At 39.8% G+C, this 121,896-nt stretch overlaps 2 protein-coding genes across 2 annotated transcripts; one reads left to right on the top strand and one right to left on the bottom strand.

Moving 5' to 3' along the window:
* Window positions 1-317: 317 nt before the first annotated feature.
* On the bottom strand, window positions 318-64,749 carry LOC126236300 (dihydrodiol dehydrogenase 3-like). Its single transcript, XM_049945496.1, has 7 exons — window positions 64,595-64,749; window positions 46,763-46,954; window positions 38,357-38,554; window positions 38,043-38,278; window positions 17,969-18,128; window positions 17,777-17,874; window positions 318-514 (listed from the first exon to the last, which is right to left on the bottom strand). Exons 1-7 carry the CDS (start codon window positions 64,667-64,669, stop codon window positions 472-474), a joined length of 1,002 nt encoding a protein of 333 aa, XP_049801453.1. The 5' UTR covers window positions 64,670-64,749; the 3' UTR covers window positions 318-471.
* Window positions 64,750-78,243: 13,494 nt separating this feature from the next.
* On the top strand, window positions 78,244-79,659 carry LOC126234436 (piggyBac transposable element-derived protein 2-like). Its single transcript, XM_049943132.1, has 3 exons — window positions 78,244-78,289; window positions 78,726-78,863; window positions 78,949-79,659. The coding sequence occupies exons 1-3, from the start codon at window positions 78,262-78,264 to the stop codon at window positions 79,455-79,457; spliced, it is 675 nt and encodes a 224-aa protein (XP_049799089.1). The 5' UTR covers window positions 78,244-78,261; the 3' UTR covers window positions 79,458-79,659.
* Window positions 79,660-121,896: the final 42,237 nt, after the last annotated feature.

Genomic DNA, 121,896 nt, shown 5'->3' with positions numbered 1-121,896 from the left:
ACATAGTAGGCGATCTGAAAATCAGAGTTCACAGGGGGCTTTGAAATTCCTTAAAACAGCCCTGGCTGTTTTCGGTAAAGTTGAATATAATGAATAATTTGTTTTTTGCTGTTGAGCTGCTACTGGGATACAGCTCCAATTGTAAAATTTGATACTTTATCTGGTAGTTGTTCTTTTGAGTAAACTGATCTCTGTTGCAAAGTCATGTAAAAAAACTGAGTACTTTGAGATATGAGCACTGCATATCCTCATGGATATGCTGCATGTAGCAGAGCAACATATCTCATTATTGCCACAATAGGATATTAAGAAAGATGTCCAATCATGACCACATTTAATGTTTCACACTTCATGGTATGCATTATTTTACATTTCACAGCTTATTGTTAAGAAATTGAACAAAATACAACAGTTGATTTTTATACCCAACAGAGTTGGAAGCAATGAAGAATTCTCCACTGAAATGAGCCGCTAGTATCTGTCAACAAATGGATTTTCCGGATGCCCGACATACCTGTCAAAATAAAAAAAGAACAATGTAATTCATCTAATGATTCATTAGATAAACTAATTAAACACTAGCCTGTAAACATCAACTTGTAGGTGAGTTTGTGTAAATATTATAAGACATAAATACATGGTAGCAACACAAGATGAACATAAAAACTGTTCAGAAGTACAGTTGTGAAATAAATAAATAAATGTAACTGAATGACTTAGTGAAACAGATTACCAAGTGAAAATCTTAGGCATAAGTATAACTGTGTCCCTGATCACAATGAATACTATTAAGTTTTCATAGGCTATAATGTTGCATCTAGTTCATCTGACCCTGCTGCAATCAGTTCACATTCAGTCTATAGCTACTTATACCTTGTTTCTTCAAATAACATAAAATGCTCTCTTGTAACGATCTGGTAAACTAGTTTTATATTGAGATATACTAGGAATGGTCAGATTTACTTCTGATCATATATCCCATGGATGGGGTGAAAAACTATCTCTTTTTAATAAACTGAAGCTTTCAGTGATTCCATTATCAAGCTGAGGTGGCGCATCTGGTAGAAAATTGTACACAGAAACAGAGATTTTGGTTTGAATCACAGTCTGTCATACAGTTCACATGTTTAATGGGATAAATTATGGCAGATTTTGAAGGAATCTCAAATAGAATAGTAAGAAGTGCATAAATAAAGACAATATATACCATGGAATTTATACAAGTCCATGTAAAAAAATGATCACATTTTCGTGAGAGGTGGAAGACCTTAATTACTAGTTCTTTAAATAGTTCTGCTGTTATAATTGAACCTAGGTAACATACACATTTATTTTTTTCAGTAACTGTTAATATTTTACCATGAGTGAGAAGTGCAAGCTTTGTCGTAGGCTTGTGAGTAGTGGGTTACGGTGTGGGGACTTGTTCAACGTATTTTCTTTGGGCCAATGCAGTGGGGAATCCAGTGGGTATTCTAGTGAGATCCTCTCCTCGGAATGCAGAATTTATAGTAGCGATAAGTTGGTAGAGGACCAGGAGTATAAGATCTGTGCACTTCAGGTGCAGTTGCATGACGCAAAGAAGGAACTAGAAAGGTTGAGGAGGGTGAAGGGTGCTGGGGAATTGGAACTGGCAGTTGGTAAGAAGGCAGCTAGGAGGAGGAGATATTCAGACAGTTGTACTTTGGGTATATGCAATAGATTTGACCAACTGTCGGAGGTGAGATGATGTTTGGTTTGTGATGATGTTTGGTTTGTGATGATGTTTGGTTCGTGGGGCGCTCAACTGCGCGGTTATCAGTGCCTGTACAAATTCCCAAACTTTGCTCAGTCGAATCTTGCCACTTTCAGGAATGATGATGAAATTATGAGGAGATCACAAACACTCAGTCATCTCGAGGCAGGTGAAAATCCCTGACCCCACTGGGAATCGAACCCAGGTCCCCATGCTCAGGAAGCAAGAACGAGACCACAAGCTGCGGACTGTCGGAGGTGAGTGGAGAGGAGCCTCTTGTAAATATAGGTGTAGGAAACCTGCAGCAGTCTTCAGCAGTTAGGAAGCCTAAGGCAGTTGCAAATTCTAACAGAAAGAGGAGGGCTCTGCTGCTTGGTAGTCCGCATGGTAGACGTGTGGGCCTTCAGTTGCAGAAAGTGATGGGGAATAAGTACCAGCTCACAAGCATTGTGAAGCATAGTCCAGGGTTGTTTCAGGGGACTGTTAATGTAGGGGAGTTATGCAGGAATTTTACGAAAGAGGATCAGGTAGTGATTATGGGTGGAGCTAGGAATAGTCTTGATAGGAACAGAGAATATGATGTAGTTGGTGACCTGATAAAGACAGCTACTCAAAATGATGGCATTAATGTTACAGTTCCATGATCGGCCTCATCTTAATGCTGCTGTTAGGCAAGTTAACATGGGGCTGGAGATGGCATTGATGGTGGAGGGCATGGCTTACATTGCATTAGTGTCAGTTGAGTATATCAGCAGGTCGGGATTCACTAGGCATGGGCCTGCACCTCAATAGGTGACAAAGCTTGTAGATGATAGTGTAGTGAGTGGGAGTGGGATCACTCATGGGAGAATTCCTGTAGTATTTGGTGTTAGAGCTGCACCTTTTTTAGATTGAAGTCAGCTGATATGTATACCTGTTTAAAGGAAGTCCCTCTAACAAAGGAATCACTTTCAGAGGAGATCAGGTAACCAAGTAGAGAAGGAATTAGCATATTTCATCAAAATATAAGAGGTATTAGAGATAAAGTTAGGGAATTGCTTATAGATGTTGATTCTGACATTTTTTATATATCGGAGCATCACTTAAATAATTTGACAATTCAGAGGCTTCTTGTACCAGGATACAGATTAGCTGGCTGTTTTCCAAGAAGTTCTTTGTGGAGTGGGGGAGTGGCCATGTACATAAAATACAGTATTCCATTTGAGTCCATAGATGTATCACGGCACGGCACTGCACTGAACAGGTATTTTAATGTTGCGCAGGGGCAGTTGAATTTAGTGAAAGTAAATGTCCAATTGTTGTTGTTTATAGGTCCCCTAACTCTGACTTCAGGGAATTTGTGCTCAAACTAGAGAGGTTCTTGGTTCACTTTAGAGGAAGTACCAAAAATTGGTGGTGACATCGGTAGTAATTTTATATGTGACTGTGCAAGAAAAAGGATGTTGGTATATCTCCTAAACTCATATGATCTGATGCAGATTGTGATTTTTTCCAACCAGTGTGCAGGGGAACAGTAGCACAGCCATAGACAATATTTTTATTCATTCTTCATTACTATATGGTATTCTGTTAGTAAAAGAATGAATGGCCTTTCAGACCATGATTCAAAAATTTTAACACTAAAAGGCCTTTATACTCAAACAAATGTTTTATATAATTACAAACTATGTAGGAAATCTGATCCAATGGCAGTAGATAGTTTTTGAAACCTCTTTAAGGAACAAGAGTGGCAGGATGTTTATAGTGCCAATAACATAGATGACAAATATAATGCTTTCCTGAACACGTTTCTCATGCTCATTGAGAGTTGCTTTCCATTAGAATGTTCTAAATGAGGTACTAGCAGTAAAAGGCAGCCTGAGTGGCTGACAAGTGGGATAAGGATTTCATGTAGAACAAAGTGGGAACTATATCAAAATGTTAGAAGAAGTCACAATCAAGCTACAGTAGCCCATTACAAGCAGTATTGCAAGGTGTTTAAAAATGTTATTAGGAAGACATAGAGTATTTGGTATGCAAATAGAATAGCTAATTCACAGGATAAAATTAAAACCATATGGTAAATTGTGCAGAAAGTGTCTGGTGAACAGCACAAGGTTGATGATATAAAGTCAGTTCGTAGTGAAAATATTTCTGTTACTGATTAATCAGTTATATGTACAGTATTTAACAATAATTTTTTGAGCATTACTGGTGAATTAAATAAAAACTTAGTTTCTACAGGGGATCATATAACTCTCTTGGAAAATGTCTTTCTGAGATTGATATCTGAAATACTCCGCCGGCCGAAGTGGCCGTGCGGTTAAAGGCGCTGCAGTCTGGAACCGCAAGACCGCTACGGTCGCAGGTTCGAATCCTGCCTCGGGCATGGATGTTCGTGATGTCCTTAGGTTAGTTAGGTTTAACTAGTTCTAAGTTCTAGGGGACTAATGACCTCAGCAGTTGAGTCCCATAGTGCTCAGAGCCATTTTGAAATACTCCTTTGTAATACTGGCAAGGGGGAGATTGAGTTAGTAATTAAATCATTGACTTTCATGGATATTATGCAGTGCCTAGCAGAATATTAAAGTACTGCACTGCACATGTTAGCCGTGTATTTAACCAATTTTGTAATTTTCCTTTAAGAATGGTCAGTTTGCTGAACGATTAAAGTACTCAGTAGTGAAGCCACTTTATAAAAAGGGAGAGGGGATAATGTAGATAATTGTAGACCTATTTCTATGCCATCATTGTTTGCTAAAGTTATAGAAAAGGCTTTGCATGTAAGGAAATGATCATTTTATATCACATAATTTGCTATCAAATGTACAGTTTGGCTTTAGAAGTGGTTTAACAACTGAAATTGCTATATTCTCTTTTCTCTGGATGGATTAAACAAAAGGTTTCGAATCCTAGGCACATTTTTTGATTTAACTAAGGTGTTTGATTGTGTTGATCACAAAATATTGCTGCAGTAGTTTGACCATTATGGAATATGAGGAGTAGCCCTCACTTGGTTCACCTCTTACTTTAACAACAGACAGCAAAAGGTCATTATTCACAGTTTTGAGAACGGCTGTGATGTGGGGTCTGAGTGGGGCACGGTCAAATGGGAGGTGCCCAAGGGATCAGTGCTGGGGCCGTCCTGTTCCTTATTTATATGAATGATATGCCCTGTGGTATTACAGGTGATTCTAAAATATATCTGTTTGCTGATGACACTAACCTGATAGTAACGGATGTTGTGTACAACATTGGCTCTGTTTCAAATAGTGCAGGTCATGACATCAGTTCATGGCTTGTAGAAAATAAACTAATACTAAATCACACTAAGACTCAGTTTTTGCAGTATGTAACACACGGTTCAACAAAACCTAACATTTTAATTTCACAGAATGGACATATGATTAGAGAAACTGAACAGTTCAAATATCTAAGTGTTCAGATAGATAGTAAACTGTCATTGAAAGCCCACGTTCAGGAGCTAGCTCAAAGATTTAACGCTGCCATTTTTACTATTCATATGGTATTGGAAGTAAGTGATCATTTGACACGAAAATTAGTCTGCTTTGTGTATTTTCATTCGCTTCTGTCATATGGTACTATACTTTTCGGGGTAACTCTTCCCATTCTCAAAGGTTATTTTTGGATCCAAAACGTGCAGTTCAGGCAATAAGTGGTGTAAGTTTGCAAATCTCTTGTCGACCCCTGATCACTGGTCTGGATATTCTGCCAATGGCCTCTTTACTGTCGTTTCTTATTAATAATATCAGCATATTCCCAAGAATTAGCAGCTTTCACTCAGTTAATACTAGGCAGAGATCCAATCTGCATTTGGATCACAATTCCTTGACTCTAGTGCAGAAAGGAGTGCAGTATACTGCTGCATCCGTTTCCAATAAGCTACTACAAGAATTCAAAAATGTTTGCAGTAACCTGTGCGCTTTCAAACTCAACTTGGGTCACTTTTATTCTGTTGAGGAGTTTCTTGAAAAATTAAGCTGCTCCTATGTTATATTATTGATTGCGTTTACTTAAACTTATACCTTTTTTTTAGTGTTCATAAACAATTGATTTTATATGTTATTACTTTTATATTGTAATTTCATGTAATGACACATTCCATGACCTTGGAGATTTGCTCCTCAATTTGGTCCTATGGAACTAGACAAGTGAAATAAAATAAAAAAATAAAAATTACAGAAAGCATCACGACAACAAACACCAGACTATATTATGTTGGGGGATTTTAATGCAAAGATAGAACAAAAATAAAGAACAACTCTTCTGTTGGAAACATTGGCTATGATACCAGAAATAACAGATGTTACACATTAGTAGTATTTACTAAAATGTAAGAACCTATTTTATCTTCAGCACACTCCTCCAGTGGAGAAACAAATACAAAATTGAGTTTCTAAGAGCAAATAATTGACCATGTTTTATCAAGGAATAGAAAAAAATGTATGGGGTGTAATGATCCCAAACTGTGTTAGAACTTAAAGTGATCATGAAACATAGTGAAATGGAGTTCCTCCATTCATTATCATACCACCCCTAGCATAAATAGATATTTTCTGTCTTTTCTGATACATTTTCTGCACATAATGCTACAAGCCATAGGTTTCCTATGCAGAAATAGATCAGGGAAAACAAAGGCTAAGTTGAATGACATAAAGCTGATGAGCGATGTGGTTGTATAAGGTGAGTGAGATGTATGCTAGAAGGGATGTTGGAACAGCCGAGCCATGGTATTTACCAACCAATTAATACCAATATCAGTCATGTTACTAATGTTTATATATTGTTTATAATAAGAAATACTCATGACTTCTCACAAATGACATGTCATGTAAATGAGAATGAAGACAGTCATAGAAATAGCCTATGTGACACACTGTTACACCAAAAGAGAAATTTTTTATCGGAAAGATGGTGTCGCGTATAGAAGTGTGTGTAAATAGTTCCACGGTAAACGGCTACATATTGAGTATAAATTGTATTAAGTGCAATAACTACATCGCGAAAGGTATCAGGTTATGTGCAGTGTCGCAAAAATGGATTCATGCAGAGTGTGTTGCGGGAACGGAAGAATGGGACGCGAAATGTGACTGTGGCATGGAATGCTGCGATCTACTGACGGTAGCTTTGTCAAGACACGATAACTGCATAGAAGAAAGTGTTACTGCATCTTCAGCAGGACCTTGTGCTTGGAAATCATTACGTAAATAAGTTAGAGGAACTGATAAAGCAACGGAAACATGAGGATTTAAAAAACGAGTGTAATGAAAACATACCGGCAATTTTCATTTCAAACAAAACTTCTGCTCGTAGTGGACAAAATCTTTCTGACGGTATGAAATCATCAGTAAATAGAGTGCAAAGAAAAACTGGTAATAAAGATACAACAGGACAAAATGTGAACTCAAAAAATAAGACAAGTGAAACTGAATCTAGATCATCTGTGTGTTCTAATGAGAGAAATGTTTCTTCAACATGTACTATAAAACCGAAGGAACGAGGGAACCTGGAGAACAACAAATATCAAGTCTGTGTATTAGGTGATAGTCATGCAAAGGGTGTGGCACAAATAATAAATGATCGGCAGTCCCAATTTAGAGTAACAGGCACTGTCAAACCTGGTGCTCCCCTTAATGAAATAGTAAATAATTGTGAAAACTTAGTTAAGACTGGAACATGCTGTGTGCTAATAGGTGGAGCAAATGACATATACAAAAATGAAAGCCAACTAGCGACAAGGGCACTTCAAACAACTCTAAAAAAGCTATCAGATCTAAATTTAAAGGTTCTCGTTGTAAGTGTGCCACATAGACATGATCTAATCAAGGAATCATGTGTAAACATAGAAATAAAGTCAACAAATAATAAATTTAGGAAGATCTGCTGTGCTTTTAAATTTGCAGCATTTGTGGATGCAAACAGCTCAGTGAGAAATCATTTCACGAGGCATGGACAGCACAGGAACTATTATGGAAAAAAGGTGATGAGTGAAAAGATACTAGAAGAAATAAGCTGTATATCAATAGAAAAGTTCCCTAAAATCCCACTCCAAATGAGGGCAGAAGCAGAAGAAGTGAAAACCTTAACAAGAGCAACATTTGCTGAAACACTAAAAACATCAACATCTGCTATAGTGAATATTAAAATGTCATCAGCTGCCACATCTAGTATAAACAATCAATCAGCATCATCCGCTTCAAGTAGTAAAAGCAACAGAAACAAGAAACCTGTGGTACAACAGGATTTTTGGTATCCGGCCTTAATGAAAACTCCAAGTTAACAGTGTTAAACAAAAGGAGAAATGCCATCGGTGCTCACTCCCCTGTTCTAAAGATTATGACTCTAAATGTGCAGTGCCTCAAGAACAAATATTGTGAACTTGAAATAGCAGTAAGTAACACCCAACCTGATGTCTTGTGTATTACTGAACATTGGTGTAAGGACCATGAAATTAGTAGTATTTAAACTGGCAAATCATTATAGTAGGAAAATTGTAAAAGGTGGTGGAGTCAGTATTTACCTTAGACAAGAGTTAGAATTCAAAAAGAGATGTGAAGCAGAGAACTTAAGTATTGAAAAGTTTTTTGAAGCAGGTGCTGTCCAGCTATTTGGCCTGATGAAAAAAGTCATAGTCTAAACAGTGTATAGGTCACCATGTTGAAACATAGAAGTCTATTTTGATAAATTAGAATTGTTGCTAAATACTTTTTACAAAAAAAAGAAACTGTGATTATTCTTTATGGTGATTTCAATATTAATCTTCTAGTTGAAAGTTGACAAAAGAGGCAATTTTTGGACATATTAAAGAGTTTCATGTCACCACACATAAACAATTCAACTAGAATAACAAACGCCTCCAATAGCCTCATAGATAACATTTTCTCAAATATGTCAGCAACTGACATAGAGGTAACAGACATAGATTTAGGATTGTCTGACCATAATGCTCTCACCATTGAAATCCCTTTAAGGTCAAAGGAAGATAAAGGTGTAAATAATATTTACAAAAGAAACTTCTCAGTGGACAGCTGTCGTCAGTTCATAAGTATCTTAGAAAATGAAAATTGGTTAGATGTTATGAAACAGACAAGTAAAGATGAGGTATATACTGTATTTGCATCGATTTATATGATGAACTTTGCAATGAGTTTTCCAAAGAAACTGACCAGAATCAAGTCTACTGGACACATAAAGTCAAGTTCTTGGATGACTCTTGGCATTAAGAAAGCATGAAAAAACTGAATTCAGAGTTGAGGGAGTGTACAGATACTGATTTTATAGAATATGTAAAAAGGTATAGGAAAATATATCGCAGAGTAATTGCAAATGCAAAGTTATTAAGTAATGATATGGAAATAAAACAGTCCAGAAATAAAACTAAAATAGCATGGGAAATTGTGAGAAAAGAAACCAGGGTACCTATCAAAGACAAGGAAATTATTCTAAAAGATGAGGAGAATAAAATGGTAGATAAATATGCCATGCCTAATTATATAAATAATAATTTTTAAATGTACTCCAGACATTAAGCAGGAATTTTGGAGAGCAGATTAAGATGGAAGCACCCAAGGCAACCAGCAGTATGATGGCAGTTCCAACAAATGAAAAGGAAGTTTTAAAAGTGATTAAAAGTCTCAAGTCCAAGATGTCAGCTGGAGTAGATGAGGTGCCAATAATACTAGTAAAGAAAACAGCTAATCAAATAGCAAAACCATTAGCGCACATAGCAAACTTGTCAATGGCTGAGGGTGTGTTTCCACAGAAACTGAAAATTTCTAAAGTCGTTCCCCTTTTGAAAAAGGGTGATAAGCTTAAAATAGAAAACTACAGACCTGTCTCACTTCTCCCAACTTTCTCTAAGGTTTTAGAGATACTAATGAAATATAGAGTCACACATTATCTTAATATCCACAATCTGATAAACACTAATCAGCATGGATTTCAAGCTGGGAGAAGTGCCAAAACAGCTGTACTGGAATACACAAAAGAAATAATCACTAAATTGGAAGAGGGAAAAAGTGTAGTTGGGATAAATCTAGATTTGTCAAAAGCCTTTGACACTGTTGACCACAGCATACTTTTGGAAAAGCTTGAAGCTATAGGTATAGGACCAGTAAAAAAGTGGTTTGAGTCTTATCTGGAAAAGAGGATGCAGGTGGTTGAAATTACAGCACCAAATATTAATCAAAAAATTAATCTAAGATCAGTCCAAGGGAGGTCACAGTAGGAGTACCCCAAGGAAGTGTATTAGGCCCCTTGCTGTTCCTCATTTACATTAATGATATTCAGGTGTCAGAGAGAAAAGCTAGAATCATGTTATTTGCTGATGATACTAGTTTAATAGTTAGTGATATGAAGCAGTCATTGCACAGTATTGTGGACCATGTCCTACAAGATATACAAAAATGGTTTAGTGCTAACAAGCTAACACTGAATGCAAAAAAACTAATTATGGGCAATATGGAAAAATAAGTGAACATGACAACCTAAATCCCACCACGGAGGGAAAACAACTTGAAAGAGTACAGTGAGCAAAATTCTTGGGTATGCACATTGATGAGAAGATTAACTGGAAGGACCATGTGGTGAACTTAGCACTAAAACTAAATTCAGCATGTTTTGAACTTAAAATAATTTCAAGAGTTTGTAGTAATGACTGTACCAGATTAGTATATTTTGGCTATTTTCAGTCCATTGCATCCTATGGGATAGTATTCTGGGGAAAAACAAATTGTTGTCTAAATGAGATTTTCAAATTACAAAAACGCACTATTCGGATAATGACCCAGAGCCCACCTCAAACACATTGTAGGCCCCTTTTTAAAGCATTGAAAATTTTAACAATTCCATCATTATACATTCTGAAATGTCTGTTGGTGATCAAAAGAAATCAGGACAAAATGAAAACCAATACAGACTACCATAATTACGATACATGGCAATGTAAAGATCTCCACGTACAAGCTGTAACAAGGACCCGAAGTCAGAAACATGTATGTAATCAAGGCATCAAACTTTTTAATGCACTACCAAATCATATCAAAGAGCTGGAAAATGAGGATAAATTTAAAACTGTTGTAAAAAACCACATGCTTGACAAATGTTATTACAGCATAAGTGAATATCTATGCGCAACTGTATAAGAATATATATTTAAGTTAATGTGACAAATGAAATTACATCAGTGAATATGTCTGTCAAGCACATAAGAAATTATGTTATAAAAACACTTATTACTTGTATATTGTATTAGACATAAGATAGATTCACATGAATTCAGCACAGATAAAAATTTTGTAAAGATATTATATAGTTGTTAAAATGTACCCTGACAAATCCTATATCACAAATGTGATCATTGGGATGATAACAAATAAGTAGTAGCTCATAATGTTGCACGTTGTCAGTAACAACATAATTAGTTTGTATGAAAACGTTTTATTTCAAGAAATATTCATGAATTAAGAGCTTTGTACACCATGAGTAGTACAAAATGGAACCCCCCTAATAGCTGTTTGTTTTACGATTGGCCTACATTGTTTGAAAGTGTTCGTTCCTGTCTTTCTAAAGAATGTCTTATCTTTTATGAAAAACGTGTGACTCAAATGTTACTCCTATTCAAAATTATTGTATTTCAGAATTTTCAAATTTTAAAATGTAATGATGTCAAAATTACTCTGATAGTTTTGTAACTTCAGTTTTTCTGATTCCAAAAATGTGTAACTTTCCTAGAATAATTTAATTTAGTTTGTGAAATATATCAATTAGAAAATTTGACTTTCCAGAGAATTTTTGGTGAGCTTTTGTAGAGTCCTGTGTGCACCAAAACTTCCACCCCATTAAACAGAACCATTATTTATACCAGTTTAATAGGATACAATTTATGGTTAAACATAAGTAATTCACTGCCGAATGTGTTTATATACTTTTTTTACTTCTTCTAAACCTTATGTTAACACTTGGAATGTAATAGCTTTGTATTTCAACATTTTTGTAATATCTGACCTACTCACTTCTTAACATAAGAATGAGTCAGTCATCGCCTATTGTCAGTCAATGAAGTACCTTTGTTAGTCTTTACCACTTGTGAAGTTTTGCTGGACCATTCAAAGCTTATGGAGTTATCAATCTTTGTTATTAAAGCTATATAATCCATTAAAAGCAAACTGTTTATAGTGTGTACAATAATAATAAACATGAATAAAAAGTAAATCTAAAAAGAAAGATGATGAGACTTACCAAACAAAAGCGCTGGCAGGTCGATAGACACACAAACAAACACAAATATACACACAAAATTCAAGCTTTCGCAACAAACTGTTTCTCAAATATGTCAGCAACTGACATAGAGGTAACAGACATAGATTTAGGATTGTCTGACCATAATGCTCTCACCATTGAAATCCCTTTAAGGTCAAAGGAAGATAAAGGTGTAAATAATATTTACAAAAGAAACTTCTCAGTGGACAGCTGTCGTCAGTTCATAAGTATCTTAGAAAAGCTTGAATTTTGTGTGTATATTTGTGTTTGTTTGTGTGTCTATCGACCTGCCAGCGCTTTTGTTTGGTAAGTCTCATCATCTTTCTTTTTAGATATATTTTTTCCACGTGGAATGTTTCCCTCTGTTATATTCATATCATGAATAAAAAGTAAACTTGACAGTGTTGTGTTAAATCATTACTATTTGTTAAAAGCATCTAATAATAACCACAGGAACATCGGTGAAGATGAAAATCTATGGGACTTAAGAGGCATTAAAAAAGGTTGGTAAAGTTCCAACTGCAGGCTCATAAGATGAAGAGTAAAGCTAGATATTAGTCTTGAAAGAAACGAACTCATCAGACAGGAAGGCTGAAAAACAAATTATGAGAATTTATTTAAGACTAGGCAGGTGCACCACTTTAAATAAGTAACAAGTATAGTGTCTCAGAAAATTGTACATACAAAGTCAGTTTATAATACAGGTGCTTATGCAAACAGCATAAGATGTTTCAGATGTGAAGAAAAGCTAAATAAAAGATAATCTCAAATAAAACAAGGCAGTTATTAAACAGAAGACAACTGTTTCAGTAAAATGATAATAGTAACTTAACAGAATATGCTACATTCAATGAAACTATAAAATGTCTTTCAGAGGGTGTGAGAAGCTATCATTTAAATCTGGTAAGTGTTTCAACTGAAAATAATGAGACTATGAAGAAGACCCAACAGAATCTTATGTTGGGTGGCAGATAGCACTATAGGTAACAACACAGAAAAAGTTTTGCAAAAATTCAAATATTTTTTAAATGTTTGTGAAGTTCAAGAGATGTATTGGAAACATAGTTAGTTAACAATGAAAATAACAGAATTCCATTACTGGTGTCCAGTAAAGTGTATGAAGACCTTTGAGGTATGCAGGTCTGGAGGTGCAACATGAATGAAAGTCTAAGAAAGTATTTATGGAATGCCTGCAGAGGAATACAATGCAAAGAACAGTCATAATTATGACTGAGACAAAGAATGGTTATGGAAAGTAATTGGTCGAATGTAAATTGGATACAAGACTGCACAGATAACTGAGAAATACAGGTAATCCAAAACATACCTTTTTACTGAAAACTGCAATTTACTGTATTTACAAAATGTGCTACACCCTACTTGTGAAAGCCCACTGCATTACTTACATATTATGTGTTGGAAACTGAAAATTCAATTGCAAAATTACACCACACTCTATTTCAGACCACTTGCTTTGAATTTATGTTGGGGTAACAATCACCAAATTTTTCAGTCTCAGTTTTTGATTTAATTTTATGTGAAGATGGTTGTTGTTTACCATGGAGTCATAACATCAGTACAGTCAAACAAATCTTGTTTTGCATACTCTAGTAACAGGTCACTGAATTTCCGTACCTCAGTGTGTGTCATAACGTGTTCCTCGATTGCCTTGTCTTCACACTCTTTTTCACCATATCCATGGCTCATAACTCAGCTGCACAAATACTGGTCCCTAGACATCACTATTTAACTATTGTCATCTATAGCTTCACAACCAGAAATTTGTTTACAAGATTGGTCAGACAGGTAGCAGTATCACATTCCTCACTACTATAGCCTTAAAGTAATTTTTAACAGAGGAAAGGCTGTTGCAATTTTCTTTGAGTAGTGTGCTAAGGTTGTCATCATCATATTGTCCCAAGCCTTACAAATATTATGGATTCCATCAAGCACAATCGGGGATTTCCACAAACTAAGTATGTCTGAATCTTCTTGCACAATATGTTTCATGAGATTTGATTGATTATGTTGTTTGATGGCTTTTTTCACACCATGGCCCTTTGGCTGTATGACTGATGTAAGGAAAGGTGGAAGGCACTTCACTCCATTGTTGTAAACCAGTAGCCTACATCTTCTGCAGGATGACAAGGTGCATTATCCAGTAAAAGAATAGCTCTTTCAGGTAAACCTTTCCTCTCCAAATACATATGCACAGCAGGAACAAACAAACAATGGAACCAGACTCTGAAAATAGTACTGTCCATTGAGACTCCTTTCTGATACAAGTGAAGTAAAGCTGAATGTAGGTATTTTTTATGTACAAATAACAAATCAATTCAGTTTGAATTTGCACAGTAAAGAGCAATAAGCCTTTGTTCACTCTTATTTTTTTGAGTAGCATGCATTTCAGGCTGAGAGGCTAAACTTCATGTTGGAATGCCCTTACAGTACAATCCAGTTCCATCAGTATTGTAAATGTGTTCCATGGAAAAATTATTTTGTTTGATGTAACTGAAGAATCCCTCACAAATAGCAACAACTACTCCTTTGTTAATTTTATGTTAACTGTAAGTTGCTCTCCCTGAACAGCAATTTCTTGAATCCTGTAACATTGTTTAAATGAGTCAGCCATCTTTATGAAGCATTAAATTTTCTTCCAGCCTACACAGTTTCATTAAACTCTCTTTCTGTTAACATCAGACCTTAAACCAGAACCCCTTCTACTCTCTTCTTCTGGAACCATCACTGCATTGCTTCATCTAATTTCATCTCAATTACAGTTTTCAGGTATTAATGCTGTAGTGGTCTGGCATTTCTTTTTTTCTTTTAGCTTTTCACTGTCTGTATGCATTTTGTTACACCCCAGGGTAGTACCCTGGCAGATACTAAAAATTTGTCAAAGTTTTACCTTGGCACCCCCAGAAGCTGAACCGTCTATGTCAATGACCAATAGATTGCCGGCTATGGGGAAATGTTGAGTGAGTTGCGGCAGACACGGAAGCTTTTGCAGCATGGGGGAATGATCGAGTGGCCAAGTCTGCAAGCAAATCATAATGTCATGGAAGCCATGAGATAGCATCATACTAGTGACAAAGCAAGTGTTCAGGGTACAGCTCAACAATACGTATCAAGGTGCTGAACCAGCAGCAAAGAGCCTCTGAAGGGTGAAGTCATGGAAGTCTGAAGTCGCTAGGAGAACTGACAGTGAGAGAAAACCAGGACACATAATATCACTGCCATTCCCACTGCCACAGAGCAGATAGTGGGGTGCCAAAATTATATACCCCACTCTTCTTAACAAATGCCAGATTAAAACTTTGGACATAGCTGCTAAGGTTCAGTGACCGTGTCAGAATTATGTTAGAACAAATAAGCCCTCGGTCACAAATATTAAGTCAAAATTGACCAGGTTTCGACGCTACTATGAGTGTCGTCTTCAGAATTAAACTACTATTCTAAAACATAATATGTATATAAGACATTAATAAACTAAAGTGTGTACTGACTGGAAAGAGATGCAGTACTTACAAGTCACATTCTAAAAAAAAATCTAAGCCAGAAAGGCGACGTCATGAAAAGTTGTAAATAAGATAAGACGGCGAGCCGCTAAGGGCTGCTCATACCTGTGTGAACACAGATCAGGGCCATCAGCTCTTTGACTGCTTGTGCACTCTGTGTGGTGCCAAGTAATTTTGTACAACAGCTTCATCATCCACAAAGTAATAGAGTGGCCAAACGCTGGCACTGAATGCTGAAATAAGCTTTAATATGTCACTTGGGCTCATGATCCGACACACTTCTGTGGGTTCTATTGGGCATATGCACAGTCTATAAAAACAATTTGAAAGCCTCACTTGTAGAAATCCCCTCGTACTACATGCTGAATTTGTTGAGACTCTTAATACTACTGTTGAAGAGGTACTGCCCTCTTCAGTCAAGGAAGTTTGGTCTCACATTGTGTGCACTTGAACACCACAACCCCACGCACACAAATGCCTGCAAATTTTTCTCCACAGAGACCTTAGAAGCTGTGACTTTATTATGTTACAAGATGACACCATTTGTCCATCCCTAACTCTGCCATATTCTGGGCCTCTTCGGGATTTCAGTTCATCGGAAAATACTGTGATGATCATGCTAAATGGCAAACCACAAACAGTCTCCCTACAACAGTTATAACCAGTGTGGGTTCTTTCTAGCCACACCTCCGATGATGAGGACTCAGAGCTCAATACAAGTGTAGCTGCATTGGTGAGTGTTCAGTGGGCACCCCCACCTCCCATACCCTCCCTCATCGTAAGGGCAGTGTTAGTGATAGTGTTGCATGTAATGAATTGGTCATACCTTTCCTCTCATTTCCCATACCTTCTGCTGCCACAGCTACATTCACTGTAAATGTCTCTGCGTACCCCATCGAGGATATTTCCTTGCAACGTCATAAAGACTATTTGTTTGTTATTCATGCACCACCTCACTCCCTCAGAGACTCTGATTGTAACCTAATACTCATCTGAGTTTTCCAGTTACCTATTAACTTTGTAGCTGGCTGTCTTCGAGCTTCCACTGCCGAGGACAGTCTACTCACACTTCATGTACAATGTGTTCAGCCACAGTCCTCAAAACCTATGCCTATCCATGTCCCACTCTCCCATGTGGGTCGACCTCTGTGCCAGCCAGCATGGTTAGAAGATTATGTCGTGTCTTCACTTTCCTCCACCTAAGTCCTGTTCCCTTTCTCTAACTGCTCCTACTCTGTGCTCCACCCTCTGAGGGAGAGTTCTGTGTTGGATTGATGTATTGAGTAATGTGAAATATCTGTGCTAAGATATACTTGGTACCGAGGACTCAGGCAGTCTCTTGTTTACTATTGAACTGTGTGGTCAACTCGTGTAAATATGTTAATTATAATAAAGCATTATTCATTGAAAGTGGTGTTTGGGATGTTATTTCAGTATGAAATTCACTTGTACCCACAAATGTAAGAAACTTCCAACTTTGTAAAAACTTTATAGCTTTTATAGCAAAGAACATTGATAAACATTAATTTATCTATGAAATTTTGTTTTCAAATATGCCAAAGTAGATATGTGATCATGTGCATAGAGTCAGATGAAGCCTCAAAAGGAGACATTAGACTTTTATGAAAAAATGGAGCATTAAAACTCAAATGGCCAGTGGGTTATGTAGGTGAGAGATGGGGTCACACATTACACTGTGACTGAAGGTTGATAAAGTGATGTCACGGTTATACATATTACACTGTGACTGAAGGCTGATAAAGTGCTGTTATGGAATTACCATTGTTTGTATCAATCATCATTCATTTTTGTATTGTAACAATACATGATGATCCATTATTGGCGTCTCTGTCTTTTCTCTCATGTAAATGTGATGACATATGCTGTCTTGGCCAGCACCTGAATTGTCTTTGTTGTGTAATAATTTCAAATGCTCATTCAGTAATTATTTGAACATAGCTAATGTAATGAGTTAAGCTAAGAATGTTGCTATGGTAGTACTTGGGGAATAATCAATAATAATTTTGGAGGAAAAAGGAGAGAAGTGCCTGAATTTCGTAATTTCAACATTAATTGTGGTTACTAAAACACCATCTAAAAAAAGAACAAACTATTACTGAATTATTGTGGCATTAAGTAGCATTCTCAATGATAAGTGCACTTACTGTTTTCTTCTGTTGCTTATTAAATACACATTAATTTCAAATCTTTAGTCATATAGTTATGTAAATCAACTTCTTATTAATATGGTTTATTAATTACTAACCCCTTCATCACATTTTCAGTGAAAATGCGACCTTTCCCTCCTTTATCTAATGCATCAAGCCTATCTATATCATCTTCTTTCAATTCAAAATCAAGCACCTGAAACAAACAACAATTTTATATCACATCACAATAACTATATGAGAAATTGTTTGAAATAATAATTTATGCATAATTATAATATTTTTCATACCTGGAAATTTTCTTTTAGGCGTTTAGGATTTGAACTCTTTGGAATTACAGCAATTCCATGTTGAATTAAGTGCCGAAGAAGGATCTGTGCTGGTGTTCTATTGTACTTCTTTGCAATTTCATTCACAACAGGATCTGCCAGTGGTGACAAATTGGGTACACTGAAAAATAAGTGTTATTTTATATCCTGGATGCTTTTTGTAAAACAACTGTCACCAAAACATATCACTATGAATATTGATTTTTTAGTTGAATTCGTTAAATTCCGTAACATATAGTCAATATCAGAACACTCCAAATAAGACAATATTATATTGTAACCTTGCATTAGGTATTAACTAAACAGCATATAAGCTGGTTATAATATCACAATATAAAAATACTAAATGTCAATGTGAAAAGGTAACACCTTGGACTAAGTAGTTTCTGAGGAAATTAGCAAGGACATTTCACATCTGATGTCTAGTATGATCATGAGTAACCCATGCATTGATCTGATTTTTAATAGTCATGTGGTTTTTGTAATTTTTCAAATATTTACATCCTAAAATGTATCATTAGTTTCTCTTTCTTTGTGGTGTCCTCAGAGTGTTCATTTGCGTTTATTCACAGTTCTGTTTTGTCTTTTCCTAATGAGTAGTGATACTCTATCATGTGTGGATAGGAATAGAAAAGTCATGATACCATGTCTTTTAAAACAATTTCTGCATAAATCAATATGCTTTTATCACAAAATAATCACAAGTTAAATTATTTTAAAGCTGGTAAAATTTTCTTTTTTGTCGTGAATGTTAGAAATTTCCTATACTGTTACAGCAAGTCACATGCATGGTCCGAAGAGCCCACAGTGCATACAACTCGCATGTCTGTACATTGTAACAGTCACTTCATTAGGATATGTCATACACACAGTACTTTGTTTTCATTTATGTTCATTATTCACATTCATTCATAGAAATCTCATTGGTCCTAATTTGTGGGGAGTTGGTTCATCTACTCTGTCAGTCCTGAAATTTTCAAGACTGATTAAAAAACAAAATAGAGAAACATTAAATGTTTTAATGTTTCAAAAATCAAACAATGGAAAATCCAGGATGGAATGTAGCAATAATGTAAAAAGAAAGCTACTCACCGTATAGTGGAGATTTTGAGTTGCAGATAGCCACAACAAAAGGCTGTCACAAATATAGCTTTTGGCTAGTAAGGTCTTCATCAAAACTAGACACACATGTACTTGCATGCAAATGCAACTCACACACACATGACTGAAGTTTCAGGCAATTGAGGTCATACTGTGAGCAGCAGCACCAGTGCATGATGGTAGTGGCTACTGTGTGGGTGTAAGGAGGAGGCTGGGGCAGGGAGGGGGAGGGATAGTAGTGTATGGGTGGCGGACAGTGATGTGCTGTTGGGGAGTACGCAGGAATGAGGTGGAAAGAGGGTAGGGCAGCTATGTGCAGTTGGGAGATTAGATGGAGGGCAGCAGAAAGGTGGGGGGATAGCAGAAAAAGAAAGAAGTAAAAAGGCTGGTGTGATGGAGGAATGAGGGCTGTGTAGTGCTGGAATGGGAGCAGAGAAGGGGGTGGGTGGGAGAGGACAATGACTAACAAAGGATGAGGCCAGGAAGGTTATGGGAAAGTAGAATATATTGCAGGGAAAGTTCCTACCTGGCAATTCAGAAAAGCTGTGAAGTAGTCATTGAAACGAAGGATGTCATGTCTGGCAAGTTGCTCAGCAACAGGGTGGTCCACTTGTTCCTTGGCCAGTTTGTCAATGGCCATTCATGCACCCACTATGCTGCATTCTATGTGGGTATGACAAGTAAGAAGCTGTCTGTCTGCATGAATGGCCACTGAAAAACTATGGCCAAGAAACAAAGGGATTTGTGATGACATGCTGTAGTACTTCATGCACTACGGGTTGGACAGCCATCATGTTGGTACCACAGGTTCCTCCTAGTCTGCAGAGGAACGTCTTCTAGCATCTGTGGAAGATGGTCTGTTAGGAGGCTGCAATACTTGTTTGTGTTCAGTGTTCCGACTGTGAAAAATGAGCCTTTGAGCTAATTTATACTTCATGGACACTGAAATTCCACCTAACGAAGCCAATGTGGATTGTCAATAGACCAATAGTGCATGTTTTGTCTGTTTATCTGGCCATGACTGATAAATGTGGCTTCATAACTAATAAAGATACATGATACATCTGGAGTATCCTGTCTTAATGTCCATGAACAGAAGTTAACATGATTCTCATAATCATTTCCGTGCAACTCTTGATGGAGAGAGATGTGGTGGAGATGGAGCCTCTGTTGATGGAGAATGCATAGGACACTTGCGTGACTCATGCCACTCATTGCGATTCCATGGGAACTAACATGTGGATCAACTGAAACAGCACCAGATTATTAATTTCCCCCTCTTCTGTCATCACTTGTTTTGTTCTGTTGTGCTGTCTGGGTGTTACATTACCACTTTCACATAACGGGTTGAAGAGGTTGATAAATAGTTACTGAGGTGGCTGCTGTCTGTTGGAATATCTTGCCACATACAGTGTACAAGAATGAACTGCATCCCACCTTCACTCTCCATACACCATAAGCGTGTCAGATTTTTCTGCATTGGTAAAGCCCATTTATGATTGTCACAAACTAATGACTCACAAGTCAGAATGCACTCAAGGAACACACAAGCACACTGTAAGCAAATGTAACAACACTGTACATAGAAACTAAGCAGGTTGAATAGCACAAACAAGTGTCAGTATGGAAACTTTCCAAAATACAATATCTTGTAAATGATTTTCGCTAGAAGCCTGCAATAAACACCACTCACATTATAATTTAACCTACTTTTAGTTTGTTAATGTCAATAGGCATTGTTCCATTTTAAAAAGTATATGTTTACACAAGTAATACACTTTCTAAGTATTATTATAATCTAGAATGAAATATTCACTCTGCAGTGGAGTGTGTGCTGATATGAAACTTCCTGGCAGATTAACACTGTGTGCCAGATCGAGCTCGAACTCAGGACTTTTGCCTTTTGCAGGCAAGTGCTCTACCAAGCATGACTCACGACCCATCATCACAGCTTCAGTTCTGCCAGTACCTTGTCTCCTACCTTTCAAACTTGAAGAAGCTCTTCTGCAAACCTTGCAGAACTAGTACACATGGAAGAAAGGATATTGCTAAGACATGGCTTAGCCACAGCCTGGGGGATGTTTCCAGAATCAAATTTTCACTCTGCAGTGGAGTGTATGCTGATATGAAACTTCCTGGCAGATTAAAACTGTGTACCAGACTGAGAATCGAACTTGGGACCTTTGTCTTTTATGGGAAAGTGCCCATGAAAGGCAAAGGTCCTGAGTTCAAGTCTCGGTCTGGCGCACTCTGTCTGCTAGGAAGACCTAAACCATTTATTTACCATCCCCCTTATTCCTATTGCTTCATGTTTATCTAGAAGTATTTTGTGATCAACTGTGTGAAACCTTTACTGAGGTCTAGAAAAATGCCAGTTACTTGTTCTCCTAAAGCAACTTTTGTTAACTTTTATTTATATAAAAGTTAACAAAAGTTCTGTTCCCTTTCCAGATCTGAAGCCAAGTTGTTCTTTGCACAGAAGTTGATATTTATCTACACAATCCATAAGTCTCTTTTCCATAATAGTTCCTATTGTTTTTGGAAAGGAAGACAGTCATGACTCAAGAAACTGGTGTGTAATTCTCTGCATATTCTGTATCACATATTTTATGTACTGGAAGAAATTCTGCATGCTTTAGGTAATCAGGGAAGCAACCTGGTGAGAGTGACTCACTTATAATGACTGCTAGGGGTGCTGTTAAGCTGCTAATGCTGTCTTTTAGTGGACACATTGGAACTTCATCTAGACCTGTGGTCATTTTACTCTCCATTGTATGTACAAACCTACTGACTTCCCCCCCACCCCCCTCCTCCATTCCTCCCCCCCCCCCCCCGCCACACACACATTAATGGGTACCACCAGCATTGTGTAAGGTACTTACTTATTTGTAGCTGTGTGTTGTGTTTATGGAAACTTTTCTTGCAGTTTGGTTGCTATACTACTAAAGTAGTTGTTTACAAAGTTGGCAAGATCCGTAGGGTTTATCGATTAATTTATCTTTACCAAATAGCTTTGATTTTGTTGTTTTACTGCTGTATGGTCTTGTCATTTTGGATTCTTTTTGCTTCCTGAAGCAGTTTTCCATATGTCCATTTGTTTCTGAGAAAGAACTATAAGAAGGCTGGATCACACTTATTTACGTAATGGATCTGAGATATTTGAGAGTTTCAGAGGATTTTCTGATACCTTTCAGTACCCAGTTCTTTCTACCATATTCCCCAACAGAATGTACCATCTTAGGCAATGCCTCCTCAAATTTTCATTTGAATAGGTTCATGAACTTGTTGAATTTTTTGTTTACAGGTGTTCCTGAATATACTTCTGACCATGTGTGGCTGGTCATCTGCATTGCAAATTCATGCCTTTTTGATTTAAAAAACACCCTCTTGCTTGAATCGGATCTCAGGCCCTTGTCATATGTTTTTTTATTAATTGAATGTCAGTGTCTTGTAATTACTTCACATTGTAAATTTGCATTTGAGTTTGTTGACTGTGATTAATGAACCTGAAAAACATAGTGTTATCCTTGTGAAATTACATATTATGCTACCCACAATAGTGACTAAACTTGAGACTTAGGTTTTCTTTCCTTTAACCACACTAAACAATTGCTACTTATTTCACTGAGGGTACTACTGCACTAAACTGCATAAAAAGAACTGTAACCAAATGCAGTGCAAAACATTCCTTTACCTGCATCCAAATGAGAACCATGAAGCCTGAACTTAACATCAACTGTTATTATTTCAACAATGGTATTAACCCTCGGCTGACTTTTCTGAACATATACCTTGAGATGGGGTCTCTGAGACCCTTCTGTTTAAACTGAGATTTAAGGTGTAAATCAAATGAAAATTTTAATTTAAGTTTGATAACATTTTATTTTACAATTACATAAATGATGTTTAAATACTTGCTGATTTGATGCACTAAATAAAACCTGCAGTATTTTACTTTTTATCACTCAAAATCATATACTTTTGTGCAGTTTTTTCAAAATAATATACATAAACAAATTTTTAGAGAACCAAATTAATTACTGAAAAATTATAAAGCTCTAGAGCTAGTAAATTTTCATATATAACTAAATTACAAGGTTTAAATTTCACATAACAGTTGCACCTGATACATACAAAAAGAAAATCTGCAAAATTGACATTCAGTGTTAGGATTTACATTTTTCTTTATCAGCACTCTGAACAGGTTTAATTTTAACTATAACTTTATGCATTTTATTGAAAAAAAAAAAAAACCAGAAAGGTCCCCATCACAACTGTCCTGAAGTTCTTCTTCTGAATGAGCCTCCACTAGCAGAACTATGACCACTGGCTATTGTAAAATAATTGTCTTTCTCATCTCTTTCTTGATCTATATCACTGAAATCTTCCCCCATACACCACCTAACAATTTCATGACTTTGCATTGTTAATACTGACAGGTTCCATGGAGCATATTTCACATTATAGTGAAGAAACCTCCAAAGTAGTGTGTGCAATTAATAAGTCAACAATTACAAATTTTAGGGAAAGCTTGCAACACTTAGACTAGGATGGGCTGCATAGGGAACCTGATGCTAATTTAAAATTTCACCTCTTTCATGATATCTCTGTGAGTACATTTGAAAACAGTTTCCTTAAGAAAACTGAAATAAAAGTGTAAGTAAGCATCTAAAAATTGTGGCTTACTAAAGGGATAAAGATATCTTGTAAACAGAAAAGGGAAATGTATCTTATAGCTAGAAGGAATAATGATCCAGAAACAGTCAAACATTATAAAAACTACTGCACTGTATTAATAAACGTTATTAAAAAGTACAAAACTACATAATTAAGTCTGAGATTAGCACCTCTGGGGGGGGATAATAAACTTAAAAAGTTTTGAATATTGTTAAGAGGGAAACAGGGCAACTGAGAGCACAGTAAGCCTGTATTTCTATCAGTTAACAAAATGTCAGAAGTAGGAAATGTTTTTAATAATCACTTTTTAAGTTCTGTAGAGAAAATATGATCAAGCTGTTCATTATAAAAAGCAAGGCTGTATATGGAAGAGGAAGTACCTATGCAATTTGATAAAACTGAAATTCAATGTACCTCTCCAAATGAAAATAATAAATACACACAAAAGTAAAAGCTCGCCTGGAATTGATGGCATTTTCAACAGAGTACTTAAAGCTTGTTCCCAAAAAATAAATAAGAGTCACACCCACATATGTAGTAGATCACTAAAACAGGACTTTTTCAAGATAGGCTGATTAAACAATTGCTTAAGAAGGGGGATACATCTGATGTTAACAACTACTACCCAATCTCACTTCTGGCAGCCTTATCCAAAATTCTGGAAAAAGTAATGTACTCAAGCATAGCTTCACATATTTGTAGAAATGAAATACTAACAAAATGTCAATTTGGATTTCAGAAAGGATTCTAAACATAAAATACTACATATGCTTTCACTGACCAAATATTAAATGCTCTGAATAACTGAACATTACGCACTGGAATTTTTTGTGATCTCTCAAAGGCTTTTGACTGTGTGAATCATGAGATTTTCTAGATAAGCTTAAGTATTGTGGTATGTGTGGGACAGTGCACAAACTCCATCCAATGTTTTTCTACTGTTCAATCATCCAATGTTTATGCTCCTTACATCAAGCAAGGACTTGTTTGGCATTTACTGGTGTGATGTGTGGCTTATGAGCAGCCGCTCGACGATGAAATCCAAGTTTTCTCAGCTCCCGCCTGTCATTGTACTTGCAGTGGATCTTGATGTCGTTTAGAATTGCTGTGTGGTGGTATGGGTAGATGTCTGCCTATTATACATTACGACCCTCTTCAACTGTCGGCGGTCTCTGTCAGCCAACAGATGAGGCCGGCCTGTATGCTTTTGTGTTGTACCTGTCCCTTTATGTTTCCACTTCACTATCACTTTGGAAACAGTGGACCTAGGGATGTTTAGGAGTGTGGAAATCTCACATACGGATGTATGACACAAGTGACACCCAGTCACCTGATCACATTTCAAGTCCATGAGTCCTGCAGAGCACCCCATTCTGCTCTCTCACAATGTCTAATGATTACTGAGGTTGCTGATATGGAGTACCTGGCAGTAAATGGCAGCACAATGCACCTAATATGAAAAACATAATGTTTTTGGGGGTGTCTGGATACTTTTGATCACATAGTGTATCATTATTGCTGAGACTTCAAAAACTGCTTCTTTACATAGAGAACTTACATCTATCACTTCATATTCTAAATTGTTTGTTTCTTTGATGAAGATTGAAACACCACCATGCTTAAAATTTTTTCTACAGTAACATGTTGCTAATTGGTATCGATAAGATACACTTAATTGAAGTTCACTATGATTTAACTAGTGCTCATTGATTAGCAGAACATAGCAATTTAATTCTTCCAACCAACATTCCATTTCTGTGAGTTTATTTTTTAATGACTGTATATTAATATGCAAGAAAAACACACTTTTTGCATTATTGTCTGACTGGTTGGACACACAAAATTCTTGACTATTGTCATCTGGCTGCCCCAGGTGAGATGCATCAGATGACTTAAGCTGTACCTCTGTTGTGTGAGTCAAAGAATTCCTGAATGACAACTTGTTGTACTCAGTAGATGAAATCTTATGTTAAACCGACATGCTCCATATCATTATGAGATGTCATATTCTTGATCTATGGAACAAGTATTAATGTAATGTAATGAAACCAGGTGCGCAGTTCAGAAGGTGCAGTCTAAAACACATCAACACATTATTCAAACTATCCTTCCATCATTGTTTGTTTTCAGCACGTTGCAATGATCGAAAGAATAAACAGCAGCTACCAAGGGCAACAAAGCTGATAAAGTGAACCAGTTACAACTCCCTTCGCAACTATGGCTTCTCTTTTATGTCATTTGATTCTTATAATGGCAATGTGGATTCTATAAAAGTTGTAAATAACCTTTTGCTCACTATATGTTATCTCCACTAACTAGAATTCCAGAGAATGTATTCCAGTCAATACAGTCACAACAATGTTTCTACAAACTTGCAAATGCTTAAATGTTTCTTCAGTCAACTTTCACCAGTTTTTCCATTCTTCTGTAAATAATTCCTGTCAGTTTTTTGGAACCATGACTCATTAAATTGGTGGTCCATAGGAGTCAGGACTGTCCTTCTTTGTAATTGGAGTTATTACATTCTTCTTAAAGTGTGAGGGTATTCCATCTGTTTAAATGAATATTGTAGGTGGAATAGTCTTGTCATTTCTGGCTCCTCCAAGGATCTCTATAATTTGGTGGGAATCTTACCTACTCCAGTGGCCTTGTTTCAACTTTGGTTTTTCAGTGCTCTGTCAAATTATTCTCTTTGTATTGTATCTCCCATCTTACTTTCATTTATTTTCTTTGCTATTTCTTTAATGTTGTTTACAAATGCATTTTGCATTTATAACTCCTCTTCGTATTCCTTGCATCTTTCAGCCTTCCCAATGCTTAGTACTGGCTTGCCATCTGAGTCCTTGATATTCAGGAACTTCTCTATTCTCCAAAGGTCTTTTTAATTTTCCTATAGTCAGTATCTATCTTTCCCCTGGTTATGCATGCTCCTACAGTCTTGTATGTGTCCCATAGACATTCCTGCTTAGCCATTTTGCACTTTCTGTCAATCTCATTCTTAGACATATAATTCCTTTTTGCCTGCAACATTTACTAAATTTTATATTTTCTCCTTTTGTCAACCAAATTCCTTATCTCCAGTGATAGCCAAGGATTTTTACAAAGCCTTATTTTCTTACTTATTTGACTCTCTGCTGCATTTACTATTTCATCTCTCAGAGGTAACCATTTGTCTTATACTCTATTCATTTCCCCTCTTTCAGTCAGTAATTGTCCAATACTTCATCTGAAATTCTCTGCAGTTTCTGGTTCTTTTATTTTATCCACATTCCATCCTCTTAATTTCTCACCTCTGGCAGTCTCTTCAGTTTTCATGTGCGGTTCATAATAAATAAATTATGACTGGTGTACCCATCTGCCCATGGGTTTGTTTTGGAGTTTAAAATATGCTTTCAAAATCTCTGTATTGCCATTACGTAATTAGTCTGGAACCTTACATTAGATTAGATTAGATTTACTTTCATTCCAATTGATCCGTAGTGAGGAGGTCCTCCAGGATGTGGAACATGTCAGAAAAACAACAATACATGACAAATATTTACAATTAAAACAAATAAGCTAATGTACCATTCCACAGGTCCCAAGTAGAATGATCGTCATTTTTTAATGAACACTAAGAGTAATTTTACAAATACTAATGTACTGAATTTAAAATAAAAAAGTTTTTTATTTATTTATAAGGTAATACAACTACTGTAATACTTATTTACAATGAACACATTACTGCACTGAAATGGTGCAGAAGTTAGATTATACTAACACACACACACACACACACACACACACACACACACACACACACACACACACACACACATACACACAAATTTTCAATGAACACATTACTGCACTGAAATTGTGCAGAAGTTATGTTGTACTTATATACAAATCAGTTGGTTTTACTAAGAAATTCATCAATGGAGTAGAAGGAGTTGGCCACCAATAAATCCTTTAGGCTTCTCTTAAACTGAATTTCATTGGTTGTTAAGATTTTTATGGCTGCTGGCAAGTTATTGAAAATGTGTGTTCCTGAATAATGCACACCTTTTTGTACAAGACTAAGTGACTTTAAATCCTTGTGAAGATTATTCTTATTTCTAGTATTGATTCCATGAATTGAGCTGTTGGTTTGAAAAAGTGATATATTTTTAATGACAAATTTCATTAAGGAATAAATATATTGGGAAGCAGTAGTTAGTATCCCTAGTTCCCTAAACAGGCTTCTGCAGGATGTTCTTGAGTTCACACCACATATAACTCTCACTGCACGTTTTTGTGCCCGGAAAACTTTAGCTTGGCTTGATGAATTACCCCAAAAAATAATCCCATATGACATTATGGAATGAAAGTAAGCATAGTATGCCAGCTTTTTCATTTTTATATCCCCTATGTCTGACAAAATTCGCATTGCAAACAGAGATTTGTTAAGACGCTTCAGCAGTTCTGTGGTGTGCTCCTCCCAGTTGAATTTATTATCAAGCTGTAATCCCAAGAATTTAACACTGTCCACTTCTTCTATCTTCTTGTCATCGTATGTTAGACATATATTCTTGGGACACCCCTTACAAGTTCTGAACTGCATGTAGTGTGTTTTTTCAAAGTTTAGTGACAAAGAATTGGCTAGGAACCAGTGATTAATGTCCACAAATATTTTATTGGCTGATCTTTCTAAGACTACATTTGACTTGCTATTTATTGCAATGTTTGTGTCATCGGCAAACAAAACAAACTTGGCATCTGGTAATGTTACTGATGAAAGGTCATTGATATACACAAGAAATAGTAAGGGCCCCAAAATGGAACCTTGTGGGACCCCACATGTAATTAGTTCCCAGTTGGATGAGGCCTGATAGCTTGATACATGTCTCTTTCCTAATAACACCCTTTGTTTCCTGCCAGAGATATAAGATTTGAACCATTTTGCAGCATTTCCTGTTATACTATAATATTCTAGTTTACTTAAAAGGATATTGTGATTTACACAGTCAAATGCCTTTGACAGATCACAAAATATACCAGTTGCCTGCAATTTTTTGTCTAATGAATTAAGCACATTTTCACTGTAAGTGTAGATAGCCTTCTCAATATCAGAACCTTTTAGAAATCCAAACTGTGACTTTGACAGTATGTTATTTGAGATAAGATGGTTATAAAGACGACTGTACATTACTTTTTCGAAAATTTTTGAGAATGCTGGCAACAGTGAAATTGGATGGAAATTTGATGCTATTTCTTTATCTCCCTTCTTAAACAGTGGCTTAACTTCAGCATATTTCAGCCATTCAGGAAATATTCCACTAATAAACGACTGGTTACACAGATAGCTTAATATGTTACTTAGCTCAGAATCACATTCTTTAATTAACTTTGTTGATATTTCACCATACCCACTAGATGTTTTTGATTTTAAAGATTTTATGATGGACATTATTTCTGTTGGGGTAGTGAGGGTCAAATTCATATTAAGGAAGTTACTTGAAATGTCTGGTCTAAGGTAATCCATAGCAGCATCTACCGAACCTGACAACCCCATCTTGTCAGTAACAGTTATAAAATGTTTGTTAAAAAGTTCTGCAACACTATACACATCTGTCACCAATGTATCATTTACTCTTAATGCTATTTGTTCCTCTTCATGCCTGGTTCTACCGGTCTCCTCCTTCACTATATCCCATATTGTCTTTATTTTGTTATCTGATATGACTATCTTTTCCTTGTAATATATTTGCTTTGACATCCGTATTACAGTCTTTAATATTTTGCAGTATTTCTTATAATGTGCTATAGCATCAACATTGGAAATGTTTCGGAGTGACAGATACAGTTTTCTTTTTGTTTTACAAGATACCCCTATTCCTCGAGTAATCCATGGCTTCTTTGTAGACTTTGCTCTAACCTTGGTAAGTTTTGGGGGAAAGCAGTGTTCGAATAAGGTAAGCACTTTATTAGCAAAAGTGTTATATTTTTCATTCATGCCATGAACGCTGTAAACATCAGTCCAGTGAATGTCTCTGAGGAGTGTCCAAAATAATCAATTTTTGGCTTACTGACTACCCTTTTGAGCTCAGATTTAACAGATTTTATATCCTGTTCAGTATCAACATTTAACAGAAGGAACTGCATGTCATGGTCTGAGAGGCCATTGACTATTGGTTTTGTAATATAATTTTGTTCATTGGACTTTTCTATAAAGATATTATCAATGGCTGTTTGTGAGCAAGTGGCTATCCTAGTGGGGAACTTTACTGTGGGAATTAAGTTGAATGATAGTGTTACTAACTCAAACAAGTTCTTATTGGGAGAGTCTTTAAGGAAATCTACATTGAAATCACCAGCAACCACTATTTCTTTGTTTTTGGTTGTTAAATGGGCCAGTACAGCTTCAAGGTGGTTGACAAACAGATTAAAGTTACCTGCAGGTGCTCGATATACACTTAATATTATGAAGGATTTTTTGCGAAATTCTAATTCTGTTGCACATGCTTCCATATGCTGTTCTAGGCAAAATTTATGAATGTCTATGTTCTTAAATTTATGACAGTTCCTGATGAATGTGGCAACTCCTCCTTTCTCCATTTCTGATCTACAAAAGTGAGATGCTAACCTAAACCCTGTAACACTTAAAAGTTCTATACCAGTGGTCACATGATGTTCAGAGAGGCAGATTATGTCAGCTGGGTTTGAAGACTCTAATTCATCTATGCAGATAGTTAATTCATTAATTTTATTTCTCAGTCCTCGAATATTTTGATGCAATAAAGATAGCTGACATTTCTCATTGACTGAGTTAAGATTGGGTGGAGTTAAAATATCTGCTGACAGTTGAAAATTCTTAACCAATGGCTGTTTATGCTGATGTAATAAGCTGGAATTATGTTTTTTGATTTCTTTCTCAAACTGAAGATTTGTCTCAGTTCTAACCTCTCTTAAAATTTGCTTTCTTTCTGTCCTCCCTACCCTAAAAAAGGGTCTTTTCTGAATCCTATAACCACTGGTATTTTACCACTCATGATAGTGCCTCCCCCCTTTAACTTTCCTGCTATTTCCCCAGCCAATTTACCCTTCCCCTTCCTGTTGAGGTGAAGGCCATGCCTAGTATAATCCCACCTACTGAGAGAATCAACAGGAACCACACCACACAGTTTCTCCAGATCTCTCACAGTTTTATTTAAGAAGTACTTTAATGGGTATGGGAGGAAAAATTATAGAGGAATAAGTAGTGCTACTGGCAGAAACCTCTAAACCACACGAGAATACGATATAAAGTTTCAAAAGATATAAACATTCTGTCTATTTATTTCATTAATCAGTACATAAATCTCAGGTACGCTGCTGGAGCCAAATCAAAATTGTCAGCTAGAAAGAATCTCCAGTATGTTGCAGTGTAACTGTCATTTGAATTTCTTATTTTTCTCAGTATTTAACGGTGGCAAGTACGTGGTTCCATTTGACTCTCTAGTAAGTAGCCAAAGTGGTAAAGTTAGCAAATAAATGAAAAATTTATATAGTGTAGGCTCTGTTCTTTGTTTACATAAACAATACAAAAGTTTTCAGTTAATATCCATAGACTGTGCATGTCAGCAGGAGACTGTTCAAGGTGGTGGAGGCTCTCTAATGGTGTGAAGCTTGTGCAATTGGAGTGGGGACCTCTGATACATCTAGATATGACTCTGTCAGGTGACATGAATGGAAGCATCCTGTCTGATCACCTGCATCTATTCATGTCCATTGTGCATTATGATGGACTTGGGAAATTACAGCAGGACATTGTGACACCCCACATGTCCAGAATTGCTACAGAGTCACTCCAGGAACATCGGTCTGATTTTAAACACTTCTGCTGGCCACCAAACTCCCCAGACATGAACATTATTGAGCTTATCTGGGATGCCTTGCAACATGCTCTTCAGAGGAGATCTCTTCCCCCTCGTACTCTTATGGATTTATGGACAGTCCTGCAGGGTTCATAGTGTCATTTCGCTCCAGCACTACTTCAGACATTAGTTGAGTCCATGCCATGCTGTGCTGCAGGACTTATGCATGCTCGAGGGAGCCCTACATGATATTAGGCAGGTGCACCAGTTTATTTGGCTCTTTACTCTAGAATGCAGCACTCAGTTGTAGCTAAGATGGTCGATTCCATGGATGATTTCACAGGCGGCATTATCTTTGATGGGGTAGGAGACGCCTGTGACAGGACCGGAGTAGGTGGCAATGGAAGAACGTAAAGAACAGGTCTTGCAGCGGTGTGAGCTATGAAGAAAGTGTTTTGGAGCAAGGATGAAATAGGGATGGACAAAGATATTGCATAGACTGGGTGGACAGCAGAATAGCACTGTGGGAGGGATGGGGAGGATAGTGGGAAGGACATTTATTATTTCAGAGTACAATAACAGATAATTGAAGCCCTGTCAGAAAATGTATTTCAATTGCTCCAGTCCTTGGTAATACTGAGTCATGGCAGTAGTTATATGGGGGATGACAGTTAACTGGGGAGACAAGACATGAGAGATCTGTTTCTGGTCTTGTCTGAGAGTGTAATTTCAGTCTGTGAAAGCTCAGTGAGACCTTTGGTACATTTGGACAAGGACTGCTCACCACTAAAGATGCAACGGCCGTGGGTGGCTGTGCTTCTTGGTGTGCAATGAGTGACAGTCACTTGTTGGCTGGCAGATTTGATGTGTAGAGAAGCACTGGTGGGGCATCCTTGAGGTGGAGGTCAGCACTGAGGAAGGTGGCTTGTTGGGCTGAGGGGGACTAGGTGAAAAGAATGGGGGAGAAAATGCTGAAGTTCTGGAACTATGTGGATAGGGTATCATCACTGCCTGTCTATATCATACAGGTGTCGTCAGTGTATATGAAACACATGAGAGGTTTGAGATTCTGGGTCATTGTCAAGGATTTCTGTAGATAGCCCATTTCAGTTAGCATACAATCATGCTATGGGGTGCCGATTGGTGTACGATGGATTTGGTTGTAGATGATACCTCCCAAGGAGTAGTAATTGTGGGTGAGGATGTAGTTGGTCATGGTGATGTGGAAGGAGGTTGTAGGTCTGGAGTCAGTTGGATGTTGGGAAAGGTAGTGTTCATTAGTGTCAAGGCATTGGGTATACTAGTGTAGATGGAGGTGGCATTGACAGTGATGATTGGATTACCAGATGATCAAGGAACAGGAACTGTGGAGAGTCTATGGAGGAAATGTTTGGTGGCTTATACACTCCTGGAAATGGAAAAAAGAACACATTGACACCGGTGTGTCAGACCCACCATACTTGCTCCGGACACTGCGAGAGGGCTGTACAAGCGATGATCACACGCACGGCACAGCGGACACACCAGGAACCGCGGTGTTGGCCGTCGAATGGCGCTAGCTGCGCAGCATTTGTGCACCGCCGCCGTCAGTGTCAGCCAGTTTGCCGTGGCATACGGAGCTCCATCGCAGTCTTTAACACTGGTAGCATGCCGCGACAGCGTGGACGTGAACCGTATGTGCAGTTGACGGACTTTGAGCGAGGGCGTATAGTGGGCATGCGGGAGGCCGGGTGGACGTACCGCCGAATTGCTCAACACGTGGGGCGTGAGGTCTCCACAGTACATCGATGTTGTCGCCAGTGGTCGCCGGAAGGTGCACGTGCCCGTCGACCTGGGACCGGACCGCAGCGACGCACGGATGCACGCCAAGACCGTAGGATCCTACGCAGTGCCGTAGGGGACCGCACCGCCAAATTAGGGACACTGTTGCTCCTGGGGTATCGGCGAGGACCATTCGCAACCGTATCCATGAAGCTGGGCTACGGTCCCGCACACCGTTAGGCCGTCTTCCGCTCACGCCCCAACATCGTGCAGCCCGCCTCCAGTGGTGTCGCGACAGGCGTGAATGGAGGGACGAATGGAGATGTGTCGTCTTCAGCGATGAGAGTCGCTTCTGCCTTGGTGCCAATGATGGTGTCGTATGCGTGTTTGGCACCGTGCAGGTGAGCGCCACAATCAGGACTGCATACGACCGAAGCACACAGGGCCAACACCCGGCATCATGGTGTGGGGAGCGATCTCCTACACTGGCCGTACACCACTGGTGATCGTCGAGGGGACACTGAATAGTGCACGGTACATCCAAACCGTCATCGAACCCATCGTTCTACCATTCCTAGACCGGCAAGGGAACTTGCTGTTCCAACAGGACAATGCACGTCCGCGTGTATCCTGTGCCACCCAACGTGCTCTAGAAGGTGTAAGTCAACTACCCTGGCCAGCAAGATCTCCGGATATGTCCCCCATTGAGCATGTTTGGGACTGGATGAAGCGTCGTCTCACGCGGTCTGCACGTCCAGCACGAACGCTGGTCCAACTGAGGCGCCAGGTGGAAATGGCATGGCAAGCCGTTCCACAGGACTACATCCAGCATCTCTACGATCGTCTCCATGGGAGAATAGCAGCCTGCATTGCTGCGAAAGGTGGATATACACTGTACTAGTGCCGACATTGTGCATGCTCTGTTGCCTGTGTCCATGTGCCTGTGGTTCTGTCAGTGTGATCATGTGATGTATCTGACCCCAGGAATGTGTCAATAAAGTTTCCCCTTCCTGGGACAATGAATTCACGGTGTTCTTATTTCAATTTCCAGGAGTGTATATAGGAGGAGACTGCTAAGGAGGTGTGATCATGAGAAACGATTGAATAACCAACAAAAGGATAACATTCTACAAGCTGGGGCATGGAATGTCAGAAGTTTGAACATGGCAAGGAAGCTAAAAAAATTTGAAAAGGGAAATCCTAAGGCTCAATCTAGATATAGTGGGCATCAGTGAAGTGAAAGAGATAGAAGACAATGATTTCTGATCAGATGAGTGTAGGGTAATATCAACAGCAGCAGAAAACGGTGTAGTGGGAGTAGGATCATTATGAATAGGAAGGTAGGACAGAGAGTAAACTACTGTAAACAGTTCAGTTACAGGGTTGTTCTCATCAGAATCAACAAACCAACACTGACAATAATAGTTCAGGTACACATGCTGACATCGCAAGCAGAAAGTGAAGAGATAGAGAAAATACAAGAGGATATTGAACGAGTAATTAGTACATAAGGGCAGAGGAAAATCTAATAGTCATGGGGGATTGGAGTGTGTTTGTAGGGGAAGGAGTAGAAGAAAAAATTACAGGAGAACATGGGCTCGGTAGTAGGAATGAGAGAGGAAAAAGACTAACTAAGTTCTGCAACAAATTTCAGATGGTAATATTGAATTCCCTGTTCAAGAATCACAAGAGGAGGAGGTATACTAGGAAAATGCCAGGAGATACAGGAAGATTTCAGTTAGATTACATCATGGTCAGGCAGAGATTCTGAAGTCGACATTGGATTGTAAGGTGTACCTAGGGACAAATGCAGACTCAGAATACAATTTGGTAATGATGAAGAGTAGGCTAAAGTTTAAGAGGTTAGTCAGAAATAATCAATGCACAAAGAAGTGGAACATGGAAGTCCTAATGAAAGAAGGGATACACTTGAAGTTCTCTGAGGCTGCAGAGACTGTGATAATGAATGGCTCAGTAGGCAGTTCAGTTGAAGAGGAATGCATATCTCTAAAAAGGCCAGTAATAGACGTTGGAGAGACAAAATAGGTACAAGGAAGATAACTGTAAAGCAGCCATGGGTAATGGAAGAAATACTTCAGTTGATCAAAGAAAGAAGGAAGTACTAAAATGTTCAGGGAAATTTAGGAATATAGAAATACAAGTCATTAAGATATGAAATAAACAGAAAGTGCAGGCAAGATAAGGTGAAATGGCTACATGAAAAAAATGAACAAATCAAAGAAGACGTGATTGTCAGATGGACCAAATCAGCATATAGAAAAGTGAAAACAACCTTTGGTAAAACTAGAAGTAAGGGTGGTAACATTAAGAGTGCAATGGGAATTCCATTGTTAAATACAGAGGAGAAAGTGGATAGGTGGAAAGAGTACACTGAGGGCCTCTATGAAGGGGAGGACTTATCTCGTGACGTGATAGATGAAGAAACAAAAGTCAATAGGGAAGAGATAAGGGATCTAGTACTAGACACAGAATTTAGAAGAGCTTTCAAAGATTTAAAATGAAATAAACCAGAAGGGATAGTTAAAATTCCATAAAAAGTGGCAACAAAACAATTATTCATGCCGATGAGCAGAATGTATAAGACTGGTGATATACCATCAGACTTTTGGAGAAACATCATCCACGCAATTCCCAAGATTGAAAAATCTGACAAGTGTGAGAATTATTGCACAATCAAACATCATCCACGCAATTCCCAAGATTGAAAAATCTGACAAGTGTGAGAATTATTGCACAATCAGCTTAACAGCATATACATCCAAGCTACTGATAAGAATAACATGAAGAAGAATGGGAAAGAAAATTGAGGATCGGCTAGATGACAATCAGTTTGGCTTTAGGAAAGGTAAAAGAACCAGAGAGGCAGTTCTGACATTGTGGTTGATAATAGAAGCAAGACTGAAGAAAAATCAAGAGACCAGTAATGTAAAATGATGCAAGACCTTCAAAATCCTGAGAAAAATGGGGAAAAGCTATAGGGAAAGCTAGGTAATATACAATACGTACAAGAACCAAGAGGTAACAACAAGAGTGGAAGACCAAGAATGGGGTGCACAGGTCAGAAAGGGTGAAAGTGTGTGAAACAGGAAAGTCTTTTGCCCCTTCTGTTCAGTCTAAGTGTTGAAAGAAGCAATGATGGAAATAAAAGAATGGTTCAAGAGTGGGATTAAAACTCAAGTTGAGAGGATATCAGTGTTAAGATTTACTGATGACATTCTTATCTTCAGTGAAAATAAAGAAGAATTGCAGTATCTGTTGAATGGAATGGACAGTCTAATGAGTACAAATATGAAATGAGAGTAAGTTGAATAAAGATGAAAGTAATGAGAAGTAGCATAAACGAGAACAGTGAGAAACTTAATATCATAATTGGTGATCACTAAATAAATGAAGTTAAGAAATTCTGCTACATAGTCAGCAAAATAACCCATGATAGATGGAGCAAGGCAGACATGAAAAGCAGACTAACACTGCCAAAAAGAGCATTCATCGCCAAAAGAAGTCTACTAGTATCAAACATGGGTCTTAATTTGAGGTAGAAATTTCTGAGAATGTATGTTTGAAGCACAGCATTGTTTGGCAGTGAGATATGGACTGTGGGAAAACCAGAACAGAAGACAGTATGAGCATTTGAGATGTGGTGCTGCAGAAGAATGTTGAAAATCAGTGTATGTTAAGATAAGGAATGAGGAGGTTCTCTGCTGAATCAGCAAGGAAAGGAATATAATATAGAAAACACTGACAAAAAGAAGGGATAGGATAATAAAACATCTGTTAAGACATCAGGGAATAACTTCCATGGTACTAGATGGAGCTGTACAAGATAAAAACTGTAGAGGAAGATAGAGATTGGGACACATCCAGCAAATAACTGAGGACATAGTTTGCAGTTGCTACTCTGAGTTGAAAAGGTGTCACAGACCAGAAAGAAATTTGTGACAGGTTGCATCAAACCAGTCAGAAAACTGTGGGGGCACAGTAACCAGCCACATTCGGGCATCCTGTGTGTTTAGGTTTGTGTACTTTAACAAGCATGTAGAAGGTAGGAGTATGATGAGTGCTGGGGTGTGAGGAGAGAGACTTAGGGTAGTGCTTGTGGGATGGATATGAGGATATGGGGAAGGGCCAAAGTTCCTGCGGAATTTGTGGAATGTGACAGAGGTTGTAGATGAATGTACCTGACAGCTGACTAAGTCTTTCTGCCTGGTAATCTCTGTGGTTCATAACCATGCTGGTGGAACCTTTATCAGAAGATAGGATTATAAGATTGGGATTGGTGTTCATGTGTGTTTGGGTTGTTCTTATGTGAATGTGTTTGAGTTTTATACATGTGATGGAGGATATCCAAAGCTGAATAAAAGTTATCCAAAGCTGAATAAAGGTTGTCCAAAAGCCAAATATTCCTACCATCCTTTTTCATTGTGCCTGTGTGCAACTCAATCCTCTGTGTAGTGAGTAGCAAACTATCCTTACCATATTGTTGTTATTACACTGTGGACTTTCCACTGTTTGATTTAATGCTAAGAGTAATACAACTTGCATGAAAAACTTACTTGGAGATAAATGGATGAATTCAGACAACAGAAAAGAACAAGAACAGGAATCATGCACCATAACTGCAAATATTTCGCATTGTGGTAGATAAAAATGTGTAAACTTACTTTGCACCAGTAGTACTTAGAGCTGGTGATCCAATAGGGCCAAAAGCACACACAGTGATATCTAAGGCTTTGCAAAAGGCAGCAAGTTCTTTCTGTTGGCAATACAGTTGTGCCTCAACTTGCAGGTTTGCTGGCTTAATGCGAGCTGAATTTACTATACGCTTGACCTGGCGAGCATTAAAGTTGGAAAGCCCAATTGACAATGCCCTTCCAGCATCTACTTGTGCTTCCATAGCCTAGGAATGAAAAGAATATTTAAATAGATATCTCACAAAAGATGCATGATGGAGTAAAACAATGACTGCGACCCATACCTTCCATACACTAACGTGGTCTGTTGTAACATCAGGTGTTGGATACTTGTGATATGCTTCTACATTGTCACCATCGATTTCAACTAAGCCAACAGCATGGTGAAGCAGATATAAGTCAACGTATGATAACTGCAATGCTGCCAGTGATTCTTTAAGGTATTTCTCAACCTTTTCAGGCTTCATTGCCCAGCTTGGTAGCTAGAACAAAATACAGAACATTTCGAATTACAAGAAGAAAATTATATATATACGAGGGCGGTTCAGAAAGTAACCTCCGATTGGTCACAGTGCGGGTTGTGGGGGGAGTAGCGACGCCATCTGTGCGTTCACGCACTCAACAGGTCAGTCGGCATCAAGCCGTGGTCGAGTGAACGTCGTACCTGCGCTAGTTTAGTTTTTGTGGCAGTTTGAAATGTGTGCTGCAATAGAAAACCCTGCCAAATGTGAAGTGCATGGTGTCATAAGGTTTTTTACAGCCAAAGGATATTCTGCAGCAGCTATTCATCGTGAGCTTTGTGCCGTGTACGGACCAAGAGTTATGAGTGAAGGAGTTGTTCGTGAATGGGTACATTTATTTAAAAGTGGACGAGAAAACGTTCATGATGAAGAGAGGAGTGGTAGACCATCATTGGTGACTGACGAACTCGTTCAGACAGTTGATGCAAAAGTTCGTGAAAATCGACGTTTCTCAATGTCGGAGTTGTCTACTGGTTTTCCACAGATTTCTAAGACTCTCTTGTATGAGATAGTGACAGCAAGATTGGGTTACCGTAAGTTCTGTGCACGATGGGTGCCCAAAATTCTTACCGACCACCACAAAACTCAAAGAATGGCCTCTGCATTAGGCTTTCTGTCACGTTATGAGGACGAAGGAGAACCATTGTTAAACAGAATCGTGACCGGTGACGAAACCTGGATTAAGTACGTGAACCCTGAGACAAAAGAACAATCAAAGATGTGGGCACATTCAAATTCGCCTACCAAACCAAGAAAAGCCTCGCAAGATTTTTCTGCCAGAAAACTGATGGCAACGGTGTTTTGGGATGCCAAAGGGGTGTTGTTGGTTGAATTCATGGAACGTGGTACAACCATTAATCAAAACGTGTACTGTGAAACAATAAAAAAGTTACGACGGGCTATACAGAACAAACGCCGTGGTATGCTGACTTCCGGTATCGTTTTTTTGCACGATAACGCCCGTCCTCACTCTGCTCGCAGAACAACGGCCCTTCTTGAGTCCTTCAAGTGGGACGTTATCAACCATCCACCTTACAGCCAAGACCTGGCGCCAAGTGATAATCACCTCTTCATGCATTTGAAGAAATGGCTCGGGTCACAGCGGTTTGATGACGACGAAGAGCTCAAAGATGCGGTCACAGGCTGGCTCCAGGCACAAGCGGGTGATTTTTATGCAGAAGGAATTTCAAAGCTTGTGAAGAGATACGATAAGTGCCTCAATCGCTATGGAGACTATGTAGAAAAATAGTGCAAAGATGTAGTTGTAAGATGTATATATTAAAATATTTTTATTTAACTTGGTGTATTTTTTTAAATCAACCGGAGGTTACTTTCTGAACAGCCCTCATATATATATATATATATATATATATATATATATATATATATATATATATATACAAAGATGACGTGACTTACCAAACGAAGGCGCTGGCAGGTCGATAGACACACAAACAAACACAAACATACACACAAAATTCCAGCTTTCGCAACAAACTGTTGCCTCATCAGGAAAGAGGGAAGGAGAGGGAAAGACAAAAGGATGTGGGTTTTAAGGGAGAGGGTAAGGAGTCATTCCAGTCCCGGGAGCGGAAAGACTTAACCTTAGGGGGAAAAAAGGACGGGGTATATATATATATATATATATATATATATATATATATATATATATGGAAACATTCCACGTGGGAATAATATATCTAAAAACAAAGATGATGTGACTTATCAAACGAAAGCGCTGGCACGTTGATAGACACACAAACAAACACAAACATACACACAAAATTCTAGCTTTCGCAACCAACGGTTGCCTCGTCAGGAAAGAGGGAAGGAGAGGGAAAGACGAAAGGATTTGGGTTTTAAGGGAGAGGGTAAGGAGTCATTCCAATCCCGGGAGCGGAAAGACTTACCTTAGGGGGAAAAAGGACGGATATACACTCGCACACACACACATATATCCATCCACACATATACAGACACAAGCAGACATATACAGAGGCAAAGAGTTTGGGCAGAGATGTCAGTCGAGGTGGAAGTGCAGAGGCAAAGATGTTGTTGAATGACAGGTGAGGTATGAGTGGCGGCAACTTGAAATTAGCAGAGATTGAGGCCTGGTGGATAACGGGAAGAGAGGATATATTGAAGAGCAAGTTCCCATCTCCGGAGTTCGGATAGGTTGGTGTTAGTGGGAAGCATCCAGATAGCCCGGACGGTGTAACACTGCGCCAAGATGTGCTGGCCATGCACCAAGGCATGTTTAGCCACAGGGTGATCCTCATTACCAACAAACACTGTCTGCCTGTGTCCATTCATGCAAATGGACAGTTTGTTGCTGGTTATTCCCACATAGAATTCGTCGCAGTGTAGGCAGGTCAGTTAGTAGATCACGTGGGTGCTTTCACACGTGGCTCTGCCTTTGATCGTGTACACCTTCCGGCTTACAGGACTGGAGTAGGTGGTGGTGGGAGGGTGCATGGGACAGGTTTTACACCGGGGGCAGTTACAAGGGTAGGAGCCAGAAGGTAGGGAAGGTGGTTTGGGGATTTCATAGGGATGAACTAAGAGGTTACGAAGGTTAGGTGGATGGTGGAAAGACACTGTTGGTGGAGTGGGGAGGATTTCATGAAGGACGGATCTCATTTCAGGGCAGGATTTGAGGAAGTCGTATCCCTGCTGGAGAGCCACATTCAGGGTCTGATCCAGTCCCGGAAAGTATCCTGTCACAAGTGGGGCACTTTTGTGGTTCTTCTGTGGGAGGTTCTGGGTTTGAGGGGACGAGGAAGTGGCTCTGGTTATTTGCTTCTGTACCAGGTCGGGAGGGTAGTTGCGGGATGTGAAAGCTGTTTTCAGGTTGTTGCTGTAATGGTTCAGGGATTCCAGACCGGAGCAGATTCGTTTGCCACGAAGACCTAGGCTGTAGGGAAGGGACCATTTGATGTGGAATGGGTGGCAGCTGTCATAATGGAGATACTGTTGCTTGTTGGTGGGTTTGATGTCGACGGACGTGTGAAGCTGGCCATTGGACAGATGGAGGTCAACGTCAAGGAAAGTGGCATGGGATTTGGAGTAGGACCAGGTGAATCTGAGGGAACCAAAGGAGTTGAGGTTGGAGAGGAAATTCTGGAGTTCTTCTCCACTGTGAGTCCAGATCATGAAGATGTCATCAATAAATCTGTACCAAACTTTGGGTTGGCAGGCCTGGGTAACCAAGAAGGCTTCCTCTAAGTGACCCATGAATAGGTTGGCGTACGAGGGGGCCATCCTGGTACCCATGGCTGTTCCCTTTAATTGTTGGTATATCTGGCCTTCAAAAGTGAAGAAGTTGTGGGTCAGGATGAAGCTAGCTAAGGTAATGAGGAAAGAGGTTTTAGGTAGGGTGGCAGGTGATCGCCGTGAAAGGAAGTGCTCCATCGCAGCGAGGCCCTGGACGTGCAGAATATTTGTGTATAAGGAAGTGGCATCAATGGTTACAAGGATGGTTTCCGGGGGTAACAAACTGGGTAACGATTCCAGGCGTTCGAGAAAGTGGTTGGTGTCTTTGATGAATGATGGGAGACTGCATGTAATGGGTTGAAGGTGTTTGGTAACCAGCTACAATGGGGTGGCTGGGATGATTGGGTTTGTGAATTTTAGGAAGAAGGTAGAAGGTAGGGGTGCGGGGTGTCAGTGGGGTCTCCATACATTCTGTGGGGCTTGGTAACCAGCTACAGAATGTATCTCTGCCTACATAGATCAACACCTTCAACCCATTACATGCAGTCTCCCATCCTTCATCAAAGACACCAACCACTTTCTCGAACGCCTGGAATCCTTACCCAGTCTGTTACCCCCGGAAACCATCCTTGTAACCATTGATGCCACTTCCTTATACACAAATATTCCGCACGTCCAGGGCCTCGCTGCGATGGAGCACTTCCTTTCACGGTGATCACCTGCCACCCTACCTAAAACCTCTTTCCTCATTACCTTAGCCAGCTTCATCCTGACCCACAACTTCTTCACTTTCGAAGGCCAGACATACCAACAATTAAAGGGAACAGCCATGGGCACCAGGATGGCCCCCACGTATGCCAACCTATTCATGGGTCGCTTAGAGGGAGCCTTCTTGGTTACCCAGGCCTGCCAACCCAAAGTTTGGTACAGATTTATTGATGACATATTCATGATCTGGACTCACAGTGGAGAAGAACTCTAGAATTTCCTCTCCAACTTCAACTCCTTTGGTTCCCTCAGATTCACCTGGTCCTACTCCAAATCCCATGCCACTTTCCTTGACGTTGACCTCCATCTGTCCAATGGCCAGCTTCACACGTCCGTCGACATCAAACCCACCAACAAGCAACAGTACCTCCATTATGACAGCTGCCACCCATTCCACATCAAATGGTCCCTTCCCTACAGCCTAGGTCTTTGTGGCAAACGAATCTGCTCCAGTCTGAAAACAGCTTTCACATCCCGCAACTACCCTCCCGACCTGGTACAGAAGCAAATAACCAGAGCCACTTCCTCGTCCCCTCAAACCCAGAACCTCCCACAGAAGAACCACAAAAGTGCCCCACTTGTGACAGGATACTTTCCGGGACTGGATCAGACCCTGAATGTGGCTCTCCAGCAGGGATACGACTTCCTCAAATCCTGCCCTGAAATGAGATCCATCCTTCATGAAATCCTCCCCACACCACCAACAGTGTCTTTCCACCATCCACCTAACCTTCGTAACCTCTTAGTTCATCCCTATGAAATCCCCAAACCACCTTCCCTACCTTCTGGCTCCTACCCTTGTAACTGCCCCCGGTGTAAAACCTGTCCCATGCACCCTCCCACCACCACCTACTCCAGTCCTGTAAGCCGGAAGGTGTACACGATCAAAGGCAGAGCCACGTGTGAAAGCACCCACGTGATCTACCAACTGACCTGCCTACACTGCGACGAATTCTATGTGGGAATGACCAGCAACAAACTGTCCATTTGCATGAATGGACACAGGCAGACAGTGTTTGTTGGTAATGAGGATCACCCTGTGGCTAAACATGCCTTGGTGCACGGCCAGCACATCTTGGCACATTGTTACACCGTCCGGGTTATCTGGATACTTCCCACTAACACTAACCTGTCAAAACTTCGGAGATGGGAACTTGCCCTTCAGTATATCCTCTCTTCTCGTTATCCGCCAGGCCTCAACCTCCGCTAATTTCAAGTTGCCGCCGCTCATACCTCACCTGTCTTTCAACAACATCTTTGCCTCTTACTTCCGCCTCGACTGACATCTCTGCCCAAACTCTTTGCTTTTACAAATGTCTGCTTGTGTCTGTTTATGTGCAGATGGATATGTGTGTGTGTGCGAGTGTATACCTGTCCTTTTTTCCCCCTAAGGTAAGTCTTTCCGCTCCTGGGATTGGAATGACTCCTTACCCTCTCCCTTAAAACCCACATCCTTTTGTCTTTCCCTCTCTTTCCCTCTTTCCTGATGAAGCAACCGTTGGTTGCGAAAGCTTGAATTTTGTGTGTATGTTTGTGTTTGTTTGTGTGTCTATCGACCTGCCAGCACTTTTGTTTGGTAAGTCTCATCATCTTTGTGTGTGTCTATATATATATATATATATATATATATATATATATATATATACACCCACCCACACCCACACACACACACACACACACACGTGTGTGTGTGTGTGTGTCTGTCCATATATGCCATTATAACCCCACAAACCCCTCCTCAAATTGCTTGGGTATTATATGGTATGGTAGCCCTCAATCCTCCACTCATGGACAAGGTTTTGGTTTTGGAACTGTAGGGATTTGGTGCAAAGATTAGGGCATTGGATAGGGAATCATGCCAATGGACTTCACATGGGAAGTCAGTGCAACAGCTAGGAAATGAGTGCCAGAGGGGCTGAGGCAGGTCAGAATGTTCACGAATGTTACAGACAGAATCTTTGAGAATGTTGATGAATGTTGTTGAATGTTCCAAAATGTTACATTTTTGAACCTTCTGGAAGGTTAAAAAATCTTCTAGAATTTTCCAGAATGTTTCATGTTGTTTGAAAATGTTCTCAATGTTCTCAAGTGTTGCATTATCCTGTTGTGGTGGAAATATCTTCCTACTCACAGGTGTTGTGTGTGTGTGTGTGTGTGTGTGTGTGTGTGTGTGTGTGTGTGTGTGTGTGTTTATACACACGAGATGCATGAGGCTGTATACTCTCGGTATACTCTTGGAAACTGATTAGAGTGCATCAAGTAAAAGTGAAAATGATAGAAAGTGAAATAAATTTAAGTGAAAATAAACTGCCTAAGGCAGTGAACAATGTATTTCGTCTGATTTAAGAGGATGATGAAATGTGAAAGGGGCAGAGATCATTCCTGTGCTGAAAGAAGAAGGAAACAGAAAGAACTGCAGAGATGTGAAGCAGATAAGTGAGAAGCACATTTTGATTCGCAATGGAAGAAAATGAATAGATTGAGAGAAAATGTAACAGATGAAGAGTGAGATGAAATTAGAGACACTCAACAAACAAACTTACAGAAACTGCTGAAGAAACAAGATTACAAAGAAATTTCTCAGAAAAAAATGAAAATAAAGGCCAGATTGTAATCTCAGTTAAGTGAAAGTTGTCTTTTTAAGCCATTCATAGCCTGAAATAAAAAATTCTTTTCCCTAATGAAAAATTAGCTTCTAGCCACCACCAAAAGAAGTACTGCTTAAGCACTATGGTCCTCTTTCGTGTATTCTGTTTCCCCACAGCACAGAATTCAGATAAAATTTGTGAATCATACCTGCAATGGAAACTGTAAAACTGGGATGCCTGTTGGCATTGTCAGATACTGGGCTGGGAAGCAGTCACCTTCATGAATTTTATCTGCTCTATTAGCACTTCTTGAATGTTTGTACATGACTGTATGAGGCAGTTATTTTATTTTGATGGTTTTTGGAGGCATTCAGGATCTAAAAATCTGATGGCAGTATCTGAGGTGAATATTCTTAAATAAACTAGGAATAATGCTTTGGAAATGATATGAACTGGTACTTTTTTTAAGTAAGCAAGTTCAACATGATGTACAAAACTAATTGGAGTGTAAAATGTAGGTTTCATGAGGTGTGACAAATGCTCATGAGTAATGAGCTTCAAGAGATGCAAGGTCACAGAAACTTTATTTCTAAGAAGATAAACTACTGTAACCTACAAAAGTGTCATGTTTCATAAGCCACTACAACTGAAAGGTGTTTCAGAATCACGGCAAATATGACTGAGAGAAGGGATGTTCTCTAAACTCGTACTATGACAGGTTGGTGAATGTGAATAACCACCTGAGAATGAGTTAGTAATAGTACCAGGGGCAAGAGTTCACTATTTGTGGTTTCTTACTTTGGACAACACATTTCTGGAGAACAAAGTTTGTCTCTAAACTTTGTGAATTTCATTATTTACCTAAGTTTTTCTCTGGACTTCATGCATGGAATTATTTTACTGAGAGTAAACTATCGTTATAGGATTTTTAATGATAATCACTTCACTTAAATTGCACATTTGAAATGCAAATATTTCATTTCATTTTATAGCTCTTTTTCTGAAATCTGTCACTATTAGTCCAACTCAAGGACGGCAACTTTACCTGAAAATTTCACCTGTTTCCATACTTTTTCAGAACTTTAACATGATTATGTTCTCTGTGTCACCTTGGGACAAACCAATACATACCACAATATCTCAGACATCATCACCACTGAATTGTCTGTGGTAAGTGTGATAGTGTATATTTTGATGTACAAGTAATGGATCTATCATTTCTTATAAATGCTTGAAAAGCAAGAAAATTTAGAAACTAAGCCACACTGTAGTCAAGTGAATAGTGGAATCTATTTAGTGGTTACTGATGTTTTCGAAACTATAAAGTTTAATTAAATTAAGAACAGGCCTTTATGTAATTAATGGTACACTTACAGGTGTTCTGCTGAGTTGTTGTGCATTCAGTGGAAATAACAACATGACAGAACACCTGGAAGCACATCGTTAATCTATCATGTCAAGGAAATCCTTCAGTTGTGTAAGTATTTATTGGAATACCACACAATGTGTTCATAATGATACCATGTATTTTTTAAGGAGTTACTTTGCATGTCACAACTCAACACAAATTTAAAAATGTCTTACACAACTTCTCCCTTACCTTAGTTGTAATAAATAAGTCCTCTCTCTTAATTTTTCCAGAGCTGGTCCATTTCTTCAAAACTTTTCCAATAGCTTTCTCTGTGCAATAAAGGTAAGCTGTGTCAATGTGTCTATAACCAATTTCAAGTGCAGCATCTATTGCGTTGACTAATTCTTTGTCATCAACTTCATCCTTTGACAGTATTTGAACCTAGAAAATTAAGATCACACTATGAAGTTTGCGAGAAGTATATATTATAAATCATGGCAGATATTTTAAATAGATATGTCCATTGAATTTAAAATAGAATGGGTTATTGAATGAAAGCCTTGCTCCACATCAGGCTCTAGCACATATTTAGTGCAAAGATTGTAACACAGCTGAAACAAAATGTTCTTTCATGAAGGATGATTTTACATGATGTATACATTAACTGACTCAAACCTCTGCTGTACTAGATGGAGAGATGTGACAGTAAACATCACATGCAGATTGCTACATGCAACTCATGTAGTTAGGTTCCACAAAAATTAGTATTTACTGAACAGAGAGAGGCATAATGAGCTTATTGTTATTCACAAGAAATAAAATGGAAAATGTAACAGGGCTTAAGGTAATATTAGATAACTGATCCACAAGTTACTATAGTCTTTCTTCATCTCAAGTTTTTATTTTTTAAGAAACAATAAAAAAGATTTATATGTTTCACAGGACATTGACACTAAAATAAATAGTTACAAAATTCAGAAATACACAAAAATGTTTACATTAACTGACTCAAACCTCTGCTGTACTAGTTGGAGAGATGTGACAGTAAACATCACATGCAGATTGCTACATGCAATTCATGTAGTTAGGTTCCACAAAAATTAGTATTTACTGAACAGAGAGAGGCATAATGAGCTTATTGTTATTCACAAGAAATAAAATGGAAAATGTAACAGGGCTTAAGGTAAACTGTAGGAAAAATTATAAAATGAAGCAGAAGAAAAATGTTAAAAATGTAGAGAGCAACCAAGTAAACAAAATTAAAGAGTGCACATAATCTGTTATTGTCTCAAGCAAATTTCATTAATGTGAGACTGAAGTCTTTTGTGGCGGACATCTTACAGAAAAATTTCTCATGTGTCATGCTGGATGGGGGTGTCGCAGAGGCATGATGCTTTGACAGCAAACTGAGATGCTGTCATTAGATGATGTGATGTACTGAGATGTTACTGAGTTATCTGTTCTGCGTATGTCTACTACTCCTCTCCTGGACAATGTGGTGGGGTGGCAGTCACCTCTCACTTCTAACAAGTACTCATAGGTGTAATGCCCAGCCTTGATAATTGATGGTGAGCGCTGGTTAGAAGCACGGTGGCATGAAGTACATAACAGTTTCAGTGCTGAGCCCCATGCTTTTCTGATGTACCTCTTATCAAGGTCATCTGTTATTCCAACCACTTTTTGACTTTGATACCAAAGAATTTTTCTACAAATTTCATTATATTCAATTCAGCACAGAGTTATGAACTGTGAATTCACAGTAAATGGATTTTTTGCTTGTATATACATTTTAAGGCAATAAAAGAGGCCAATTCACACTCCATTGTTTCACATTATATGATGAGCTCAAGTTCCTTGACAGTAGCTGCAGCTGAAAATCTTTGTTAATTCAAGAAATCTTTAGACTTAACAATAGCATTCAACAGGACTTTGAGTACTTATCTTTGTGCTTGGAAATGAGTCATCTATACTTAATCTCTCACATTGCTCCCAACATGATACTTCACCACCCACCCAATCTATAAGCTATTATAGCCCATCCTTATGCCATACCTACTCTCAACCACTTGCCCAATACATCCATGCAGTACATCCTACTGCTTTCCCAGCACAGACATATTGTATCCCGCCAGAGGCTAGGCAAATTATGAAAGGCATCATGTCACATAACAGCTCTTCTATAATTTGTGCACAGCAATTTATGTGGGCCTGACCGCAAGTCAGCTTTTCACCTCAAGTGGCCACTCCCAAACTGTAGCAAAGAGCAAGGTTAACCATCCAAAGCAAAAAGTGCCATTGAGCATAATAAACCTAATTTCAATGGCTGATATCTGCTTCATAACTCATGCCATCTGTATCCATCCTCCCAACACCAGCTTCTTTGAATTACGTGAATGCAACACATCCTTCTATCCCATAATCCTTCTGGGACTCAATCCCTGCTACCTACCTCCCCATCTGCCCCATGACCCTAAGGCTGTCCTCACATGGGATGAGTATGAGTTTTTTGACATCACTTCCAATTATTTCACATTGAGGAGGCATTGCTGCACATGAAAAACAAAATAAGTTCTGTGATATTTCAACAACATGCTACAAAACATTGAACCAATTAGAGGCAAGAACACTCTAAGCAGAACTTGGGAGATCCTATATTGGATTTTGTTATTTTCAGCTGAAGTCCATATTTGATGAGTTTTATATTAGAACTCATATCCTATGAATATCTGCTGCTTCAAAGCACCAGCACATTGGGAATCTCTCAAAAATGCCTCACTGGTGGTACAATTTGCTGTAGTAATATGATGGAAATGTCATGGTTAAAGAATTTTGTGTTAATTATTTTTATATCATAACTTGTGTGTTTTGAAAGTATACCATTTTAAGCCAATGGTATCAATGATTCATCAAAAACCCATTTTTTGTGGTAGGCTCTATTATGATTAAATATCAGGTAGTAATAGATTCTTAATTAAAACCTTCAGTACTTCATAACATAAAATACAAGCCATTTGTTACAGAAGTTCAGCATATCACAGTTGATTGAGGCGCTGAGAGAAGTAATGTGTAACAGGCTTGTTCCTTGCTATATCAAAATGTATTTTATTCACTTTCACATTTTTTTTTAAAGTGTGGGGCTCTTTCTTATAAAAATAATAGAAATATTGTGTGTAATATTCAATACTATTTAAATGTAAGTGTTCTGTCTAGCAGAAGTGAGTTTGTTCAGTTTCGTAAACACTTATTAAGTTGATGTCCTTGGAAATTGGACATGGAACTTGACTTCTGGTCTTGTAATATGTTCATAGATATTTCAACCCTATGCCAACCTATTCAGGGACATCTGGAGGAATCCTTCCCAACCACCCAGAATCCCAAACCACTTAGCTGGTTCAGATTTATTAATGACATCGTCACGATCTGAATCGAGGGTGAGGACACCTATAAACATTCCTCCAGAACCTCAACACTTTTGCTTTATCTGGTCCTCCTCAACCCAAAAGCTACCTTCTGTGATACTGACTTCTACCTCAAAGACGGCTACATTAGTGCCTCCGTCCATATCAAACCTACCAACCACCAGCAATACTTCCACTTTGACAGCTGCCACCTATTCCATACAAAGAAGTCCCTTCCATACAGCCTAGCCACCTGTGGCCATTGCATCTGTAGTGATGAGCAGTTGTTCTTCAACTATATCAAGAGTATCACAGAACCTTTACAGACCAAAATTATTCTCCCAACCTTGTATAGAAGCAAATATCCCAAGCCTTCTCTCTCCAGTCACCCACAGCATCCCAAAGTCCCAGGCTGTAGTAACTGAATTGTATTCTCCACTAGAATTTTGTCTACTTCTTGTTGTGTCCAGAAATGAGAAATATCCTACTTTTATTCTTTCCATGGCTCCCACAGTTGTATTCTGCACCCACCAAACCTACACAATATCCTCGTCGATTCTTACTTCACCCCTGCTTCGAACCCCTTGCCTCATGGCTGATATCCGTGTAATAGATCTAGATGCAAGACCTGTTCCATTCAGATTCCCACCACCACCTACACCAATCTGGTCACAAAGCATCACTTACCTCTTCAAAGCAGTCATGTGATCTACAAGCGAAGCTGCAACTACTGTTTGTGTTCTGCATGGGCATGAAAACCAACAAGCTATCTGTCCAGATGAATGGATACTGCGAAACTGTGAATGGTTACTGACAAACTGTGGCTAAGAGACAGCTGGATCACACAGCTGCTGTGCATGCTGACCAAGAAAATATTCTTCATTTTGATGAAAGCTTCACAGCTTGTGCCATCTGAATCCGTCCTGCCAGCACCAGCTTCTCTGAGTTTTCCAGGTGGGAACTTTCCCTGCAATATATCCCTCATTCCTGTAACTCTTCTGGCCTCAATATTCATTAGTTACTGTCCTTCACGTACCTACCCCCTTCCCTGCTCCCACTTCAGCACGACACAGCCTTCTCTTCTACCAATGCACCCACAGTCTTTTTATTTCTCTCCTTTTCTGCTCCCTTGCCCCCTCCTTCCCCTACCCATCTAACCTTCCCTCTGCACTTAGCTATCATACCCTGTCCCCACCACATCCCTGTATGCCCCCACAAGCAGCATTTTCCCATTCCCCATCCCTACCCTCCAATCTCTCCCCCTCCCCAACCCAGCCTCTTCCTTCTTGCCACCACCCAGATTGCTTCTCCCATCATGCACAGGTGTTCATGGTCAGGCCTTGGTGGCTAGAGATAGTGGTCGCGTTTGTGAGTTGCACTTGTGTGAATGTGTGTGTTGTCTTCTTTTGAAGAAGGTCCATTGATCAAAACTTCACTTGTATAGCAGCCTTTTTGTTGTGTCTGTCTGCGACTAAACATCTCCACTGTATGGTGAGCAGGACCTATCCTTTTTGTGCTGTTTTCAAATTCTTTATTTAGTGTGCTACAGACAGAACAACATGACTAGCACATGGAAGATGGAGGAAATTTGCATTTTAATAGAGCTAGCATAGGAATTTTATGCTACTCCATTTTTGTAAACAAATTGTGTTGTTTTCAAGCCACATAGAACTGAGAGCTGATGCTGGAGAACACTACAGTCACAAATCACATTAACCAATATGTGTCATATAACATTGGCACTGTATCTCATGCAGTTGGATTTCCTGTCACCTTTACACGTTCTGCACCCATACTGCCCTCTCTGCAGTCGCCCTCTTTCTCTGCTCTCTCTTCTCTCCAAATTCACTGTGCCTTTTCCCAACCCTTTATCTCACTTCCTGCCTCCTTTCTCCCCTTCGCATTCCACCTGACACAACCCCTCATCCCTGCTTAGCTGCAGTGCTGGCACAATGTAGTCAGTTGTGACAATGTAGCTGAGCAGATGTAAGTATGTGTATGTGTATTCTGCCACCTTTAAGATATTTTCATTTGTTTGCTAATGCATAATGTGAGAGTTTGTAAGATTTTGGGTTAAGCTGTTTACTGTGAACCAATTGCCAGCTTGTTTCATTATTTTTCTGGCTGTCTCTCCTGTGTCTGGGCCCTTTATCAGTATACTTACATCGTTAGTAAACAGCACAGGTTTTGAAGAGTCTTCCAACGTCCATGTTAATAAATTTAGTTGTAGTCCTCTAAAATAATTTTTAATGGAATCCTCCATTCTTTACTGTTGAGATATGACTCCATCCTTTTAAGGAGAATGCATTTAACATCAAACCGTATTAATTTTTGAAGCAGCATTTTATAATCTACGCAATCAAAGGCCTTGATAATATTACAGAAAATAGGAAAAGGTAATTTTTCATGTTTAAGTCTAACATAGCTGAGTTTGAGAGATCAGATATTATTTTCTTTGAAGAGAAGCATTTACAGAAGCCAATTTCAGCTGTTGTCAAAGGTTATTATCACATAAGGTTTTGATATTTAGAAGCTCCCTTCTCAAACATTTTTGAGAAAACTGGAAGGAGAAAGATGAGTCTATATCTATCAGAGGTCAACTGCTTATCTCTACTTTCATATATTGGTGGTATTACTGCATATTTCAGTCTTTCAGGAAACACCCATTGATTCATCAACTCATCGTCAAGTGAGTAGAAGAATTTAACAGTTTTACTGATGTTTCATTACAACAGAAGTGTTGCTGCTATTTAGAGGTCAAATGTTTTTGGGGCCTCCAGAAATTAAAAAAAAGGAAATATAGTAACAGTATTTCCTACTAGTGACTCATATCTACAGTGCCTTATATCGTCTATTGACAGGTGTCACTATGTTTATAAATAATTATCTTGATGATGAAAATACTTGTTTTTGCAGAAAATATATGTATTGTGTTCAACATTGATAATTTGTGTGCAAAAATTGCTGTTTGCTATTGTAGAGAATTATCCTGCAATATTATAAACAACAATCTGTGTACTTGCTTATGAAGAAAAGGCAATATGACAGTGCACCCATACTTTTAGTGAAGCTTTACTAGCTGAAGCTAGTATATTCTACAGTAAAGGTGTGTAAGATGCTTCAAGATCAGGAGTATTGAAGATGGTGATATGTATGTGCATAGTGGGGAGGGGGGGGGGGACTTCATTCCATCAAAATTTTCCCTGTGATAGTCAGGTTGATGATCCCTATTTCCTTGAACTAATTTTTGGTGTGTGGGAGAACAAGTTTTTTTGTCTAATTTTTCATGGCCACATTTGATTTATCTTATGAATTGGTGCCTCACTAATTACGGATTATTCTGAGCTCGAGTAGGACTGAAAATAAGATATATGAGGGCCGTTCAGAAAGTAACCTCCGGTTGATTTAAAAAAATACACCAAGTTAAATAAAAATATTTTAATATATACATCTTACAACTACATCTTTGCACTATTTTTCTACATAGTCTCCATAGCGATTGAGGCACTTATCGTATCTCTTCACAAGCTTTGAAATTCCTTCTGCATAAAAATCACCCGCTTGTGCCTGGAGCCAGCCTGTGACCGCATCTTTGAGCTCTTCGTCGTCATCAAACCGCTGTGACCCGAGCCATTTCTTCAAATGCATGAAGAGGTGATAATCACTTGGTGCCAGGTCTGGGCTGTAAGGTGGATGGTTGATAACGTCCCACTTGAAGGACTCAAGAAGGGCCGTTGTTCTGCGAGCAGAGTGAGGACGGGCGTTATCGTGCAAAAAAACGATACTGGAAGTCAGCATACCACGGCGTTTGTTCTGTATAGCCCGTCGTAACTTTTTTATTGTTTCACAGTACACGTCTTGATTAATGGTCATACCACATTCCATGAATTCAACCAACAACACCCCTTTGGCATCCCAAAACACCGTTGCCATCAGTTTTCTGGCAGAAAAATCTTGCGAGGCTTTTCTTGGTTTGGTAGGCGAATTTGAATGTGCCCACATCTTTGATTGTTCTTTTGTCTCAGGGTTCACGTACTTAATCCAGGTTTCGTCACCGGTCACGATTCTGTTTAACAATGGTTCTCCTTCATCCTCATAATGTGACAGAAAGTCTAATGCAGAGGCCATTCTTTGAGTTTTGTGGTGGTCGGTAAGAATTTTGGGCACCCATCGTGCACAGAACTTACGGTAACCCAATCTTGCTGTCACTATCTCGTACAAGAGAGTCTTAGAAATCTGTGGAAAACCAGTAGACAACTCCGACATTGAGAAACGTCGATTTTCACGAACTTTTGCATCAACTGTCTGAACGAGTTCGTCAGTCACCAATGATGGTCTACCACTCCTCTCTTCATCATGAACGTTTTCTCGTCCACTTTTAAATAAACGTACCCATTCACGGACAACTCCTTCACTCATAACTCTTGGTCCATACACGGCACAAAACTCACGATGAATAGCTGCTGCAGAATATCCTTTGGCTGTAAAAAACCTTATGACAGCACGCACTTCACATTTGGCGGGGTTTTCTATTGCAGCACACATTTCAAACTGCCACAAAAACTAAACTAGCGCAGGTACGATGTTCACTCGACCACGGCTTGATGCCAACTGACCTGTTGAGTGTGTGAACGCACAGATGGCGTCACTACTCCCCCCACAACCCGTACTGTGACCAATCGGAGGTTACTTTCTGAACCGCCCTCGTAAATGAAAGAACTAATTTTTGGTGTGTGGGAGAATAAGTTTTTTTGTCTAATTTTTCATGGCCACATTTGATTTATCTTATGAATTGGTGCATCACTTATTAAGGATTATTCTTAGCTCGAGTAGGACTGAAAATAAGATATAAATGAAAGAGTCAATTTGTTCAAAAAAATACTCTTCAGCTGTAAAAATGTTTAAGAAAGTCACTACAGGATATTTAGAGTCTTTTTTGTATAAATTATTTCAACTGAGAAAAGTAAAACTTTATATGATGGCATCATAGACTGCCTGACGTGTAATTATTGATTCATCTGTCATACTCTCAAACATCTGCTCTGATTTCACACAGAATATCCACTCCTCATCCAGACTTGTTTTATCAAACTTGTTCATTACAGCAATAGCTACATAACTAAAAAGTCAATTCTTTTCAATCAAAACTGGTTGATTAAAAGAATGAATAGTGTTAATCAGCCTGCAGTGAAGACTCCTTATAGCTTTTGGTGATAGGTAAGTCAATGATGATCATCAGAGGAATACTTTGCAGACAAATATTTGAGGGAACACTTTAAAGTCTTCTTGAAGTTGAAGCAATCCTTCCTCCTAAATGTTTTCAGTCCTCTTCAGTTACTTGTGGATACCAGATCTGACAGAAGCATCTTGAAATGTTAGCTGTATGGTATTCTTGCACATTCAAGGCCACATTATGGCTCCATTGAACTTCTCAAAATCTAGGTCAGAGAAGTGTGTAAAAATGAAGCTAATGGAGCATCTGAATGAAATGTTGGGAGGAATGAGTAAAATAAAAACATGAATTCATCATATAGCAGCTGATCTTTGACAAGATTGTCCTCTTTCATCCTCTCAATAATTTTCTTGGATTATGGATTAATTGCCAATGCCCTTTCTGAGACACTTGAATTCCCCAATCATGAACGGGGAAAAAATTTAGAAGAAAAATAGCACAGCTAGAATATACAGTGCTTTTTGGACAAGTATGTCTCTGAATACGCTATGGAGGACTCTCAAGCAAGAGATTGTACTTGCAGCACACAGAAATAATAACAACAAAGCACTAGAAACATTTCTCAAAATAACATGAGGCTGCTTCTAATTCTGGTACAGCATTTTTTCCCATTCTGATTGATGAGATCAACATTATTCAGACAGAACAAAATGCCTTTAGGAGTGAGATGGAGAATGTTGTGACTGTATCATAATCTACACATAAACAGTGAAAAATGGACAATAGATCACATATTTACAGTTTTATCAATAATTCTGTGAGTTATAAGCTATTCACACTCCCACCACTCTTTAGAAGAAGTTTTAATGAGACCTGTTAACGTTCTGTACCACATGTCACAGTTGTGTTCTGAAATGCCTTTGCTTTATGTGATATTAAAAGAGTATGTTAACAAATGTCAAACGTGATTAAAAATGAACATTCATTCCAATATGAACATTATTTACTTGAAGTGCAGCACAGAGATAAAGTCAGTAAAATTTGTTCAAATATATCTGTGTTTATAAAACTTGTAAACAAAAGACCTTTGCTTTTGTGTAATCTAGGAAATCATGGATATATTTGCATCAATTTTCTGTAAAATACTACGAAGTGCATGTCATTTGGTAATTCTCATTGTATCAGTTATTAGGACTTCTTCTTGTAATGTTTGGGTATGGAGCATTGGGAGAATGAGTGCTTAAGCACATCTGTGAGTGCTGTAATTAGTGTAATACTGTCTTTGTGGTCTCTATGAGAACAATAAATAGTGTGTTGTAGTACACACACCCAAAAAAAAGTTTTCCATCACCCCAGTTCCCAGAACTTCTGAAGATAGACATTGACTGTGAATATTGTATCACAGACACAGTCTCTTTGACTGTTCAGAGATGTCACTACACCAGCCAAAGATGTAAACAACCATGCATGAGTAGTGCCTATTAGATGGAGGGGGTCCAACAGAAGATCAGTTCCAGTCATTCCACCAGGAAGGAGGTACATGGCTCCTGTTGTCTGTAGTTCAACTGTGCTGAGACGGTCAATACCGTGGTTTGATCATGTCTGCATTGTTACTTTGTGCCAGGAAGGGCTCTCAACAAGGGAAGTGTCCAGGTTTCCCGGAGTGAACCAAACCGATGTTGTTCGGACATGGAGGAGATACAGAGAAACAGGAACTATTGATGACATGCCTCACTCAGGCCGCCCAAGGGCTACTATTGCAATGGATGACCACTACCTATGGATTATGGCTCGGAGGAACCCTGATAGCAATGCCACCATGTTGAATAATGTTTTTCCTGCAGCCACAGGACATTGTGTTATGACTCAAACTGTGCGCAATATGCTGCATGATGCGCAACTTTACTCCTGATGTCCATGGTGAGGTCCATCTTTGCAACCACAACACCATGCAGCACGGTACAGATGGTCCCAACAACATGCTGAATGGACTGCTCAGGATTGGCATCACATTCTCTTCACTGACAAGTGTCGCATATGCCTTCAGCCAGACAATCGTCTGGTCAGGCTGAACACCTTAGACACACTGTCCAGCAAGTGCAGCTAGTTGGAGGTTCCCTGTTGTTTTGGGGTGGCCTTATGTGGGGCTGACGTACACCGCTGATGGTCATGGAAGGTACCATAACGACTGTACGATACGTGAATTCCATCCTCCAACCAATAGTGAAACCGTATCGGCAACATATTGGTGAGGCATTCATCTTCATGGATGACAATTCGTGCCCCCCATCATGCACATCTTGTAACTTGTTTCAGGATAATGACATCGCTCGACTAGAGTGGCTAGCCAGTCTGTTCTCCAGACGTGAACCCTATTGAACGTGCCTGGGATAGATTGAAAAGGGCTGTTTATGGATGACATGACCCACCAACCACTCTGAGTTGTCTATGCTGAATTGCCATTGAGGAGAGGGACAATCTGGACCAATAGTGCCTTGATAGACTTGTGTATAGTATGCCACAACAACTACAGGCATGCATCAATGCAAGTGGACATGCTGCCGGGTATTAGAGGTACTGGTGTGTACAGCAATCTAGACCACCATCTCTTTTGTGTTGATGTCGATTCCAATTTTCTGTCAGCGGCTCATGGACTCGCAGTCCCATTCTTGTTTCCTGAGCAAGGGGTCCCAGGTTCGATTCCCGGCGGGGTCAGGGATTTTCACCTGTCTCGAGATGACTGGGTGTTTGTGTTGTTCTCATCATTTCATCATCATTCCTGAAAGTGGCAAGATTGGACTGAGCAAAGGTTAGAAATTTGTACGGACACTGATAACCATGCAGTTGAGTGCCCCACAAACCAAACCAAACATCATCATCATCATCATCATCATCATCATTATCATCATCATCCAAATTTCTGTATAGATTCCGGAACTCTTGGAACCAAGGTGATGCAAAACTTCAACACCTTACCGTACACCATGGCATCATCGGCAAACAACCATACATTGTTGCCCACCCTGTCTACCAAATCATGTATGTATATAGAGAACAACAGCAGTCCTATCACACTTTCCTGGGGCACTCCTGACGATACCCTTGTCTCTGATGAACACTCGCTGTCGAGAACAACATACTGGATTCTATTATTTAGAGAAGTCTTCAAGCCACTCACATGTCTGTGAACTTATTCTATATGCTTGTACCTTCATTAACAACCTGCAATGGGGTACTGTGTCCAATGCTTTCCAGAAACCTGGAAATATGGAATCTGCCTGTTACCCTTCATACATTATTTGCAATATATCATGTGAGAAAAGGGCAAGCAGAGTTTCACATGAGTGATGCTTTCTAAAACTATTCTGATTCATGGGTATAAACTTCACAGTCTCAAGAAAGTTTATTATACTCAAACTGAGAATATTTTCAAGGATCATGCAGCAAACAGAAGTGAGGGATATTGGTCTGTAATTTCATGGGTCTGTTTCATGATAAATTCAAGCTAAGTTAGGGGCACTCTTTGTAAAATCGAACTGTGATTCCATCTGGACCTGGTGATTTATTTGCTTCCAAATCTTTCAGTTGTTTTTCTATGCCAGGTATGCTTATTACTATGTCGTCCATACAGGAATCTGTCTGATGGACAAATGGTGGTATGTTTGTATGATTCTCCTGTGCGAATGATTTCTTGAACATAAAATTTAAAACTTTAGCTTTTGTTTTGCTATCTTCAACTGCCACATCAGACTGGTCAACAGGGGACTGAATGGAAGCCTTAGACCTGTTTTGCTTAGCAATTTTACTTACAACCAACATTTTCTCTGGTTCTCTGCCAGATTTTTTGGTAAAGTGTGACAATGGTAGTTGTATGCTTTGTGCGTAGATCTTTCCAGAGACGTGAATCTCTACTAACCTTTGCTTGTCATCATTTGTGCATTACCTTTTGAACCAACAATACAACAGCCTTTTCTTCCTCAAATTCTGCCAAATTTCATTATTAAACCATGGTTGGTCTTTTCCATACTTTATCTACTTGCTAGGCACATAACTCTCCAGACCACGAGTTACAATCTGCGTAAACTTTGCTAATAATTCCTCTACATTCACCTTACTGGAACTAAGTGATGCCAATTCACTGTCTAAGTCAGATGCTAATAACTGCTTATCTGCTCTGTCTAGTAGAAACACTCTACTAGCCTTCTTGACTGATTTACTAACTTTCATGATCATAGTTGCTGTAATGATATCATGATCGCTAAGCCCCATTTCTATACTGACATTGTTGATAAGGTCCAGCCTATTCATAGCTTTAAGGTCTAAGACATTTCCATTGCATGTTGGCTGTCGAGCTAGTTGCTCACGATAATTTTGAGAAAACTTATTCAAAAGTATTTCACATGACTGTCTGTCAGTGCCCCCCGCAATGAATTCATAGACATCCCAGGCTATACTCAGCAGGTTAAAGTTGCCTCCAACTAGTATTGTGTGATCTAGGTATTTACCATAGACTTACTTTCAATTACTCTAGAACTGTCACAGCAGAATTGGGTGGCCAGTAAAAATGTCCAATAATTAACTTGGTTTCACGTGCACCTGTTATCTGCAACCTGATGATTTCACTGTCACTCTCAACTTTGACCTCAATAGAGACAGTATTTTTGTCAACTGCAATGAACACTCTCCATCCTATGGCCTCTAATCTCTCTTTTCGATATACGTTCCATGACTTGCTAAATATATCAGAGCTTCCCATTTTTCAGCTAGCTCTCAGACCCAAGAATAGTTTGAACACGAGAAATTTCCTAGAAGGTAGAAATTTAGGAACTTTATTATGAATACTTCAACTGTTTACTGATAAAATTGTGACAGCCGAACTGTCTCTATTCTGAATGCCATTTAACTTCACTTGCTGCATATTGACTGGTGAGTGTTCATTAGAGCACCTCAAATTACTGCCTATCCTAAAAAACCCTCATGTGCAATCCACAAATACTCTGCTATCTGAGCAGCTGCTTCCTTTGTGTAGTGCTCCCCTGACCTATCAAGGGGAGTCCTACAAATCCTCACATGATAATGCAGGTGTAGAAACCTGCAACCAAGACCATCACAAAGTTGACGAAGCCTTTGGTTGAGACCCTCCACTAGGCTCCAAACTAAAGGACCCTGATCAACTCTGGGAATGATGCTACAAATTGTAAACTCTGCTTGCACCCTGTGCGTGAGGCCAGCAGTCTTCACTACCTCCACTAGACGCCCGTAAGAACTGAGGATTGCCTCAGAACCCATGCCACAGGTGCCGTTAGTGCCGGTGTGAGCCACAAAATGCAGATGGCTGCACCCTGCCTGTTTGATATTCGCAGGCAAGGCTGTCTCCACATCTCAGATGAGGCCCCCTGGCAGACATACCGAGTGCAGACATACTGAGTGCACATTGGCTTTCTTTCCAGCCCTGAACACTATCTGCATAATGGGGCTCCATAGTGCATCTAACATTGTAGATTCCAAAAACTAGCAAACCCCTACCCCTGTGTGCCTGCTCAGGCCCTGCCACACGTCTACTCACAGGGTGAATAGGTGACGTTAGGTGGTCAGTCTCCACATTGGCCGTCTGCCTCGAGTGACACAAACATATTGCCACCCACCACTCACCCTGCTGTGAGGGCAGATCCACTGCGTAGGGTGCACTAGGAGGTGCCTTGGAAGCAGAGCCCATGGGCAAAACAAGTGACACTTGAGGTGTCCCATGCAATGCACCAGATTCTCTGCCACTGCTGCACCACAAGGCAGCAGCCTCAAGGTGACTATCTGTAGTCAAAAGCACATTCAGTTGTTTTCAAACTGCAGCCAGCTCCTCCTTCGTCTTCACACAGTAAGCACATAGAAGCCATCCTAGCAAGACTAACTGAAGAAGTGAACTATAAAAACAGACAATTCTAGATATGTAAATTGCTACCCTCCTGATGTGTCAATGGACACTGATGTGTTAATAAGCTATGTAGTGGGCAACTATTGCGCTAGAGACTGAATGAATATACACTTACAAAAACATGAGATTAATCCTCTTAAACAGAGAAAAACAAAATTTAATAAATATACTACAAGGAAAACACAGGAAAGATAAACACTTAGTTTGCCGCTCTGTAATTGTACTTGTGTATCAGATGAGAGCTGGAGCCTGACTGACTGGCTTGCAAAACAACTGGACAGTTGCTTTCAAAACAAAACAAATAAGTAACTACTGTGCTACAGGCTGAATGAATTTACACTTACAAAAATGCAAGATTAAACCTCTTACATAGAGAAACACACACATCATGCAGTTAATTTAAGAACTATAACAGCAATGAGGGCGATGTACTTGAGGACAATATTATGGAAATGGAAGAGGATGTAGATGAAGATGAAATGGGAGATAAGATACTGTGTGAAGAGTTTGACAGAGCACTGAAAGACCTGAGTCGAAACAAGGCCCCGGGAGTAGACAACATTCCATTAGAACTACTGATGGCCCTGGGAGAGCCAGTCATGACAAAACTCTACCATCTGGTGAGCAAGATGTATGAGACAGGCGAAATACCCACAGACTTCAAGAAGAATATAATAATTCCAATCCCAAAGAAAGCAGGTGTTGACAGATGTGAAAATTACCGAACTATAAGTTTAATAAGTCACAGCTGCAAAATACTAATGCGAATTCTTTACAGACGAATGGAAAAACTGGTAGAAGCGGACCTCGGGGAAGATCAGTTTGGATTCCGTAGAAATGTTGGAACACGTGAGGCAATACTAACCTTACGACTTATCTTAGAAGAAAGATTAAGAAAAGGCAAACCTATGTTTCTAGCATTTGTAGACTTAGAGAAAGCTTTTGACAATGTTAACTGGAAAACTCTCTTTCAAATTCTGAAGGTGGCAGGGGTAAAATACAAGGAGCGAAAGGCTATTTACAATTTGTACAGTAACCAGATGGCAGTTATAAGAGTCGAGGGGCATGGAAGGGAAGCAGTGGTTGGGAAAGGAGTGAGACAGGGTTGTAGCCTCTCCCCGATGTTATTCAATCTGTATATTGAGCAAGCAGTAAAGGAGACAAAAGAAAAATTCGGAGTAGGTATTAAATTTCATGGAGAAGAAGTAAAAACTTTGAGGTTCGCCGATGACATTGTAATTCTGGCAGAGACAGCAAAGGACTTGGAAGAGCAGTTGAACGGAATGGACAGCGTCTTGAAAGGAGGATATAAGATGAACATCAACAAAAGCAAAACGAGGATAATGGAATGTAGTCAAATTAAATCGGGTGATGCTGAGGGGATTAGATTAGGAAATGAGACACTTAAAGTAGTAAAGGAGTTTTGCTATTTAGGGAGTAAAATAACTGATGATGGTCGAAGTAGAGAGGATATAAAATGTAGACTGGCAATGGCAAGGAAATCGTTTCTGAGAAGAGAAATTTGTTAACATTGAGTATAGATTTAAGTGTCAGGAAGTCATTTCTGAAAGTATTTGTATGGGTGTAGCCATGTATAGAAGTGAAACATGGACGATAACCAGTTTGGACAAGAAGAGAATAGAAGCTTTCGAAATGTGGTGCTACAGAAGAATGCTGAAGATATGGTGGGTAGATCACGTGACTAATGACGAGGTATTGAATAGGATTGGGGAGAAGAGAAGTTTGTGGCACAACTTGACTAGAAGAAGGGATCAGTTGGTAGGACATGTTTTGCGGCATCAAGGGATCACAAATTTAGCATTGGAGGGCAGCGTGGAGGGTAAAAATTGTAGAGGGAGACCAAGAGATCAATACACTAAGCAGATTCAGAAGGATGTAGGTTGCAGTAGGTACTGGGAGATGAAGAAGCTTGCACAGGATAGAGTAGCATGCAGAGCTGCATCAAACCAGTCTCAGGACTGAAGACCACAACAACAACAACAGCAATGAAGTCTGACACTGTCATGATTTACACAATACAAAACTGAGGTTTCTACTCATAGTTATCAGTATTTCACTAAGCACTATGACTGTGAACACTGGTCTGCAATATAAAGCTGTGTGAGCATGTAAATGAGGGTAATGGTGTTTCTTTCAGTTGCTTCTATCTAAATATGGAAAATCAGTTTTTCTAGACAATTTTTCCTTTCTTTTGTAGTGGAAGGTCTGCCTTTCTTTCTTCCCATACTCATCTTCCTGTGGTTTGCCAGTTCTACCCACAGATTCTTGTGCCATGTCAGAATTGTTATCGACAGCAAGCAGGTCAGCTTGTGTATTTGTGTCTTTAGCTGGTTTGAATGTTACTGGCCAGGCTGCAAACACATCCACATGAGATGGCCTGAAAACTATCCTGTGTTAGAGCTAACTTGTAAGTTTTAGAATCAATTTCCATTTATCAGATGCTTAGTTTTCATGCTATTTTATTCTCCAATAGTTAGCTATGATACTTCAAATGAATATAGATAAAAATATAAATGCTTCCAGTAAACATTTTTCTGGTATGTGGCTAATTCCATTATCCATCACCTGGGATCCAACCTGATCATCTTCAGTAGTAGCTATAGAAGAGGAAGAGCAACTAAACTGAAGACAATGGACAACTTACAGGTCACTTAAAAACTTAAGGAATAGTGAAAATCCAGAAAATTGTTTCTGTCTAAGAGTGACAAGTAAGATAGGATGGAAAAATCGGTCATGAAACTCCTTTGCAGGATTATAAAAGTATTGGAGGACACTTTAGGGAAGTTAACACCCACAAATGTTTTGGTAGGTCAAAATTCTACACCATTATGACTTAACTGAATCATCATGTATAAGTCTGGAAGTTACACAGGTTAATAAGATATACAATTCAGTTTGCAGATCATTTAAAAATGTAACAGTGCTAGACTGAAATCTTTTCTGATAGATGACTTTTAAGCAGCAAGATTGTTAATTTATTTTCACTGGGTGTGAAGCAACTCATATTTCTGTGCAGAGTTAATTTCTTAAAAATGTATGATTTTTAAGTAAGACTGTTTTATTATTAATATTGTTATATTTATGCAAGGCCATTATTAGATGCAAGTTATTTGTTGTTATTGTCATCACAATATTCCAATTTAGCAGAGTAAGCTCATTCTGCAACTAATTGTAGGTATGATATCTGAAAAAGCCATCAGTTTGATGAGTGTGTGAAAAAATAATTGGAAATAAAATAGGAAAAAAACAATAGTGATCACTTTCAGGTGGATTGGCTGCATAGAGGCAATAATTTTGAGAAACTTCAAGTGACATAAACATAGTAATTACAACTATTAATTAATACTTAAACTATAAAACAGCTTTTGAATCAGCTGTTGGGGTGTTTTATTGCTGTTGATGCATGCATGTGCATAAAACTGCAAAGCTATGAACCATTTAACAGCAGCATCTAAATGACTGTCTTAACATACCTTTAGCTGTACTGATCTTTAAGAAAGAAAGATCTTCTCTTTTGATAGAACAATTACTCTTCCAAATTTGTGTTTTGTAATCCTTACCTCCCAGGTGCCCAATCCTATAATAGGCATCTTCCTTCCATTGTGCAGTTCAAGAAAATTCACTTTTCCCAACATCTCCTTTACCACAGGCACCACAGCAGAACAGCAAGTGAGCCTTCACCGTATAGTAACTCTGTGATAATATGCCACTTATGTAACTTGCCCTTGGAATAAAGTTTCCTTTTATAGCACAAGTTGTTCAGATTAGCTGTCATGAAGAAGATAAGGCTACCCTTGATGTCCCTCAGTTACATGTTGCTCCAGGGAAAATATCTGAAAGTAATATTTCATAACTGCAGGCAATAAATGCTTTTCCGAATCTGGTAACAGAATACGTAACTCCAGTGTTGATGCTGAAATGGGAAAGGCTGTACACCTTAAGAACATTCTTAAGTGTTTTAAAAAAAAAATAATACATTAAATATCATATCCAATGGCAGTTCAACTGTGTTTGATGAAACACACTTTTCACTTTCTAATTATAAACATTATTAATTTACATACTCAGTGTGCACAAGTGATACATAGACTTTCAAGTTTATGAGTCAAAATATACTTTATAGCAGAAAATTATCTACAATAACCTGTTTCTCCAGATGAACTACAGGATAAACTGATTTGATATATTCACCCATTGTGTAATTGTTGTCAAAATAAACAAATTTCTTATCAAATAAAAATCAGAAAATATCCAGAGATGCCTATCACATATAAATGTATATATTAAACATTTATGTGCACCTAGAAAAGCACTTAATATAAGATACAGTCCTATATTTTGATGCAAATGTCTTGCACAAGCTATGGATCAGACCTAAATTGTATAAATTCAAAGAAAAATAAAAAAAAAATTTCTATAGCCACTACCTCCATGAGATTATCTGTTTATCAGGCTCAGTATTATTTGTACTTATACCAACTAAATGCTACTTACCAAATATGAAAGATGCTGCTGCTTCCTCAGTTATTTTAATTAGCTGCTGTTTATCTTCCATTGGTACCTTAATTACTTTGGTATCTTGGAAATGAAATCATTACCTTCATCTGTATCAAGAGAGGCCTGTTTACAATACATTATTAGCCATCATGAATACTGCTACTTGCTATATGGGTAACAGGAATTTTCAGTTCTTAGATCAAGTTAATAAGATCATTTGTAGGCAGAGTGTTTTAATGAGGTATATAATTTTCTTTTGAATTGGTAGGCATTCCCAATTTCTTCGTTTAGTAGGGAATCCCAAATTCTTTGCTTATGTCAGGTATGATTGTATTGATCACAATCCAGCTGAAACTAATTTTTATTTTCAGCAACAAAAACCATTAAAGAGCAAATTCAAAGTGCTTTGAAGTGACCTCTGAAGCTCTACATTTATTTACAAAATTCTCATTGCTCCTGATTAATTGACGGAGAAGATATTTCTATAAGAAAATAGGGAATGAAAATACGCAAAATAAGTCAATAATCTCATCTTTCTTTTAATTTTCTTTTGAAGTAGCAGGTCTTCCCATTTTCTTCATTTAGTAGTTATTCAAAATTTCTTGATGTATGTTAGATTAGTGGTCTTCAGGCCTAAGTGAAAACCTTTCCAAACAGAGATTCCTGTTTAGTTTATCTGTGTGTTGACTCAATTTTAACTTATTATCCATCTGCATCCTAAGGAATCTTGTACAAAGTTTAAAAATTTATATTTATTTGCTATAGTAACTGGGTTTGGTCAGAATATGACCATCTTCAGACCATTTATATCATGATGGTAGGCGGTGGTAGTGAACTGAGGAAGTGTAGTGGTTCCATAAACATCAGCTGCTCCCAGCAGTTGCTGCTCCACTGCTACTGCCTATCATCACAATGTAAATGATCTGAAGATGGTGACATTCTGACTGAAACTGGTTACTATTGCAAATAAACATTGTATTGTGGCCAAGACTGTTTTTAATACATTTTTTAGTATTTTAGCTAGACTGTTGATTTTCTAGACAAGAACTGCTCTAAAACATTACTTGCACAAAGTATTTGATTTAATGTGTACTAGTAGGCCATTTTTTCTTGTTTGAAATTGCTTAAAAAGAATCTTGTTTGATGAAGACTTAAATTGTTTGCTAGCCTCTCCAGCAATTATCTGAGCTGTGTGTGGCAAGACTAAGTTTGGGCCCTTAGTAAGCATGTTCCATTGGCCAAAATTACAGTCTCTGAACTATTCATTGAAGTCTTCAAGAGTGGATCCAGTATCAAAGTTTTTGGTATCTACATCTATATCTACATAGATACTCTGCAAGCCACCATACAGTGCATGGTACAAGGTACCCTGTATCACTACTAGTGATTTCCTTTCCTGTTCCACTTGCAAATAGAGTGAGGGAGAAATGACTGTAATGTGGACATTTGTACTCACTGATACAAAATACCGTTCCCGAGATTCTCGCCTTTTCTCTCTACCTGCTCCCTGCTACCCCCTCTAGAGTCTTACAGTATTAAGTGTATTTTCTTTGGGCTACAATCCAACCGGAATTCCTGCAGATAGGTCCTGTATTTTTCACTCTGCTCATATAGTCTTGTGTTAATCTAGTGAACTTTCACTTCCTCTGAATTTTATACAGAGCTCCTCTCAATACTTCACTTTTTTTCTTTGACATTTTCACCTCTGCAGGTTCTTGAGTATGCACTAGTGACCAAAACAAGCAGAGTACCACGAAAGCTACTATTATATTCTTGTATAAAAACATGCTAAATGCATTCCTTCACTTATAAAAAATTGTGATGTTTGCTGATGACACAAGTATACTGACAAGGGCCTAAAAATCCATACCAGACACAGCCAGGAAAATAGTGGAACAGGCTTACATCCAGTAGACTTCAAAGGGTGTACACTGCCTGCTTTGCATCTCTCTAATTGTGTTTAGCTGCATTCCTTGGGTACTTTCACTCATTAGTATACTACTGCAAAATCTTCTGGGGCAATGCAGCTAAGACAGAAAGTACTTACTCTACATAAGTATGTAGTAGCAATGTTTTGTATGCTTAATAACTGAAAAACTTTTAGATGCCTTTCAGGAACATAGGGAATCTTGCAGTTATGTGCCAATACTTGCACTCCTTATTGGTATTAGTGATTAATAACAAGAGTGAATTTAAGATGACCTGTTTAGTTCAATAACCCTATATTGTCAAGACAGTATTATGTTTAAGGAAAAATAACTTTCATATAGACTATGCATCCCTACCTGGGACTCAGAATGAAGTTTTACATTCTAGTTCAAAGGTCTATAACAGGTTGCTGGTAGATGAAGCAGAAAATTTAAAATTACCTAATGTTCAAAAACAAAGGAAAAGAATATTTCATGATCCATTCCTTCTATTATTTTCAGAATACAGGGACTCAGGCATGCAAATTCCTACAATTAATGTTTATGTTAAACACATCTTGACTTTGGGTATATAAAGAAAGCTTGATAGTGTGTGAAGTTACTATATTGCTATGTTTCAAGTATTAGAAAGAAGAAACAACAGCTGAGTATGTAAAAGTGCTCCATCTGCTCCTGGGAGTATGTATTCTACAGTATACCCAGATGTTGGCTAAGTTATGCTAAAAATGAGATCCCCTGTTTGAAAAATGGGATCCCCAGTTTGAATTGTCACATGAGAGCATCATATTCCTCTTCCTACAGACAGGGTGAAATAAATCCAGCTATTCATGCCCAGCTTCATCTGATATGATTAAAGCTACAAATAAATTATGGCTCAGAATGGGAACATCACAAAGACTAGTCAAATGAAATTGTATTTGGACTTGAATAAAACAGAGAAATTGTGGTCCTCAACACATGTAATTAAAGCACACTGAACAATATGAACAGGACAGAAGACATAGCAAGGAAAGATTAAATCATAAAACAAAAATTTAATGATAACTCTGGTGACATTGCTCAGGAAACTGAAAAATGAGAATTAAGCATTATATATTGATGCGAGTGACAGGTGTATAGATGGGTAATGATACAATGACAGTAGAAAGTTCTGGCATTACCTGAGTGGCAGTGTGGTTGATGTCAAGACTCAGTTGTGATAGTTCATTCATGTTACCATTGTTAAATCTGTAAAGAGTTATCACAACTTATGAATGACAACATGATCTAAATAACTGATTCTCATAGCTGCTTTTGTTATACTGTAGATTCAGCACTCAGTAGGAACTTCTACCAACATGGGACCTTCATTGCAAGTTCTTATAGCATGACAGCAGACTATATCAATCATGGGAGTATGTGTTGTGTCCTAGAAGTCTGACTAAAAAGTGAGAGTGGCTGTTTTCCCAGTCTATTCTCTGAAATACTTGTATCCAGAGAAAAATAGTTGACTGCCTACTTTTTGTGAACAATCAATCTGGTCCTTTTAGCAGCAAATTCTGAGAGGACCAGTCTGTTGTGTTAGGTTACCAGGTTCTGGAGACTTTTTACTGCCAGTTTCATCTTGCAATAATTTCTCTGTGCACAAAGGTAGACACTTACTCAAAAACTGTTGTAACAGAAAGTGCTGTCTTGTTGCTGACTTGTAACTTATTAATGAAAATGCTTATTACAACACAAAAATCTGAGAAAAATGACTCTACATCTGCCAAAAGAGCATCATTGAGTTACCACCATCCTGAGAATGTAAATAAAATTAATATTGAAATACCTGTGACCATAACCAATAAATTTTTTCATTAAATTCGTAGTCTGGATCACTTCTTCTGTTTAATTCTAAGTGTTAATTGAATGTTAACATAGAATTATAAGTAATATGAGAGGAGTTGGAGTTTCTATGGGCAAAGTAACTATGTTTTGCCTAACTTACATATACCTATATAAAGTAATTTCTGTGATTATGAGTGTGAGAAGTTACAGAAGTAGCCTACAGTGGCAACGTCTACATGTTAATGTGAAACTTGGCTCATTCCACATTCCTAAAGACTCTCATTACTATAAGATTTATGTAATATTATGTGTGAATAAATGCGTGCTCTGTAGTTTCCATCATGAAGAGATGTCATTGATATGGAATGAGTCAAGTTATATAACTGCAAACTGAAGCAACTGTTACAAACTGTGTTAACAATTAACTGCCTTTACACTCTATTTGTTACTCAGACGAAGTTAAATGAAGTAAAATAAACAAGGAAACCATTACTTTAGAAAGAGAAAAAAGAAAAGAAACTGCTGCTCACTCAGTTACATTAAGGAACTGTTGCTTATCTCACACTGATAGCTTAATATTTACATTCTCATTTTAACATTTGTCAATGAACAACATACATTATTCAAGATGATGAGAGATTGGAAAAACCTGTGAGTCCCTGTTACAACATAGTGGCCACTTTGGAAGCTGCTATATTGGATGCAAATCTTAATTTTCAAATGGAAGTGGGTCATATGACATATAAAACTTATAGAGAATAGTACAAGAAAAACAACTTTGTCTTTTGTTTGAGCAAAGCTTAATTGATTCCTGATTTATGACTGTTGTTTATTCTTTCAGATGGCATGAAAGCTGATGGCATTAAAACAGACCAAACACAATGAGATTATCCTGATAGCAGAAAGAGGGTCACCCATGTTATTGCAGAGAATTCCAACCAACACCACACAGACAGACTGTCAATAACTCTCAATGCAATGGTGAAACACCTCATGAAATTTTAAGAAACAGGCTCTGTTGAAGACAAACCAAAAGCTGTGCAAACAAAACAGATGCAGATGGAGAATATAAAATGCTCTCCAATATCATGCTTGTTGATTTCATATTTCTGTTTTTATTTTAGAAGGATGGTTCCACATGTATGGACCACCCCAATCATCTACATCCATACTTTGCCACTCACTGTGAAGTGTGTGGCAGAGTGTGCCTTCCATTGTGTCACATGACCATTGTATTGTCATTTTTTGTGTGTGTTCATTGTTCTCAGTTGGTCCTGTTGGTACTCACCCACTTTGTCATAAGCCTTACTTTATCCTACATGTTTGTTGGATTAAATACAGAGCCATGTACTGTGGATTGCTTTGTCTAGTGGGCACACGCCAGCACTCGGCTGGAACATTTAGCTTGTCAGTACTGGCCAGCTCACAGCTCATGGGCTGTAGCTAGGTTAAACTGCAAAGGCGATTCTGTGTGCTATGTGTAGCATGCTGGGCATGCTGAGGGATGAGTGACTGGCAGTGACAGGCAGTGGGGCCCAGGGCAAAGACTGTTAACAACTACAAAGACCTTTACTGCTATTCATACATCTTGTAGGGAAGCAGGCACACATCTCCTCACTGAGTTTGGCTGGACTGATGAATGGGCCACAGCTTTCGCTTGAGATTGCTGGACTGGAACCTCATGTTGGTGAGGATGCAGACCCTGTAGGTCACGGGCATTGATATCAGTAGCGGATTGCTTTGTGCTGTGATGGCATTTAACTTATGAGGCAGCTCCTCAGCTCTGCAGATGGCCATGGTGGCAGCACAATGCCACTTCCCCTGGCATCATGTAGGCCCAGTGGCCTGGCAGAACACCCATGTCACTGCAGTAGAATGCAAAGGTGGCTGTGCACAGACAGGAGATTGCTGGCATTGGCACCGAATCTTGCTAGGAACTCTTTGTTGCTGTCAGCAGGTACAGATGGCAGATCAGTAGGGCTGAAACAACGTGTCCTGTGAAGGACAACGTGTCCTGTGAAGTGCAGGTGGCAGGTGCAGCCCATTTTCCAATGTACAGATGCTGCTGGTGGAACCAATTCATTTTGTTGTCTGGCATTACTCTGGCATTGTGGCGATACTGCTGCCTTCTGGCAATGATGAAGGATCCCTTACTTAAAAGCCAGACTTATTTACATGCCTCCAGATCCTATTTGTTTTACTAAAAACTGACGGTAGTCATGTTGCCAAAACAAGAGAGGTGTTCTTGTGTAATGATACCATCCCAGTTGCTACACCATTTTGGCTGTGCTACACCATTTACCAATTATCTCAGCTATAATCACTGTGCATTTCACTACCATATCTGTTATTGTGACCCACATGTTGCCACACTTGCGGCTACCAAGCTGTGACTGTTAATGTAACTCTCTGTGGTGCTTCCATGCTACTTTCCTTAGTTTTGTTAAAGAATAATAATTTTCCAAACAAAGACTGGGTCAAAGCACTGCACAGCCATTCCTTATGGAGAAGATTTGGATCCTGGCTCATATCCCAGCCCAGAACTCTATTGTAATACTTTTACTCTGAATCTGTAAAACTGATATGTAACCCTAAATTGGCTATTCTTAACAACTACACAAATTACTGTCTTCATCCCTGATCCTGTAAATTTACCTTTCATCTCTTCCTCATGGTATCCAATCTATGGGAACCGGAATTAGCCCTGGATCAGCCTTCCACATGGTCTGTCATTACAAATACATGAGAGCCAGGCAGAGCTTAGGGAATGGTCCCAGTTAGGTTACCAGGTGTTGTTAAGGAAGGTAAGGTTTTGTTTGGACAACATCTCCAAAGCAAGCCTGACCTCTGAAAATATTACTCCAGTTTGATCGCATATTTTTGGCAAGGACTTTCTTCTGTTTTATGCCTGAAGAGTTGTGTGATGCATGTACTCCTAATTGTCACAATTTTGCGAGTCAGGAATTGGTGAGTACTCTGCTCTGGTATTGCTAGAGCTCACTCTTGGTCATTACTGTATGTTCACCACCATGTTCTGCAAATAGCAGCACCCCTTTCTCCCTTACACGCACAAATTTCCACTAACTTCACCAGATAAGTGTACACAGAATACACCTAAACACCTGCATGCTTGTGTGCTACTGGTGCCTTCACTGATGTGTACAGTCATGTGGTATATTTTGTTACAACCACCATTGGACTATGTTAGTAGAATGGAAAGTTCTTAGCCTCCACCACTAGCTGTAATTTCAGTTGACAGAAAGACAATACTTAACTGCTCATGTAGCCCTTGATGGATAGCTTCATACAGATTCATTAACTCCACCCTGGAATCCTGGACACTATCTCTCAGGGTCAGCAGTAGCCTTGTTAACAATAGTATTGCATCCAGAACCCTGAATTTGGCCTTATACTTCTTCCAGATCCCAGTTACGAGTGATAGCCAAGGACCTGTCATAATCCAAGACTTCCTTAGTCAGTTCCCATAGCATGCTTGTGTTGTTCAGTACGCTTTTCTCCAAGTTCATGAGCTGCGTAGATTGCTACTCCACAGTCAATTTATTTGCCCCTTGCAATTTGTACTGTTTTGTCCAACTTGCCTACATCGCACAACACGCTGTTTAGCGCCTGAAAACCTCAAACCCTACATCGCACAAGTCTACTGTCCCAAAGATGATCTTTAATATTCTACCCTCAGATTCTATCCAACCACTTTTTACTCTCCTGGATTCATGTGGAATCACTCTGACCACCTTCTCCATCTAGAGCTTTAATCATCCAAGTGCCTCAAGCAAATTCCTGTGCTCCTTCGAGACTTTTCTCAGCCTCGTGCTACTAAGCACTAATTGTTGTACCCCAGTAAAACCTTTTTCCAAACTCTTAATTCCATTTCACAAATTCCACACATTAAACACTAAACCTAATAACCACCTGTCACCAGAAAATACCACGTCTGGTTGAGTGGAAAACATAGCTCCTCTGTCCAGGTGATGACTCTGTAGTGCCCCCATTCCACCTCCAGTGGAGAGGTACAGCATTGCCAAACCTAGCGTTCTTGTTCTTTAGCCTTCATCTCATATGGCAACCTGGGGACATGGATGAATATCAGTTCCTCTTCCCCCCAGAAGCCTGTTGTCTCTGAACAGTGTGTCTCCATATACTTACCATAAAACCTATCCTACAAAAACATATAAGTTTATCCAAAATAACATTAATATCCTATACTATGAATAAAAGAAAAATATTCTATAACCACAAAAGACACACTACATATCAATCCTTAATGTGTAATGAGCCTGAGGTTGCTGGACCTCTCTCCCTTGACGCTCATCCTTCAACTTCTTCTTTTTCGTCTCTTCACTCACTTCCACCAATACCTCTCATAGAATTGCTTCCAGTGCACCCTTAAATGTTCACAGACACCCAAAATGTACAATTATTGTCCTCATTGGCAGCTGTGGCTTCACATTTAGTGCTGATGTAGCTTCAGTTACTTTTTACGAACCCTGGCACCGTGTTACAAAGTTCTTTGTTTTCCCTTCAGGGTAAATGTGCTCAACAAAAACCCCACTGACCTGCTTTGCTCTGAGGTAATGCCTGTCCTCATTTCACTGCCTCTTCCTGCTTCTCCAATAGATAGGTATTCACTCATACTTCCATACTTCCCTTACTGTTCTAGCAAACTCCCATACTGCCTCTCCTTTCATACCTACTTTCTGGATAATCATACCAAATGGCATCTTCTTCCCATAAGCCACCTTTCATGGTGACAACCATGTACATTGTGTAATTTGGTGTTGTGTGCACTCACTGGAAAGCATAAATACATCCCAGTCTGAATTGTGTGAGTTCACATAATGACTAAATGTCTTCAGAATTGTGTATGCACTCATTTCACTTTTCCATTACATTGAAGGTAAATTTTTTCACCTTTAGTTACTTACATAACTCTTTTATCAGGTCTGACATGAAGTTTGTTCCCTGGTCCATTATTATCATCTCTGGCACCACAAATTTCAACAGCCACCTGTTCACTAACATTGTGGTCAGCACAAAATGGTTACCTGTTGGTGTTCGATTGAAAGGGCTTAACACTCCCCCCCCCCCAAATGAAACCGAACATTTCCATTGCTTCCAGCAGTCTCTGTAACAGTAACTGCTTCTGACTCAAATCACCTCCCTGAGCACAATCCACACAGTTCCTGGCATATTGATTGACATTACCTTTGCTTTCCTCCCATTAATACTTTTCTCACACTCTCAGATTCATTGCCTGACATCCCCCATGGGCTAATAAAATGTGATCATGCATCTCATGTAGCAATTCTAGTTTCAGCTTGGCCCCAGTTTCATCTCTCTATGTAACAATCTGCTGTGCATGCTAAATCGTTGTTGTTTGCCAAGCTGCTTACACCTCAGTCAGTGTTCTGCACTGTTTGTCATTCCCCAACGTCTTGACCTAGTGCCTGTACTATAGCTATTTTCCTGCTAAGCCCATCTGCATTCCCATGTTTCCTTCCTGCTTTGTGGACTACTTCATATTCAACTGAGTTTGAAAGCCCACCTCGTTCTTCAAACCAAGTAAACACTTCCAAGTATCCTTCTTCATCACTACCTTGAATTACTTTCCTTAAAGGCAACTCCAGAAGTATATCACTCTGTATTTCAAGCTAAGCATTTCCCTATCTGTTGTAGAATAATTTTTCTGTGCTGTGTTCAACTGTCTTGAGGCATAGGTGACAGGATTTTCTTGCCCCCCTGATCTCCTGGTTAAAAACACACCCCAGAGCATGATTCAACCTTCACATGATACCGAAGAACTCCTTTCGAAAGTCTAGAAACACCACACCAGATTTGATGTAAAACTCTCTTCAACTTGATGAATACTTTCTGGCATTTCTGGCATTCTTCTGATCATACAAATGTAATTCCTTCTTTAGCAACTGCTTAAGTCACCTGGAAATGCCTGAGAACCCCTTGAAGAATTTTCTACAGTAATTTACGAGACTGAGAAAAGATTGTAATTTCTTGGTTGTTTGCAGTATTAGAAACTCTTGCACTGACTGTATTAACATCCTTACTAATAATATGGCCCAGATAGCTAACATCTTCCACTGCAAAGAGACATTTTTCTGTGCTGTGTGTCAAATGGGCTGCTTGTAATCTTTTGAACATGTTCCTCAGTCATTGTCTGCGCTCTTGCATATCCCTTGAAAAGAGACAATTATATCATCAAGATACACGAATTGATGCAGTTTCAGACCCTTCAGAACGCCATCCAGCAGCCACTGGAATGTTTTTGATGCATTCTTAAATCCAAAAGGCATCCTAATGTAGTGGTAGTGTCCCCAAGGTGTTGAAAACACTGTTTTCTGTCTGTCTTTTGCAGCAACTTCTAACTGATGGTACTCACTCCTTATGTCTGTTGTCTAGAAGTACCATCTTTGCTCTATGTTATCTATCGTCTCCACAATGTCTGAAAATCAGCAGGCATCTGTTACAGTATTACTATTCAGGTGGCAGTAATCGCAACAAAATTGATTCTTCTTTGAGATGTCAATAGACTTTTTCAGCATAATCACAATTCCTGCCTCCCCAGGAACTAGTACTATCTTCTGTAATTCCATCAACCAACTGTTCATTTATAAATTCCTCCAAAACTTGTTGCAGAAATTGTGGGATTCTGCTCTGCCTCTGATACATGGGTCTTTGTTTCCAGCTGCAATCCTGTGTTGTGTTACTGGCATAGTACACAATTGACCTTGAGGAAAAAACAAATCTTTAAATTCTAGCAACAGGTCTTCCATTTGCATCCTATCCATTCCCCTCAAATACTTCAATTTCCCACGAAATGCAGTCCTAGCAGCAGCCTATGCTTCATCATAATCAGCAGCCCTTGGGTGGCTGTCTTCTTTGTCTGGAATCTCCACTGTAGCTAATAACATTTCCTTTAACAATTTAATTTCTTCTGTGGCAAAACCATCCACACTGACAGATACTACTTTGCCTCTGTCCCTGTCTTGTATGCATACAATAATATGTTTCACCAAACAGCACTCTGTATTTAATATTTCACTGCCCTCTAGTGGCCCTATCATACACAGCATAACAACTGGCAAGTCAGGCTCCACGTTCACCATTCCTGGTGCCTCCCCTCCCCCCCCCCTCTTCACTGCAGCTAGTTGTCTGAGCCATAGCCCTCAGTATTATCATTAGGGTGAGTGAGACTGTTTTTGATGTTGGTGGTAATAGTTATGAGGCTGGCGCTTAGGAGATGTAATTATATGAAGATTACATTTACAAAGCCTGAGGAGCCGCCTCACTTGTTGCAATTTAAGGGGAATTTTAGAAACGAGTACTTGGTGCCCATGTTTTGTATTCAATATAATTTGCTTGGGCACTCTGTCCCTTGTGCTGAATTGGTAGCAGAGAACTGCTTTACATGTAATCGGTTTGAGCACACAAACAGACAGTGTAGGAAGTCCAAGTGGCTTATAAATAAAAAGAAAAGTGGTTTGATCGATTACTCTGTGACTACCTGTTCTATCTATATTAGTTTTGTTATCTCTTTGTGTTTGTCTGAATCAGACAGAGGCAGAGGCGAAGTCAGAGACACAAGGTGTCACCAGTGGGAACCCTTGCATCGTCAGTGAATCAAATAGCTCAGCTGAGAGCAGACAGTGTGGTTGTAAATAATGCATTCGTGGAGAAAGATCACAAAATAAAATTTTTGAGATCACAGGTTCTAGGGATGGATCTAGCTATTGCTAACCTTGTTTTTCTCTTCTCTGTCGGGGCACCTGAGGTTGTAGTAGCATTTGTGGAAGCTCTCAAGTAATTTCCTTAATTAGGGAGTTGTTCAGATAACCAGTCATTGCAGAATGTGAGGTTAAGTTCGACTGGGGAAATGAAGCTGATCGTAAGATTCACAGAAGTATTGCATAAAGCAGTGACTTTTGATCAACTGAGTCAGGGGTTGCAACAATGGACGTGGAAAGAGAATAGTGTTCAATTTTTTTAGAAGCAGTTGAGTACTGTGTCCAGAAGATACAATGAAGCAGTGGACTTCATAGCTAGGATTAGGAAGTTTAACGTTTACACCTGTGAGTTATCGCAGAACATAGACATGAAAAATGTGGTGCTGCAGGAGGCCAAGAAGGAAGCACTCGATGCTTTTCTGAGAGGTTTGGCACCAGCGATGTCTAGGACGGTGTGTACGGGGGCACCTAAAGGCTTCCTTGTTGGTGTTAGGTTAGCTCCAGATACAAGAAAATTGATAGGTATGCAGGGATGAGAGATTGAAAACATGTATGTGCATCAAAAGTGAAGTGTTTTAATTGTGAATGAACAGGCCACATGCAGAGGCAGTGCCCACCAACCATGCAGGAGTGATGGAGTTAGTACAGGTGTCCAGTGATTTAGTGCTGAATGGTAGTGGGGAAGGAGCAGGTCACCAACAAGGATACAAGGGTGGTAACAGAGATGGTCCAGATGCAAGAAAGCGTCTTGTATGCTATTGAGGAAGCCACAGGGCCACTGACAGAAGTTTCCCATAGACGTAAATGCAGTAAGGTGAATGCAGAGGCAGAATGTGCTATAAAGGGTGTCTCAGACAGTAAGCTTATGTTATGGTAAAAAGATATAATATTTTGGTGCACACAGGAGGGCATATGGCAGTGGCCTTAAGAGAGTTAGTAGGAAGGAGGTGTTGGAACCAGTCATGTTATAATTTGTGTGGGGTAGAGGAAAGTGATATATGGCCATTGGGGTCGTTAATGATGCTTTTTTGTTCGAAGCAACCAGATTTAACCCCTTCAGACCCCTTGTCCATTTCAATGGACACTGCTTTTCGAGAGTAATATCTCATATCTGAGAGCACAGATGTTTTTAGGATTGCTTGTACGTCGCAATGGAAGTCTTGTGGTTCAATCTGATGGGCGATCCTGCCATCTAGTGGTGAAGTCACGAAGTATTTGGACGTTGGTTGAGACAAGATGGCCGCACGGAGGAAGCATGTAAAAGGTGGGTACATATTTCGACCAATTTTACGTGTTTAAAGGTTAGAGTTCCCCTTGTTTTTATTTGTTTTAGTAAGGTTTTGGATACTTTCTATAGCAAAATTAGATACATGCTTCGGAAAATCACTGTATTATCGACGTTACAAAACTGATGTCCATTGAAATGGACATTTAGTCCCAATGGTTGTTTTTACTTGTGTGCTTGTAATGTATCTCTGCTATATGAAAATAACTTCTGTGATGCAACTGCGCCTTTTTTTGTAATGTAGGGGACGAAACTAATTTATTTTATGTTACCAAAGGTTCAGTAGATAAAATTCCAAGCATTTATGTACAATATTGCAGTAGTTGTACTTGATGTTATTGCTTCAGGCTTGGTATTTGCGTCTTGTTTCAACACTGTTCATGAAATTGCTTACATCTGACGTATTGATTTTCAGAATTTTATCATATTGAGAGGGATGCTTCCAAAATACCGGATTTGCTGATGTCAGGTGAGGTTTCTGACTTACAGCTCTCAGAAAACGATGAAAGTGGCCCTGATGATGCAGAATCTATTCCACAATGCACTAGACCTGGTATGTAATAATAAAACTATCAATCTCACCTGACTATTATATATATTTTGACCTGGTTGTTGCTATACTGCATTGTCATTTTTAGGTGCTGATGTAGTCACAAACTACGAAGAGGAACAACTGGAGGACGATAGTTGCAGCACAGAAGAAGATGACCAAAATCATACTTATGCACAGGACTCAAATGTTGAAGACTCTATTATTCCATCTGAGTGGGTGTTTACTGAAAAAAGTGATATTAGATGGAGAAGAAAATCGCCTACACTCCAAAGCACACCTATAGGTGAAGACCAGTATTCAGTGCAGCCATCAGAGTGTGATATGACACCCATTGAATATTTTTCAGAGTACATTTCTCATGCTTGCTTAGAAAATATGGTTGAAAAAACCAACATGTATGCATTGCAACATGGGAAAACATTTACACCGACAAATGTAACGGAAATAAAGGCTTTCCTAGGACTTCATATAATTATGGGATGCTTGAAATACCCCAGAGTTAGAATGTATTGGGATTCAGCATTGCATTTAGATCTCATGTGGAAAGTATGTCAAGAGAGAGATTTTTCCAACTGGGATCAAATTTCCATGTAGTTGACAATTTGGCAAGGCCAGAAAATTGCAAAGACAAATTTTACAAAGTGAGACCCATTTATGATTGTATTAGATGTAGATGTTTAGAACTACAGATTGAGGAAGAATTATGTGTTGACGAGCAAATGATTCCTTTCAGAGGTCATTTAGGAGTAAAGCAGTATTGTAAGGGAAAGCCTAAACCTTGGGGTACAAAACTTATTATGTGGAAGAAGTGGTCTGTGCTATGACTTTCTGTTGTACCAAGGAGATACTCCAGAAATCTCAAACACTTTTGTAAAAAAGTTTGCTTTAGGGGCATCTATTGTTCTAAATCTTGTTGAGAGAATTAACAGGGAACATGCTTATTTATATTTTGATAATTTCTTCACAACATTCAACTTACTAGAAATATTAAAAATAAAAAATATATATGCAGCAGGAACAGCAAGACTATGTAACATGCCAAATGTACCTTTCACTAGTGATAGGGATTTGAAAAAGAAAGGGCATGGTTTTTCTGAAGAAGTGGTGAGCATGAATGAAGCAGTGATAATGTGTAAATGGTTTGACAACAGACCAGTAGTTCTGGCATCAAATTTTGTAGGATGTGGTAGTCAAGATGAAGTACAGCACTGGGAAAAATCAAGAAAGACATATGTTTCTGTCTCACAGTCTGAAGTTGTACGTCGTTACAACCATGCTATGGGTGGTGTTGGCAAAATAGATATGTTAATTAGCATGTATAGGATTTTTATTAAATCTAGAAAATGGACATTGAGAATGTTGTTCCACGCTGTAGATTTAGCGTGTGTGAACAGTTGGTTGGAATACAAAAGAAATACTGAATCACTGGGAGAGAAAGAGACAATGGATTTGCTTCATTTTACAATGAGAATAGGAGAGGCTCTTGTAAAAATGGGCACTAGTATCAAAGTGAGACGTGGCAGACCCAGTAGTGATTTACAGAACATAAAAGCAAAAAGAGCAAGAACTGAGATTCGTCTGGCACCAGAGATTCGGAATGATCTTACTGGACATTTTCCTGAGTACCATGACAATACAGATGCTTCAAGGTGTAAAATGCCTAGTTGTAAGAATAAAACTCATGTATTTTGTGAGAAATGTAATGTTCATCTATGCTTTGTCAAAGGAAGGAATTGTTTCAAAATGTTCCACAATGCAGGATGTAACAACCGTTGATACTCTTTGTCCATTACAATGGAAATACTGTAAAATGTAAATAAAAATGTTTTCAGTGATTTTGTTGGATTTATTATGTTTCTAATACCCATTTTTACCTTGTACAATGAATAGATATTTTTTTTCATGGCTGAGAATAATTTGGGTCTGAAAGGGTTAAGAAATGTGTAAAAGCGATGTCTCATGTAAGTGAGGGGTACAGCATGATCCTAGGGTTGGACTTTCTGCATCAACATCATGCCATAACTGACTTTTGATGACGTTTAGTAGAACTTACTGGGAAAACATTCCAACTAGGCGAAACTGTTGTCAATATTGATCTGTCATGAAGAATGTTTAATGTACAAAACAGTCCAGTTAAACTGCGAGCAATGACATTAAGGCTTCATTCGCATGAGTGGGTGTCAGGAGGCATCAGAAAGCCGCTATGGATGAATGTGGAGCCTGAATTACCAGTTGATATTTTATGTATGATCGAGCTGCTGTGGTAACATATTGGATGTGGTGTCTTGTTTGGTGAAACGTTTAATTGTACACATACAAGAGAGGGTTAGAGGCAAAGTAGTATCCGTCAGTGTGGATAATTTTGCTGCCAAAGAAGTTTTGTTGTTAAAGGGAATGTTATTAGCAACACTGGGTTCTGTCTGTGAAGGGGCAGAGGCTGCTGCTGGGAGTGCATTACGTGAGAAATTGGAGAACTTTGAGGGGAGTTGATAGGGTACAACTGGAGGACTTCTGCGAGAGCCATTGCGTGCTACGCCACTAACACAACATAGGATTGCAACAGGAAACAAAGCACCAGGTATCAGAGGCAGAGCAGAATCTCACAATTGCTGCAACAATTTTGGAAGAATTTATAAACTAAGGGTTGGCTGATGGAATTATAGAAGAGGGTACTAGTTCCTGGGGAGGCAGGAATTATGATCATGCGACTGTTTAAGCTTCCCCGGCGGATATGTTGTAAATAGTCTTCACAGGTTTGCCGCCGGATGATGTTGTGCAAATTCCACAATGTTTCCTCGGAGTAACTGTCCGACATCTTCAGGTGGTCGAACCTTGCTGTTGGTTAGGTACGACTGACGGTATCTGCACCTCGACGGCCCTGTATATAGAACACAAGCACAAAGAACGCACAGGTGCAGAAAACATGCATGCTCAATGATTTGCAGATAGATGGCGCCATACTCAAATGCCCTTCAGTGCGTGCACTGTACGCTATGTTTACTAACAGTGCGGCCAGACGTTATTCGCTAAAAAAAACATCATAGGCCAATGTTATGACGTGTCTGTTATCGACATATCTTGATTTTATTGTCATGATTTAATAGCAGCCAATGCATGGTTCCAGGCTGCGCTCAGTTGAAATCTCGCATCCCTGTTGATGAGATTATCAGCTCTATGGACATGTATTGTTTCCTTAATGACTCAATCCGAGAAAGGTGATGTCAGGGGTAAAACTTACGTCTTTTCATAAATCATGCGATGTCCTGTATTCAGACAGCGTTCTGCAATTGCCAATTTCTCCGGTTGGGGTACACGTGTATGACGCTGATGTTCATCACAATGTTCTTGTGATGGGCGACATGTCTGGCCTATATTCTCTATATACCATGTTTTCTCAGGCGGAGATCATCCTTAACCGTTTTTGTAGAGCACGTATTTCTGAAGAGTTTGACGAATAAAGCATATATGTTCGAGGAAATGTAAGACAAGCTATTTGCTGAGTTAAAAGTTTCTTGGGTATGGTACTCCGTTATAATGTATAAAACTACTGCTGCTGGAGAGAAACCAACGTTTCGGTCACGGTTGCAGCGGCCTTCTTCTGGGCCTTCTTGTTTGGTAGAACGAGGAAGGAGAAGAAACGGCGACATCACACAAATTATATAAAGAATATGACGATTTAAAATTTAAATAAAAATTTCGTGCTACTACTTTTCAATCTCTTGCTTGAGAAACTGGAGTGTGTGAATGACATGTGAAACTATTTCCTAACATAAAACTTTCTGCTTGTAGTAGGCATTTGATTTTAGTACTTAGTGAATTATATTCTGTCGTGTTATTTATGTAAATGAGGTACATAAAATGACCATTTGTCCCAAAACAGTCTTTCTTATTTGGCGTGTGTTACAACTACTGGAATATGAGAAAGGCCTATTTCGTTTTACCTTAGCATTCAGTGACAAAATAGTCTTGGGTAGTATACGTATTAACAGCTTCTTCACTAATAGACTACGACATTCCGATTTTTCATGTAGCTAAACGTTTGACGAACTTTGATGAGGTAATAGATCCTTTCACAGAAAGAAAAGCACGCCGTGTAAAACTGTAGCAAGAAACGAGAGAAAAAAATGCTAGGACTTAAGGATTAAAGAAATGTATACTGTTTTGCTTAACTCTTGTCTTTACGGGTTTTAGTTTCCTATATTATAAAAAATATTGTGGGGGGGGAGGGGGCATACCAGGGGTCTTGTCCCGGGAAATTTTCCAAAGTTTAGATGAAAAATAGTGAGTTTTAAAGTTTTTTTAAGCGTTTTAGAGTCATATGATCAACATTATAACCCTGAAAACTGGACTCTCGATAACTCGACACTCCGGGAAACTCGACAAGCCTGACACGTTTTTTGGCCTTGAAAAAAAGAAACGAAACATAAACACGCTCGCTATTTTCTTATAAAGCTAATTTAATTTACAGTAATAATCACTCTTATAGACTATTACAGTGCAGTGAATGTATTGCTCTGAAAAGACTGAAATTATATTTAAATAAATCCTAAACTATAATTAAAAGAATAAAACACAAAATATTGCTGTCGCACAGTAATAGCACTTCGATTAATAAGTGAAATAGCTAATTTAAGCCTACTTTGAATAAGGCTCAGGGTTCATTAAATAAAAACAATATCTCAAAGTTAATGCTTTAATACAGTTACAAAGTTAATACAGTATGCTTAATACTTTCAGTCAAAAAGAATGTAAATAGCGGGTTTTAATTGGGTCTTACACCCAAAAAATATTTAAGTATTTGAAAATAACAACTGTAATAGTAATACAGTACCAAACTATTACTAATATTTTGAAACAGAAAATTTAATCTTATGTATGTGTTTAATTCTCTATTTTATAAAGATTTTTAATATTGCTCTAAATGCCATTATTAAGGCTAGGTTGTCTTTAGAAAGATGCAAATGTCGAAGCGCTTCTGTCGCATTGTTGATCGCAGATACGACTTCAGACGTCTAAGGGCGCTAAATGGCCGTTCTGCTGTTGCTGTCGTGATTGCAACTACTTGGAGAAGCTTGATGCACTTCACTACTTCACATGACATTTCTCCAACTGCAGGCTCTTGTGTGATGTATTTTCTTACATCACGCATGTTTTTTAAGACCAGTTGTTTTTTATTAGCGATATCGGCTAACATGTAAGTGCAGTCTCTCAATGTCTAGATCATTTTTGAAAAACTCAGTTGATTTTTCCAAATTTATTTCCCCTCTGTTTACTAAAAGCAAGCACTCTTGTTCAACTGCAATGACCTCTGTGAGTCTAGTTGAAGCAAACCGCTCAGTAACGCAAGATGAAGCAAACCGCTGAGTAATGCAAGATTGCACCATTTCACAAACTTCAATGTAAATAGCTTTGTACTATTGTTTTGGGGTTTTGAAAATGTGCGGTGAGCTGGCTTCGATGTTTTCATACTTCTTTGGTGTACTTCGATTCCGAGGAAGCGAAGGATCAACAACTTGTGAAAGTTTTTCTTTTAAACACAATTCCCAAAAGTGTTCAAAACTGTCACGCCTTCCATTCAATATACAAATCAAGCCCTCATATATTTTTTCCTGTTCCGCAACACTTAGATGAGGGCATTAAATTTTTTCATTGACATCCTCTACTGGGTTCATTGCTTGACAATAAAGACGTAAAAAGAAATAATTCTTGAATTATAACATTCACTGAAGGTAGCCTGTACACTTGTAACCTGCCTCTGTTTTGTCCTCTGCGTAAAATGTTTCAATAAACTCTAGAAGTTCTTCAAAGTTTTTCAATATTCTCAAGATACTAGAAGCTCGATAGTCCATCGAGTCGGGCAAAGGGGTCGTAGATCAGCTTGCTCGTTGGTGCTATCACAGCGTATGCTTCTGAAAAGTCCCATCCTTTTTTTGGCTTGCCTTATAAGTCCTTGGCTAAAGCCATAATATCCCTCATAGAAGTAAGATGGCGGAGACTGTCTACAACTGCCAAGTCTAAACTGTGAGCAGTGCAGTGCACATAACGTGCTTTTGGTTGTACATCCAAAACTAACTTTTTTAGTCCTTTGAACGTACCTCTCATATTCGAGGCACCATCTTAGCACTGTCCTCCTAATTTATCCATTGACAAATCAAGACGAGCAAAAACAGCTTTTAAAATACTAAACAGAGTTTGTGATTCAGTGTTGGAGTCTCATATAACCCAAAAAAGTCTTCGTTGATGATTAAGGAATCATTGACAGTACGAATACAAAATGACACTTGTTCGTGAATCGAAGAATCACTTGTTTTGTAATTTTGTTCAACAGAAAAATGTTCAATCTTCTTGATTGAAGCCAATACCTTTTTCAACACAGACTTTCCCAGTAGATCAATGATCTCGTTTTAAACATCGTGCGACGCCCACTATACCCCGAACGCCCCATCCAATCTTTAAATTCAGGTATGCCATTCTTTCAGAGTTCCAACAATTGAAAAAAAATTGAGTTTACATCTTCGTGCCCTGTAATTGCTAGTCCTTGTCGACATAGATATTGCACAGTAGTAAATATTGTCTAAAGAACTAAACGGGCTTTCTTCATAACACTATCTAACTGTTCATTCAATTGGGAGGCCACACTTCGGTTGTTGATAGAATTTGGTTTTAGGAAACTTTCTTTATGCGTAGCCTAAACGTATTTTCATGAAGACGGAACTTTTCCAAAGCCTTTTTACAGTTAGAAAACCTACCGAAGTAAATGCATCTTCTTTTTTTTTTGAAGAAAATTGTAATAGGTTTTTAGCATCTGCCTCTTTGCAGGTTTTGCAAAAAACTTTTTCGGTAGATGCTTCATATTGTAGCCATGTATATTTGATCAACCAAGACTTCTGAAATGATCTTCCCTTACCGGATTGTCCAGGTTTCGGCTGTGAACGTTTCTCGCCTGAAGACGACGAAGCAGTTGACGACACAATAATTGTTGGAGGTTGACTTGCAGTATCATCAGCTTCCAAGCGCGCCTTTTTGGTAACAAATTTATCCATTGCAAACTTAATTCACAATACACTAAGAGACTAAAGTAAACGAATAAGATATAATCATATAAAAGAAGCAAGAATCAGCTAAGGAAATTGCAAATAATGTATTTCAGAAAATTATTAAGTGGTTCTCTGCAAATGCACTCTCACTAAATTTTGAGAAAACACAGTTTATACAATTCTGTAGAGTAAATGGCATAGCACCATTGATAAATATAGACAATGAATGGAAGTCTGTTCCTGAGGTAGAATACTCAAAATTTGTGGTTGTGTGAATTGATGACAAATTGAATTGGAAGAAACACATCGATGATCTGCTGAAACGGTTAGGCTCAGCTACTTATGCTATTAGGGTTATTGCAAATTTTAGTGAATAACATATCAGTAAATTAGCCTACTATGCCTATTTTCATTCATTACTTTCATATGGCATCATATTTTGGGGCAATTCGTCATTAAGAGAGAAAGTATTCATTGCACAAAAGCGTGTAATCAAAATAATAGCTGGAGCCCACCCAAGATCACCTTGCAGACACTTATTTAAGGAACTCGGGATATTCGCAGTACCTTCGCAATACATATATTCACTTATGAAATTTTTTGTTAATAACCCATCCCAATTCAAAAATAACAGCGAAGTGCATAGCCACAACACTAGAAGAAAGGATGATATTCACTATTCTGGATTAAATCTCACTTTGGCACAGAAAGGGGTGAATTATGCTGCCACAAAAAATCTTTGGTCATTTGCCAAATAGTATTAAAAGTCTGACAGGTAGCCAACCAACATTTAAAAGCAAATTAAAAGAATTTCTGAATAACAACTCCTTTTACTCATTAGATGAATTCTTAGATATGAAGTAGTAACTGTAAAAAAAATTAAATAAATAATTATTTTGTGTAAACAAAACTTACGTTAAAGTGACACGATCCACATTATTACGAAATGTCGTATTCATGATGTATGGAACAAGGATTAATGTATGTATGTATGTCGACCAGACACTAAAGTCACTAAACACGTCTGCAGCATGTATTGAACGAAACTATCCACACTGAATGACTGCAGCAGCAGGGTGGGCTTTAAAATAGCTGCGGCGTCGTAATGTCTGGAAGCGTTAAGGCGACTCGAGGCGGAGGGTTCCAGGCGCATCTGCTCCAGTCCTTTTGATGTCGCCGCGGCCGCAGCGCTGGCCCGCCGGCGCCAGACTTTACCTGAAGGTTCGCGCACCGGGGACATTCTAACAGCAAGTGTGCCCTCAGTACCGTACCACTATCATGATTCACACCACTCGTTTTCAGTGAACCTGCTTACTACCGTAATAATTATTTGTTTTAACTCATTACTGATGTATTTTAAAAGATAACTATCGCCAAACAAGGAAAATAAAAAAATTCCACCATAATTTTGTGATTTTACAAAGCATAATATAACTAATAATTTTCTTAAATTATGGGGGGGGGGGGGGGGGGCGAGGGGCTCCACCTCACCCCACCAAATGAATTTTTCGAATTTTTGAGGGGGCTCGGGCCCCCGCAGGCCCCATGGAGTCGGCACATGTCACACAAATGAGAAAGTTATTAGCTAATAGGCAATAACGAGTGCACATTTTCTGAAGAGTTCTTATTCTCCCAGTCACAAATAATCGGACCCAGTATTAATTGAAAGTTTCTTTTTAAGGGGCGTAGGATGTCAAACTGGCCGACTGGGAGCAGGAGAAGCACCTCACGACTTTTTAATTTCCACTGTCCTGAACGTAGGCTTGATGGCTTTCGCTGCCAAACATAAACGCTTGAATTCCACAGAGCGAAATATAGTGACGTGAGATAGAAGAATGCCATGCGAAGAGGCGTGGCACTGCACTTTTTCATACTTAATACCAAATAACATATGATTGCGTGGGCTTCCGTGGCCAGAGTCAGTCGACATAAAAGTTTTCTGGGTATGGTACCACGTCAAAATGTATATAACTAGTGCTGCCGGAGAAAAACCGTTTCGGCCACAGTTGCAGAGGCCTTCTTCTGGGTCTACGCTATTCCGAGAATAGAACTTAAGTGGGTGCTAATCGGGGACTGTACAACTGGCCCTTAGGAGTGTAGCGATCTGGCAAACATTTTCTTTCAAAATTAAATTTTCTTGGATACATCGAGAAGATGACATGTAATCTTCCTTACCTGTTAGTCGTTTATTTCCACCCTGGTAGTGTGAATGTATGGATTTCACTAATGATGACAACATTTATCAATTATCATTCACTCACGCAATTTGTTAAAGCTTTGGATAGAAATGCCAATTGCTTCAAACATATTTGCCAATCATTTCCTGATCTCAGTAACTTTGGAATTTCCAAAAACTAGGAGCTAATATGAGCGTCAAATTGCATTTTTTGCACAATCATTTAGATAAATTTCCTGGAGTCATTACAGCGAAGAACAAGGGGAACCGTTCCACCAGGACATCAAAGATTATGGAGGAAAATACCAAGGCCTTTGGGATCGCCATCTGGTAGCAGACTACAGCTGGAACTTGCAGAGAGATTGTCCAGACCAAAAACACCGAAGAAAATCTCATACAAAACGTTTTTCTTAATTCTTATTGATATGCTTTTGTTGTTATGATTAATTTTATTATTCTTTGTATCATTTATAGGACTTTGTTTGTTTGAAACCATCAGATAACTCTAAAACGTTTTAAAAAATATTGCCCTCTTTTTTTCATAGTTTTATTCCCAGTATAAATGGATTGACTTTATCTAAAAAAGTAGAGTCAATCGATAAAAATATTATTATTTTCTTATTCAGCAGACCAAAATTACCTGAAATTGATTAATAAATCCCATGCCTCAGATGAGTATTACCAGATGAGTACGTGTAATCATCACACCTACAAGCAACTACAGAAATGAGTTAGTCAATCTGGGAGGTATACAACGCTCAGGTATATACACTAGCTGAGAATTTTCACAGATCTGCCGTCCTGTGGAAAAATCTATGTGGTCTAGGAATGGGCAAACCAAAATTCATAGCTGAACCTCTAGTTCCAATTGAGGGTCTAAATGAGTAATTTGCCATGCTTACATCTTTACTTGATCAACGCGCAAGGGCGGAAACCATTCAGTTCCTTAAAATATCAGTGGTTGGTAGAAACAAAACTGTTTTTTTTTGCAGCTGGTAAGCCCTAACATTGTCCGGAAATCAATTGTGCTAATTCATTTGGAAGCTGCAGGGGAGGATAATATGACAGCGCAAATGATCAGTTTACACATCGAACTTCTACTGCCCAAAAAACGGACACTTTTAATCATTCTCTGGCCTCTAGTGTATTCCATACAGCCAGGAAGCAGGGAATCGTAAAACCGTTACCCAAGTAGGAACTAACAAACAGCCTTCTGGCTACAGGCCCATGTACATTCTACCACCATTATTTAAGGATTTAGAATACATAGTTCACCAACAGTTTACTGAATGTTTAACATCAAATAAACTTTTAGATGGATATCAGCTCAGTTCCTGTCAAAATCACAGCACAACAGCTCTTATAAAAATGACTGACAAACTGAAACAAGCTGTGAACAAAAAGCGGCGACTGTTAAGTGTTTTTTTGGATTTCAGTAAAACTTTCGACAGTGTCGACTTTGACATTCTACTTGCTGAACTCACAAATCACAATTTTTTCTCAAGTGTTGTACAGTGGTTCCAGTAAGTTCTTACATACCGCCAACAGTGTCTAATGCTTGGAACAACGGAGGACTGTGGCATTAGGGGCCCCATAAGGATCACTATTGAATCAATTACTCTTCTCATTATATGTTAATGATGTGTCAACCGTTCACTCCCATTCAAACATCACCTATGAGCTGATGACATACAGTTACACGTAAGTGCAAGTCCAACAAACTGGTGCACAACTATCCACCTAGTAAATGTCGATTTAATTGACACAGAGAAAGGCTTTGAAACTTAACCCAAATAAAACGCAAGCAATCTTAGTCGCTCACAAAAGGCTTATTGCCTCTGAGTTGAGAGAATCTCTTCCACCATTAATCTCGAGTGGCACGAAAATAACCTTTTCTGATTCTGTAAAGAACTCGGGGGAAATTTTGGACCATCACTTAGACTGTACGAAACACACAACTGCGATCTGTAAGAATGTGTCAGCATCTCTTCATTCACTACAGAAATATAAAAAAGTATTTCTTCCCGAGCTTATAAAGAAGCTCGTAGGGATACCAATACTCTTTGTAATAGGCTATGGTGATGACATTCTCCAAGAATTCTTGCATAAAAGTTCACGCAAGCTGGAACTGGTGGCGAATGCTTGTGTGTGTGATAAATTTGTCACGTACGCTTTTTCGACCATATCACACCAACCTATGAACAATTATTATGGCTAAGTGCCAATAAACATAGATACTACCATACTGTATGTTTGCTGTATCTCTTCTCAGTCTCTGCACTCCCCCTTATTTGTCATTTCAATCTTCTCCTCTTCCTTTATCCATTCCATTTCTGATAATAGTAATTGTGGGCTCAAATGTGCTAAGCTAATCTATATAATTCTAAATGCCCTTTACTATTATTGTTGTTATTAGTCTCAGTTATGATTACTATCATCACTATTATTGGGAATGTTTTGTAAGATGTTTGCTAAGTGGAGTGCCCGGACAGATGTAAGACAGGGCCTTAAGGTCGTAATCTGTTCTGGTTAAATAAGCAATAAAATAAAAGAAATAAAATACATGCCTAACAGATAGAAGAATTTGACAGAGCTAAGTTCATGGGATTACATTTTGATAATAAATTCATCTCGGAGGAGCATACCACAGAACTGATGAAACATCTACACAAATCTGAATTTGCAGTGCGAATGCTGTCAGACATAGGAAATATAAAAATAAATACGGTGACATATTCCACTTACTCTCATTCTCTAATGTCATATGTAATCATTTTTTGGGCGGAAACACATCAAGCCAAGCTAAAGTTTTCCAAACACAAAAGTGAGTAATAAAAACTATTTGTGGTATGAACCTTGGAACATCCTGCAGAGGACTGTTAAGGGAATTAGGAATATTAACAACTGTTCCCCAATATATTTATTCCTTAATGAAATTTGTCATTAAAAATATATCTCTTTTCAAATCAACAGCTCAGTTCGTAGAATAAAAACATCTTCATAAATTTTTAAAGGCACTTACTCAAGTCGAGAAAGCTGTCCATTGTTAAGGGAAAACACATTTTAAATAACATTCTACTAACCATAGACAGTTTTGTTACAATGAATTCCAGTTAAAGAGGAGCCTAAAGGATTTAGTGGTGGTCAACCCTTTCTACTCCTGTACTCCGTTGGTGAATTTCTTAGCAGAACCAACTGATATGTATATGTTACTAATAATATCAAATAATCCGAGTATTATGTAAAATGGTTTTTCTAATTGAGAATGCGGGGCTACAATAGTCTATCGAACATTTACACGTTTTGTGACAAGTTTGCTGTTACTTTGTAAATGAAAAAAGTTTAAGATTTTGTGACTTATTTTACACCATGAGGACCAGTTCACTTGATATCCATGGAAGGTACATTAGTATATTTGTTTTTATTTGTAAATATTTGTTGCGTGTATTTCTTTTCTAATGTTCTACATCCTGGAGGTTCCAACAGTATGGATCTAATGGAACGAGAAGCAAATCCAATTTAATCTAATTCTCCTTTTCTCCAAGCAAACGGTTTCCTTTGCATTGTCTGGCATTGCGTCTTTTAACTGGTCCCATCCTTGACAGTTCTCTTAAAAAAGCTCATCTTAAAAAAATTTTTTTGCTCGTATGTCTCTGTATCAAACTTTACAGTATAGGTCACATTTTTAGTCTGCTGAGCTCTTAATAGAGTTTTGGCCTTAATTTTGGAAACAAAAAATAATCTGAATCTAAAGATTGCACCCTAAGGATTTTGACGTGATTATAATTTCCTTCTGCACATGTCTAGAGATAGCCACATAATAAATTTGGAACTCTCTTAACGGAACATTAGGAGATACCCACGTTTTCTGATTTCTTGAAAGCTGTTTAAATGCTGTTGATTTCATTATCAGATGAAAATTCTTACGAACTTTTATCAGTCGCCTGGTGTACTGATTAGTCTTATCATGGGCTGTATAATTCCCAATGATCTTCCTGAATTTTCTTTCTTTCCCGAGTTGAGCAGTAAAGTGTCCAAGAAGTATGATAACATTCTTGGGTTAGTGTCTTGGATATTATGTCTTCCAGGTCTTCCCAAAATTATTCTACTTTCTCTGAATCTGTTCTGTTAATCTCATTTGTGGGGTCATGTGCACTGAACATTTGTATACAGCACTGCTCATTAACTTCAATAAACCATGACTGTTATCTGACATTTCAAATATGAACATGAATAAATTTTTATTTCTCTAAAAATGTAGTTATATATGTATAATAAAAATATATAATACAAACTGAAAACTTATATTTTACTTTCATCAAACTATCATCTCTTGGACTTAGTGACTGCCTTACAAACTCGAGGCATGTCGTCAATATCTTTTTTTAGGTATTGCGACTGTACATCATTCCACACATACTGAACGACATTCCAGAGATATTCCATGCTTATTATGTGAACTTTCTATATACATGTGTCCACTCATCCTAGACCATTTCAACAGGATTGCAAGCAGCCCATTGGGACAGCTACCCCATATCTTTCAACACCATCTGTTTTTCCTCTGAAGAAATTTACTTCGTGCAAGACGCCGACCAATGTTTTGTGTCATTGTTGTAATGTGAACCCTTTCCCTATTAAGAGTATGTCCACATGGTATGGTACCATACTAAAGTACGCGTTGGTAGTGCTCTGGTCCACACACCCTTTTATTTTCACAATGTTGCCAAACTCTGTCTCCTGCAAAACATCCTTATCATAATACAGCCCCCTTTCTCCCGCCCCGCGTCAAGCCTTTAGCCGTAGGTGAAATGCTGAGCCATCCCTTCACCTGCTGGTAGATAAACAAATGTCCTCCTTCTGGTACCAAAAATCACGAATTTCGATTCATCTGTGAATAACAGTTTCTTCCATTCTTCAGTGTTCACTTACTATGTTTCCTAGTCCATTCGAGTCTGTTCTTTTTATTTACGGGCTTCAGAAGTGGTTTCCTCGCTCTCACATTTCATTTCAAGCCGGCGTCAATCACTCGACTTATTCATTTCTACAAATCCTGCTCGGATTTATGTTGCTGTTTTGAACATATTTCTCGAACCAGTAACTGTGATGAATTCATCACCACTTTTAGTTGTTTTACGAAATCATTCTGATCATGGTAGGTCCTCATTACTACCTGGCGGTGAAGGGTATATTTCACTCCCCCTGTAGGTACGCCACATTGTTTCGCTATTTGGGGCATAGATAAACCTGCTTCTCTGAATGCTGCAACTGCAGAAGGTTTGTCTTTGGACATCTCCATTCTTCGAGTCATAATAACGAAGTGCACACTATCATTAAGGAACTGAAATGCACTAAACGTGTAGTACGTATTGTAGCATTGCTTTAAGCACAGCTACAGACATCACAACACTGTAGTGAACAAAAGGGCAATATGGAATGGGCATTCATTCTTCATTCAGGTAAACAAACATAGCAGTTCAGGTAAATATTTTGTGTGTAAACAAAATTGTCTCTGTGGATCGTTTTGTACACGTCTCCCGTACTCACATTGTAAAAATTGTGTAAGTGGTGGTTAATAATAAACTCAACATTATTCTTTTCTCACTTGGTTGACCTTTTCTGCCAACATCCCATTACTAATAGAAACACTTAAAAAATGGCTCTGAGCACTATGGGACTTAGAACTACTTAAACCTAACTAACCTAAGGACATCACACACATCCATGCCCGAGGCAGGATTCGAACCTGCGGCCGTGGCAGTCGCTCGGTTCCGGACTGAAGCGCCTAGAACCGCTCGGTCGCCGCGGCCGGCAGAAACACTTCTATACATCCTTTTTGCTTCCATAGTGCCAGATTTGCACCTGGTGGCCAAAATTGGAACTTTCTTCCATTGTAAATCAGTTCCGCAGTAACACACCAGAATATCCACCAGGTTTTGCTGCAGTTACTCTGCGAGTAACTGCACTTTAATATCGTCCAATATTTATGTTTTACAGAGAAAAAGCCTACACTATGCATAAATAAAAACGTAAATAGATGAAATTTATTTCAAAAGCGAAAAAATCAGATTTATTTGACGAGAAAAATAATTTTCGATGATATTTGGATATTAGAGCAAGAAAACAAGATACAAAGGATAAATTTAATAGGTGCTGTTTACTGCGTTCTAGATATTGTTACATGTATTTGCAAGTGTATATTTTCTCGAACAAATAACTGTATATGTTTTCAAATGTGTAAATGTCACTTTTCCTATTCAATTTAGTTCTGGGGAGTGTAGAGCAGTTACCACACGACCGTTGACAAGAACATCCACTATGAGTATTGCTTTGGTCGCTAATATACTCCATTTTGCTTTTTCTACATTTTGTTACTACAGTTTGATTTTTTCGTGAACTTTCGCCGTGGAGGCGCCAAACTGCACAGGAGAGAGCTCGCACAACACACGCAGTTTTGGCGCTGACGTGTAGCGAGAACGACCACTCGGGACATACGAGACTCAGTACAGGAAAAAAAAAAAAAAACGCCACAGGCGCTGCAGTAGACACACTTGTCTGGAGTTGTCAACTGAGACAAGAACGTCGATCATGTAAACTCGGCTTTACATCTAAACACTCAGAAAATGTCCTGGAACAACCTCAAGTTCGGTTTCACGCCGTACGCCAGTCAATTTTTCAACATTAATACTGTTAATTAAGTAAATGGACACCCTAGTTGCAAACAGGCGTTGATGTACTTCATTGGGGACATGTTGAAAATGTGTGCCCCGACCGGGACTCGAATCCGGGATCGCCTACTTACATGGAAGACGTTCTATCCATCTGAGCCACAGAGGACACAGAGGATAGTGTGGCTCAGATGGACAGAACGTCTGCCATGTAAGCAGGCGATCCCGGGTTCGAGTCCCGGTCGGGGCACACATTTTCAACATGTCCCCAATGAAGTACATCAACGCCAGTTTGCAGCTAGGGTGTCCATTTAATAAATTATCATTTCATTTCTAGCAAAGCTGCATGGTCGTCTACGGTAACTGTTCTTTCGGGAACAGATACTACTACCGTCACATATAATTAATACTGTTGCTTGAAACTTAGAGCTGCAAATATGAGAGAACTTTTATGCTAACTGTTATCTGCCTGGTAAAAAAAAAAAAAAAGACAAAACAACCGCACTCCTTCGCTTCGAATTAACTGTCGTTTCGACTCAGTCCCTGAACGACGGCTGCGGTGCCAGTTCGCCCAGCGTCTTGGATGGATGGATATGGTGTTATGGGCGCTCAACAGTTTAGTCTTTAGCGCCCGCCCAGCGTCTTACCGGCCCTTCCTCGGAGGCGACTCCCGAGGATATCCGAGCAGCGCCTATCGAAGTCGGCGCAGTTTTTCCGGCGTTCGGATCTGGCTGCTCTCCGCTTGCCAGCACTCGCGTCGCATTATTCTTTTAACAAGGAAGACAAGCCCTGGCCCCACTCCCGTCTCGCCCGCTTCAGAGTTCCATCAGGAAGAGAACAGGCCAGCTCGTGTCCTGCCCTGCCTTTGCCGAAACGCCAGGACAATTTGACGCTGGCAAATGCAATTAGGGGCTGGTTGGTAAGGGAATTGGAAAGGGGGATGGGGGCAGGGGAGGGGAGCAGGCAGCGAAAGTGGTGGCGTGGCAGCAGCGGCCGCCGCCTCCCCTTCATCCCTGCGGCTGCCAGCCGAGCGCCACTTGGCTGTTGGAGCTCCGCTGCAGTCTACATCTACGTCCACATCTACATTTATATTCCGCAAGCCACACAACGGTGTGTGGCGGAGGGCATTTTACCTGCCACTGTCATTACCCTCCTTTCCTGTTCCAGTCGCGTATGGTTCGCGGGAAGAACGACTGCCGGAAAGCCTCCGTGCGCGCTCGAATCTCTCTAATTTTACATTCGTGATCTCCTCGGGAGGTATAAGCAGGGGGAAGCAATATATTCGATACCTCATCCAGAAACGCACCCTCTCGAAACCTGGACAGCAAGCTATACCACGATGCAGAGCGCCTCTCTTGCAGAGTCTGCCACTAAACATCTCCGTAACGCTATCACGCTTACCAAATAACCCTGTGACGAAACGCGCCGCTCTTCTTTGGATCTTCTCTATCTCGTCTGTCAACTCGACCTGGTACGGATCCCACACTGATGAGCAATACTCAAGTATAGGTCGAACGAGTGTTTTGTAAGCCACCTCCTTTGTTGATGGACTACATTTTCTAAGGGCTCTCCCAATGAATCTCAGCCTGGCACACGCCTTACCAACAATTAATTTTATATGATCATTCCACTTCAAATCGTTCTGTACGCATACTCCCAGATATTTTACAGAAGTAACTGCTACCAGTGTTTGTTCCGCTATTACATAATCATACAATAAAGGATCCTTCTTTCTATGTATTCGCAATACATTACATTTGTCTATGTTAAGGGTCAGTTGCCACTCCCTGCACCAAGTGCCTATCCGCTGCAGATCTTCCTGCATTTCGCTGCAGTTTTCTAATGCTGCAACTTCTCTGTATACTACAGCATCATCCGCGAAAAGCCGCATGGAACTCGATACGTAATTAGTTTCAGAAGTCGCTATCTGCTCGCACGGGCGTGAATTACTGTCATCGTGACCTACCTGAAGGTCAGCCAGCTACCACCCTCATGAACTGCGTAGCGTTCTTTTTTTTTTTTTTTCGCGGAAACCTCTTTCTCAGTAGTCTTTTGACCACGTAAAATGACTACGGATAGGGTGTACGAGTGGCCATGTACCTTTCGTGATTGGCTGGAGAAACGAAGCGTCCCTAGTGATTGTAAAAGAGGAGAGGTCACTCTCGTCTTCAAGAGGGGTCATCGAACAGACACACGAAACTATAGGCCTACAGTGACTCCAAAAAGTATTCGTCCGACCACAGCGCATAGAACATAACAAGCACAACATAAAAAATAGCTAAGAAACGATCAATAGCAGTCAAATCAAACCGAAGACCCACCACATCGGGACCATGGAATGTTTCCGTTCAAAAGTAATCACGACAGGCTTTAAGACATTTACGCCATTGGGAGACGAGACGATCAGTTCCTGTTTCGTAGAAAGCGGTCGACCACTGACAGATCCATAACCGCACCCACTCCTGTACTTCATTGTCCAACTGAAACCGACGTCCACGCATGTCTTTCTTCAGGTCACCGAAGATGTAAAATCACATTGTGAATAATCCGGGCTGTACGGAGGTTGCATCATTTCCAAACCAAATCGCTGAAGTGTAGCCTTCGCTCGACTACCAGTGTGGGGTAGGGCATTATCGTGCAACAGGATGATTCCGACCGACAGTTATCCGACAGCCCGAGAGCAAATGACAAAGCCAACAGTGGAAACATCCCACACCTCCTTCCTAATTCAAAGTTGTTCACAGAATTTCCGGTAAGGTAATGATAGCCTATTTCTTCTCCCGCAGGGGCGCTCTGATCGTCGAGTTCCTCGATCGTGGAAACACAGTCAATGCGCACCACTGTGAAGACACTTTGCACAAATTGCGACGCGCCATTAAGTCAAAACGTCAGACGGAACCATTCTGTTACACGATAATGCCCGTTCCCACACCGCCAATTGGCCGAAGGCTAGGCTTCAGCGATTTTATGGGAAACGTTTCAGCATCCTCCGTACAACCCAGATCCTTCGCCGTGTGATCTTCACATCTTTGGTGACGTGAAGAAAGACATACATGAACGGTCAGTTTCAGTTGAACGAGGAAGTGCAAGAAGTGGTACGGTTGTGGATCCGTCAGCAGCCGACGGCGTTCCTCGAAACAGGAACTGATCGTCTCGTCTCCCAGAGGATAAATTTCTTAACTCGTGTGGTTATTACGTTTGGATGGAACCATTCCATGCTCCTATTGAGGCGGGTGTTCTGTTCTCATCTGACTGTCTCTTATACTTCTTTATCTTGGTTAAAACCTACATTTGGGTTCATATGTTGCTTAACATGTGATCAAATGCACGTTATTTAAAATCGTTGTTCAGTTGATGTCAAATAAGTATTCGTCTAGTAAACAGGATCCTAGATATGGTGCCGCACTGACACACATTTCTCTTCCTTTCCTTAAAAAGTTGTGTTACGGATAGTTCCCTCTCTATTTTCATAGTCATTGAGTGACATTTAAGTAATATGAGTCGAAAACGTCGCATCAAGTTGTTTCGAAAAGGTAAATTTTTTACAGAAATCGGAGACTTTGATATTATGATACACAGATTTAATCAGAACAAAACGTACGGAAATCAGTCACGAAGCGGTCTTCATGCTGTTCTCTCTGAGATCGAAAAAGACAGCTACGTTGAGAAGTCAAGAAAAATCAAAATCTAAGCGCTCCATAACTTTCTGCTGCAGTTCAGATGCATACAGGAAAATCTGTTTCAGCTCGGTTGGTAAAAAATTTGCTTTAGCTACGTATGGAGACCTATCAATCTGTAGAAGACTATGCATCAATAAAATCAACAGAAGGAAGCGAGTTGCATTTGCGAGAGAACAAAGATCTGATGGGTTTGATTTCTGGAAGAAAGTTGTATGTAATGACGAGAGTCGATTTAAGCCGTCGAAGTCAAATGGGCAAGTAACAGTATGAAGCAAAAGGAATTGTGAACATGAAGAGAGAAATATAACAGCCTCAATTAAACATGGAGGAGGTTCAGTACTTGTCCGAGGCTGCATGGGGAACTGGTGTGAGGGATGTATGTTTTATTGATTGAATTATGTACCATAAGGTTTATATGAGCATCGTAAAAACATCTCTATCCAGAAGTGTGAATAAAATGGGGCTTTCTAGGGTTTCCACACAAGATAAAGATCCAAAACGTGAAGCTCTAGATACAAGGCTGTGGCTGCTGTATAACACTCCCCTCTGGATGCCGACACCATCGTAAGACATTAATCTAATTGAGGATTTGTGGAATATACTCGACAAAAATATGAGGAATCAACAGATGCCTAATAGAAATGGTCTAAAGAACTCTCTACTAAACGAATGACGTAAAATTACAGTACAAACAAAAGAATATTTGGAGCAAACCATGCAAAGGAAAATGCAATCGATTATAAAGAGGAATGGAGGCCCTACTAAGTACGAGGGCTAGTCGGAAAGTAAGTAACGATAGGTCGCGAACTGGAAACCACAATGAAAATCAAATCTGTTTTATTTGCAACAGTTAGTTACACCTTCCCACGAAGTTTCTACATAGTCGCCGCTACGACTTAGGCGTCTGTCGTAGCGTTGTACCAACTTTCCAATACCCTCATCATAGAATGCAGCCTACTGTGCTTCCCGACAATTTCTACACTGAACTCCATCTTGTTGACTGTGCCAGTTTGTCTTCGTAACCAGCGGTTCATCTGAGCAGAGATGGAAACCAGAGGCAGCCAGATCTGGGCTGAATGGTGGGTGCTCAAACACTTCCCACTGAAGATGCGACAGGAGCGTCCTTGCTGGTCCTGTGGAGTGCGGCTGAGAAGTGTCATGAAGAAAGAAATGCATGACAGTTACGTTATGTGGGGTTGCATGAAATCAGGCGAAATCTTGCGGAAGGCGCCAGTACTTGGCGGGAGACATTATTTTCTTGACATCTGTATGCACTCACTGTGCACTCAAAACTGAGAGGAGCAATGTGACGCTGTCTACAGGCATGCCGGCCGATGTGGCCGAGCGGTTCTAGGCTCTTCAGTCTGGAACTGTGCACTGCTACGGTCGCAGGTTCGAATCCTGCCTCGGGCATGGATGTGTGTGATGTCCTTAGGTTAGTTAGGTTTAAGTAGTTCTAAGTTCTAGGGGACTGATAACCTCAGATGTTAAGTCCCATAGTGCTCTGAGCCATTTGAACCATTATTTCTACAGGCATACTAGAGACACTGCCCAACATTCTCACTGTGGTTTCCATTTCGTGACCGTTTCTTACTTCCAAATAGCCCTCATACTAGCCATGATATGCTGTGTTCAGTGCCGTTTTCACTATTGCAAACAAATACTTATTTTGGATCCTAAATATCCTATCTTTACTTTTAGATGTTTAACTATATTTATGTAAACAGTGATCTGTATTTCGTTATTGTATTCTCCTTTTTACTCATTAGTAAGAAGTCTATGTTGCTGCTGTACTTCATTCTGACAATTTTCCAGTATCTAAACATGCTTAAACATAAGCAAATGTATTAGACGAATATTTTCTGGAGAAATTTCCATCTTCATTTATCATAGGTCGCTGGAGGAGCGAAGGGTCCCTAATGACCGCAATAACGCATAAGTCATTGCCGTTTTCAATAAAGGTCATCAAACTAAAGCACAAACTATATACGTATATCTCTGACGTCAGTCTGTTGTAGATTTTTGGAGCAAGTTTTATGCTCGCGTGTTGTGACCTTTCTGGAGCCTGCAAATCTTCTTGTTATAAATCAACATGGATTCCGGAAATAATGATCGCGAGAGATCGCGCTCACTCTGTTCGTCCATGAGACCCAGAAAGCAGTAGATATCGGTGCCCACTATGCCACGTTCCTTGACTTTCGGATACAGTTGCACACTGCCCCCTAATTAAAAAAATACGAGGGTACGGAATATCACACCAGATTTAAGAGTTCCTTGCACGTCGTTATTAACAGAGAGAAATCTTCAGATATATAAGTAACTTGTGACGCGTCCCAAGGGAGTGTTACAGGACCTTTGCTTTTGACGATACATATAAATGCCTAGTAAAAAAGCCGCACGTCCCACGAGGATTTTCGCGGACGATGCTGTTTTATGCAGAGAAGTTGTAAGAGGTCCATGACTAAGAAATTTAAAAAATCTTATAATAATAATTTTTTTATAAAATTAACTTTTTTGACAATCATTCATTTGAATATAAAGAATTTACTAATTTCTGCAATCCATGGTCATCCCGATTATCCTAAAGAAAAATCAGTTGTTTCTTTTTTTATACATGACAAATCTAGCGGCCAGCATTGCACTGGGCTGTGCCAGAAAGATTCCTTATAGGAGCAGATATATACGCATTATCCGGCGACTTCATTGAGGTAAGATTTTTCAATTTATTCAGAATGAATTTTCAGGGCCATGACGCAGCACTGCTGACGTCCAACATTTACAAATTTAAATTCACAGTCAATTATTGAAATGTTATAAGTGAGCCACAATTTTATTGAGAGATTAGTCACATTTTATTATTGGTAGGTTACGGAATTTATCTGTTGGTAGGTTATACTAAATGTGAATGCTATACATATTATTTTTACTGTTGGGAGGTTACAAAGTCATACCAGATAGGATTGATAGAGGAATTAGAGAAGATACGAAAACAGCACGTTTCGTTACAGTTTCATTTAGTAAGCTTGGAAGTGTCACCTAGATGCACAACCAGCTCGGTGGGAGACGCTAAAAGAGAGGCGTTGTGCATCGTTGTGTAGATTACTGTTAAAATTCCAAGAGCGTACGTTCCTAGAAGAGTCAGCCAATATGTTGCTTCCTACTTATGCGAGTATATCATGGCAAGACCACGAAGGTAAAGTTCGAGAGGTTCGGGCTCACACTAAGTACGCAAATGATGAGGAAAAGGCATTCAAACTACAGGCGCGCCTCCGCTTGTGTCTGCGGCAAGTAGTCGCACGGCAACTTGGCGCAAGGCGTACTGGTGTAAGCGCACCTTTTAAGGCTTACCTTCACAACTGGCGAAATAAACTGTTTTTACCTTCGCTTTCAGATCGACGAAAAGTATTTTTCGCGGTATTGGGTTTTTCGTTTCAGCATTGTATTGTTTCGGTAGTGAAGCCTAGAGGATGTGTGTGGACACAGTCTCACTGCTGAGGGGCGAATAGTGGACTTTAAGTGAGTGATCTAATATGCACAGTCCGGGAAAACAATGACAGAAATAATGAAGGAGATCAGAGATCGCTCTGGTAAGGCTCCACCTCGGAAAGCAACAAACCTTGATATAGATAAATGTGGTTTTGTTTCTGTTAGCCTACAGTCAAAGACAAGCCACAAAGTTGACTCAAGAAAACGCGAAGCGAATGTGTGCTCAATCAGCTGAACTGTCTCCAGTGACATCAGTTTGCAAAAGAATAGCTCAACTTTTATCGTGGTCGACAATGCATGACCACATGAACAAATTTTGGAAATAAAGGGATTTAGACCAACGTTTCTGAATTGTCTGAGAACGATATGGAGAGGAGAGCAGCCGCCTGCCGTGGTTTTTTGACAATTTTTCAAATATCACGCTTACTCAAGAGATAATATAATTCTACACGCAGTCGCAAACATGCAGAAGTTGCTAAGGTTTTTTTAAAGTATTTTATGGTGAATGAGCGATATATAGCAGTTGACACAGGAGGGATGTGATTTTCTGATAGAAAAATTCTCATCATGTTCGAGAGGTGGAAATGAATAGGGAAGAATTGCTTAGGAACCAAACATGTCGAAGAGGACACGGAGACGCATTAATCTATGAGTGTGGCTCGATGGTGCACGTGCAGATGCGCTGCAGCACTCCATTATACAATATACTGTTTTAACCCGGGGGTACAGAACTTTCCGGACACACTGTACAGCCACTTGTGTAGCGCAGGTGCAGTTCAGTAGAGCGCTTTGTATCTCCAGTCATGAACGAGACAATGCGACTTATGTGTACTGTTTATTCTGTCAACATGCCCCATAGGGTCCTTTCAGAATCAGACTGTGCGCGCATTGTCGCTTTACGGCGAGAACGGTTGTCAGCATGGGAAATTGCCTGCTGAACTGGTATACACCACAGAGGTGTAATTGAGACGGAAAATATTGAGAATCTTCCTTGTACTAGTCACCCGTGAACAACAACACCGCCTGATCATTGCATCTTGCAAATTATGATTCGTGGGTACTCCAAGGAGAATGTAACGGAACTGCGCAGTGCGTTTTTGAAGACAACTGGAAGGACTGTGGAATTCCAGACACCTGTAGGTGTCCACTAGTTGGTGCAAGCGTATTACAACGCGCGAGGTGGAGGAACTCCGTATTAGAAACTGCAAAGTATCTTATTTTGAATCCACGGATGGTCAAAGTCGTGCACTTTGCACAGACAGCCTTTATTTTGGTTAGTGTTTCGTTTGCGTTTCACAGTACTCGTAAAGCTATTGCTTATTGTTTCATTCCCTGCCCACCTTGAATCCCGGTCTACAGACGCTCCAAGACTGCAAGCCGTCGCTCACTTTAGCCTTAAATATATGTTTGAGTGAAGCTACTCAGTGCCCCCATAATCAAATAAAAACAGCGAATAGTAGAGGGAGTAAGAATGAGAACAGGGCCGTATTTAAGTTTACAAAATAATGACAAGTTTTTAAACCTCCAGTAACTACAACTAGCTCATAAATCTTACACAAAAAATGAAAAACCAAAATCAGATAAGGAATTGTGTTTGATAGGCAAAGCATGCATTGGGGTGGAAGCTATACAAATTCTTCCCTGAATTAATCCCTTTTATAACGCAATCTTACTTTGTCTACATGGCCGACCGATGTGGCCGCGCGGTTCTAGGCGCTACAGTCTGGAATCGAGCGACCGCTACGGTCGCAGCTTCGAATCCTGCCTCGGGCATGGATGTGTGTGGTGTCCTTTGGTTAGTTAGGTTTAAGTAGTTCTAAGTTCTAGGGGACTGATGACCTCAGAAGTTAAGTCCCATAGTGCTCAGAGGCATTTTTCTTGCCTACATGAATACAATGTGAGGCCCAACTCTGTTCACATGGAATAAACTACGATCAGTTACACCACAAACTATGGTTCACCCGAGAACAGGGAACAGTGAATATCATTTAAAAACTATACGCCAGTGCAACAGGACTTCACCCTTTCACCCTGATTCAGGCGGCAGCAGAAAATGGCGCGCTGAGGGCGAGGAGCAGTCGCAGCGGCAGATGTAATGTTTTGACGCGTCCACGAAAATCTGCGAACTACGTTGTCTGGCGTTCTGATTATCAGAAAGCGGGTAACTTCCCTTTCAGAGCCCTGACATCCTAGCAGATTTCAGTGTGAGGTTCACCCGTTCACTAGACGGGCCAAAAGAACAAATTTGACTCACAGGCATGACGGTATGTATTGGAATTGTCAAACGTCACGCTGCCATCTCAGAACGGATAAGTTCACCTCCATGAGACACGACATGTCCGAGATGCTACGCAGTTCCACTGTCGGTACAGTTCTTAGTCCACCACAAGATAAAGACCACAAGTCTCACCCACTACGGAAAGACCTGAAATTCTCCACCAGGGAAGGACCAGAAGACGAAGAAGATAAAGAATCACAACCAGTTTTCACCAAGACTCGGTACGGCAGCCGAATTAGCAGAATAAAACCGTCCCGACATCCACATTGCACAAACCAATCGAAGTATCCTAAATGGTTCAAATGGCTCTGAGCTCTATGGGACTTAAACTTCTGAGGTCATCAGTCCTTAGATCTTAGAACTACTTAAACGTAACTAAACTAAGGACATTACAGACATCCATGCTCGAGGCAGGATTCGAACCTGCGACCGTGGCGGTCACGCGGTTCCAGACTGTAGCGCCTAGAACCGCTCGGACACCCCCCGGCCGGCCCGAAGTATCCTCTTCACATTGAATCTCCCTTTCTTCTGATGGCCTGGTAGCCAATCCAGTCACAGAACTAGGGTTCCCACGCTGGGGAGGTGGCCTCTATTTTGCATATCTCGAGAGGAACCAATCATCGACTCCAAATCTCTCTTGTCTGAAAAAAGAACATTTTAGACCAGGGAGGCGTCGTTCTCATGTTAAACGTGACCATGGTTTGACAAAAAAAATCTACCTAAATGGGACCACAGTCCCTCATTTACAGAGTGATTTAATCTTTCCAGGCCGGCCGGAGTGGCCGAGCGGCTCTAGGCGCTACAGTCTGGAGCCGCGTGACCGCTGCGGTCACAGGTTCGAATCCTGCCTCGGGCATGGATGTGTGTGATGTCTTTAGGTTAGTTAGGTTTAAGTAGTTCTAAGTTCTAGGGGACTGATGACCTTAGAAGTTAAGTCCCATAGTACTCAGAGCCATTTGAACCATTTTTAATCTTTCCATGCCAACCATTTCCAATTCCTGAAAAAAGGCTGTTAAGCTTTCCAGACAGCGGTGCCAGTGAAATATATGTTTTTGACGTCACTAAAAGAACTTGGCGACTTTCCCTCTTTTAACATGAGAATGCACGGAGATTTATGACCTCCCCACTGGCTGCATAAAAGCTCAGTTTACAGCAGTCTCTCTTAAATGATTTTCTCTACCTACTTTCAGCTATCTGGCCATCTCCCTTGACAGGCTGGCGCCTGGTCCAGGTGAAATATTTTGTGAACTGCACCCTTCTATCCGACCCTAAGTGAGAGGAGGAGAGTACTTGGACCAGAAGTCCCTCTAAAGGTAAGCAACACAGAACACCGTTTCGCAGAATCACTTGTGCGGCCATGTGGTGCGCTCAGCGTTTGTGGCCTCTAATTAATCTTGTTCCCTGTTCTCAGTCGCCTTTGCTATGGCCCCCTGGGTGCAAGCTCTTTAAGGGTTACGCATGCCGTTACAAGACATTTCTGCCCACAATTTCCTCGCATAGAGAAAGTCATTAATCACACATAGAAAATGTAGTACCGGGCAAGACCGAGATCATGCCATAAAATACGAGTGTTAATCTGACTGACAATGTTGTTAAAGTGAGAGAGTGGAGTGCCACCTCTCAAGATAAACAGTTATTGCGAAGCCTTGTGTAAGCCATTTATTTTCAAGATTTGGCTTAACACCTCCATCATAACTTAGCTGAAAATATCTAAAAACGAGTAAAACTGTGAAAGCTGTATGGAACATAAATATTGCCTGTAGTACAATAGCCGCGCGGGATTAGCCGAGCGGTCTTAGGCGCTGCAGTCATGGGCTGTGCGGCTGGTCTCGGCGGAGGTTCGAGTCCTCCCTCGGGCATGGGTGTGAGTGTTTGTCCTTAGGATAATTTAGGTTAAGTAGTGTGTAAGCTTAGGGACTGGTGACCTTAGCAGTTAAGTCCCATAAGATTTCACACACTTTTTTTTGTAGTACAGTACTGATTATTAAAAAAAGTAAATTGTCCTAGCAACAGAGAATTAACTCGATGCAGACCAGGACATTTATTTATTTATTTATTTGCTGTTTTAGTCTGCTTTCTAGATTTATATAGTTTAATACATACTAATACGTTTCTACATTATGGTGTTATAGAAACGCAAGTATAAGCTAGCTGATCAAAAATATGCAGACACCTCTATGTATTGTGGAATTTACCACTAGAGTCACGAGAGGCGGACCCACCGATCGAGAAGGAGGCGGGGAGTATTGTGTTGTCAGTAGAGCAGCAGCAACAGCAGAATGGGTTAGTTAGGAGAGCGCAGTGACTTTGAACATGGACTACCCGTTGGACGTCGCCTGAGTAACAAATCGATCAGGGACATTTCAGCCCTTCTAAGGCGGCCCAGATACACTGCTGGTGATGTGACCGCGAATTGGAAATGCGAAAGAACAGCCACAGCTAAACAAGGCGAGGCAGATATCACTTATTGGGGAAAAGGACTGTCTAGCAGGACTGTAAGAAAACTCTCACGAAATAGGATGAAGGAATTACTCGTGAGTCAAAGTGCTACTATCGATCCAGCTAGCACAATTAAAAAGAATGGGGTGCAGTGGTCAACCAGTTGTAGTCAGTGCTAAGCTACACTCGAAATGGTGTAAAGAGCTACGCCAGTCGACAGTGGTTGATCAGAAACGATTGATTTTGAAAGATGAATCACTTTATACCCTGTGGCAATTGGAGGAATCATTTGGGTTTGGCAAATATCTGGAGAACGTTACCTGCCAACAGTGAAGAGCAGGGGAGGTGGTGTTCTTGCACAGGAGTGTTATTCGTGGTTCTGGTGTGGTCCTGTTATTGCTGTTAAGAAAACGCTAAATATGGAAGGATGTGAATACATTTTACAGCATTGTGTACTGCTTTCAGTGGAGGAACAGTTCGGGATGATAATAATTGTATCAGCATGACAATGCACCCTGTCATAAAGCGACATCTGTGAGACAATGGTCTGTGGACAACAACATTCTTGAAATGGGCTTGCTTGCCCAGAATCCCAATCTGAACCCAATGGAACACCTTTACCGTGAGTTATGTCGACTTCATTCCAAACCCCAGCATCTAACATCACTGGTTTCGGCTCTCGATGAAGAATAGGCTGCTATTCCTCTATAGATACTCAGACATATCATTGAAAGTGTCCCCACCAGATTCAAATCACCATAAATGTGAAGGGTCGGCACACACCGTAATGATGTCCACTAACAGGTGTCTGTATATCTTTAATCAGATAGAGTATTAGGTAGGAGAGAGGAGGAAACGAGAGAAAGATAGAAAACAAGAAAAGAAAGCTCCTTATTACCGTTTGTCTCTCTGGAGCGCAGGTATATGCTCATCGAGAATTCAGATGACGCTTTACTGTACTATACCCGTTACTAAAACCGAGTGAGGTGGCGCAATGCACACTGGACACGCATTCGTCAGGACGATTGTTACGATCCGCATCCGGCCATCCAGATTTACGTTCTTTGTGATATCACTACATTGCTCCATGCAAATACTGGGACGGTTTCTTTGACAGACCGCGGCCGATTTTCTTTCCCATTCTTGACACAGTCGGTTTTTGTTCTCCGTCGGTAATGACCTCGATGTCGACGGGACGTTAAACCCTAATCTTCCTTCCTTCTTCTTCCCATTGCTAAACTATAGATTTTGAAATTTATAGTTCTGTTCTACAACAAACTAGACAGCGCAGCACTACACAACTATACTGTAAGTTAGAAGCGAAACTGTATTTTTTCGATTGTTTCTGATGCTTAGCCGCCACCTCGCAGTGGCACAGGTCAAGAATTACAGATATTTTGCTGCCGTGGCAGCTTTATTGCTATGCCCTCTTACGAGGCCATGGAGACTGAAAATTGGAGAACTTTTAGAATCTGAGGAAGTCCTTTTTGCTCCTCCCTAATGCTCATTTCCTCGATACTTCAGGAAGAACATTTTTTATTACGATGCCTGACTCTTTCCGACCAGTCTCACGATCAGATAAGTTTGCAGTTTGTGATCAACTTCCGCCACTGCTTCTAATTGTTTATTGTGATTTAGATTGTTTTATTACTGAAGATGTTTCTGGACAATTTTAACATCTTGCATATCCGGCTATGTGGTCCAGGGTGACAGTTTCTCAGCGTTGATGGGTGCCTAAGGCGCGATGCATATTTTTAGAAAGCAGGTTGCATATGGCCCATTGGTTAGTCTATTGTTTTGCTACCTTCTTGGTTGAAAAGTATCATATTTTTTATGTTTTCCAGAAACGAACAGAACAGTTCTCTCCCCACCCTCCCCCCGGAGCTTAGTTTCTGCTCTTATCTAGCTTTCCTAATATCTTATAACGAGGCATTCCTTTGTTTCCTTCTTCGATGAGGTTCTTGTGCCAAGTATTTCTTCCAACCTTTCATATTCGTTATTTTTGAAGCAATACTATGCGCATATCTTTCTGCCTGTTAGGTTTAGTTCTATAGGGGCCTGTGAGGTACAGTGGTAGACGTGCTTGTGCTCCCAGAGAGGCTTGTGATGGCTCTGAGAGTCCAGAGACTCGCCCCACAGCCGCTAATAGCGATGAGGATAGGTTATGGTATTTCCTTATTAATAATTTAGAAATTACGTATGTAAAACTACAGTGATCGCTGTATATTGATTATGGGGGCGAGGAGGGCGGTCTCTATTCCATTATTTACTATGAGCACTTTTGATGTATAGACCTTCATCAGACAAATTTGAGACAGCAGCACTTTGATCATAGAGGCGATACCAAATGGTATGTGTCAAGTTCTAAGTAAATCTCTGCTCAGTACCTGAAAGGTACCTTTCGGTATTACCTCGACGTCCCTGTCGTTGTTGGCACAAATCTATTTGATAGTGGTCCACTGGCCGAAAGTGCTCACGCGATTGAGATTCCGTTTTCGAATCTATTTCCATATTATACACAAAAAAGACGACACACCATGAAGGAATTATTGAATAGGACGGAAGTCGCTAGATGTGACTCACATTTACAGACAAATACGTTATTACAATTTCAGAAAAATTGGATGACTTATTAAAGAGAAAGAGCTTCACAAATTGAGGAAGTCAGTAACCAGTTGGTCCACCTCTGGCCCTTATGCAAGCAATTATTTGGTTTGGATTGACTGATAGATTTGTTGGATGTCTTCCTGAGGCATATCATGATAAGTTCTGTCCAATTGGTGCGTTAGATCCTCAGAATCCCGAGATGGTTTGAGGGACATTCGCCTAATGCTCCAAAGGTTCACATTGGGGGACAGATCCGGCGACCTCGTTGGCCAAGGTGGGGTTTGGCAAGACCGAAAACAAGCAGTGAAAACTCTTACCGTGCGTGGTAGGGCCTTATCTTGCTGTCTGGATGGCTTGCCATGATGGGCAACATATAGGGCGTAGAATATCGTCGTTGTACCGCTGTGCAGCGCAGTACAGGGAAGCTAAGGCGAAATGGCTACATGGAAAATGTGAAGGAATAAAAAGAAATATTGTCGAAAGGACTGACTCAGCATACAGAAAAATCAAAACACCCTTCGCTGAACTTAAAATCAAGGATGGTAACATTAAGAGTGGAATGGGAATTCCCCTGTTAAATGCAGTGGAGAGAGCGGGTAGGTGGAAAGACTACATTGAAGGCTTCTATGAGGGGGGAAGGTTTGCCTGATGTGATAGAAGAAGAAGAAACAGAAGTCGATATAGAACGGACAGGGGAGCCAGTATTAGAATAATAATTTAAAAGACTTTTGGAAGACTTAAGGTCACGTAAGGCGGAAGGGATAAATAACATTCCACCAGGACCTCCTAAATCTTTGGAGTAGTGGCAACAAAACGACTATTCATGTTGGTGTGTAGAATATATGACACAGGAGATATCTGATTTCTGAAAAAGTATCATCCACACAAATCCGAAGACTATAAGAGCCGACAAACGCGAGAATTATCGCACAATCAGCTTAACGGCTCATGCAGACAAGTTGCTAACAAGAATAACGCACAGAAGAATGGAAAAGAAAATTGAAGATGTGCTAGACGATGATCATATTGGCTTTAGGAAAGGTAAAGGCACCAGGGAGGCAGTTCTGACGTTGTAGTTGATAATGAAAAATCAAGACACATTCATACGGTTTGTCGACTTGGAAAAAAATTCGACAATGTCAAATGGTGCAAGATGTTCGAAATTCCGAGTATAATAGGGGTAAGCTAAGGGTAATATACAACTTGTACAAGGACCAAGAGAGAATAATAACAGTGGAAGACCAAGACCGCAGTGCTCGGATTAAAAAGAGTGTAAGACAAGGATGTCGTCATCGCTCCAACTACTCACCCTATACGTCGAAGAAGCAATGATGGAAATAAAAGAACGGTTCAAGAGTAGATTTAAAATTCAAAGTGAAAGGATATCAGTGATAAGATTCGCTGATGACATAGCTATCCTCAGTAAAAGTGATGAAAAACTACTGGATCTACTGATAGAATAACAGTCTACTAAATACCGAATATGGACTGAGAGTAAACCGAAGAAAAACGTAACTCATGAGAAGTAGCAGATATAAGAATTGCGAGAAACCTAACATCAGGATTGATGATCACGACGCAGATGAAGTTAAGGACTTCAAAAGCAGACTAGCAATGGCAAAAAGAGAATTCCTGGCCAAGAGAAATCTACTAGAAAAAAATACTGACCTTAATTTGGGAAAGAAATTCTGAGAATGTACGTTTGGAGCACAGAATTCTATAGTAGCGAAACATGGACTGTGAGGAAACTGGAACAGAAGAGAATCGAAGCACTTGAGATGCGTTGCTACGAGCCAATGATGAAAATTAGGTGAACTGATAAGGTACAGAACGAGGAGGTTCGGCGCAAAATCGGAGAGGAAAGGAATATATGGAAAACACTGAGAAGAAGAAGGGACAGGATGACAGTGTAGAGGGTCGAAAGATGAGAGTGATTCAGATAGTTAAAGGTAGGAGTTTTGCAGTAATAAAGTTACTTAAATTGTGATGGAATTTGGGAACCAGAATTTGTATGTGTGTTACATTCGGTTGCGCAGTTCAGTGCTACGATACTGTGGAGTAATTGGGTTGGCGGAGCACCGAGTTTAGCAACACAAAGGAGAACGCTGTGTCAACGGCCAGCCCGCCATACAGCAGAAGAAGTGACAAGAAGCAGCTCGCCGCACGCCGGGGAGTCGACATTGAGGGCGGTAGGGGGGTCAGTAATTACAGCCGAGCAACACCAGGATATTTCACTGACCTACTGGGGAAAAAGAAGACTTCAGCGGCAGAAAGCCGTATTTGAGGACCGGCAGCCAGCTCGTCAACATCGTCCTCGTGAGGTGTTGGAGTGACACAGAGCTTGTGTCACTTAGCGCCGCCACCAGTTCGGAGCCGTCACTACCATTCTAGTCATCGTAATAGTCACCGTCGTAATGCAGGTCTGCGCCTAGGAGGCGCCAGAGCGACGCCGCCGCCGCAGCCATTGTCGGACGCCGTCAACAGGCAGCCGCTGTCGTGGGAGTCATCGTTTGGGGTGCTTTGTGGCAACGCACCGTCGCCGTCGTCTTGCGATGCTGCCGCCACGAACTCTGTAACCGGGGCAGGAGCCGGGGACCCTGGTCCGCCGATGCCAGACAGCCGCCGCCGGGGATGTCCGCTGAGACAGGGCATTGACCTGTCCCGCTGCCACGTCCCCCAGCCGCCAGCACAACAGACGCCCGTGGCGCGTGGTTCCAGCTGCCGCAGTAAATCCCTCCAAGGCCGTAACGCCGCTGCCGAGGCAGCAGATTCAGTTACACTACTGCAGTTTCAGATACAGCAGCGGGCGCACGTGTGAAAGTCCGCTGGTCACCTTCGTCAATATTAGGAGTGGAAGAAAACCTCGCCCACAGGGCCCACAATCAATGTATTGCAGCTGATCAATAAATGTTCTTATTCTGTCATTAGGAGCCACCCATGGCAACACCCTCACCATCCTCTTCCTCTCGCCTAGCAGAGAACCTACGTTCAAATCTGGCGACGGGAAGAGGAGTCCTGTGCCGGTTAACATGGCCTGTTTACACTGGTATCAGATGTGGCCGTCTACACTGTTGTCAGGAAGCGTGAGTTAAGAGTTAGCAGTATGCAGCGCCTAAAGTGATGGTGTACCACGCAGCAAAGGAAGTAAGGGCTGATTTCAGTTATTTTGGTTTCGAGGCTGCTGCGTTGCCCCTTTTCTGTCTTTTGCCTGGATCATTTTTTGTAGTCTTTGAGTGTACTTTTCTTTTGGTTAAATTATAGTAATGACAAAGGAACTTTCAGGTTATTAAACAACTTTTGGATCAGTTAGAGAAATAACAGATAGCGGTAAATAAGTTCTGAGCGGCGTAGAGGGAGCAGTCACTTTCCAACTCACCCATCCTCGACGGCACTGCTGCATCTTTGGTTAACCCATTTTCAGAGAAATAGGGGGAAGATGTTTTCATCTTTTTTCACAACTTGGCTACAGCCGCCAAATTGAGGAGATGGAGTAAGGAGCATTTATTAAGTGCTCCTAGGTTGAAGTTAAAGGGAGATGTTGGAGCACATGTCATGTGAAATGAGAATTTGAGGTATGCTAAAACATTGAGGATTTTCAGGAAGAGTTAAGAGAGAGATATCGGAAGAAGAACACTGCTAGATATTGTCGGGAACAGTTTTCTAGGGTGTTTTGTCAGCAGGACTGATCGATTGAAAGTTTCGCCAGCCATATTCGTAAAACAAATGTAGGTACATATGAGCTTACGGATAATTATAGGGTTAACTCGGGTAATTTTGCGGGAAGCAGAGCTGAGGGCTCTTGACACATTTTTGACGGTGTTACAACCGGAAATATCAAGAAAGGTTCGTTTGGAATTTTATAAGTATTTGAGTGAAACAATGGATATTGCACTATTGGTAGAGAAAATTGGGTCATTGGCTAGGTCAAGTGATTGTCGGACAGTGTTTAGTATGGACATAAATTGTTTTTGGTGCGGGAAAGAGTCATGTACAAAGAGATTGCAGACTGCAACGTTGCAGGTATTGTACGAAATTTGATGGCTCGGATCGACAATGTCGTAACGGGAATCAGCAACAACAGAAGTTTCAGTCACTGGGCAGATCTTACGGGCAGCAGTTAAACGGCGCAGAGGGTCGAGTGTCCACTGCGACACGTTCCCAGTAAGAGTTAGCGAATATAAAAAAGCAGTGGCAGCATTTTTTCTGACCAGCTATGTGGAGGCTAAATCATGTTAAATGTTGTTTGATTGGTTCACAGGTATCGGTACCAATTGAGCGAGTGTTAGGGTTAAATACATTGAGTGCACCACGCTGGACATTAAGTGGCGTAGGCGGAGAACGTGTAAATTCACTCGTTGCTGGAGTGTTGAAGGTCCGAGTGTAGGGGGGGGGGGGGGGGACACTGATCCAGGAGGCGGGTGGAGCAGAGCACACTGGACTCGCATTCGGGAGGACGACGGCTCAATCTCGCGTCTGGCCATCCTGATTTAGGTTTTCCGTGATTTCCAAAAATCGCTCCAGGAAAATGGTTCAAATGTCTCTGAGCACTATGGGACTTAACATCTGAGGTCATCAGTCCGCTAGAACTTAGAACTACCTAAACCTAACTAACCTAAGGTCATCACACACATCCATGCCCAAGGCAGGATTCGAACCTGGTACCGTAGCGGTCGCGCGGTTCCAGACTGAAGCTCCTAGAACCGCTCGGCTCCAGGAAAATGCCAGAATGGATCCTTTAAAAGGCCTAGGCCGACTTCTTTCCCTGTCCTTCCCTAATGCGATGAGACCATTGACCTCGCAGTTTGGTCTCTTCCCCCAAAAAACCCAACCCGACCCTGGGGGGGTTAACTTCCAAGTGGTTGCATAAATTATTCCCGTGGTTAGCAGTGGCTACGACGTGATTCTTGGACTGGATTTCCTGGTTTCACATCACGCCATAATTTACCTGAAACGGCAAACAGTAGAACTGGATGGAACTTTTTTTCAACTAGGCTCTGCAGCCGGAATACCTTCATTGTCGCAAGGTCCGCTCCACGGCCAGGGGAAACCAACTGAAATGCATACAAGGTCCCTTAAGGTCCATTTGCGGGATCGCGTACTGAAAGTACTGGAAAGATAGTCTGGATTAATGTTGCTACTGACCTGAGTAGGGAGACTAGGCCGGTGTCACCCCACTGACGTCATCCAAGATGGCGGCCGTGACGTCACGTGACGTCAGTTGATGACGCGAGTACCATTATCCAAGATGGCTGCCGTGACGTCAGCTGATGACGCGAGTACCGTTATCCAAGATGGCGGATTTTGGGTGGGAAAGTGACACGCCCCCCTGCCACACACCCCTGGCGGGAAGTTTGAATTTTGGCGGGAAAATGAATTATGTGCATCTACAGGTCACCCATCCCCCTTTCCGACTTTTTTGCATGATGGTGCGTTATCCTCTTGGAAAATGGACGGGAATTTCGAATTTTGTGGGAATCTTGCTCTAAGAGCTTACTCCTGCAGCTGAGGGTAGTTAGTATGGCGGGAATTTCGAATTTTGTGGGAATTTTGGTCTAAGAGCTTACTCCTGCAGCTGAGGGGAGTTAGTATGGTGTTACTCCCACTAGAGACTGCTCATGATGTCATTCAATTCTAATATAAATTGTTTAAATTTGTATGAATTTGTTTAAATTTGTTGAAATTTGTTTAAATTCATTATCTACCTAAAGCATTATTGGCTTAGTTTGGTGTTACCACAACAAGAGGCTGGGTTCAAAATGGCTCTGAGCACTATGGGACTCAACTGCTGAGGTCATTAGTCCCCTAGAACTTAGAACTAGTTAAACCTAACTAACCTAAGGACATCACAAACATCCATGCCCGAGGCAGGATTCGAACCTGCGACCGTAGCGGTCTTGCGGTTCCAGACTGCAGCGCCTTTAACCGCACGGCCACTTCGGCCGGCAGGCTGGGATATTAGTGCTTGTTGAGCTGTCGGTGTGGAAGGAGCTTGAGGAAATGCTGATGCCAGACAGGCGAGTTTTAATAGCCGTATTACATGCACTCATTCAGCCGACGAGTGCGTCCACAGCTCACTGCATGAGGAATGGAAGCAAGAATTAATGCTTGAACATATGAAGAGGAAGACTACGGTCGTGCAAATAAATGATTTACCTTAGAGATGCATTACACAACACGTGGAACATCTGCCTCTTCTGGAATTGTCTGTCATTTCTAAAACCTACCACACCAGAGACAACTGCCTCCGATCCACCAGATCAAAGAACTGACCTAGTTTGCGAGTTCACTGCTAGCGGGCACCGCGTTAGGTCATGTGATCGTGCAGTTCAGTCCATAGGAGCACAGCATCATGATGACGTCACATGTTTTTCTCAGCTGCATGTCTGCCCCAGCTTCCCCATCCCCCTGGCGGTCTGGAGGGGGGAAAAAATGGTTCAAATGGCTCTGAGCGCTATGGGACTTAACTTCTGAGGTCATCAGTTCCCTAGAACTTAGAAGTACTTACACCTAACTAACCTAAGTACATCACACACATCCATGCCCGAGGTAGGATTCGAACCTGCGACCGTAGCGGTCTCGCGGTTCCAGACTAACGCGCCTAGAACCGCACGTCCACACCGGCCGGCCTGGAGGGGAAAACAGGCAGGAAAAGGAATCAGCCTGTTCTGGGATGATGGAGAGAGGAAGGAGTGTACTTTATTTATTTTTGGAACAATTTATTAAGGGATGTATTTCACCTAGTTTATTTATTATGCAGTACACTGATATGCAGAGACGCAAGCGACTCGTAATTACCAAAATAATCCAGTACATAGCATAAAGACGTGCAAACTACCCGTAGATCACTGAAATAATGCATGCAAACATGCTCACAACGCTTAAACACCCCAAAATAATGCAGTGCACAAACAGTCAGTGCAGCTAAAAAACGCAACATATCAGCGACTCGAACCCTGATTCTACTGGATGGAAAGCCTAAGTGCACCCCCTAACACACGGAAACTGTCCAGATGCAGGAGAGGAAGGTTAGCTTAGTATACTTTATTTATTTTGGTTGGGAAACTGAGTCAAATATCGATGCTAATTACGTAATTAATCACAAAGATCGGTCCTAATTATACAACTCTATGCATAGCGCTGCACAAGGACGGCTCAAAATCGCAAAAACTAACGATACCATACAAGTGGGTTTAACCTGATTGGAAAAATTTCGCAATACCACTCGAAACTGATGCAAATATTGATCCTAATTACCTAATTAATCACAAAGATCGGTCCTAATTACACAGCTACACAAGGAAGGCATAAAATCGCAATATAGCGCAAAAATTGGCAATACCATACAACTGGTCTTAACCTGCTGGGAAAAAAATTTCGCTATACCAATCCATACTTACGCAAATATCTATCCTAATTACATAGCTAATTACATAGATCGGTCCTAATTACACAACTATATGCATAGCGCTACACAAGTACGGCAATACACTGCAAAAACTGACAATACCATACAACAGGTGTTGTCCAGCTGGGAAAAAATTTCGCAATTCCACTAGAAACCAGCGAGAGAAACACTCAAACTCTACACTACACCTATAAACTAGGGGGGAAAAGGCTGAGGTGTAAGGTACAATCTTTATTCTTTTTGGGGTGAAATACGTTCAACTGACTAGATGCTGGTGTTGGACAGAGGGGAGTTTAAAAAAAGAAAGTATTTTACCTGCAAGCATATAGCATCTATCGCTGTTTGAAGTCATAGTTCACTATAAACGCCTAATAAAAATAACCCTACAGCCCAGCGAACCGAAGCCAATACACGCTATCACAGCTGATCGAAAAAATACGTCGCAGTTCTAACTACACCTCGAATCTGTCATGAAAAAAAATAATAAAAAAACAGCACTCGTATTGAATGGGTAATAATACATACAACACATGCACTGGGGGAAAATCGTTGTCCTAAAAGACTGCAGTTGAACTTGTGTTCTCTTCAATGTACAATCAGAAACTGCCAAAAATTCACCTACAGGATGGAAGGACCGAGGGAGCTACTATACCAGCAGCCTCGCGACACGTGCCAGTCGCCGCCCACCTTGATACGATCGCCTTTCGCCAGCACAAAAGCAGGTATAATTAACTTGGAGATGAAAGGACAGCTTTCCCAAATGCATCTTGGTCATCTAAAGTATAGTGGCGCAGCTGTCCCTAATGGCTAGGAGGCGCTGCTGTCACAGACTAGACAGGTCTCCAACGCCTTTCGTTCTGGTACGGAAAACACTTTTATTTAACGTCACATAGGACACTCCAGCAGCGACCGGACAAGAGCCACAATCTCATAGAGAACTCACCCGCCGTTCTGCGACTTAATATTTAACATCATCTTGGCTCCTATAAAAATCAAATATTATCAAAAGGGAAAAATAAACATTTGCGTCGATAATAAATGTTCTCTTTCCACGAAAATAGACAAAGTCCAGTATCATTTAGTTTTATGAGCAAAATCAGTATAGCTTTTTACGTTCGACTGAGAAGCTTACCCCTTCTGCGAAGACCTTTACGTGAAAACTCGAAAGAGAAAATAGAGGAAACTCATATTTTTACTCGCAAATACCAATGTCAGTGATGTCGCAGATTCCAAATCACCCCTATAATTTACTAAGTCAAATAAGGTGTTTCTCATATCTAGAGAACCAGAAAACGTGTCTTCCACCTGCTAGATGCACACACCACAATTGATGTTCTCTCAACAAAATAAAGATGTGAAATGTGAACAAGCAATCAACAGAACAATTTACATTGGAGGCAATAATGGTCCAGTGAAAATGCAGACACATGTCCATATTGAATCATCTCAGTATGAATCACGAAACCTGTCCAACACATACTAAGTATTAGTTACCTATTTGGTCGTCTAGAGCAGTACACGGTTAAGTCAACTACATTCCTGCCACAGGCCACCATTACTGCACTCCAAGCATGTATAGGTAGAATCATCGTCCTAAGCAATCGGTCACATATATATTTCTTCACTATACTTACATTTAAATGTTACGATTACAGTCTCAGTTGAAAGACATTCGACAGTGAGCCAAGTATTGGAAGTACACCCTGCTGACGGCTGTGGCTCTGCAAATAGAAATATCTGTACCATTCTTATGACTTCACGTATCTCCCCTTTCTTATCACAGTATTCCACAGTCATTTCCTTTGCACGTGTCAGACCACAGACAAATACTTTATGAGCCTGATGCTCATGGTAAACCTATCAAGCATCCCCTACTATAAAGTATAATACTTTGTCAATAATTGATTGCTGGCGATGCGAAATAATACTGACCGAAAATCAACGATGGGTGGACATGTCTCATAAGTTTTTACGGGTGGTATCACTGTGTCTTAGAAAGAGAGGCGTAATCGTCTTACAAGCCATCAGATGTTAAAAAAACACAGTTATATTATCATCACAAGCGGTCTTGGTTCTATAGGTGTATACAAGTATTCATGTTAACAGCTATACTGGCTTTATAAATCGAGGTAAGGCATTACCTATGAATGAAGTGGTTTTTTTCCAGATAAATACCGTGACACTGAATATAGACTGTGATTGCCAGAGTTTATGGTATCAGACCAACAGTGCAGTTACACGTCGACGACGGTGCAACGTCATAGGAAAATTATTGAATTTAGAAAGTGATTCAGCTGAGGAACTTGGTATGAAACTAGTATTTGCAACTCCCTCACGCCGCCGCCGCTTGATATTTCTTCAGTATTTGTAATGCAGTCTATCTCGGTGCCATGCCAGAGGTTCGGTGATATATAGACAGGTCTATAGGCGACGAGAAGGATCACAAACAGTACTTGGTATGCTGATTGAGGTCGTAAGAAACGTACACTAGCTTTTTAGATCTCTAGTACTACGCAATCCGCTAGAAATGCTGTCTGGGATTTGGAATCAAGTCTCCCCGTTCAAGCACATACATGCATTGGATCATATGGAGATGTCCTTTAATGATGAAGCCACTAGTGAATGATATTTCTGGCACTCTGATTTCTCAAAACGAGTCACATTTCTCGAACCGATCTGCTACAGTAAAATTCCAACGTCGTTTTAGGTAGTCCCTATGCGTCTTGCAATTGCTGCCGTTTCTGCAGCTTTACGCATGTAATCGTTCCAATATAAGTCGGAACTGGGTAGAAGTCAGAGAAAACTGTATCTACCATCTTCTGCAACCCATGTAGAAACAGGCTACGCTGCGTTACTGCGACAGGACTGTGTTTTGGCCATTCAGTGGAAATGAGAACTGGGAGAAGGAAGATGATTTTTGTTACTGCACTGTGGTGCGTCCCTAAACTACATACAAGTACTACAGAGCCGCATCCCTCAGGGCCCATTCACATCTATCACCCCGACATGCTATCTTCGGTATTGTGTGTGTGTGTGTGAGTTCCCATGGGACTAAACTGCTGAGGTCATCGGTCCCTAGACTTACACACTACTTAAACTAACTTATGCTAAGAACAACACACACACCCATGCCCGAGGGAGGACTCGAACCTCCGGCTGGAGGGGCCGCGCAATCAGTTACATGGCGCCTCTAATCGCGTGGCCACTCCGTGCGGCTATCTTCGTTATTCTGTACTATCAAACAGAGAAAAATTACGAACTATAAAGCTCCACTAACTTCATACGATAGAGAACTCGATAACATTTTTACCGCATCTCTCTCCGGCCGTACATCGAAAACAAATACCACATCAAGCACATGTGATGATCCTATTAAATATCAGGTATTGATAAACTGCATAGACCAGTTAATGTTTCATCACCTGTTCTGTAGGTGGATGATTGTATCCCACAGTCTATAGTGTAAGTCACAAGAGACACTCCCTGTGACCCTGTCTCGATGTACAAAGTCCTTTCAAATAATGGTAGTTAGCAAAAGTTTATTAAGGATAAAAACATTCATAATCCTTTTTTTAACTTTTAATGTATGTTTAAGATTTTATGTCTAACATTTTACATTTAATACTTATTGTTATGTTTAGTTGTAATTTCTTATGATTATGTTTTAAAGCATTTTTGGCTTATCTGTACATATTTACCATTATTAATTTTGCTTTTCATATCTATTGTAATAAAACCAAATTTATCTTCACTCAAGCATTTTCTAAATATCTCTTTAAAATCATCAGTTTTTAAATTATCACTGAGTAACATGTGATGATAAATATGATACAAATTTCTGTCATCTTGCCTAAAAATATTTAAAAAATTTCTATTAGCTCTTACTAATTGATTCGGTATCTTCGAGTATGTCAGGGTTAAATTAAAACGGTGTATTCCTTTGTGTCTTCCTCTAGTAAAATATTCTCTTAATACATCCTAATTTTCTAGAGTAAAATCATCAAATACTACAACTGAATTATCTTGACATTCATCCAATGGTATAATTTCATCATTATTTCGAGAAATGTAATAATCTTTTCATTAGTTTTCTCATCCACATTTTCACACATTTTAAAAAATTCCGAGTATTTTGGTTGATCCAAGATATTATAATAAACATACAAATGATTTATTTTATTCCAGTTTGGATATCATGAAGCTAAAAATCAATTATGAGTCATTAATGATGTTTTCCACTTCTGGTTGGTCATATTATTGGACAGCAAATAGAATTTGCTTCTCATGTCTATTTTTTGATTTCTTCTCTGGAATTCTTGTTTTTGGATCCCAATCAGTTGTATTCATTTAATTATATATTTTTATTAATATAAATAAGTATTCTATTTCAGTTGAATGGTAAGTAACCTGTTCTCAAACGAAAGATTGACAGTATGTGTAACAGACAACTATAGTAAGAGTTTCATGAGTCAGTTTTTACATAAAATTTCTAACATCAAATATCACATTGAAAAATGATAAATTGTATTGTGATGGAGAAATGATAGAATTCCTTTTGGACAATATAGCTTGAAAAATTTAGAAAAAATTATTCACACAAATAAGCCTAATATTCACATTAAAGCAGATGAAGTTTCAAACAGAGTTATTACTGAGAGTGGCACTACATTATGCATGGATAAACAGGGTAGCATTGGAAGTTTATTAGGATTTAATAACCAAATTATTGAAGCCAATGAAAAAACTATTGCTAACGATGTGCCTAAGATTATTCCATACAAGTTAATCAACATTAATTTTAATTTGGGTGATAGAATGCATGTAAAGCATAATGATCACTTTCATGGATAAAGTAATATTATTGCTTAATTCAAACCCAATGCAGAAGTTGGTGGACCAAAAATTCATGAGCCATATTATCCAGTATATATTCCAATTTTTGATGCTTTACAGGATTTAGAAATCACTATGAAATATGAAAATGGTAATTCAATTGATTTCAATGATATTAATATAACAGTTGTTTTAGCAGTTCCTTACTAAATTTCATCCTCATTAAAGGAAAGAGATTGACAGCTATCAGTTTTACTAGTTCTCTGTGAATAAGAAGACTAAAAATAACTTCAGTATTCCTAATAAGGAGTCAGAGGTTGATCTTCATATTGGTGAGGGTTGGGTTCATCTTCATCATGCACAGCTGAAGGAAGAGATTATGTGACATATGGTAGAAAATCTAATAAGAAACTGACTGACAACT

This window comes from Schistocerca nitens, chromosome 2 (genome assembly GCF_023898315.1).
Source record: "Schistocerca nitens isolate TAMUIC-IGC-003100 chromosome 2, iqSchNite1.1, whole genome shotgun sequence".
Lineage (NCBI taxonomy): Eukaryota > Metazoa > Arthropoda > Insecta > Orthoptera > Acrididae > Schistocerca > Schistocerca nitens.
This window is presented reverse-complemented; position numbering and strand designations above follow the sequence as displayed.

Bases quoted from the DNA above. Each gene is read 5' to 3' on its own strand.
- LOC126236300 (XM_049945496.1), bottom strand. From the start codon at position 64,669: ATGTTGGGAAAAGTGAATTTTCTTGAACTGCACAATGGAAGGAAGATG. The intron at 46,955-64,594 runs GTAAGGATTACA...TTAATTTTCTAG, and splicing joins TAGGATTGGGCACCTGGGAG to GTTCAAATACTGTCAAAGGA. The intron at 38,279-38,356 runs GTATGGGTCGCA...TTTCATTCCTAG, and splicing joins ACCACGTTAGTGTATGGAAG to GCTATGGAAGCACAAGTAGA.
- LOC126234436 (XM_049943132.1), top strand. From the start codon at position 78,262: ATGGCCGCACGGAGGAAGCATGTAAAAG. The intron at 78,290-78,725 runs GTGGGTACATAT...ATTGATTTTCAG, and splicing joins ACGGAGGAAGCATGTAAAAG to AATTTTATCATATTGAGAGG. The intron at 78,864-78,948 runs GTATGTAATAAT...TGTCATTTTTAG, and splicing joins TCCACAATGCACTAGACCTG to GTGCTGATGTAGTCACAAAC.